This window comes from Pseudonaja textilis, chromosome 2 (genome assembly GCF_049901715.1).
Source record: "Pseudonaja textilis isolate UNSWEBS1 chromosome 2, rPseTex1.2, whole genome shotgun sequence".
Classification (NCBI taxonomy): domain Eukaryota; kingdom Metazoa; phylum Chordata; class Lepidosauria; order Squamata; family Elapidae; genus Pseudonaja; species Pseudonaja textilis.
Genome location: NC_141991.1, coordinates 204,702,561 through 204,838,437, shown reverse-complemented (window position 1 = coordinate 204,838,437; position 135,877 = coordinate 204,702,561). Strand labels below are relative to the sequence as shown.

At 37.8% G+C, this 135,877-nt stretch overlaps 1 long non-coding RNA gene across 2 annotated transcripts; it reads left to right on the top strand.

Moving 5' to 3' along the window:
* The first annotated feature begins 58,626 nt into the window (after positions 1–58,626).
* On the top strand, positions 58,627–130,190 carry LOC148127335 (uncharacterized). 2 transcript variants are annotated; one of them, XR_015741501.1, is made up of 4 exons: positions 58,627–58,708; positions 82,331–82,435; positions 123,208–123,340; positions 129,726–130,190. It is a non-coding gene; the product is annotated as an uncharacterized LOC148127335 (long non-coding RNA). The 2 variants fall into 2 exon arrangements; XR_015741502.1 differs by having other exon boundaries at positions 58,650–58,728.
* Positions 130,191–135,877: the final 5,687 nt, after the last annotated feature.

The following is a 135,877-nucleotide window of genomic DNA, read 5'->3' as shown; positions in this document are numbered from 1 at the left end:
GATTGGCTGGTTTTTACTTGAATAATTATACCATGAATGTTTTGTAGTATTTTTAAAAGATATTTGATAAACTGATGAAAATTTTGATTATAGTGGATTAGGGAAGAGAGAATTGGCAAGAGTTAGAGAGGCTTATAGTTTTGATTTTGATTGTAGTGTATATAAGTCTCACAAGTAAATAAAATAGAAAGAGTAGAGTAACTAGCTATAGTGTGGCTATTGGTATGGTGTTCCTTGCATTTTAGAATTGGTTTCTGGGAACAAAACAATGTAATTTAGAAGGAGCTTTAAAGCAACTTCTTAATGTTGCTATTCTTAATTCGACATGCATAACCATATAAATGAACAGTGATTTAGAGAATGCAAATCAACAGCACAGATTTGCTGATTTCTTTTCTCAATAATTTTGTATGTTCCTTAACCATTGCCAAATTCCCAGTCATCTACTGTATGTCCCAGGGGAAATTGTGAAAGCTTGAAGTTAAATCAAGGTTCTCCCTCTTGTGATTATTTTAGCAAATGCTAACTATTTCAAACAAATTCATTGCATCAGTCCACAAATGTCTGGAGACCATGGGGACAGCTTCTTTAGCACTAAATTTAGTGTTTAGTTAATCGCCCCGAAGTATATTCAAATGTAGAGAAAGAATGGATATAGAACAAAAGATGGTTTTAAATAAAATATTTTCTCTCTATAATTTTACTAAATATTGTTGTATGATTTATTTCTAGCACTAATACGTTTTTGTTACATGGATATTGCTAAAGAAAAAATATTTGTTTAGAGATTTAACCAAAATAAAACCTTTATTTTCTACAAATATGAAATGATAACTAACCATGGATGAATAGGAAACCAACTGAAGTAATTCGGCTGTCAATCTGAGTTTTCTATGGATCTGCAAATTTTCTTTTCCAGGAATTAAATTCTAGAGACCACTAGTTTCTCTTCTATATCATTATGGAGCTTGTTAAGTTTGGGTAATGAGAGGCTGAACCAGAGCATGAGTGCAACAAATACTTTATTATAACAATAAAGGACTGACTGTGCTTGCCAAGCCTGGAACTGGCTCGCAGCGATCAGCAACTGGTTGGACCCCGCAGCCTGCTTTTATAGCTGGCTGCTGGGGAGAACCAACCAATGAGCGAGGGGGGAAAACCACCCCCGCAACGTGAACGGACCTGAGTGGGAACTCCTAGAGTTCCAGGGACATAACACCCCTTCCCCCCAGATGCGAACACGCATAGTCTTTGAGGTAGGCAGGAGGTTTATGCTGGCGCCCAGAACGGCGCAGCTCTGGTGGGTTGTCTGTCAGTTCAGAGTCTGTAGGGGAAGGCAGGATCGGTAGGGAGTCACTAACGCGCCCCTCGGTTTGGGTTGGCTCGGGACTCGTAGGGCTGGTCACTGGGGACGTGCTCCCGTTGACTGGTTCGGACTGGTCAGCCATCTGGACGTCGCTGTCCGTGTTCGGATTCCCTGGATCGGCTGCTGGTGTAAGCAGGTCACCGGGATTGGTGCTGATGTGGGGTTGATGCTGTGGCCTCGCCCCGGTTTGTAATTCAGAGTCACTGCTGACGAGGGTGCTGTGACGCCTTCGCAGCTGGTCCAGGTGCCTTCTCCATATTCGGCCGTCCTCCAGTCTGACCCGATATGACCTGGGTCCGGTGATGGCCACGATCTCGCCCGGGATCCACAGAGGGTCTCCAGCGAAGTTCCTCGCGAATACGGGTTCCTGTAAGATAAAATGCCTAACCCCCGATGTGGAAGTGAGGGGAGAGTCAGGGCAGTAATGTGGGTGAAGTCTGTCCAATACAGTCCTCAGGCGTCTGCCCATCAGGAGCTCAGCTGGGGACTTATTAGTGACCGAGCACGGAGTTGAGTGCTGGCTCATCAGGAAACGCGAGAGTTTGTGGTGCCAGTCATCCTTGCTGAACCTAGCTAGGGCTTCTTTAGTGGTCCTAACGGCTCTTTCAGCCAATCCGTTACTGGCAGGATGAAATGGGGCCGTGAAGATGTGGCGGATGCCCAGGTTGGCAGCGAAACGGCTGAACTCGGCTGATGCGAACTGTGGGCCATTGTCGGAAACAATGGAGTCAGGCAGCCCGTGTGTTACAAACAGGCGAGTTAATACCTTGGTAATCGCTAGTGTGGTGGTCGTGGATAGTTGTGCCACGTCAATCCATTTAGAGTAGGAGTCCACGACCACTAGGAACATTTTCCCGTGCAATGGGCCGGCTAGGTCGATGTGAATTCTGGACCACGGAGCGCTGGCGCTTTCCCACTTAGTAGGGGTGGCAATTGGAGGAGCTGGACGGGATTCCTGGCAGGGATTGCAGGAGCTTACCCATCTGATGATGTCCTCGTCGAGGCCCGGCCACCATACGTAGCTGCGTGCTAATGCCTTCATTCTGACGATGCCAGGGTGCCCCTCGTGCAACGCCTCCAGAACCCGGGTACGCAGTGAGGTCTGGATGACCACTCGAGTGCCCCACAGCAGACAGCCCTGCAAACTGGATAATTCCTGCAGGCGGGTCTTGAAAGGTGTAAATTTGTTTTCAACATCACCGCCCGGCCACCCCCTCCTCACCCAGTCCAGTACCTGGGCGATCGTTGTGTCAGTCTTGGATTTGGCCGCAATGTCAAGGGCAGTGATGGGGAGGTCCAATTGGGTGACCTCAAAGATAGCGTGGACCGGAGCAGGGTCTTCAGCTGGAGCCGGCAAGGGGCAGCGGCTGAGGGCGTCTGCGTGGGACAATGTTTTACCTGGGCGGTGTATGAGTCTATACGAGTATGCCGCTAGGAAAAGGGTCCATCTCGTCATTCTAGGAGAGAGGACTTGAGGGGTCTGTTTGTCCCCAGCTAGTAGACCCAGGAGAGGCTTATGATCCGTGACCAGCTCGAAAAAGTGGCCAAAGAGAAATTCGTGAAATTTCTTCACTGCTGCGACAGCTGCTAGAGCTTCCTTATCGATCTGGCTATAATTGCGCTCTGTTGCAGAGAGCGTCCTGGAGAAAAAAGCGATGGGAGCCTCGGAGCCATTGGGGAGCCTGTGGCTTAATACTGCCCCAATTCCGAAAGGGGATGCGTCTGCTGCTAGCACTAATGGAAGGTTGGGGTCGAACTGAATAAGGACCGCCTCTGACGTGAGTAGTGATTTGACAGCGCGAAAAGCGGAGTCTTCTTTGTGACCCCAGTGCCAAGGCGATTTTTTATCCAACAGTCTGTGCAGGGGTTCTGCCACTGATGCTTTATGGGGCAGGAAGGACGCGTAAAAGTTCAATAGCCCCAAGAAGGCCTGCAGTTCAGTTTTGGAGGTTGGAGTGGGTGCCTCGTGAATTGCCTTAACCTTGGACTCCAGGGGGTGAATGCCTGAGGCGTCAATTTTATAACCCAGAAAGTCCACCTGTCTAGTGGCAATGGCACTTTTTTCTTTTTTTAATTTGAGGCCATGCTGTCTGAACCTCTCTAACACTGCTCGAACTCTCTGGAAGAGTTGGGGTCTGTCCCTGGCCAAGACTAAGATGTCGTCGAAGTAGGGTACTACACCAGGGAGGCCCTGCAAAATCCGCTCCATGAGGGATTGAAAAATGCCTGGGGCAACACTTACGCCAAATTGGAGACGCTTGCACCGGAAAGCACCCCTGTGGGTGACAATGGTCTGGAGTTCCACTGTTTGGCTGTCAACAGGGAACTGTTGATACGCTTGAGACATGTCCAATTTGGCAAAAATGCTGCCAGGTTCAAAAGTGTGTAATAAATGCTGAATGACGGGCACTGGGTAAGCGCTAACTTGTAAAAACTTATTAATTGTGGTCTTGTAGTCCGAGCAAATTCTCAGGCTACCGTCTTTTTTGAGGGGTGTGACAATGGGCGTCTCCCATTTGGCGAAATCTGTTGGCTCAATGACCCCTTGTTTTAATAATTTATCCAATTCTGCATCTAGTTTTGGCCGAATAGTGAATGGGACTCTACGCGGTTTTAGCCTGATTGGGACTGCCTGGGGGTCGACTGAGAATGAGATAGGGGTACCGTTATAACACCCCAGCTCATCGCTGAATACATCTGAGTAGTCAGCGAATAAGGAGTCAGTGTCAGAGGTTGAGACAGCATGGACTCCTGTTAGCCCTAGGCCGAGATGGGGAAACCAATCGAGCCCCAAGAGTGTGGGGAGATTGCCGTTAACTACCACTAGAGGTAGGTGACCTTTGAAAGTTTTAAAATTGACAAGGAACTTGCCTCTGCCGATTACAGGAATGACCTTCCCCTGGTAGTCCTTCAGGCTAAACTGGCACTTCTGGAGCCGGCTTGTTGATAGACTGGGCTGTAGCCTCTTGAGGGTGCTCCACGAGATAATTGAGAGCGCTGACCCTGTGTCAACCTCCATGCGACACGGTTTACCTTCTAACAAAACGGGGAGAGAGATTTTACTAATGGTATGGCAAGTGTGCTTGGCATGGTGGTGAGTGCGACAGTTCAATACTTGCCTCTGAGGTCCAGAATGTGAGAAGGAAGGGTGCCTTTGTGCTGAGTTTTGAGAGGCTTGACAGACTCTCGCGATGTGCCCCCTTTTGTGGCAGATGTTGCAGGTGGCTCCTTTGAATTTGCAGGCGGCCCTCGGATGAGATCCACCACAGGATAGGCACAGGGTGATGTGCTTGGGTGGACTGATGCTTTCTTGCTTGGCTCCTACCTGCGGATGCCTGGCGTTGGTGAGGCGGTGGATGTCGGTTTCATCACTAGGGGCTTCCTCTAATACCACCTCCTCGGAGTGGACTGGAACTGTCGTTAGCTTGGAAGTTGGACCATGGATTTCGGTGGCTGAGTGTGCTGCCAGTTCTGCTGCCAGGGCCTCCTTGACGGCTTGTGCGAGGTTGAGGTCCTTCTTACCGAGTAGGCGCCTTTGGAGGTGGAGATCCTTGACCCCGCAGACTAGTTGATCGAGGAGCATGTCCTCCAGGTAGGTTCCAAACCCACAATGGAGTGCTGCGGTCCTGAGGGCGGCCATGTACTGGTTGATGGTCTCTTTGTCTGATTGCTTCCTCATACGGAAGGTGAATCGCCTGGCAATCTGTGAAGGTCTGGGAGAATAGTGGTTAGTAAGGATTTCTAACAGTTCAGACCATGGAACGTTTTTTAACTCACGTGGAGCCACGAGTGCTGTGGCAGTGTCAAAGACGATGGCTCCACAGTAGATCAGGAAATATGATTTTTCCGGTGCTCCCCTGCATCAGCCAGCCCAATTGCGTCGATGTAATGGTTAAAGCGGTTCTTGTATGACTCCCACTTCTCCTCATCCGGTTTGAACGCTGGGAAGACTGGATTGGAATTCATAGTGAGGAAATCGGTTGTACAATCTGTGGAAAAAATCTCTCTGGGGCAGCAGCAAGAGGTTTCTAGTGCCTGTGGCAGGCAAGTGATTTCAGCTCTGGAGAGGCTTTTTCACAATCCTCTCTCTCTCTCTGGGCTAAACACGAGGTTAGGCTGCCGGCCGTTGGCAGCGTTTTGAAATTCGCGCCTGCGTGGGCGTCAGTGACTTGACTTACAGCACCGCTGTACTTTTAGGTTTGAAATTCAAATGACAGCCGTTTGAATTTCGCGCCTAAAAGAAACAGTGGCTGCGGCTCGTGGCGCTTCACTTTTCCTGTAGCTAGGCTAACAAGCGGCTACAGACGCTTCTCACTTTCGTTGCTGGCTGACCGCTTTCTCTGGCTGTGGATCAGCGTTCGCTTCTCGTTGCTTGCTGACCGCTCTCTCTGGCTACGGATCAGCGTTGCTCTTATCGCCGGCCGATCGTTCTCTCTGGCTGCGGATCGGCGGCTAGTGATTCAGCGGTTGCATTGTGCTTCTGGTAGCCATCCCACCTTCGTCGCCAGTGTTAAGTTTGGGTAATGAGAGGCTGAACCAGAGCATGAGTGCAACAAATACTTTATTATAACAATAAAGGACTGACCGTGCTTGCCAAGCCTGGAACTGGCTCGCAGCGATCAGCAACTGGTTGGACCCCGCAGCCTGCTTTTATAGCTGGCTGCTGGGGAGAACCAACCAATGAGCGAGGGGGGAAAACCGCCCCCGCAACGTGAACGGACCTGAGTGGGAACTCCTAGAGTTCCAGGGACATAACAGAGCTGGTTTTCTGGAAGATAATTTTATTAACTAGAAGTACTTAATGGTGTCCCAAACCATTTTTGTCTGAATCACCATGTTCATCCCCCAATGAGAACAAAATGATGAAATCTGTATTGTGATGTCACAATACAAGTGCCAGCCTTTTGTACTTGCATCATACCTTCACATAGAAATACATAAGAGGTGGAGTCTACATCATAATATTGTGAATCATGTTTCATTATTTGTTTTCCCACTCACAAGTGTTCTATCTAGAACACCATAAACAGAATTTTTCCAGTATTTTTCAGAATATCCCAGTCCTGAAATAGTAGATTTTGCATATATCTAACTCCAGAGGTGGTATTCAGCAGGTTCTGATCAGTTCTAGAGAACCGGTAGCGGAAATTTTGAGTAGTTCGGAGAACCAGCAAATCCTGCCTCTGACTGCAGATTTTAAAGTATCTATCCCCTGCCATACCCACCAAGCCACGCCACAGAACCGATAGTAAAAAAATTGGAATCCCACCACTGTCTAACTCCATGATAGTCAGTTAGGATTTGATTGTGGCTTCAAGTTTTTATGATGAAAGAGACATCAAGTTCCTTAGCCCAATTACTATGCCTTTGATATGAGAAGAGAAAAGTGAAATAAAAGGAGTGGAAAAACACCAGTATAGTAGATGTTCAGTAAAGATGGTAAAGGAATGACAGATTTACAAAGAGGAAGCAGAAACACTATTTTCACTCACCTTTCTCTGAGAAAAGGATGTATGTTCCTCTTGACAATTTGAAGAGCTGATTGAAGGAGCAAGACTTCAGTTTGAGCATTATAGAAATGTAGCAAATTCCTACTGACTTTAAATGAGTTTAAATCTCCAGAGTGAAATGTGTTGCTTCCTAGTGTACCAAGGGAAAATGCTGACAGTCTGGCTGAACCCTCTATTCATTACTTTGAGAAATCCTGGAGAATAGATTAAATACCTGGTGACTAGACAAGAGCAAATGTCCATATCTTCAAAAAGAAAGAACCATGGAATAGCTCATAAAACAATCAATTGGCAAGCAATTTGAAACAATGTAGTGTACTGGAGTTTAGCAAAGGCTTTGTTAGGCTCCCCTCCCCTCCCCTCCTTTCCTCTTAAAAGATTGTAGGAAGATGTGGACGTATTTTACATTTATTTGGATTTTCACTTGCTGATAGGGTCCTTCCAGGCGACTTCATACATTTACTGCTTGATGATCATGCATCTGTATTGTAACAGCAACTAGAACTTCTGGGAGTGTCCCTACTAAGCGATGTGGGAATATATAATTGTGCTTGGGATCTCATCATTTAGAGAAGGAAATTCTGGTCCCAACTGTGATGGCAAATTAAGGACTACCTGCTTTTCAATTGCCCAACTTGCGGTCTTCTTCTTATGCCACATAAGCTATTTTTTCAGCAACCAATTTATATGATGGATGAATCACTCATAGAACATTTATTCTGAAATGTCTAGTACCATGATGATGCAGCTATGGCACGCGTGCCACAAGTGGCATGCAGAGCCATTTGGATGGGCATGTGAGCTCCAGCCAAACTTACCTGTACTGGGTATGCATGCGCCCCCCAGATGATTTTCAGTCCATTTGAGGCTGTTTTTGCCCTCCCAGAGGCTCAAGGAAAGCCTCTGTAGCCTTGGGAGGTTGAAAAACAGGCCTTCCAGAAATACCAGAAGTGCTGAAACAGCCCTGTTTTCAGCCTCCAGAGGCTCCAGAGGATTCTCTCAAGCCTCTGGGAGGGCAAAAATGGTCTCACCTGGGTTCCAGAAGCCCCCCGGAGACTGAAAATGGGCACTTCCGGTATTTCCAGAAGGCCTGTTTTTTAGCCTCCCAAGGCTGCAGAGGCTTCCCTTGAGTCTCAGGAGGACAAAAATGGCTTCAAACGAGCCAAAAATCAGCTGGGAAGCGCACACATGTGCAGTGCAGGTAAAGGGGCGGGGCAGGGTTGTTGTGTGCACATGTGTAGTGGGGCAGGGTGCATTGCATTGTGAGTGCCAGCACATGCACGCTTTTGGCACACCACAACAAAAAGGTTCACCCACATTGGTCTAGATAGTAAGAAGATAACTGGGATGCCTGAAGGACATAAAAGGCAGCAAGGTTTTGATTGGGTTGCTATGGACTCCATTTTGACTTTTCTGCCTTGCATTAATGTCCTCCTCAAGACCCTTTCTAAATATTGCACAAATTTTTAACTTTTATCATGGTACAAGGGTAAAATTGCCAAATGTATTTAATTTTATTGAAATTTACATTAAACTAAAATACATTTTTTCTTCTCATTCTACCTATTTTAAGATAAAAAACCACAATATGTGGCCTGAAAAAAGTTGCACATTCCTGAGTTTGTTATAGACTCAATAGAAGAAGACTTAATGAACTGCCCAAGAGATACAAGTATCTCTCAACAATTTAAGATATTAGAGCAAGAGTTATCTTACAGTAACAATAAGAAAAATGGAAATAAAATTCAACTATGCAAAGCAAAGAAATTTTAAATTTGCAAATAAGCCATGGAAATGTCGGGTTTATAAATTGTGAAAAGAAAAAAAGAAAAGAAAATGACATTGAAATTACAAGAGGAAGATATATTAATAGACAATGTGTTCATACAAAGAACATTTGATCAATATTACTCTAATTTGTATAAAGGACATGATATTCCATTGGAGAAAATAGATGAATATTTGAGAAAACAAAGTTTACTCAGAATTAAAAAAGAACAAAAACACATTATGAATGGACTATAATGACAAGGGAAGTTTCAGAAGCAATTAAAAAGAGCAAACTGTGAATGGAATTTGGACCTGATGAACTATCAAGCTTGTATTATAATTGCTTTGAGAATGAACTTTTACAACCTTTACAAAATGTGATGAATTCTATTTTACAGAGAGATAAAATGTCAGAGACTTGGAATTGTTGAAATATGAGATTGAAGAAAATGAATGAATGTATAGTAAAATGGACTAAAAACTTTGGTTACAAATAGAATAATGGAAAAATATGTGGCTGAAAGGACCAAAACTTACATGATATCCTAAGCTTAAAGAGAATTTTTAAAAATTCTGTAGTGTTGCTATTTGTCATCTTTTATAAAGTTTGTGAGTTTCAATAAGAGATAAAATACAAGTGAACAAAGAGGACAAGGATTAAAAGAAAGGAGGAAGGGATCAAAGGTGGGAAAAAGTTAAAAGATGGCAAGAGAAAACAAAGACAAAAACAAAAGAAGTATAATAAGAATAACTTCTGACGTTCTTCAGTACAAGTACAAATGTGTAATAAAGATACTTCTTACTCCAAACTGAAACAAAAACATCATATAGGCTAGGCCTGTCAAACTGGTGGCCTGTGGGTCGGATAAGTAATGTGCACAACCACATAACTCCCACCCCGGTTCTGCAAAGACAAAAAACATTGCAATACATCATGATCCAGCCTGTGGTGACCCAGGGTGGGATACAAAACAAACACAGTCACAGAAAACAGGTGAAGCCCCTTTTATTCCTTCACTTTGCTTCAAAGCTCAGAATATTCTTGACAGAAGACAAAAAACTCCCACACAAACAGTTACAAGAAGAAGAAAAAAAGCAACACAAACCAGGCAAGATAAGGGCTGGAGGACGTCCACAGATAACACACACTGGGAAGGATGCCAAACTCAGAGAGGAATCATAAACTAGAGATACTTCCACACTTTGTTTCCAGTGTTTGCAGGTACGTAAGTCCGTCCTCTTATTCAGTTGTCACAGCTGCAGCCCATGAAGAGGATCAAGGCCCTCTCCTCCCGAGTAGACCACATCTCTCCCTTATCCTTTCCTCCCTGCATGCCCTAGGATGGATAGAGGATGGGCCTGGGTCCTCCTCTGACTGCTCAGCCGGCCTCTGCCCTTCCCCAGTTTCCTCCACAACCTCCAGAGCCACACTTCCACTCTTCGTCAACTATTCCTTTTCTCCCTCAGAGTCAGTCTCCACCAGGGGCATGACACAGCCCATGATGTGATTTAGTTTGACACCCATGATATAGACCAAGGGTCTTCAAACTTGGCAAGTTTAAGATTTGTAAACTTCAACTCCCAGAATTCCTGAGCTAAAATGACTGGAGGAGCATTTCTGGGAGTTGAAGTCCATAAGTCTTAAAGTTGCCAAGTTTGAAGACCCCTGATGTAGAACAATATACAAACTAAACAATCTCAAACATCCTTAAAACTATGTAACAAAATAATGACTTATTCTAAATTTAAGCATACATTTTAAGAATATACAATATGTACAATATAATACCAATAAAAATTCACAATGTTTCTATAATTGTAACACATCTAATTATCAAACCCTAAAACCAGAATTTCATTAAGTCCAAAAGTGATCTCCACATAGAAACAAAGCTAGAAAAACTTTCATCTTTCCTCAAAGTCATCAATTTTCCCATCTCTACCAGGGTCTATTAGTTATCCAGAAAAAGGTATCTTGAGTGCCGAAAGATATTTCATATCTTTGCTGGAAATGTGAACAACATGGACATTTCATCATATTTGGTGAACATGTAAAAAACTCTGAATCCAATATAGACTGATGCTATATATTTCATTAATATTTAGCGAATTAAACATTTAATTCCTGAATTGATTACTTTTTGTTCTTTCTATGTAATTTTTAGTGAATTTTAACTAAATGCAAAGCCTAAAAAGTGTAAAGATGTAAAAATGTGTATAGGTAGTCATTGATTTATGACCAAATGGAGACCATGGTTTAGGTTTCCAAGCAAGACAGTTAAATGAGTTGTTACATTTTACGACTTTTTTGCCCAGTTATTAAATGAATCACTGCAGTTGTTAAATGAAGCTGGCTTCCCCAATTGACTTTGCTTGTCCAGCTGGGAATGCTGATCATATGACCCCAGGACAGTGTAACTGTCAGTGTCCCAGCAACCCTCCATTCCAACCAATAACTCCGAGACAGACATCTCTCAAAGTTTCCTTTATTTGGATAGTAACTGGCACATCTGTGGAATCCTGAATCTGAAAGTTCTAGGCTTCCTTGCAAAAGTCAAAACTTCAAATCTATCCCCCCTTAGCCATCATCACATCACATGGTCCAATCACCATCTGTCCTAAAGTAAGATTCCCATTTCATTATGCGCCACACTCAGTGACCTTGAACCAGCAAAATAATTTTATTTTGTCTAACTAGATATATTCAAATGAATTCATCCCTCCCACTTTCTCAGGCTCAATTGTGGCAGCATGAGACATCAAATCTCAATATGGCTTCCAAAGCTGACAGTAACTGTCCTAAATATATGCCAGTTGTTAAACACTTGAATTTTGATCATGACCATGGGGATACTACAATGGTTGCAAGTGTGGAAAATGGTCATAAGTCATTTGTTTGAACAGTTATTAAATAAATGGTTGTAAGTTGAAGACTACCTGTATAGTTTTACAAAAAATGGCAGAATATTTTACAGTATTATTTAATTTTTTTAATGGCACAGCAACAGAATCCAAACTGCAACGAGCTTTTTGCCTCAAAATGACAACTAATTTATGTCGTGTATCTCTGTACACATGGTTTTATAATCTACAATTTTAGATTTTTCTAGGCTTTCATGGACAGATGTCCCATAACAAAGACTCTTTATCAATGCTTGCACACTGAATTTTTCTTCAATAGATTTTAATAGCTTATTTGTCTAAGAGAAGCATAGTTTGAGTGTAAGGTTTAAAATATATTTTTTAAAAAATATCTTGCATTCTGTTTGCCTAAATGACTTGCCCTTTAACAATCAATCACTAAATCATAAAGGTTTGTTTCCTTGCTTTGCACGAATGGACACTTAATAGGATAAACCACAATGTGTTAAAATGGTAGAAAATTCACGATTTATAGTTTAAAAAGCCTTTAGTAAATTATTCTGGTAATTGAATATCCCTCAACTGTACATTAATACCAGAGGACTGTGGTATATGTGCAGCAGCTGTTGTATTAATAGTCGATAACAGTCAATTTACACCAAATCTAAGATACTTAATAACCATACTCAAAAATCTAGTTCTGCTACAAATAATATGCTGGTGCAAAAACCTTGACTTGAAAAATGGATAAAGAAGTTTAGAAAAAAGAGTGGAAATATTGAACCATAATGCATATTCTTCCTCACGGTTCTTTAATGGGAAATGAATTATATTTGCATTTTAAAATTACTTTAAATAGGACTGCTTTGAGAAACATCCAATTGCTTTATTTGATGTAAAATAAGGGAATAATGCAAAAGAACGAGTAATAGCAGGAACATATTATCCCTTTGTTGAAAAAGATTTTTCAGCACAATTCTCTAGCTTAGTTTAACATATTAGCCTTTACTCTAAAGCACTAACTTGGAGCTCACTTCTCTCGGGGCATGGCTATGTCATATGAACCTGTTAAGACATTAAGTCAGGAGAAGTGGCCTTCTTAAGTGACCTTTCCAATGTCTTTTTCTTTGGCATATAATGTTTTTTTGTCTATATTGTTCCCAACTGCTCTATACATCTATTGCTCTTTCTATTTTTAGGGAAGTCTTTTAGGCAAGACCTTTCTCAATGTTAATTAAAAGGATTTTAATTTTTTTATGTAATGTTATTTTTTTTAATTACCAAGGGTCTTTTAGACAGGACAGATATAAAATTTGTAAAAAATGAATAGATAAGCATACAGGCATCCAACTTCCATGGGAGATTGACTGAGCAATGGCAAATGAAGATGAATTCTAAATATAGAAGAACCAAACAGAATACAAAATCTATTTTGCTTTCAGTCCTAAAGTGGTTTAAAGGGGAACTAGATGTTGATTAATTGAGATGTCTCAAATGACTACTGTGATTTGCTCCACTGTTCACACACTTTCTGACTATTTTCTCCTGATTTAAAATATACTGCCTCAAAGCTGGTTTTGGGGGTGCCAATTACATTTCATGCAAATAGCAAAGACTTCAAAAGCTTATGAGAATGGAAAGAGCAGTACTTCAGCTTATTGTCATCATATCATTATCTTGGCTTCAAAGGAAGCAATTTTCCAGTATATTCCAAACTGCATAGCAAAGATCCTTTAAAAAGGAAACTGTATCCAAGTATGGCAATTTCATTCACTCCTTTTCTTTCTGGGGCTCTCATGGCACTGAAATCTGATCACCTCTGCTCAGAAACTGTGATTATATGTTTTGATAGAAATTCATTTACAGGAAGTTGTTGATTCTACAGTTTAAATCACTTTAATATTAGGAATATTAAACTCGTATAAAACTATTAAAATTAATAAACCTAAGTAGCAATCTGATTGTGAGTTGGTCCGAATTACTTAACCCCCCCCCCCCAATTTGTGAGTTTGATTGTATTCACAGTGCCTTAAATGCTTTTTGTGCAGTTTTACTAGAGATGGAATGGATAATTTGAATTTAAAACTGATATTTTAAATAAAATATTTGGGAAGCAAATTATTTCACAGGTCAGCTGTGTTGAGCACCAGCATCCAAAGAAACTTGCCACTTTCGTCAGAATGATGAAGGCTTATTGACTAGGCAAGTCATGTCATAATGTAAATAGAAAACTGATGGGTTTTACCTTGTCATGCCACAATGCTTTTGATATTGCTCTAACACACTCTGCTTGCCTAGGCACACAATTTGTATTGTATCTGCTCTCTTGAATATATATTTGGATTCAAAGAACTTAGTTTACTTTTGTATATTGTTCAATTGCAATCCATATTAAATTGGAGTCTTTTACTCTGTGTCATGTTTGATCCCTTCCTCTAACAAACTTACAAAGTTGCTGTGTGAAAATGGCAGAAATTGCTGGGATCTTAAGTCTGTAAGTCTCATAGCAATAGCAACAGCACTTAGACTTATATACTGCTTCACAGTGCTCTACAGCCTTTCCAAGTGGTTTACAGAGTAAACATATTGCCCCAACAATCTGAGTCCTCATTTTACCAAGGAATGAGACAATCTTGACCAATACTGCATACTAACTGCTGCTCCACCACAGTTCCTACATGGTAAACACAGAATACTATGAAAACATGAAGATGATGATGAAGTTATCCATTCAGGCATATCCAACTCTTGGCAATTCTGTGGCCCAGTTCTAATACATAATTGCATTTCTATCATTATGCCAAACTATTTTTGGAAGTAATTCCTCCCAGCTAAACCTACTTTTATTTCTGTCAGTTGAGTGCAATGTTTGCAGGCTGCAAGCACTTTCTGCCAACTGGTTACGATGATCAAACTTTAGAGTAGAAAGATATGCCAGCCAAAGGAGATGAGGGGGCTGTGAAAAGCTGGAACATGGGATGATCCAAATTAAATCATATATAATTTTTAGCTAAACTAGGGAGATACAAAATTACACCAAGCCTGGGAGTAGCCTAATGTGATTTGAGATCTGTGAGCTGATTCATCACATTGAATACAATGGGTTTTTTTTTTTTAAAAAAGAAAAGAATGAACCCTGATTTTTTCTGAGTTGTGGTAAATCCATTCAGTTGGCCTAATCAGTCTGATTAATATGATTTTGGATCTAAGCCAAAAAGTGTATGTTAATATGAAAATGTACATTAACAGAAAAGTGTAGAAAAGTAGATTTGGTAGAAAACATTATCTCTATTGTGGGATATTGTGAAGTTTAGAACCAAAAGTGAGGCAAAACCATGATTTGTTTTTTTATTCCAGCAATAATCATTCTCTAAAAATGGCACATGTCACTGTGTTTTGTACATTTAAAAAAAGAATACATAATTTCTAAAGTCAGTAAAAATTAATTAAAAGACATATCTGGAAAGCCAGATTAGTTACCCTTTGATTATGAGAACTTTTCTCTTAGGCAGTTTATTATTTCCTCTCCTCTTGGCAGGAGTTAGATTAGGGAGCTCTTTACCTTAATGGTTACAAGTAGGAATACAGATAAGAGGCAAACAAGAGTATTTAGCAATAGTTATGTTTCAGCCCACAAGGTCTGCTTAAATAAGTTTTAAGCACCCAGGTAAGAGAAACACCCATTTCCTCAGCTGCACATATATTTCTTGTATCTGCAATTGAATTGAATTGAATTATTTATTTTCATTGTATGTGTATGTACACAGTATACATACAACGAAATTCACGTAACACCCAGAGACCAGACTCAACCTGGACACATACATGACAATCCCCAAACACCTCCCCACCCACCAAAATTGCCTGCCTCCTAAAAACACACAAGCATCCACACAACAGACCAAGTCATACTGTCCAACAGCTCACCGATGATGGTCCTTAAGTTCATTGTTAAGTGCAATTATAAAACTATTCAGGGATAAAAACTATTCAGAAAACGTGTGGTACGAGTTTTAATTGCTCTGCATCTTCTGCCAGAAGGCAACAGTTCCTAAAGATTGTAAGCAGGATGGGAAGAGTCTCTGAGAATGTTGTGCAACTTCCTCAAATGGAGATATGCAAAGATGTCATCCAGGGCTGGTAGCTGGAGCGCAATGATATTCTGGGCAGTTTTAACTATTCTCTGTAGAGCTTTTTTTTTGTCTGCTACAGAGCTTCTCCCATATCATACAAGAATGCAGTATCTCAGGAGGGACTCTCAGAGGGAAAGATTCCTCACCAATTGTAAAATTTCCCAATACACTTCTGAAATATTCTGACAGCATCATAAGATTGATTATGATTCATAATTATGTGGATCATCAACTCAGTTTTAGAACTTTCTAACATGACTTTGATGAGTTTCTTTTAATATGTCTATAGAACCCAATTAAAAAAATGTTAAGAAGCCAATCTATCTCAGAATCAATGCACAATACAGGGGAAATAATTACTTTTTCAAGAAATGTAGTAATATGTAGGTCTTAACCAGCCCTCCATTGTATTTGTTCAAGATTGCCCAATGTAATTTTTCTCTGACAACCGCCAGCTTCTACTAACATGGCTATTGTTCAGAGGTGGTGGGACTTGCAAAATAATTTTAGGAAAATAATCCATGCTGTGATCATTACTGCAGCATATAAGGAAATGCAACTCCTATGTTTTTCCCTACTTCATCATGGATTGGGGATATATATATATATATATATATATATATATACTTATTTTTTCCCTACCCACCACCTCCACTCACTTAATTAGATGATGTTTGCCGTAAAGCCAGAGAATGAAGTTACAATCTGTAACTTACTTAATATTACAGGAATGAAATTCTGTTCAGTAGTATCTGTAGCATATCATTTGGACCTGATGCCAGATGCTGGTTTGAATTTTACTTTTAGAAAGTTTAAAATTAGTCAAGCTTCAAATCACTTCAGCCTCAGAAAATTCTAGAGTCAGAGAAGATGAATATAATCGGATTTAATTTTTGTAAGAATTGAGTTCCAAAAAAAGTAATCAAATATAAGAAAGGTCAGCTTTTTAGCTCAGTGCAGAATGGTATGCTTCTATTGCAACAAGTAAAATTTCTCAGAATGAAGCCCTTGCTTTGAAGTGATATGGCTGACCAGGCTCAGTCTAGCTGATCTGCTATTAATGCTTAGTCAGATGGCAGAGTTTATATGAAATCGCAGATTCCACCTTAGAAACCCAGCCTAGTCTTCCAAATGACTTTATCTTTTCTCTCTTTCTTCTCTGTCTTCTTGGTAATTCAAATATACTTTGATGTAGCATATATGTCAGCATTCTGACGTAATGCACCAATTGAAAGCAGAACTCCAAGGCAGGTAGATTCCTCTAAGAAGATGTTTATCAGGTACATCATATTGGCACAGCCAGTGAAAGCCAATTCTGAAAGTTCCCATGGTTTTCATTTAATTAAAAGAATGAAACTTCCTCCCTCCCCTGTGTCATCAGTCACATTTTTCAATGAATATGGCTGGCAGGCTCCTCTCCTCCTTCACCAGCCACCTGTTACAATGACTTTGGTTTCCATAGGAAAACTTTTTATTTTTACTATAAGCTGGGCTATCTACTTCCTCTCTCCCCTTCTTCCTCAGGCTTTGTGGCAACTGTGAGGCAGGACAAGATGGTTTCAGCCAGCTTCACTTTAGATTTTACCTTTACTCTCTTTCCTCCCAGTTGACAATATATTCATATCTTCAAACTGGAGCATCAGACAAAAATTTATATCCAATTCCCTATGAGATAATGCAATGTAACATATCAATTGATGGTTTTGTACTCTATTGCACTATTGTTTTTTTGCCTCTAGGGCCTCAGGGAAGCCTCCTGGGGGTGCATTTTTGCTTCCAGAAGGCTTCCCTAAGGTCCAGAAAGGCAAAAAACAGAGTGCGGGGGAAGTAAAGCTAACCCCCCCCACGCACACCCTTTTTGTCTCCTGTCCTCAGGGAAGCCTTCTGGGTGAAGCAGTAAGACAGCAAGGGGGATCCTGGCACAGCTGGTCATCAAAACAGCTGATCATCAGGAGGAAATAAATATCTTAAGGAGTGACTGGATGGGGGAGAATGCAGTCAGTGATGTCAGGCATGAGTGATAAGGACTGATTGGGCTGGGCAGGGAGGGGAGGGGCAGGCAGAGAGGAGCAGAGCCAGCCACGGATACAATTTGCCAGTTCTCCGAACTGTGCAGAATTGTAACGGGTTCTATAGAACCAGTCTGAACTGGTAGGAACCCACCCCTGGTTGCAGTTAGATATGTTGTATTGGATCCCATGATTTTACATAGTGTTAACTTTTGTTTTGCTCAGAAATAATTTAAAATGCACAAGATGGGAGAAAGTAATAAAAAGGGGGAAACAGCAACCGATATACAGTGGTTTCAAATGTATCATGAAACAATAATGATCTGCAATTTACTATTTATTCAAATTATTTTGGGCTAAAGCTGTGTTTTTTAAATATTGAGGAATTATAAGAATGTACCCACAAAGCTTTTACTAATAAAAAAAAAAATCCCAAGCACTATCTTAAAAATAATTTAATTTAGCATTATTGATTTGCATAAAAACAATAAAAACAGTAAAAAACTAGCATATTGATATTCAATAGGCATTCAGCTCAGGATTTATTTTAGCCTCCTATACAGAGTATAACTAAGCTACAAAACTATTTTGCACATTAAATTTTTTAAAAAGTTAAGGAGCTGAACCATTAAGATTATTTTCATGGCAACTTCAATATATTTTTATGACACACTGTATCATCACCTTTTCAAATTTAGCTAAATTATAGTTTTATGCACCATAATTACATTTTGTTATACTGGATGGCTGTGCTTTGTAATGCCAAGCCAATATTAATCAAGTTTCCCCTTAATTATAGTTCATTTTTCCAATGTCATATGGACTCTTATATGCTTCAGATAATTACAGTAATCTATAACATTTTATTGTGTGCTTGGATGCCACTCCAGGAACATAAGGTTTTCATACTTCATGGAATACAAACATTTAATGTGCTTCACAGCAACATCTTAACATGTAGACACTGCTAATACAATGTGAAACTTTTAAGGAATGTTTTGTTTCATATCTTTTTTTTATATTGAACCAGACAGTTCACACAGTCCTAAACTATATAAGATCAATCACAATCATTTATATTCATACAAATGGATTAATGTATGAATTTCTTATGAAATATAATCTGGAATATACCTAATGTAATAACTAAACAAATAAACAATTAAATAAAACTCTATTGTGGTTCTAATGAATAAATTGGCATGCTGTAATTCTTAACTGATGATTGAATAAGAAGGAAGAAAGAAAAATGTAAATGAAATATTTATAAACATTAGAATAAATAAAATATTTCTAAATAGAAAAGATTCAATTTTATTCATTAGATTTTTATATTAAATCTTTTAATCAATATTAACAATTATTGCATAATAAGTAAGGATTCTTATATGACATAGGCAGCCATATAAATTCTATAAATAGATAAAATGGAAACTGCTAGTATAATATAAATGTCAAATTATAGGATTCTGAAAATTCTACATTTATTTAACAAATCATTAGAACTTAAATTTTAATATGCTATGTTTCCCGTTAAAATTATGTTTATGAAATTTTTCAGATATGAGGTTAATTTTGACAAAGAAGTACATTCTCACAACTGACTTTGCTGTTCTTCTCTAGAAAGGATAATATGTAATTTCCAGTGGAAAATATGGAGAATCTTGCATTTTAGCATATACAAAGGGGACTTTGAGGGGATAGGGAGTTTTCCTGATATTTAATGGCTAACCAGCCATTTGAAAAGAAAATTCTGCTTTTAGAATTGGTTTCATTCTATTGTCATTTTCCAGATCTATTAGGCTTTTTACAGCAATCCAAGCTGCTGATAAATGACCTTTAAAGACCTACATCTTTTTACTAGATTCTTACTTCGTTCTTTATTTTCTATTCTTTCTTTTCTGCACTTTTGATTCTATTATTTTTAGCTTATATTGATTTTTTTTAATCATTGTAATTAGTTTTAATAAAAGTACTATAAAAACAAATCAGTGGAAGAAAAAAAATCAACCTTATTATTGCATCTCGAACAGATTTTTGAAGTATATGGGGGCTCTTTGGATTATGACCATTCATGTAGCAGATGAGATGAAGTGTTTTACATTCTCCTAAATATCAGACCTCACCATGATTGGATTGCATTAATTTCACCATCCCAGTTATAATGAATTAGCTTGTTTGATTTCAGCTTGTTCGTTTCTTCTGTTATTTCAGGTTTCAGGGCAGAGTTGTTGGCAAACTCCAGAGCAAGGTTATCCTTGAGAAGACCAGGATGTTGCTGAACTAGCCATATTTGGATGCTGTTACTTCCTTCAAGGCGCTGGGTGTTGCCAACTGGTTGTTTGCAAAAGCATCATGGATGCAGGTGAATTTGGTCAGTGCTGGTTAGTCAGCTTTTTTCACAGAAAGGAGGATTAAGCAGTTCTTTATTGGGTTTTTTGGAAGAGGCAAAACATGCTTTTATAAAGTGTGAGGGAAGAATTGAGATGGTTGTTTTTTCCAGGATGCCTTCAGGGAGTGTGTGCATGGGAGGCAACCTTTCTGCCTGATATCCACTGGACTATATGGGTAATATCACTGCTGATTCTTTTAAGGGCAAGGATAATTTCAATTATGTTCCTGTTTATCTTCACAGAAAAAAATTATAAATTTTAGAAATTAATATTGGAATGACATCTCATTGGTAACATATGAAATTTTATCTAACTAGAATATTAATTTTTAATTTTAATATTTATCTTTTTCTGATATTCTTATTGCTGTATATTATTAAACTCTGGCACCAAAATAACCATACAGTCATTGACAGGTTCAATTTCTGTGTCATATTTTATTATATAAATAGCTCCTAATAAATTATCTCAATTTTGTATTCTATGTTTTCCAAATTCACTCAAGTCTCCAAATGTTCCCCTTTGCTTCTGAAATTTCATTGAGAACATATTATTTATCTGAAGACTTTGGAACTAATAAAGTAATTCTGATGCTTTTAAAGATAGAATCTTCAAAGATTTCATCATTTTCTTCTTATTAATAGTTAAATCTTGCAACATGAACACTTTGTTAATTTTCAACCAATCACATTTTTCTCTTCATCGATCTTCATGAAAATAAAATGGTACATAAATTAATATTAAATAAAAAGAAAGAAATGATAAATCTGTATTAATTCTTTCTCTGTATTAATTCAAAATATCCACTTGCTTTTTATTATTGAATGATGTAGTTTCTCTTTCTATTTGACTAAAGATATTTGTGTAAATCACCTGGAAGTCTTCCTCTTTCATAGAAGAAAACCAACTAAGAAGTGAGATAATCCACTCTGTAGCTCACATTACATGCTGCTTGGTGGTACAGTCTTGCTCTTTCGCATTGTTGTACCATCTTGGATTTCATTTTCAATCTTTTATTAGATTACATGAAATTATTTATTTGTCTGACAGTCATTACCACCAATGCTTATTGGAATAATTTGAAATAAGTTGAGCCACTGCTGCAATTCTTCTTAATCAAAACAGTTCAACGTACTTCATCTTAAAATATCTGCTGTTATATTTTCCAAGCCTGGAAATAATTATTCTTAAATTTTCATTGTCTTTTGTTAAAGCAACTCCCCAGATACCAGATATATATTTATAATAATATTAAATTGGATTGCTATATATTGCTTGCTATAAATATTGTTTTTCTATGTTCAGACTGTGTTTCCTAACTGAAAAAACGGGGGGGGAACCATAATAAAAGACAGAATGTCTTCCACAGTGAGAAGTGGCATTTCAATAAAAGTAACATTAATAAACATGAAAAAAGTAATATTATCATTTCCATGGATCAATAAAAATCAATATACTTTATAAAATGTTGATAGTTTTCTTTTTTAAGGAAAATGAATGAGAAGCAGTATTTTCATTGTCTAAACCTTAAGCACTTGATCAAGAGTCTTAATAAATAATTTATTTTATTCTTTCTAAAACAGCACTGCAGGAAAAAAACATTACTCTTATTTTTATGCACATAGACCCAGGAAGGAATGAAGATTGGGAAAGATATATACAATAGAGAAGATAACAGGATAATGGAGTTGAAAGGGACCTTGAAGTTCTTGTAGTCCAACCCCAGGATGAAAACCTCTGAAGGCAACCCGTTCCATTAGTTAATTGTTCTCACCGTCAAGAAATTTCTCCTTAGTTCTAGATTGCTTCTCTCCTTGATTATTTCCCATCCATTGCTTCTTGTCTTGCTTTCAGGTGCTTTGCAAAATAAGTTGACCCTCCCCCCGCTTTCTTTCTGGCAGCTTTTCTAATGTTGGAACACTGCTATCATGTCATCTGTAATTCTTTTTTTAACTAGACTATACATACTCAATTCCTGCAATTGTTCTTCATATATTTTAACATCCAGCCCCTAATAATTTTTTTGTACTTTTCTGCATTTTTTTCTGGAGTTTCAACATGTTTTTTTTTATATATTTTGGAGACCAAAACTGGATGCAGTAGTCCAAGTGTGCCCTCACCAAGCCATTATAAAATAATATTACCACCTCACGTGATCTTGATTCTATTCTTCTGCTAATGCAGCCTAAGATTGCCTTGGTTTTTTTTTTTTTTTTGGTGGCTGCAACACATTGCTGGTTCATATTTAAGTAATGTTCCACTAGGAAACCAAGATCTCTTCTGCAATTACTGTTATTGAGCCAGATTTCACCTAATCTGTACCTGTACATTTGGTTTTCCTTGCCTAAGTGTAAAACCTTACTTTTCTCTTCATTGAATTTCATTTTGTTAGATAGGGCCCCGTGTTCAAGTCTGTTGAGATCTATTTGAGGTGTTGGTGATTCCTGACAGTTTAGTGTCATCTGAAAATTTGAGGAGTTCCCCTTCCATTTCCTCATCTGAATCATTTATGAAGATATGGAAGAACATTGGGCCTAAAACACAACCTTGGGGTACTCCACTGCTTCCTTCATTCCATGTAGATGTAGTCCCATAAAGGACTACACATTGGGTATGGTTTGTCAGCCAGTTACAAATCCATCTGGTGGTGATATTGTCTATTGCACATTTTGAAGAGTTTTTGAATAGGCCAGAAACTGGCTGCATTAGATCTTTTTAAATAAACAATTTTGGTATCAATTTAGGCTCTTAAGAAGGGAAAGAAATGCCAATCAAACACCTTTTCCTTTGTTTCACTGCCTGATAAATGCGCTCCAACTCAGTTTAAAGAATGGAAGAGATTACATTGGAGTTTATTATACTAAAACAATGCATATAACATTGGTTAGATTTGGCAGTGAAATCATAAAGGCAAATAACAAATAACAATACCTTTTACTATCACTCTAGAAGTAATACTATGTAACAATTTCATTTTATCTATATAACAATGCTTTGGAAAAACTTCATCATGAGAGCAATACTTCCCATCTTTACAATGAATGGGTAAACAACTCTGTTTATATTTTTTTTCCATCTCCATGTCATTCTTCACAGTGAGAAATGTTTTGCAATCGGAAAACTAGTTAAAACTTAAGTATTAGTTATTAATGCAAAAGAAGAAAACAAGACAGGACAAGGAAGCATTTGTTTTAAAAATTCAAAATTCAACCAACAGTCAGTTGCTTCAAGCATTAATCATAGTCTCAGATGTCTTAAAAAGCATGAACAAAACATTGGATCCCCAATTTTAGACTTTTTTATTTTAGAACCAACTATTTGCATTTTTCTTGTTTCTTGCAAAAAGGTGATGTAGTATTTATTTTTTAAAAAAATGTTTTGGCCAATAGCAGAAGTTGATGGTTATAGCATATCTTAATAAAATAGACGTCATGGGTTTACTTGGCAGATGTTTCATTCCTTCTTTCTATTTCCAATTTGTCCTAACGTTTGCAATATGTCTTACAACCCAACCTACTTTTTTGGAATGTTTCTTCATGCTGAATAAAAAAAAAACCTGTGGCATCAGTATTTTTTTTTCTGTACCACAAGTCTCATTATATTTATTTTTATTCAAATGTGACTGTAGACTTTTTTGTGTTTCTCTCGGTACCCCAGAGAAAAAAAATGCAATATTTTTGCCTTAAATCAGTGACTTAAGTATCTATTTCCCGCCTATGTAATTTGAACATACTTTGGAATTCAGTTTAAAATATTATAATTCATAAAAACTACATCAGAAAAGCCCAACCTAATCTTATTAAAGTAAATCTTTGCTTGACTACCAATATGTACTCATTAATATATAAATATTATGCTTTTTTTTCTAAAAAAAAAGGTAAAGTGATCCTTAGTTTTCTTTGTATCCATTTGTTTATCCATTTAAAGGACTTAATTTGTAGTGTGTGTGTGTTTAAATGTTATTCATGTTCCAGTGATGTGCAGTTTGTCTTAAGCCAGAAGGAAATAGTGCAGTGATGACTTTTATATCCTTTCCTTACCCACTGGAGCTGCTTTGTCACACCAGCTATGTCGTGTAGATAATTTGTGATGTTGAAGACAGAATTGAAGGGCTGGTGAGTTGTAGCTGCTTTTAAAAAGAAGCTGGTGGGGATGTGTGAGAGAAATCAATAATAAATTATCCATCACTCTAGCAAGCCAGTTTCCTCATAGGTCCCCTCTGACATGTAGGTGAAACTATAAATTAATTTACTTAGAGCCAATAAAAAGTCTAACGTGCTCCAAACTGACTAGCAAATGTGCATTAGCAACACAAAAATGCACTCTCTACCAAGGAGCTTTAGTAGGATCTCCAAATACTGCAACTTCTTTTTATAACTTAATAAGAGATGGGCTTGGGCCACCACAGGGAGATGGAGCGACTGGAATGGTCTATAATTTATGGATGTAAAATGATCAGGCTTCATGTTGTCTATAAAACATGAAAAGCATTCTTCATTCCTCACCAATTAGATCATAGTCCAACCCCCCAGTTCCTTTGAGGGGGTTAAAAGGAATATTCGAACTGCTAGACGTAAATGAATACTGCGGTTAAATTAAACCCTTCAACAGCCCAGGCTTGAAAGAAATGCCTTGTGGATGTTATTAATATGCATATTTAAGTGCTGTTTTTAAAGTTTAACTGCAAGCCATAGCAAGCACAAATGTTTATAATAGCTATTTCAGGCACATAATATGTATTTAAAAGCTTTCTCTTTTTCCCTTGCTTTTCTTGTTTTTGCTGTAGCAGCTGATTCTCCCACAATATTATCACTCTTGCTGTTATTACTGTCTTGTAATGTGATTAATATATTTGGCAAACAACAGCAGAAGTATAGTATAAAGATATATTTTATTCTCCAAAATAGGACTTTGTGAACATCAGATGTGAAGGATGGTATGCCAGAAGCAGCCCCTTCCTGATTAATCCTCCCTTGATGAGAAACCTCACTTTTGTCTTATAACATCTTATAACAACTGTTCCAATATCTCAGGGACTGCCACAACGAAGAGGGAGTCAAGCTATTCTCCAAAGCACCTGAGGGCAGGACAAGAAGCAATGGGTGGAAACTCATCAAGGAGAAAAGCAACTTAGAACTAAGGAGAAATTTCCTGACAGAACAATTCATCAGTGGATTAGCTTGCCTCCAGAAGTTGTAAATGCTCCAACACGGGAAGTTTTTAAGAAAAGATTGGATAACCATTTTTCTGAAATGACATAAGTTTTCCTGCCTAGGCAGGGGGTTGGACTAGAAGACCTCCAAGGTCCCTTCCAACTCTGTTATTCTATTCTATTCTGTTCTGTTCTGTTCTATGCTATGCTATGCTATCCTACCCTACCCTATCCTATCCTATCCTATCCTATCCTGTCGTATCCTATTCTAACACATAGAAAGGGCTTTAGGTATGTCAAGGCTTCAGTTTCCTAAGTGAGCTTTAAGATTTAAAAAAATATTTAGAAACTTTAATCATTCTGCAGTGCAATTTGCTTTTGAACTCCCATTAGTTACAAAAATATCAGCAGCCATTCAAGCATAGTTCTTTTGTTTCTGGTTTTTCATAAACTCAAAGCTGTTAGCGTGACCTATGACAAAAGCCTCTGGTCTTCAAACCCAAATAATTCACATTAGGTTTTAAGAATACAGGACTTGCATTCAAAGTCATTCTCCAAAGATGAAAATAAGCCTTAGGAGACCAATAATCTAGCCTGTTTGGAAAAAAAGACCATGGGTCTCCCTCTATATCAAGTATAGGTAGTTCTTGACTTATGACCATAATTGAGCCCAAAATTTTTGTTGTTAAGTGAGACAGTTAAGTGAGTTTTGCCTTGTTTTAGGACCTTTCTTGTCACAAAAGGGAATCACATGAACTGGGACACTGCATCTGTCATAAATATGAGTCAGTTGCCAACTATCTGAATTTTGATCATGTGACCATGACAATGCTGCAGTGGCTATACATGTGAGAAATGGACATAAATCATTTTTAGTGTCATAATTTTGAATGGTCACTAAACAAACTATTGTAAATCAAGGATTACCTGTATAGCAAGTATAGCGTGTGTATTTAATGATTTAAAATCAAAGGGTTGACACAAGAGCAATGCTAGATTGCAGGGCACAAACAGAGTAACTGATCTACTTGGGAGGAAGAATTTGCTCAGAAGATGCTCATCCTCTCATTTTCTGGAAAGGACTTCCAACTAAGATTGAGTATAGCTGTATTGTATATAGTGAAATGTAAAAACTTTCTGTCTCTCGCATTTGAATCTTGGATTGCATTTGAATTAAGCAATGGAGCCCAAAGATACTCACACATAGGAGAATGGGTTCCTAAAAACATTTTGGGTTGAGGTGCACATTTAGAATTTTATAGATGTTGTTTGCAAGCACATTGTGACAACGAATCAGTCTTGGAAGTGCTTGCCTTTCCACAAATAGCTGTAATTGGGAGCATAACCTGTAACAAAGAACTAATTTATCAGAATGCCTCTGCCATTCCTTTAAACAGCATCACACAAGACATCTAGTGTCTTGCTTACCTTTGTGCTTTTACTGGGCACCGTTCCAAAAAGACAACAAATTGTATCAACTGATCATTACTCTTTTCTAAAAAAAGAAAAAAAGAATCCTCCTTCCCTTTATCTTTGTGTGAACAAGGGTGGGGCTTGTCATAGATGTTTACTCTTAGGCCTCTTTTATCTGACTGTGGCCTTAGGAGGGGCTCTTCATCCTGTCCTTGAAGGCCATTCCCTATGTCTGATACATCTGGTGACTTTGTAACATTCATTTTCACTCAGTTAAAACAACTTTGCAGGGATGTTGTGGGGTAAAATAAGAGGAGGGAGCACTATGTATGCCACCTTGACCTCCTGAATAAAAAAAATAGGATTTATATAAAATAAATAAACATGTCAAAGACATGTAATGAAGATACATCACTGTAAGAAATATTACTGTCTTTAGCTATGCTCAAATATGGTCATAGCGTGGACAAATATATGTTCACTTCATGGGAAAGAAATAATAATTTTAAATATGACTGTGCTCTGTTATAAGCAGACAAGGATTGACCCAAGGGGATAAACTTGAATTGTAAATGTTATTCAGTCATGGAATTCAGGTACTATCAAAGAAAATGTAAATGTATGTGGGCAGTTGTCACAATGTCTTTTTAAAAAACTGTTTACAGTAAAGCTTTTGGGGAAAAAACAAACTAAAAAGGTAAAGTCAAGAGGGTAAATAATTTCATAGTATTGAAATTTTATATATTGTTTATATGAAAATTGTATTTGGAGAAATAGTTTGCCTTGACAAATGGAAATTGCTTTTAGTATACATACATACATCCTTTATATCAAGCACTGTATATACATTTTCTGTGATGAGATTAGCATCTCGTACATCAAAATACATGATGAGAAGTAATCTTATTTTTTGTAACCTTATTGTTTCAAACCAGGTAGTAGGCAGGAGTTAAAGTTGTTATTCTTTTCCTACCGCTAGTGATATACAAAAGAGAGATAACAATAAAAATCTGAGTAATCAGCCAGTTGCTTGTCATATGCCACAACATTTAGAATTATATTTGAACTAAGGCAATAATAACAGCATGGGAGTCAGCAATAGGGGAATCAAATGTCATGCCAATATATTTTTCTGCTGGCTTAAGTATGGTGGGATAACCCTTTAAATCAGCAGTGGGAAAGTTAAATATTCTGCAAAACTCCCAAGTTCTCCTATATTAACCTTTAGTTCATTTGACTTTTTAATTTTCATTAGATTATTGTACAATTCTATATTGTATTACGCTGCTTCAAAATGTCACTGATGATAATATGAAAGCAAATATCTAAAAGTTCACTTCATTGAAGATTATCTTTTATTTCTGTACTTGAAAGAATGACAAAGAAATAATAACACTGGCAATCCTATTTTAAGTAAAATTAAATGGTTTGGAGTGATGTGTGACACACAATGCCTTTTAATAAATAAAATATGCACCTTATAAAACTACTGAAACATTTCTTTAACTCTTTCATGGTGATATTGGAAATACATTATGGTATCACCATGGAATTGCTTCCTTCCAGTGTAGTATATAACCATGAAAACAGAACAGAATATAGATGCAAGGACAGAACAAGAAATAAAATAAAATAAGAAAAATAATATAAAATAAGAAAAAGATATATAGCGCATCCTTATAATAATAAGTTGAAATACTCATGTATCAAGTACTCTGTAGGTATATCTCTACCTACCTGTCTGCCTATTCTCTTTTTCTCCACACACTCACCTATCTACAGTACCTACTTTCCTTCTTTCTCTTGCTTTGCTCTTCCATCATTTAATGGTCATTAGAGTGTCACATTAGTTATTTTTGTAAGGGGCATGAAGCCCAGGCCTCCTTTATCTATGAACAGTAATCTCTTACAAAACATTGCATGGGGAAAATAGCTGTAGCTGTGGCTCAGCAGAGATGTGAGATTGCCAATCTTGCCCTGAATATATATCGGGAGAGAATAGAATAGAATAACAGAGTTGGAAGGGACCTTATAGGCAGTGGTGGGATTCAATTTTTTTTTACTACTGCTTCTGTGGGCATGGCTTGGTGGCCATCGTTTGGTGGGCATGGCAGGGGAAGGATACTGCAAAATCTCCATTCCCTCCCCACTCCTGGGGGAAGGATATTTCAAAATCCCCATTCTCTCCCCTCCCCACCCCACCCCACTAACCTGCTTTCAGCTCTGTTCTCCTGTGCAGGGCAACAAAAGAAGACCCAGCCAATCATCTGGGACTGAGGAGGCAGAGAATAGATGGGGGCAGGGCCAGTCAGAGGTGGTATTTGCCGGTTCTCCAAACTACTCAAAATTTCCACTACTAGTTCTCCAGAACTGGTCAGAACCTGCTGAATACCTCCTCTGCTTGTAGGTTATCTAGTCCAGACCCTATACCACAGTCTCTTCTTGAAAGCTTCCGGTGATAAATTAAATCATCTTATGGATTAGAACAATTCTATGCTTCTGTTCATGAGTACACATTCACTATGTGGATTTCTGAACTTTTAGAGGCCCCTTCAAGTGTTTTCCAGAATTCACAAGGGCTAAATTCAATTCCTTAATTCCATTTATGTGGTTTTTAGGAAGGCATTGCAAGAGATATCTAGTTATGATAATTTTTTTATTTCATACTTAACATGACAAAAAACCCTGTTTCCATCATTTTATTTATATGTAGTGAAAAAATAGCTATTTACATGCCTTGCATTCTTTTCTTAAAAATGTTACCCTGTAACCTTTTACCCTGTAGGTAATTTCATGTTTCTAGCCAAGCCCCAGGAAGCAAGGTATCAAAATCTACTACTAATCTTCATTTTATACTTATTTTTTACATGCAAGGCAGTTTAGAACAACAATTTGATTGCAGTCAATATTTAAAACAATTTCTTTTTTTAATCCACCAGGCTATAGATTAATATACAGCAGTAAAATACAGAAAAAAATTGTGTTAATTATGACAAAATTCTCATTTTGTATGAACATGCCAACATAGTAAAAGGGGTGCTTGATATGGACTATTATCTCTTTACTGGAATGTTTGTATATAGTATATAAAGTTTGAATGGTGAATATGATGATATAACCAATCATGAGTAAACTTCAGTTATAGTATCATTTGAAACAGCTTGTAAAGCCCTGAGGGCAAAAAGAAATAACCATAACACAGACATGATTGAGAGGCAGTAGTAGTAGAAAACTCTAAAACGTTAAATTAAACTATTTTTTACATTTTTTCTTCTCATATGTTTATTTTAAATACTTCATTTAAAAATCTATAGAAATATGAAGAGTTATTTAAACACAAAGATCCTGACTGGTCTAATGATTAAAACACCAGGCCGGAAATGAGAAAACTGGGAGTTTTCAACCATCAAAGCCAATTAGGTGATCTTGAGCCAATTACTCTTTCTCAGCCCAACTCATCTCAGAGAAGAGGAGGAAAGTTTATTGAATATGTTTACCGTCCTGAGTTGTTTGCAAATACAATAAAGGTGAGAATATCAATCAATCAATCAATCAATGTACTTCCAATTACATAGTTTAATGTCATCTGCTAGAAATTAGTATTGGTGCTCCAGCTTGAAAAATGTTAGCCATGGTTCAAGACCAATTTCAATGAGAGAGGAATAAATTAATTTTTTTCTTGATTGTGCCCTAAAATGTGATAAAGAGCAAAAATAATCACTGTAAATTAAATCCTGGGCAGGCCTAAGCTGATAAGATACAAACAACAGACAAAAAAGCCTGTTTCTGAAGAAATACAAGTCTTATTCTTCTGCTAGAGGCATCTTCTTGAAAATAGCCTTTTAGAACTATTGATTCACATTACAGAACAAATCCTAACTTTCTTTATGTTTTCTGATATTTTGTTGTACGGTTCTTATTGTGGACAGAAAACTAAAGAAGAAATCTTTTGGTTGGAAAATTTCCTGCCTTTCGGGTTATCTCAGAAGTTTGGTAGGTTAGTAAATATTGCATTATTCCGCTTGAATAGGTGATACCACAGCTATTACTTAAATCATCATGCAAGACTGGAAGACAAATGGGAGATTTGTTTTTGTACAAAAATCTGTTTTTAGTCCAATATCTCTAGAATATTGGACTAGCTAGCCTCCTTAACAAAATGAAAAAGGACCACAATGACACTTTTGTTTTCTTATTCATTATTTCATATCCATGTATACTGCATTTGGATACAATTAGTGTACTTCTAAGTTTATTCTAATTAAGTCTACTTACTTAATATCTAGTATTCGTTGTTAAATATATATATATATATATTTATGCCAAGACCTGGCACACTATACTAGTTCCTTCTCTTTTATTACTTGTCCCTGTCCCCACAGTCAAAGCACTAGGCTATTTCAGATTATCCTGTGAGAAAACTAATTTGATTTGTTCCATTTGACAAGACAAGGAAATTATTTATGTTTAGTCCTTTAACATGCTTTCTGGTGAGGATTTGATTGTGTGACCTTCCCTTTAAAATAACAATGGAGCATAATATTAATATGAAATTTAATACATGCTCACAGAGCTCAGCAGAAGTGTCATGTTGAGTTAGAGACAAGAACAATGCATTAATTCAAAATCCCTGGAATAATTTTAATTTCAGTTGCTAATAAGAGAAGTAAGCTATATGCCCATGTAATATGCCAAAGAGATATTCTTTTTTAAAAAGACACATCCCACTTATTAGTGTGGAAAGGTAATTCACTTTACACACGCACACACACACACACACACACACACACACTTACCTTAAGATTTCTCTCTCTTTCTCATTTCTGAACTACCCAATCAATCTCTCTCAAAAATATTCTTTTGTTAGTTATTTTGTAAAGGTTCTGTTTCAAGACATTGTAGTAATGAGGTTCGAAGAAAATTTAAATTCACAAATAAAAGAATATAGGCCCGTGACATTTTAAAAATATTTATTATTGTTTGTACAGAAGGCTATTCAAGAAGAGGTTTATTCACTAAAATGTAATTGTCATTTAGTATCAGTTAATTTGACACATTTCTATTTTCCATACAAAGATGTGGTTTCAGATTTTGCAATACACACATTATACTTTACATGTGCAGTTAAAGATAACAAAGCCAGAAATATGGTATAGAATCTCACTTCTTTGAACTATGGTTAAAAAGACTTCCATTCAGACATCAGACAAGAGATTAAAATGCAGATCAAAAGTTATTGCTAACAAAATTATTACTAAACTGCTATTTCTGAATTTTGCGTATTCATGGCTAGATTGGGTACTTATGTCAAATTTAAACAGATCCATAACTAGAATCCTGAACACTACTTACCATAATTTAAAATGGCTTTTCCCACTTCAATGAAAAACCAAACATTCCAGAATCTTTCATATATAAGACCTAGCTTTTCCCACGCGGCCACATTATTCCACCCATGGTTGGCTTCACCCTAACCCAGATCATGGGTTGTCTCCAGATATTTAAAATTGCTCACCTTTTCAAAAACCATAGTTTGTTTAACAAGTGATAATTTAAAACAGTCAGCTATCTCAGGCTTAATTGCCACTGATATCTAATCAAAACTGTCAGGCTCAACCAAAAAATGACCTAGAACAACCCAGCCAATTTCAATTCTTTATTTGAAGAATTTTGCCAGAGCAAATCTATACTAGGTTTAGTAACCTATACTACTCTAACCTATGTTCCCTCCTTCTTGGGAAATTGTAGCTTCTCTGTAATCTATCATACCACCTTCCCCTTTGTAGACATCACATCTTATGTGGTTAATTCAATAAGCAAAATATAGTATAGTGTGATCTAAAAATTATGCTACAGTTGCTTTTAAAAAAAATGCTATACTAATGAGCCACCCTTGTTTGAAAAAAATAGGGCATTATAGTATATGCAAATACTTTGATGAAAATAGTTTTGTAGTTGCCCTTTGGGAACTGATAACAGAGCACTTGACAGGTTTTTTTGTTTCATTTAGCTTATTTATGATCAAAAAGCAGAGTCACTATGTGGTACAAATATAAATAACATAAAATATTATTAGATTAAACATGGCATGTAAAATATATACACGTAACATAAATTGGAGTTGAAAACCTGACATTAAATTGAACTTCCCCTTATAGTGACCATCACTGGGAAAATTTTAACAATCTTCTTAGATATTTCAATAGAACCACCTGCTAAAAAGAAATAAGCATTGTGTTCCAATATTTATTCAATTTTTATTGAAAAGAAAAGTAGCTCTAGACCAGAGGTGTCTAATCTTGGCAACTTTAAGACTTGTGTACTTCAAATACCAGAATTTCCTAGAATAGCAGATTGGAAGGGATGTAATATAATTTATGTCCTGCATCTTGTCTTCCCAATAATCTTTAGCATCTTAGTAATCTCAAGACATAAAATTATTACCTAAACAGAACAGCAGCAGAAGGCATTAAAAAAATGAAGAAACTAAGAGGAATAGAATCACTGATGATATAATGTTTCCATGAATATGAGACAAGGGTGGAATTCAAAAATTCCAGCAACTTTGTTTCTATCTTGTTGCTGGGTGGGTGTGGCTATTGTGGGAGTGACCTACTGGAACTTCCCAAGGGTCTGGAGGCTGCCCCCCGGGCCTCTGGCCTCCCCTGGGCTCTGGAGGCCCACCAGAACCTGGAAACAGGCTGGTTTCTGGAGTTCTGGTACTTCCGGGAGAACTGTTTTTTGCCTTCCCAAGGGTCTAGAGGTTTCCCCCGGGCCTTTGGGAGGTGAAAACATCCTCTCCCGGGCTATGGAGGCCCTCCGGAAGCTGGAAACAGGCCATTTCCAGACTTCCAGAAGGCCCATTTTCCCCACTCCCAGAGCCTCCACATGGACCTTGCATTTACTTGCATCAAAAAATGGGCTATGTGGAGATCCCTGGAAGGGGCAGGGTGGGGTGTTGGGGGGCCAGCCAGTCAGTTGAAATACTGGTTTGGTGAACCCCGATAAAAACTTAATATCCGGTTTGCCTGAATCGGTCCGAACTGGTAGAATCCCACCTTGATACTAGACAAATTGGGAGTTGGCCGACCAAATTTAGAATGGAGAAACACAACAAGGCAGCATTACTAAAAAGGTTCTGAACTGGCTGCAGTGAAAAGTTTTCCCAATCATGTTAACTACCTTACGGGAAAACACTGGGTGAAATTAAATCAAGTTCAAATCTACTTTTCCCAATTACTAGGTCACTAGATGCAATCAGGACTGATACCTGATGTTTAATTTTAAAATAGTCCACAAGGGGCTGACTGGTAATTTCATGTCGTAAACAGTTATTTTCCCTCTGTGGTTACTTTAAGAAAGAGCAAATTTGCTCCTCTAAGTTATTCCAGGACAATATTCTCTAACAGAATCCCTCCAGTTTGTAGGATTACATCTTAGTCATCTTAAGGTTGGATCTCAAGTTGTTATAACTGTTGGGAAGAAAAAGAATTGGGTTTGGATTTATTATTGGAGTTATAAGAATATTTCATTGGAGAATTGATTCAAAGGCAGTTCAATCAAATCTCCAGTCAGATTTCTAAGTTGGACAGTCAATGGATTTTTCTCCAGGTTTTTTTTCAAATAAAATTGATTTTCTGAATCAAATTCATTCCTGTGGTCACTTCAGTTAAAAAAATTGAATTAAAGCAACAGTTTGAATGGATCCTCATTGAAGTGACAATTAAAGAAAGAAGAGATCTAATACAACCAATGCTAGTCAATACATCATTTTTTCATGCTGTGTACCAAAGTTTACTCAGACTTGAAACAAGGTTGAATTTTCCTTTTCTTTCTGAAGAGATGGAGAAAAAAGATGCCTTTCTCTTAGTTATGCAGACTTTCCACTTAAATCCTTTCATATCACTGGACAAAGAAAAGCAAAGTTTTCAGTTCTTCTGAAGTGATAATAATTTCTGGTGTAGAAGTTGCTGTATTTCTAAATGCAACCCAAAGAAATAAAATTAGTCATCAAATGTTTCCTTTTGCAAGCAAATATAAGAGCGAGCCCTTAAAATGTCATCTAAAAGAAGGCATCCATTTTATGATTAGAAAGTCAATAAACATTTTCTGTAAGTACAAATAATTACAAAAATATATACTTTTATTGATAGGACAGAAACACATATTTCTTGGAACAGTGCATTTTTAAAGATAGCTATTTAAAAAAAAATCAATTGAGAAACCTTAAATGCATGCTGAAGAAAAAAAAATCACTTATTTTTCTGAATAATTTGCATGGATCATCTGTTTTGCAATGACCTTTTCCAGGGATTAAAAATATAATGCTTCTAAAGGACACAATGTGTCATAACACATATAAAAGAAAGACAGTGCTGTGGTGCATTTTTAGAATGATTTCATCCAGCAAGTCTATAAAACATCTGTTAAGTTGCAGAACTAACATAAAGTGCTTGACTTCAGAAAAACAGATGGTTTTAAAGAAAAGACTATAACTGTAACTGTAACTGAAACATCTCTAACAATCATTCCAATGGACATCTTTGGCATAGAACTGGAAAATAGCTATGTATTCCTCATTTTATCTTGGGAACCTACCATTTTGTTATCACTCTTCTGGATGAATCCAAAAAAGCTTTTAATCTTTATATGAAGGCTGCCCCTTCTTTCAGGACACTCAAAACAAAGGTGATCTTGGTTCCATCTATAAGAAATTCTATTAGATGACCCTCCATGAACAAGTCACACTGAGTCAGAAATTGATCTTGAATACCCACAACTCCTCTGATAGGCTTCCAGATGAATCACTAGCATCGGCTGTGCAGTGACATGTATCTCCAGCTGAGGTAAGCCCTGTCCCATATGCTACCTATATTATGTGCTACCTGTATTATGACATTGTACATGTGTCTTCCTGCTATTGATGTTGCAATAATGCCTTAGCTGCTCCTGCTACAGCCAGGAGAGTATCTCAAGGATCTATTCAAATCTGGAAGGCAAGGTCTAATGCTTCTTTGGTAAGAGAATAGTGAGTTTGTTCAGGATTAATGTCAAGCTCTTGAAATAGGCAAGGTCAAGAAACAGAAGAAGATGATTTCTAGGAATGCTCTAGTATTGTAGCTAATGTAATAGGATCTTGAAAACATGTCAGGACTGAGTTGTCTTTTCCCTTCCCTACTATGATTCAGCTTGCTAGCCATGAAGATTAGAGGTGTGTGGCTAGAAGCTTTAACCTTTATTTGTGGGATAGATTAACCTTGCAAGAAGTAAGTAAAATAAAATTCTATTAAAAAAAAACATACATGAGTTCCTTTTTACTTTATAATAAAATTACAAAAGTATATGCAATGTTCCACTTTTTCTTCCACCAATAAACTTTTCTTCTCCCTTGAAGAATGTATGATTTAATATTACAGAATACTATAAAATAATTTCTCCTTATCCAGCCTGAAAGATGGAATACAAGGCTGAGATAAACATACATTATCCTAATTTTAATCAGAACATTAAGTTTAGTTCCAGGCAGAAAATTAAAATAAATTCCTAGCTAGATTTTAACTATCTCTATAGAAAACAGCAATTTTCTAAAGCAAAAGTTGCTCTGCTTCATTTATCTTGACATTTTAATTAATGACGAGATGATGATAAATCTCATTCTTGTCCAACCTCTCAGGTTTTTCCCCATTTCAGCTACATTTTCTTCTTTAAAAAATATACTTTTATATTAAGTAGCATAATGATACTCTGGCTCATAATGAGCCAGAGTATCACTACATGCATAAGTGGTCAAAGAACATCTCATCTCCATGCATTTTTATTACAGATGTCCGAAAAACTGAATGTCTGAACCTGTCAATGATCAAAGAAGTTACATTTACAGTGCAGATCTTTTTTTCCCCCTTCATATTGTGGTCCCTTGATATTTTTTCAGCCACTATGTCTGTCTCTCTGCACGTGAACAGATGTGTACAGATCCAAGCAAATACCAATCCAGTGAAAAAGCTTTTTGCAGCATTGTGTGCACAATAAACATTTACTAGGGAGTTGATGGGCACATTTCCAATATGAGTGCAAGTCTTGGATGCCCTTAAAATATGGTGTCACAGAGTGAAACTATATCTATTTATAAACAGTTGCACTGATGGGTGTGATCTGACCCCAAATGCTCATTTATCAGAAGACAGACTAGTGAAATTGTCATCCTCCTAGTTTGCTCTTTTCCATTTTCTGGGGAAATGAGTATACTATCAAAGCACTGGACTGTAGCCACCCATCACTTTATTTTCTAAGATCCCTGTTGAGGTCTATCTAGGACTTAGAAGGATTTTTTGATGAAGAACAATGCTAGAGGTTAATGCTTTGCTTTGCAGCATGAGACATTTGCATTAATATTCTTTATTTAACAGTTAGGAAATTCAGCAAGCTAATGCCATGGTTTAGCCTTCACTTTATATTATTCTTTATTATTTGATGCAACATTGAATCTCATATAACATTTACTATAATACAAATCAGACTTGAGAAATAACTTCTTAGTCATTTCCTTTTCATTACAACAATCTAGTCACTATTTAATCTCTTTTAACATTTACTGCTTTAAGGATTTCTCCTGAGATACGTTATATACATACACTGTGACCATCAGCCCTCCCACAATTCTTTAGACATACTTGGGTATGCTTACATATGATCTCTATCTGGCTTCATTAAAGGACCACATTTATTTTAAACCAAGTCTCTGACAGTACAGTCTAACTTTCTAATAACTGCTTTTGATGGGGGTTGTGCAAAGCTTTGATTCAAAGGATAACTTCAAAAGCAACTGGATTGGATCATCTCTATGAAAAAAAGATTTAAAATAAATCACCTGACTAAACTGAAGTGTCAAATTAAATAAATGCCTCTGAATCAATTTGAGTTTTGCACATGCATGGACAAGCTGACACACTTTTATTAAAGTGAATAGAATCTTTGAATCGCATTGATTCAATGATTCAAACCAATGATTTAAATCAGGGGGATACTTCACAGTTTCAAAGCAATTGGACTGATTCTTCAAATCAAATTGCAATTCTGAACAGGGTGATTTGGCTGATTTGCACCATTTGCCTTTTCAACATGTCTAGTGGCTTAACAAGCTCTATTGCTATCTTTCAGAATATTTCTTCTAGTGAAATGTTAAGATTTTCTTCTTTTCCTGTTTGAGCAACTTGATTCCATCTTGTGCCAACAAATAAATCAAACAAAAACAAACAACCCTCCCTCCAAAACCCAAATGATTTTTTGTACCATTGCTATGTTGTGAGTTAGCATCATATGGCATACCTTCTCCCGTTTCCTGTAGATGCAGCTTTCTTTGTTTCATCTTTACATTTTAGCCCGATTTTTGTAAAACAAAATATTGTTGAGTCAGACTAAAAATCCACCTACTCAAGCCAGGTGGGTAGGGAACAGCCATTAGCCTGCAGGTTACCTCTAGAGTTCTGGATACAGGAAAACCTGTGTCATCTTACTTTCACATGGTGATGCTGCTACATGGACAGTTAGAAGTCAAAGATTTTGCCACCAGATAGCAAAGGGAGGCTCATTATTTTCCTATTTTTTCCAGTGAATGGAATAAACAGTCTTCATATTCATTAGTGATATCAGCAAATATTGCTGCAATACTAACACATATCTTTTGTGTGGCAAGGAATTTGACATCTGTATTTGTTCTTTAGAGAACTAAAATTCCCCCAAATCCATATAAGTTTCCCCCCAAATTTCAATTATTAAGTACCAGTTAATTACTTCTTTTATGGCTAGATTTTTGCTGCTCCCAGTCTTTAGGTGAGAAAAGGTAGTTGCAGCTTCCACAGAGTTCAGAAGGAAGCAGATGCTTTAAATTAATATTTTTATTGATGCTTTGATTGTCTTACAGTTGTTGTTTTACATTACTATTGCTCAGTCACCCTTAGTGTTTTTTTCATTAAAAGACGGGCTATAAATGACTATTTGAAACCAATATATGCTTGGATATTGATCAAGATCTTGTAATGCATCATCTTTATTTTAAAAATCAGTGAAATATACTTGTGTACCAGGCTGATGGGATCAGGATTTTGCTCCTCCTCTCCCTTGCATGATTCTCTTATGCTGCTGGTGAAGATATGGGAAAGGTTTTATCGACATCTTTTCCTGCTGTCCAGTTTAAATAGCTCAAGTTGCTGAGGAGAAAAGCTATGTGCAGTTTATTCTATGGAGGGAAAAGGGTAAACAAAAAAAAAGGCAAAATAATGGTCGCAATCAAAGCCCTGTTCTTTTTTTATGGGTGATACATGTAAAAAGAAACAGAGGCCTCAAGCTTACATTTGCAACTGCCATCTTGACTTTGTATTGGAAAGGGTATCTCTTCTGGGAACACAGTTTGTCTTTCTTTCTTCCAATTAAATCCAGTTATTATACGCTTCCTCTAAATAGAAGGACCTGGTCTTTTTAAGGATTGCAAACTTTGGGTAATTTCCCATGTTAATCTTCCATTTTCTGTCTTCCATTTTACAAAGTATGTTTTGTATCCTAGTTAGAACTGTATAGTAAGTCCTATTTGCTGAAAGACAATATGAAATATGTGGGCTGTATCAAGAATATGGCGTGGTAGAAAAGATTAAAGAAATAACAAATTTACATTCCAATAGAAGAATTCTTTGAGGACAAACTCTTGAAAGTGTCACAGGCTAAAGATCATGACACTGATGATGTGTCTAGTGTCCTCAGCAAAATTGCTGATCTTATTTGTTAGCAGTAAGGGCAAGGTTACACCTTCTCCAATTAGCTGATGACATTGACCATGGGCATGTGAAAAGAGATCTATAAATATCATTTATATCATAGGCTAATCTCTAAAGTAATGGATGAAATGAATCCAGAAATCCTGAATATTGGTAATTTTTCTATTAAGCACATTTGAAGCTCCATTCATTCTTCTATTCATTCTAAGCCTTAATAGAGATTTCTTAAAAAAAAAAGACAAAAGTTAATTGCCTTCATTTCACAATCAGATATGCTTAAGCCTATTCTAATACATGCCTGATGTGGAACACCATTAAATTAACTCTTCTGACCCCACTTGGGCTATTTCAGCTTTGTAAGAGAATTTTTTTTTAAACATACACACAGGCACACGCATGTATATATATATATACACATACGCATGAGTGAATGAAAGTATTTCGGCATAACCAAACAGCAATCAAAGCAGGGTTTCTCCCATCTCAGTTTTGCTTTTAGAGGCATTGAATTGGGTTTTTCATTTAATGTGTAATTTTCTTGGAAAATTTAAGAAAATGGTCTCCCTCTCATCTTCTAAAATTCAAAACATAAACACAAATAATTTATATAAATAAAAATGATAAGAAGTGTCAGCCTCAAACACTATATTCTATTTGGCTGTGGTGAATATTGGTGGCTTACAACAAGAAGAATATAAAATAACTTATGGTGCCTATGGCCAAGACAATTGGAAATTATAAAATATAAAATCCAATATAGTTTCCTCCTTCTGTAAAACAGATGGAGTTATTTTATGGCTTCTAGCAGAATGTCATGCACTGCTTTCATGAACCAATAATTTCAGAACTACAGTTAAGTTTGATTCATTATTTTATATAATTTGAGGTATGCATCTGACTTTTACACTTTGTATATTGGAGTAAACTTGCACATTGGAGAAAATATAAAATGATACTTTAAGGTTGCCAAACTCAACATTATTGGATTTCTCAGTCAACCTGCTCTTTAGTGTCAAAGTAGAGGTATCTGGCAGGAATAGATCACAAAATCAAAATAATGATGATGTGATTGAAGTTTTAGTTGCACTCTCATGGCAACTACTTTGATTTTTTATCAGCTAAAACTCTAAGTCATAGTAAAATATGGGGAAAAAAAACTATAGAAGCCATTGATATTATATGAATGTTCAACAAACAAAACAACCTAAAACAACCCTAAAAAATAAGAATAGCAGCAGTTGCAACAATAAACAAAAGAAACTGTAGCACACACATGCATAGTTGGGTTATGACAATCATAAAAAAATATCAAATTGATGGTTGTGATCACACACTTGCATCTCTGCCTTTGTTTAATGTGCATAGTGATGAATTTAAACGGTGTTAATCTTGACTTTTTTGATTGCAGTCACCCATGTGTCCAGACAAAAAAAAATGAGCCTGAGTGAACAAGTAGGCTATCAACTTATGCCAGATATGTTTATGGAGATTCTCAGTCATCCAGGTCATGGTTATCCCAAAGGTGCTTTTTCATCTATCTCCAATCTACAACACAGTTCTTTCAGCAGTTCCAAGAAGGCTCCTGACCCATTTGTACTACCCAGGTGACTCTGAGGACACAGATAAACCTCCAAGTGGCCTCAACGACTCTCCAAAAGAATGCAAATGACACACTGTCTGCAAGGAATATAAATCCTTCCATTCTCCGCCATCCAGTCAGAGTTGAAGAAGCTTCTTGGATGAAAAGTGAAAACCAGGGGAAAAAAAAGAAAAACCAGAAAGTCCAGTTGCCTCTTGAAAAAACACCTTTGGGGTGGTTGTTCCAGATATGTTTAATATTTAGTCACTAAAAAGGAAGGGAAATCTATAATAGAGGACATCCATTTTCAGGATGCCCTATAACAAATTATTAGGGGGCAAATGGTCTGGGGGGCATTCATCTTGGGAAAGAATGTGTTTTTACGGGGATTAGTCTAAGGATATGTTACTATATATGTTAATTGTTAATTATGTTTGCTATTTTAACCTTGTTAAATAAATAGATCTCAGTCTTTTTAAGATCTTAATGGCCACAATGGTAAGTTTTTGAGAAATAGCATAATAAATATATCCCTGAATTGTGTTGACTGTTATGGTTCTATAGCAATGTTTCTCAACCTTGGGCACTTTAACATAAGTCTAGTTCAAAATTTCCCACCCATCATGCTCCATTATCATATAAACAGAGTGTTATTTTCAAGTCAGCAGTAAGGGAATCATTTGCCATGGTCTTCTTCCAGGATGTTTCTCAGCTTCTCATACTATTTTATACTATTTTATATTTATGCTAGTTTATAGCTTGGGATTTCCCAGTAAAGTCCCATCCAAATAAAAATCAAATTCCACTCTGCTTAGCCAGGCAGTTGTCTAGAAGCTGTCACCTGTTGAGAGCTTAGTAAGAAGACAGTCCATCACTTATATCATTTCCAAACCATGTCAGGAATCATCATACACAAACACCCTAAACTTAACATCATATTAATAGCCTTTGTATCATCTTCAGAGCAGGTGGTAGCTGCTGCTGTAAGCAACTTGACGGTATTTCAACTTCCTGTCCTTTTGATGCCAACATTAAAAGCAGCCCTGCATAAAATGCATTGCAATAATATAGCTTGAAATGTAGTAATGTATGGTTTATTATAGCCAGCTATGTATAGGCAACTATATTTAGCACAAGATCCAAGTCTGAATAATCTTGCTACTTGCCATAGAGTTTAGTTTTGGTTTTTATGGTAATGATGGTTCCAGGAGCTTGACTTACTACATATCCAGCTCCTTCTAATGCACGAGTGACAAACTTATCATGTCATGTGATATATCATGACTTATCACAATGTTTTTTGTGTAGTTGACACTCCTGTTCTAATGGAATTAGTATCCCAAGCAGATCAATCCATTTAATTCCAGAGATAGGAAACTCCCTCTTCATGACGCTTCTCTTATTAGAATACTGAACAACTTTAGCTTCTTGACTTTTATTAAGTTTACTATTGTATCTAGACATGACTGAGGACCAGTGAAGTTTCACCCAGTACAGATAATACAATACAATACAATATGGAGTTAAGGTTATCAGAATACCAATTATTCTTTATCACAAATTATTTTTATGGCTGTTCCTAGTGGTTTATATCAACATTGCAAGTCATTTCAGTTAGAAAGAAACTCTGCATAATTCCAGCTTATTTATCATTAAGTTAAAGAGGAGTTAACCAAAGCTATTGTCAGAACTGCCCAAAGAGGAATGAATGGTAAAGTTGACAGAATTGCCTGAGATGGAAAAATTGATTATTTTAACTAATTTTGTTTCTATCTGGACACCACTTCTGGGCTTTTTCCTTCAAAATGAAAAAAAAATGAAACTTTGATTTTAGGTTTTGATAATTAGAATGATTTTTGTTGTTATAGAAACAGCTTGAAATGTTGTGAACTGTACAACAAAAAGCTGAAGTTGCAAGTTCTCTCTTTATTGTACTCTATCTACGGCACTCAAAAAAGTCAGAAGTCTTTCCCTTTCTTTCTCTTTGTACTTTTCTCCTACTTTCTCTCAATTTTCTACCTCCTGTCTGCTTTTGTATTTTTAATCATTTTATAAAATTTACAAAGGCAAAGCTATTGGCTGAATTGCATCTATCTTGTATATAATGGAGAACCTCTGCCTCTGAGTTCAGCCTTCAGAGATGATTCAGGAGGATACTTTTGCCTAAATGTTAAAAGCTGCAGGGAGATCTCAAAGGACCAGCAAGATTGCACACTCTTGTCTTTTTTCTGGAAAAGCAATCCAGGCATTTCTATTGCCAACTCGATTTCTTTATTTCAAGTGCATCTGGCTCTTATAGTCATGCTCTACTCAAGTGGCTATTATCAACTGGCTGCTCATGTTAAGGTTTTATTTAGGGGTACAGTTACTAAAGAAATGCATTTTCCCTCTCCTTTCAGATGTATTTTCTGCATCCAGTATCAAATCCAGTTAGTCTTATCTGGTTAGATCAAATCAGCAACAAAAGTCATAGATAAAGAGCATGTGTTGTAGATACATAGCATCATATGGTCTACAGATATCCTTTAGTCTAAGGAGATGGACCAGAGTGAGTTTTATTTTCAGTCTTGAACTTGCTTGGCTTAACATCTGAACAACATACATTTTAATACAGAATTCAGATAAAATTCTGAGTAAAAGAAAGTGATGGCAACACAATTTAAACAGCGTACTCCTGGTGAAAAATAATATTGGGTATGTTATATAATGTTTTGTGTTTGATTATGTGAATTTATAATAAAATGTTCAAAAAAGCTGAATAAATCACAAGCAAATTGTCTTGTGCCTGAATGGATTATTAATAGAAATAATCTTTTTACTAATAATTTTTCTTTTAGTGGCTACCATTCCATCAACATTTTTTTTTCATTTTTAGTTCTTTATTTTTTTTCTAGTTTTCTAAAAAAGTATAAAAGCCAATTATCTGCAAAGAATAGTTTGATGACAATCAAGTATTTCGAATCAGAAACAGATCAGGTTTTCAAAATTTCATAAAGTTTCATAATGTTGTGCATCATAGTGGTGTTTAAAAGATTATGAATCTTTTTGAATGTTCAATATTTCTGAATAAATGTGACCAAAAACATGATCTGTTTTCCACATAAGTTCTACAGCTAGATAAAGAGAGCCTATATAAAGAAAAGAATCAAAAATATTATACTTAACTTATTTATTAACAAAAATGATCTAAAGCTACATAATTGTCTGAGGCAAAAAGATATGAAAATTTAGTTTAGCAGATAATTTGAAGCATAAATTAGAGTCAGGTTTTCTTTATCTAGCTTTAGGACTTGTGTGAAGAATAGATCACATTTTAGTTCATATTTATGCAGAAATATTGATTATTCAAAAGGATTCACAAATTTTCAAGCACAAGTATATTTTCAAGTCACATTAAATTGCTATCCAGTAGTCCTTGATCTAGGAGAACACAATACCTGTATAAAATTTGCAGTTCCCACTGGCAATATCTATTGTGTAACAGGAATGGTCCTGGCAAATTATATTGTCATTATTATGATGTAGAGGGCACATTCACCATAGGGATTAGTGGCTTCATTTTTCCCTTTCTTTTCTACCAAATGTTAGCCGATGGTGAGAAACATTAACCAGCCATCTTTTTTTTTTTAACACAGATGTGAAGGAAGGAAGGAAGTTTTGATGATTGGTTAGACAAGTGTAATTATCAATTGATACTCAAATGTCTTTAGGGCACAGGTTTCGAGATGTGGTGATGTTAATATCAGGAGCATTTGATAGAAAAAGTGGATTCCAAATCATGTTCATACCATATAGATGGATGTTGAAAAAGTCCCCTATTTAAAGATTTGCAAAGAAATAAGAGAATATAAGTAATTGTATTACAGAAGAAAATTATAAAATAACCCAATCTTTGTACATAGTCTTGCTTTTATGGTCTGCAATCAATCATTAAGTTATAGCAATAGCACTTAGATTTTATATACTGCTTCATAGTGCTTTACAGCCCTCTCTAAGCGGTTTACATAATATTGCCCCGAACAATCTGGATCCTCATTTTACTGAGCTCCAGGGGTGGGATTCTACAGGTTCGCACCAATTCGCTAGAACCGGTTGTTAACATTCTAAGCAGTTTGGAGAACTGGTTGTTAGAAGAAATTACTGGCCTAATCCTGTAAAGAAGGCAGGAAGGAAACATTCTGGTGTTGCTTACAGAAACTGCCTCTCCGTTAACCCTTATTATATTCTTGGCAGGACTAGACTTCCTGTCTCAGGAACTTCTCTGGAGTTCCCCCCACTCCTTTGCTGGTACTTCGCTTCTGTGGAGTGACCATTCAAAGTTACAATGGCCCTGAAAAACGTGACTTACCACCATTTTTCACACTTACGACTGTTGCAGCATCCTCACAGTCACGAGATGCCAGGCAAGGAGAAGTGTGCCTCAATGTGAGTGATGTTGAGTTAGCCAAACACAGACAGTCACATGACCACCAAGCCACACCCACCAACTAAGCCACACCCACAGAACCAGTTGTGAAAAAATTTGAATTCTACTCCTGCCGAGCTCGGAAGGTGGAAGGCTGAGTGAACCTTGAGCCTGGTGAGATTCAGGCAGGCAGCCATCAGTCAGCAGAAGTAGCCTGAAGTACTACATTTATAATATATCCAGGATATTCAGCAATTTTAGCAATTTTACAGCTCAGATAACAGATAATCAGAGTTGGAAGGGACCTTGTAGGTCATCTACTCCAACCTCCCACCCAAGCGGGAGACCCTACACCATTTCTGACAAATAGCAGTCCAATCTCTTCTTGAAAATCTCAAATGATGGTGCTTACACAGCTTCTGAGGGCAAGCTGTTCCATTGGTTGATTGTTCTCACTGTCAGAAAGTTTCTCCTTATTTCAGACTTCCAGTTTGAGCTTCTTCGGCGACAGACCAAAATCCATGATTGTACTCGGTTTCGATCCGTGCTCACCACCGGAGCTCCCCGAGCTGGTTGGATTTGGGGCTAAGCCATCCCATAGAGGTGGTGAAGAGGGGGGAGACCACCAGCAGGGTTGAGGAGAGCTGCATCTCTCCTCCTCAGCTGGCCATTACTCCCTTTCCCGAAGGCGTTTGCAGTGGTGATCAGAAATGGCCACCTCAAAGAAGAACTCGACCGGAAAAGAATGTGCAGCAGAAAGATAAGAAGAGAAAGTTTTGGTTGATCGGGTTAAACTGAAAAAGCAACAACATAAGGTACCCTGGAATTTGAACTATAAAAATTAACATTGTTCCCAAAGAAGACTTTGAAGCAGCGAAGGAGAGAGGGAAGGGAAAGGATTTGGCTTTTTTTCCCCTTCCCTTCCTTATATTGACAGCTAAGAGATTTAAGTAAGAAATTGACAAAAATCCACTTTGACGTCAATAGGCATTTAAGCTGAAAATAAAATGTCAAAGAGATAATAAAGACTTTTAGATACTCAAAAACCTTTAAAAGCAGAAAAGGAGAGAAAAGGAAAGAATAAAAGGGTGGGATCTGGAAAAACAGAGGAGACTGCCTGGAACTAAAAAGAACTTACAGTGAACCCTTAACAAGATTCCTAAAAGATACATTCCAATTGAAAATTTGTAACAAAATAATAGAACCCCAGGAAGAGAAAGTGGAAAAAAGAAGCAAGAAGAAACAGCTTTGGATTATTTGGATTACTTGGTGATTTTTGGATTTTTGGCTATTGGATTTAAATGACTAAAATCAATTAGGTGATTGTTTAAAAGTGTTTAAAATGGCATCACTTTTAGAAGAGCTGAAAATGGAACTTAAAAAACAGAAAGAAGATGCACAAGAAAGAAGAGGTTCTTTTGGCTTCGTATTTCAATTTTTAGAAATGGAGATCTGGAACTATGAGAAACAAGAAACACTTGTAGAACAAGAAGGTTGGGACAAAGAAAAAGCCATCTTTAATGATCAAGTTATTTTATGTGGGGCAAAAAAGGAAAGGGTGGAAAGAGAGTGAAAAGTTTAAGATTTGAAAAATCAACAAAAAAAATAATAGTTTGAAAAATAATTACAATATTAGGAAGCAACAGAAGAGAGGATCACAGAAGAGAGAATTAGAATTAGAGGGACAAGAGGTCAAAAAGGGGAGGGAGAAGAAGAGGGGGAAGAGGCAAAGGAAAAGAAGTTATAAAAGACAGAAACAAGACATAGAGAAACAGGGAAAATGTATAAGGATTGAAAGTATAAGCCTATTTAGAGATAATGGGTGAAAATTTAATTGAAAAAGGGATTCTGCAAAGGTACATAAAATAGTATTGTTATATTAGGAATAGAAATAATTTTAGAAAATATGAAACAATGTATGATTAAAATGTCTGATAAAATACTTATTGTAATGCAGTGGAATGTTTGTTAATAAATAAATGAAATAAAGTGAATGAGAGAATGAAATTAGGAAAGGATGGGGACATTTTAATTATTATTAATTACTTATAAAGATGTAAGTGAAGAGAAATATGAAAAAAAGAATTAATTATGGAAAGTTTATAAGTGTTCACAAGGAAGTATGATATTCAATTGAAAAGAAATGTTAAAGGTGTTAAGATTCTAACTAATATTAATGATAGAATTGAATTGGAATGGAATGAGTGTTTTATTTACTATTGTTATATATTTTTTAAGAACATAGTGTGTATTTTAAGAATGTACCAAGCAGAATTCGATTGGAAGTTATGTACTATATTGAATGTTATAATTTTAAAGGCATAAATTGAAGTTTAAATAAGAGTTGAATGGATAAAATTAAAAGATATAAAGGTGTCATATTCCAATTAGTAACAACAGGGGAAAATTTGTTTAATGAGAAAAGATAATATGAAATTGAAACAGGACAGATAAAAGTATAAATATAATGATTGGAAAGACATTGAAACTTAGAAAAAGATATATAATTGAATTCAGATATGAGATAATTAAAAATAAAGTTGAGAAAACCAAGGAAGGGGAAAAATTATGGAGAAAATGTTAAAATAGTAATAAGATATGGAATAGAACACAAAGATGAATATGAAATTGAGTTTGTGCCTGTATGAAGAAGTGATAACCCGGGATCATGCTATTCTAAAAAAAAGATGTTTTATTTGTATTATGTTTTTGTGAAAACCCAAATAAAATTCATATTTTTTTAAAAAGAAAGTTTCTCCTTATTTCCAGGTCTCTCTTTGTTCAGTTTCCATCCATTATTCCTTGTCTGGCCTACAGGGACTTTAGAAAATAGCTTGACCCCTTCCTCTCTTTGCCAGCCCCCCAAACATTGGAAGACTGCTATCATGTCTCCCCTGGTCCTTCTCTTCTCTAGACTAGCCAAGCCCAGTTCCTGAAACCGTTCTTCATATGCCTTAGTCTCTAATCCCCTAATCATCCTGGTTGCTCTTCTCTGCACTTTTTCTAGAGTCTCAACATTTTTTATAATGTGGTGGCCAAAACCGGATGCAGTACTCTAGATGTGGTCTTACTAAGGCTTTATAGAGTGCTATTAGTACCTCCCTTGATCTTGATTGTATCCCTCTGTTAATACAATTTAGGATTGCATTAGCTTTTTTGGCTGCTGCTGCACACTGCTGGCTCATATTTAGCTGGTTGTCCACTAAGACTCCAAGATCCCTCTCACAGTTACTGCTATTGAGCTTAGTTTCACCCAGTCTATATGTGTACTTTTGGTTTTTCTTGCCTAAGAGTAGGACTTTACTTTTCTTTACATTGAATTTCATTTTGTTAGATACAGCTCAGTGTTCTACTCTGTCAAGATCTATCTGGATCTTGAGCCTATCTTCTTGGGTGTTAGCTATTCCTGCCAGCTTAGTATCATCTGCAAATTTGGTAAGTTCCCCTTCTATTCCCTCATCTAAATCATTAATGAACATATTGAAAAGTACTGGGTCTAAGACGGAACCTTGTGGCACCCCACTGCTTACTTCCCTCCATGTAGACTTAGACCCATTAAGGACTACTCATTGAGTACGGTTTGTCAGCCAGTTGCGAGTCCATCTAGTAGTGGTGCTATCTATTCCACTTTTTTCTAGCTTACTAAGAAGTAGGTTGTGGTCTACTTTGTCGAATGCCTTGCTGAAATCTAAATATATTATGTCCACAGTATTTTGCTGGTCTACTAATTTAGTCACTATGTTGAAGAATGAAATAAGAGTGGTTTGGCATGATCTGTTGTTCTTAACAAACACGTGCTGACTGATAATTATTACTTTACTTGTTCTAGATGTTGGCAGATCTGTTTTTTTTTTTAATTATCTTTTCCAGGATCTTCCCAGGTATTGATGTTAGGCTGATTGGTCTATAGTTTCCTGGGTCTGTTCTAACCACTGTATCATCATGACTCTTATAGATATATCTTCAGATAACAGAGGAATAGTTTTACTTCGATGGATCATATCTGACTTTCTTTCACCAGAAATTTGGTGGTAGAGTTAAAAAGAAAGCTTTTGATTCAGTTTTTCAGAAGAGCACATCTATTTAAGAAGTTAATATAAGATCATCTGATGCTTCCTTTCAAGCTAGAATTGCCTTAGGTACCCAGCTTTAGGTACAAATGATTCTCCATAGATAAATAGATAGGTAAATATTATATCTTTGTCACATGTAAAACTGGTACCCACAACACAATGTGACAATGTAGAATTATTCAAAATTCCAGCTAATCAACCCTATCTCCCTTCCATCTCCATGTATTTCTTCTATTTTCTCATTCTTTCCTATGCATCTTTAAAGATACTATTAGGCCATTTCCACAGCTTCTGTCAAAAACAGTTTAAAGAAATCTGTGATGAAACCATGAATGAATAATAACCTCCAGCCCTATCCTGCCACAAGTTTCTATGATAATAAAACCTCCTTCTGGCAAAACAGAAATAAATTATTTAAGCCTTTCCATCTACTACTGTACTTCACATTATATAAATTTATCTGCTTTTATTATAAATAAATAAATAATCTATCTTAGAAGTTATCATGAGAGGAACTGGAAAGATATAATTCCATCTATTTTGTTAAAAAAAAAAAATCTAACACCCAGAAACTGGTAGGACTCTGGTAGGAAAGAAGTCCATGCAAATGGGGGAAGAATGTCGATCCATGGAGCTTTCACATTAAAAGCAAATATTTGATTGGATTTCAAATATACTATATCTGAGTCAGAAATAGATAATCTCAATTTTGAAGACCCATTTGGTGTGAAGTCATAAAGATCCAAAGCTGTTTTTAACTGGGTGCGGTTCCTTGCTCTCAGTTTACTCTCACCAAATCATTTCTGTTAAGGTATTGATTTAATAGCTGAACAGCTGCTGTAAGGTTACTGTAAAAGCTTATAAAATGAGGATGAGTCAGCAGAGTTATTGCCACTTTAAGACTGAGGGAGGGTCCACAGGGTTTTACCACTTTAAGAAGCTGTCTATATAAAGGCGGCCTTGATAGGATGTATCTCTCTCTCTTTGTGTTCTGTCTGCATTGTAGTTCCCTGTGCAGAGTAAAGAAGATTGATTGCTTGCCAGGTATTTGCTTACCACATATATGCATGTGTATAGTAGTTTTGTATATAAATCACTGTTAAAAGACAAAGCCTCTGTGTGCTGTGTTTTGCTCCTGGATTGTCTCACAATAGTAGTCACGCTGCAAACACTCTGATAATTTCCTAAAATTTCCCACTTTTGTAAATTTATTGCTCCCCAAATCTTCACAGAACAATCTGGTGACTTCGTAAAATAATTCATTATTGGGTATTTATCTGTTTAGAGTTTTCTTATTTCTCCTACAATAAATCCTATGAAGGAAGGATGAGACTAGATTAAGTTTTTCTAGAATACGTAATGGATGAACAGCTATTTGCAGTTTAGTAATACCAGACTGAAACATGTACTTAGCATCTGAAAGGTTTTGTTCTCTTCTCCTTTTCAGTGGAGTATAAGAATTCTAGAATCCTGGTTAGAGTTGGTATACATGTAACACCTGATTTCATTCCCTCCCACTCTCTCTTTTTTCTATATAATAATTACCTAACTATATGATATTGTATAGTTTTGTGAGCATTGGATGGTTAGGTGACCATTTTGAACAGAAGAACAGCAGAGAGAAAGTTGCATTGAGTAATCTGAACCTTCACACCTGTGACAATTGAGGGCAAAAATCTTTTCTATTGGAAAAATAAAGTGAATCCCTTCTTTTCTCTAAATCCTGAAAAAAATTAAATGCTATCTAATTCTGTATTTGCCACAATTTCATTTCACCGCTTCTTTTTCAAGAAACCACAATGAACAGCTTTTGGCATTATCTATCCAATAATCATCTTCCTAAATACTGGTTACTATTTTTTCATAAGGTAAATCTCAGTAAATAGATCTGCTTTGAAGCAGTTGTTGGTGGAACTGAGAAAGAGAATAGAATAGCTATGAAGCTAATGGGAGAAAGCAGGGGAGTACATTGAAAAGTAGAGGAGAGGCATATGTAGCATTAAAATGAAGGTGTTTTCTTTTCAACAGCTGAAAGGAACTGAGTGATGCAAAATATCACCTACTAAAGTGCTTCTTTTGTGGGCTTTAGAAATTTGGTGAGGGTAACTGGTGCTTGTCATACAGAAGTTTAACTATCAGAGGAATCCAGAGATAACAAAATCAAAACTCAAGATTTCTCAGGAGCTGCTAGTTTTTGAATGGAAAAGAAAGAAAACTTGTATGTTACTTATCAAACAAAGGTCTATTTTTCATGTTAATAGCTCAAAGTTCTTGGTTTTTCAGTTCATAGAACCTTTGCTCCTTTGAGGCAGTCAGCAAGCTATGTGAAATGAATTTTAACTAGAATCTGCCAATATCTATCCATCTATCACACATTGTAATAAAGAGTCTGGAGAGAAATGACAGGCAAAAGGAAGTGAAGTCTTGAAGGCAAGACAAAGCATTTTGTATATCCAGGTCAAACAAAGCATGAAGCAAGTTCAGGGTAAACTATATTTTGTCAGAGAAATCAATGCTAATGATTTTCCTAGAATATGCAAGCTGCATAATTAATATTTGTAGGCAAGCAAGTTGAATCGTATAATATATTTGAGTATGAACATAATAATGCTATTTCAAGGAACAAATTTATGTGCAACAGTTGTTCCACAGAGACTTATCAATTTTATCCCCTGTCCAGCATGGGTATAAAACCCATTTCACGAAGATCACATGTCCATACCACAGCCCAACGGCCACCAAAACTTCTGAAAAAAAAAATAGTTTTGGTGAAAAATGATTTAAAATCATGGAGAATACTCATATATATGAGCCATGGTGGCACAGTGGTTAGAATGCAATCTTGCAGGCTAATTCTGCCAATTGCCAGCAGTTTAATCCTGACCAGCGCAAGGTTGATTCAGCCTTCCATCCTCTAGAGGTCAGTAAAATGAGGACCCAGATTAATTTATTTTTATTTTTATTTATTTATTTATTTAGATTTGTCAATCGCTTGCAAGATAATAGGTATAAGTATATACATAGTTATGAATACATGAAATGGATACATATAAGAAAGATAAAAGAAACAAGAGGACAGGGGTGGTAGGCATGTTGGTGAGCTTATGCATGCCCCCTACAGACCTCTTAGGAAAGGGGTGAGGTCAATAGTAGACAGTCTAAGGTTAACATTTTTGGGGTTTGGGGAAGAAACCACAGAGTCAGGTAGAGTATTCCAGACATTGACCACTCTGTTGCTGAAGTCGTATTTCCTGCAATCAAGTTTTGTGCAGTTAACCTTGAGTTTGTATCTATTGTGTGCTCTTGTGTTGTTATGGTTGAAGCTGAAGTATTCATTGACAGGTAGGACATTGCAACATATGATTTTATATACCATACTTAGATCAGACTGAAGACGGAGTAATTCAAGGTTTTCTAGGTCTAGAATTTCAAGACTGGTGTCATAAGGTATTCTACAACGAGTAGAGGAGTAGAGAACTCTTCTTGTGAAATATTTCTAGACTTTCTCAACTGTGCTAATATCAGATATGTAATGTGGGTTCCAGATTGATGAGCTGTATTCGAGTATTGGTCTAGCAAATGTTTTGTAGCTCTAGTTAGTTGTGTGATATTATCAGAGAAAAAGCTACATAGGATTAGGTTAACAACTCTTAATGCCTTTTTGGCTATGTAGTTACAGTGGGCCCTAGCACTTAGATCATTAGAGATGAGTATTCCAAGGTCCTTTACAGAGCTTGGATCATCAACAAGATCTTGACTATTCAGCTTGTATTTTATTTTCTGATTTTTTTTGCCAATATGTAAGACAGCATTTACTTGTTGAGATTTGAAGTTTCCATTTGTTTGACCATTCTGATACATAGTCAAGATCTTTTTGAAGGGTAGCAGTATTGTCTGTGGTATTGAACAGCTTTACATCATCAGTGAAAAGAACACAGTTGCTCTTAATATGATCACAGAGGTCATTTATGTAGAGTATGAAGAGAGTTGGTCCTAGAACACTGCCTTGGGGGACACCACTATTGACAGGTACAGAATTTGACAGGACACTCCCAATTTTGACCATTTGTTGTCTGTTTGACAGGAATGTTTCTATCCAGTTATGCAGTTGTTCAGAGATAGCATAAGATTTTAGTTTTAGTAGTAGTTTGTCGTGTACCACTGAATCAAAGGCTTTACAGAAGTCTATGTAGATTGCGTCTATTGCTTTGCCCAGATTGAGTTGTGTAGTCCATATGTTTTTGCAGTGTAAGAGTTGTAGATTACAGGATAGTTTTTTCCTGAAACCAAATGGTTTATTGGAGAGTAGGTTGTTTGTCTCTAAGTGGAGGATAATGGATTGGTTAATAATTGATTCCATGTCTTTACAGGTGATGCAGCATAAAGAGATTGGCCTGTAATTTTCAACTAGGCTGGGGTCTCCCTTTTTGAAGATGGGGATGACCATGGCTTGTGACCATAGGTTAGGCAAGGAGCTGGTCCTGAAAGATTTTTCAAAGATTATGCTTAGAGGTTCGGCTATGGCAGTGGATAACTTTTTTAAGAAGTAAGCACATATTCCTTCCGGTCCAATAGATAGAGATGGTTTTAGATTGTGTAGTGCTTTTTCAACATTGTCTTCTGTAAAATTGATATGTATTAGATCATTGTAGTTGTCTGTGGTTTGACTAGGAAATACTGGGCATGATCCATTGCTATTTACAAATACTGAGCTGAAGAATGTGTTAGAGAGGTTGGCTTTAATAGTGTCGTCATTGCAATCTTTACCATTAGGTCCTATCAGGGGTGGGATGGACCTTGAGTCTTTTAGTTTGTTGTTTACAAAATTGTAGAAAGCACGTGTGGAATTGGTGCATAGAAGGTTTTCCTGTTGTTTAATGTGATAATTGGTGCATTCGGTCTTTATCTGGTGGCATAAATTTTTGTATCGGCTTTTGAAATTGGCAACGTGACCAGATTTGTTTTTCCGCCAGAGAGATCTCTTTTTGGATTGAAGTTTCCTTATTGTTATGGGTAATCTGTTTTTTTTGTTTTTGTTTTGGGAGTTGTTGTTGGTACATATGGTTTGATGACTCTTTTGACTTCAAGTAAAAATATGTTGTAATGGTCTTCAACAGTATTGCATCCAGTGAATAGAGATTGCCAATCAAGGAATGAGAGATCGTTGTCTATAGAATGTTGGGAGTAAACTCTGTAAGCTGCTCAGAGAGTGCTGTAAAGCACTATGAAGAGGTATATAAGTTAAAATGCTATTACTATTACTATTGCTATATATTTCTAATTGTAAAAGATACATTCTCCTTTGAGAAAGCCTACATTTTAGGAACTTTGTATATCCAGACCCACCTCAACTCAGTGATGAACCCAGACAAAGTCAATGATCTACATGTATATAAAATTGAATGCTGTTTAATATTTGTCTGGTCTTGTCCACTGTTTCTATCAGAAGTTGGAAGCAAGTTGTAAGCAGTGTCAACTTGATTGATACTGGATATATCACATAAGATGTTCTGAACAATACATATCGAAGTAGCTCTTTTGTGACATTTTTAGAAGTAAGTATACATCATATTTGTTTGTGAAGCAGTTTCAAAGCAGTGTTTCACTTCAAATCATATTGAAGTGAAGCACTCCTCTGAGGTTTTATGCAGCTCTACAAATAATTTTATACCAAAGTATAACTGGGATTTAAAGGCCATCCAAAAAGCAAGATAATTATTTAATATGATTGAATGTACACAATGTAATTGTGTGTATGAATCTACAACAATAATTTATTTGATATACATGAGAGAGAGAGGGAGAGAGGGAGGGAGAGATGGAGGGGGGCTCTTTAGGTTGTTCTGGACATTCTTCCCAAATATATAGAAAATATTCCGGAGCTTTCAGGCATTATGGAAAGGTTAGAAATCCATATACTAATTAAAAGAACTTTGAAGAATTCCAGTATTCTAAAGCAATTGCATCTGATGGCACCATTCAGACATGTAAGACCACTAGGTTTGTAAAGAGATATCAGCCAGGCATGGTTGGACAATACATTAAAAGCGATTCTCTTCTCTGTGTTATCTATCAAGTGCCTTGTTGTGATATAAAAGAAAAAACAGAAAAGTCTTGTGACTGTATTAGCTCAAAATAAACACAGACATAGATTTTGCAGCAGCTGATGTAACTATTATATTAAGTCATGGAAGCATTTGCCATAAAAGAAACATCCCCTAATTACCTTACAAAATGTTGTCTTAAAACTTGCCTGAAGACCCTGTTATAACTGCTGGTCTCTCTAGAGAAAGCTTGAGCAGTGTTTACTTGACAGAATACAGGCAAGTCTGAAAATAGTATAACTTGCTGAGAGGAAACCCATAAGAAATCTACTGCATCAAAGGGAATTTATAAACATGAAGACTAAATCCTGAGTAAAACTGCCTCAAAAATTTAAAATAAAATATAATTAAAATGATTAGATGAAAGTGAGACAGACAGAGAGCAGGTAAATAGTTTATATCAGGGGTGTCCAACCTTGGCAACTTTAAGACTTGTGGACTTCAACTCCCAGAATTCCTCAGCCAGCTTTGCAAAGCTTCTGAATTCTGGGAGTTGAAGTCCACAAGTCTTAAAGTTGCCAAGGTTGGACACCCCTGGTTTATATTGAGAAGGAAACATATTAAAAACACTGGACAACAAATATTTTGCTTCCTGTAACTAAATGTAATTTAACTTATTATGTACCATTTTATAGAAACCTTCTGTTTTTACTCAATAGCAATATATACCCTTCATCACCTGTTGGCTAGGCGCACATAAAGAAACATGGACTTGTTGTTGGACCACATTGAGTACACCAAATACAACTTGAATATCTGTGGAAATTTAAAAATAATGGTTCTGTTCCTTGAAAGGCAGATTGGATGTACCAAGTACTGTTGTTACCTATATGAGTGGGACAGCTGTGCAAGTGAGTCACATTACATAAAAAGAAATGGTTGCTCCAAAATAATTTGGTTCCAGGACAGAAAAATGTGGCACACGAATCACTTGTTGATTGACAAAGATATTTTTGCCTCTGCTTCACATAAAACTTGGATTGATGAAAGATTTGGTGAAGCAATGAAAAAGGAAGGTCAAGTTTTTTGTTATTTGAGATAGATGTTTCTAAGAAGTGGTGCCAAGTTTAAGGAAGGCATTTTTGTGGATCAGATATGTCCTTAATGACAAGCTGTTTAAAGAACTGTTAGTGGGACCAGAGAAAATAACCTAGAAAGCATTCAGGGATGACATTGAGAATTTTCTTGCTAACTACACAGCACCAAAATATATTGAACTGAATGTCCCAAAGGTGCTTTATCAGGACTTTCTTGTTTTTTCTTTTGAAGACATTTTGGGTTTTTTTCCTTTTGAAGATGTTTCACTTCAAAAGAAAAAACAACGAAGTCCAGTTGCCTCCTGAAAAAGCACCTTTGGGACAGTCATGACTTGGATGATTGAGAATTTCTACAGACATTCAGCTGGATGACAAATTTCCTACAGCATACAAGGCTACAAAATGCAACATGTCACTGAAGAGTCATTTTCTGCATATACATTTGAAGTTCTTTCCTGAGAATGTAGTTGTGGTTAGTGACAAATATGGTGAAATAAGCATCAGGCACTGAATACATAAAAATCACCAGCAAACCACTTTTAGTGCCGCTGAACTCATGTAGTGTTGGAAACATTATTCAATTAAATACATTATAGTCATTTATTTGTATACCACTTTTTAATTATTTTTACAAATAACTCCTGGTGGCAAATATATCCAATACACCTCCTCTTTCTATTTTCCCCAAATAACAAGAACCTGTGAGGTGAGTTGGGCTGAGAGAAAGAGATTGGTTCAAGATCAGCCAGCTGGCTTTGATGGCTAAGGTGGGAAGAACTCATGATCACCTGCTTTCAAGCCTGGTGCCTTAACTAGATCTAACTAATTTAAATTAAAATTAAATTAAAAGTTAATTTCACATTTCTCAAGATTCCTATTTTACACGGCCATTCTCGAATTATAGTTGTGTTTGAAGGGGATTTATTATAACTAGTAAACATTTTTCAGGAAACAATACTTTTGAAGAAAATTGTTGTGCAATGGAACCCACAAAGGCCTCATATTGTCTGTTTAACTGATACCATTCTTTTATTGTGGAAATGTCCCTGCTTAGTTAGGCACCTTAATGGATTACTTTATGCTCAACAGGTTATCATTAATGCTGTTTTGAAACTGCTTTAAAAATGAGTAGTCCTACCTTTAAATGGACACAAGATTGACTTGAAGAGCATATGGTATATGCTCACACTGAGAAATTTCTTCCATGTGTACTTTTTTCTCTATTTATGCTAAGGAGACGTTAGATTTTCATAAACAGTTGTATGAACTGAAGTGTGACACAAACACAGAAAATAATGTGTTTGTGAACACGTTGTGCCTATAAACAGGATAATAACTGACTGTTAGATTAATGAATTTGATTGGCTTTATGTTTGTGTTCTGGATTAAGGGGTTTGAGGTTCACAGTGACAATGGTAGTTAAAAATAAGAGCAGCAATGGAGCAATAGATAAAATGAGACTCTGGAGAAGGATACCATAGACTGCTTTTCTAATAATGAAAACGAAGCCCTATTATCTTCCCAAACTCTTCTACAAACTCTGCCATCATGCCATACTCTCAAAAGACAAGTTGTTTTGACACACAATTTCTGATTGTCATATCTTTTCTTCATTGGCTTTGTACTTAATGTAAATTTCTTTTCACACTGTACAGATGGATTTTTTTTTAAAAAATTAAATATTCCTGGCAAGGATAAAATTCTTTCATTTAAACTAGGAAATTGCCACATTTGCAATCTGAATATCCACTTGCTTACATGCCTTCCATTTGCCATCTCGTTGTTGACATTTTCTTAATGACTTATTACCTAGTTCTTTTAAATTTCTATTTGTTTGGTAGATGTCATTCATTTGTACACAGATTTCTTTGTGGAGGATAAGTAACAAATCTTATTATTCCTGATCATTGTTCACACTTGTCTCTAGGAAAATGGAAAACACAGATGCAATCCTAATTATATTTTAAAAGAGAAATTATTTATCAAAGGGAACACCAGAACTTATAGACTCTGAACCAGTGACATGTATTCTGTAAAACAAATCAAATTAGCTAAACAAGTTCAAGGAGAGTGATTCAGTTTATTCAGAGAAAAGTCCTGTGTGTGTCTAGTAAAACTAAGCAAACTGCACTGAGGTAAGAGGATTTAGTCCCAGGTTGGTATATATTAGTTTGCAGTTTTGGAATGGGAATGGAGGGGATGGGAAGGGATGGTAGAAGAAGAGAGCTATTCCAGATTAAATTTAAACTTGTTTCTATGTCATGCGATGCACATGTAACTAAAGTTATATAAGCCTGCTGCAATAAAAGAAAAGAACAACGCAATTCTGTGCTAGACTAAAGAAAATTAAAATATAATGGGACATCCGTTTTGATGATTTAATTTTTTTTTGGCATGTCTCTTCTCCCCTATTCTGTTAGTCAGATGTAACTCAATCTCACCTAACTGTTGATCTATTCTGATATTTCTCTTAATTCTTTTGGGTGTAGTATGGATTCCACTATTTTGCCCTTACTTTGGTATAAGTACTGGATTTTTTGTACAGTATTTTTTCCAGAATTCTATATGAAGTCCATACATTGAGATTGTGGGGGTGGGCTATGAAGATCAACAAAAAATCAGTCTCATTCAGATAGATTCATTAAGTTTCAATCAGTGGTGGGATTCAAAAGAATTTACTACCGGTTCTGTGGTCATGGCTTGGTGGGCATGGTGTGGCTTGGTGGGCATGGCAGGGGAAAGATACTGTAAAATCTCCATTCCCATCCCATTTCTGGGGGAAGGTTACTGCAAAATCCCATTACTTGCCCATCCCACTAACCTGCTTTCCAGCTTCATTCTCCTGTGCAAGGCAACAAAAGAAGACCTAGCCGATCAGCTGGGAGGCAGAGAATAGATGGGGCAGGGACAGTCAGAAGTGGCATTTGCCAGTTCTCCAAACTACTCAAAATTTCCACTACTGGTTTTCCAGAACTGGTCAGAACCTGCTGAATACCACTTCTGGTTTAACTCACACATATTACTGCTTGGGAAATGAAGTACATCTATATCTAAGTTATAACTTAAGGCTACCATTTTGAACATGTATTTTTATCTATTTTTACTGCACAAATAGTATTGCTGGGCAGCAAATTGAATAGGAAGGGGGAAAATGATCTGGAATGTGCATATGTACATGTGTCATGCCAGTTTCAGACTGCTTAAGTAAAAAACATCTTTTCCTGGTCTGCTTCAGAGCTGCCATGTGATTTCAGGATGAGATATGTTTGATTTAAGGACATGGTGACAAGCACAATATGTGCATCTATATTGACTTCCAGTTACCAGTTCCCTTTTAAATCCACTCTGCTGCACATCCCTAATAAACACTACCTTGCTTAATGATGCACAGTTAGCAGATTGTGATGATAGGCATTGTAAGGCTGTGCATGTATATTTTTTTTATTTTTTATTTTTGTCAATTGCTTACAAGATAATAGGTATAGGTAAAAACATAGTTATGAATACATGGATACAAATAAGAAAAATTAAAAAAATAAAAGAAACACTAGGACAGGGACAGTAGGCACGTTGGTGCGCTTGTGCAGACCCCTACAGACCTCTTAGGAAAGGGGTGAGGTCAATAGTAGAAAGTTTTTGCAGTTTGGAGAAGAAACCACAATGCCAGGTAGAGTATTCCAGACATTGACCACTCTGTTGTTGAAGTCGTATTTCTTGCAATCAAGTTTGGTGCGATTAACCTTGAGTTTGTATCTATTGTTTGCTCTTGTATTGTTATGATTGAAGATGAAGTATTCATTGACAGGTAGGACATTGCAATGTATGATTTTATATACTATAATTAGATCGGACCGAAGGCGGTGTAGTTCTAGGTTTTCTAGGTCTAGAATTTCAAGTCTGGTGGCATAAGGTATTCTGCAACGAGTAGAGGAGTGGAGAACTCTTCTTGTGAAATATTTCTGGACTTTCTCAACTGTATTAATATCAGATAAGTAATGTGTTAATATCGGATACATAATGTGGGTTCCAGACTGATGAGCTGTATTCAAGTATTGGTCTAGCAAATGTTTTATATGCTCTAGTTAATAGTGTGATATTACCAGAGAAAAAGCTCTGGTAATAAGATTAGGTTAACAACTCTTAATGCCTTTTGGCTATATAGTTACAGTGGGCTCTAGCACTTAGGTCTTTAGAGATGAGTACTGCAAGATTCTTGACAGAGTTTGGATCATCAACAAGGTCTTGACTATTCAGCCTGTATTTTCTTTTCTTTCTTTCTTTCTTTTTTTTGGCAATATATAGGACAGAGCATTTATTTGTTGAGATTTAAAATTGCCATTTGTTTGACCATTCTGATACATAGTCAAGGTCTTTTTGAAGGGTAGCAGTATTGTCTGTTGTATTGAATAGCTTTACATCATCAGCGAAGAGAACGCATTTGCTCTTAATATGATCACGGAGGTCATTTATGTAGAGTATGAAAAGAGTTGGTCCTAGAACACTGCCTTGGGGGACACCACTGTTGACAGGTACAGAATTTGATAGGATGTTTCCAATTTTGGCCATTTGTTGTCTGTTTGACAGGAATGCTTCTATCCAGTTATTCCTGTGTCCAGAGATACTGTAAGATTTTAGTTTTAGGAGTAGTTTGTCGTGTACCACTGAATCGAAGGCTTTTCAGAAGTCTATGTAGATTGCATCTATTGCTTTGCCCTGATTGAGTTGCATAGTCCATATGTTTTTGCAGTGTAAGAGTTGCAGATTACATGATAGTTTTTTCCTGAAACCAAATTTTTTATTGGAGAGTAGGAAGTTTGTTTCTAAGTGGAGGATGATGGATTGGTTAATAATTGATTCCGTGACTTTACAGGTGATGCAGCATAAAGAGATTGGTCTGTAATTTTCAACTAGGCTGTCATCTTCCTTTTTGAAGATGGGGATGACCGTGGCTTGTGACCATAGGTTAGGCAAGGAGCTGGTCCTGAAAGATTTTTCAGATTATGCTTAGAGGTTTGACTATGGCAGTGGATAGCTTTCTAAAGAAGTAGGCACATATTCCATCCGGTCCAATAGATAGAGAAGGTTTTAGATTGCGTAGTGCTTTTTCAACATTGTCTTCTGTAAAATTGATATGTATTAGATCATTGTAGTTGTCTGTGGTTTGACTAGGAAATACTGGGCATGATCTATTGCTGTTTACAAATACTGAGCCAAAGAATGTGTTAAAGAGGTTGGCTTTAATAGTGTTGTCATTGCAGTCTTTACCATTAGGTCCTTTAAGGGTGGGATGGACCTTGAGTCTTTTAGTTTGTTATTTACAAAATTGCCCAAATATTTATGTCTATCCTGAGCATGGATAGTAGCACTGCAGTTGTAGGATTTGTTTCCACATCAAATTGGTCACACTTAAATTCCTCTAAAATCAGTGGAATAAACTAATTGTAAATGGCCCTGTAGATTTCACTGCGAAATATGTTCAGTTAATTTATTCTAGAATTTCTCCTAATATAGTTAAAAATTGATTTACATATTTCTCTGGCAAAGATCCAGATAATTCTGCAGGCTGTACTCATAAGGAATATTATGAGTAGAACAGTATTATATTGCAGGAATAGCGACAACAATCAAAGGATTTAATAGCTACAACAATGAAAGGATGATGAATTGTACAAATTATTCAAATCACGGTGAAAAATTCCCTATAACAGTTGAAGAGGCATAGAAGGACAGCATTAAATCATTAATTTCTTACTTAATTCTAAGAATTCTTAGTAAGCCGTTATCTTCTAATTATAGTGCTATTAAAGAAGCCATCTTGCATTTCTGTTTGTTTTGAAAGAAGATGGCACATTTTTCTATGTGTTTATTTCAGATGATCAGATTTATTATAACATCACAGACATTGCTGTGAAAGTAATGGGATTTGGGAGACAGCTCTCACATGGGTACTTAGAGAAATTTCAGCAATATATTTTTATTCAGTGTGACTTGCATTGTATCTAATCCTAGCATTCCTGAAAAATATGTGGGGGTGTCACCAGAAAGTAATTAACAGCTGCCTATGTAAAACATAGAATTTCTTATCTACTAACACTTGGGTCACTGCTGGCATTGAAGATGTCCTTGTGCATAATTTCACTTAATGTTCACCCAGAAATATTATTTTTAATGATTTATTTATTTGTTTATTTAATATTTATTTAAAACAACATGTTATTGTTTGTCAGATATAGACACTGTTCATCACACTTACTCATGTTGCATCCAGAGTATAGAATGAAGTTATACAAGAACACTAAATACCATACAAAATAAATACTTCAAAACAACAGATAAAAATATTAAAATACATTAAAAATTAAAAGGGGAGGGAGGCCATCAAGGCACCAACCACTCCCTCTGTTATTTGCTACTCAATTGGCAAAGTCAAGTCTTCAAACTTCTACAAAAGGGTAGGAGAGTGAGAACCTGCCAATAAATTTAAATATATTCTATAATTACAATTATTCAGAGGCCTGATGGGTACCGACACAGATCTCATCAGCAGTCTTAGTGGCTGAGTGTGCATAGATTAACTTGGTGCGATTATGTTGTTGATACTGTATCTGTCTCTATCTCACATACACAACTGGTGCCCCCCTCATGCAGAACCCTTAGGTTATGGAACCTGCTCATACTGACATGAATTTTCTATTACTTACTTTTCAGAAATATCTCTTATTTTAAAACAAATGCTATAGTAACTCAGATAGGGCTAAAAATTAATGGTGTAAACTAGGTTGGACAGGAATCAAGTCTTTGAAGCTGATTAAGGTTTATAATAAGGGACAGATGACAATTTATCAAAAGTCAGCTCTGCTTCTTGATCTCTTTTTCTTGCCTTGACTTGGGTTAGGGTAAAAAGATGCAATTATTCTGTAATGGTGTAATTAATTTAAATATCTGAATAACTTAGTATTTGTGAATTTACTGCTTTTTTTCTTTGAGCTATTTTTTTGTGTATCTCATAAAAATGAGCCAAGTCTGTTTATCTAATAGTTTCAGGATTATTAAAAGTGCTAGAGAAAAGAGGCTGGAAGGTGAGAACACACATCATAAGGGAAAGGATGTGTCATAATTTGCATGCTGGTGTTTTTGTATAAAATGGATAAAGGCAATTTTATTTCTAAATAAAATTCATCCGATAATGATCTCTGATATGTTTGATTTACATGGATGACAATGTCTTCATTAGTTAGAGCAAACAATTAATCTTTCTTTAGTATAGCTACTACTATGCTTTCTCAATGTGGCATTTCAATTTTAGGGTTGACAGCTAGTCAAAAGGATTCCATTACACATGATCAAAGTCTGGACTAGATTATACTTGCCTTCAAATGACAAAGAGAAGATTCTTCACATCTATGAAAGGTTGTTAGTTCTGCATGAGTAATGTTAACTCCTCTGCACATTGTGTTCTATTTGCTTGACATGAACCTTGTTCTTTGTTAGTGTAAATTAACCCATATATTCATCTTGTAAAGTTAAGTAGATAAATTTATTCAAGTTAACTATTCAGGTGAGCAGCTTTCTCAGTAAATGGTACATTGCAGAAATACGCACATCAGAAGCCATATGATGGCTTCTAAACAGTCTTTGCTGGGGATAGTTTTGCTTTCAATACACCAAAACATAAGATTCCTTTTAAATTAAACAACAACAACCCCACAACAATAGCATTTTAATTATTTTTGAAACCATTGCTCTTTAATGGAAACCAGTGTATTGTAACTCACTGCTTATTAGATATAATCAGGGGTGGAATTCAAATTTCTTAACAACCAGTTCTATGGGTGTGGCCTAATTTGTGGGTGTGGCTTGGTGATCATGTGACTGGCTGGGTGTGGCTTGCTGACTGGGCACGGCTTGGTGGTCGTGTGACTGGCTGGGCATGGCTTGTGTGTAAATATTATAAATATTTATGTAAATATTGCATTTTTATAAAAAAGAGCAACTTTTACCCAAAATCAGACAAAGCAGGCAGACAGAGTGAGTTGCTCACAGAATCACAGATTCATTCAGAGATTTATCTTTGTGCAATCGACTACCTGTGTCTGTCACATAAAATTTGCTAGCAAGCAAACTCACAAAATTAACTCACAACATACTATGTATGTAAATAATATTTTTTTTTATTAAAAAAGAGCAACTTTTACCCAAAATCAGGCAAAGCAAGAAGACAGTTTGAGTTGCTCACAGAATCACAGATTCACTTAGAGATCTATCTATCTGCCATCAGCTACCTGAGTCTGCACTGAAAAATAGAAGCTTCGGTCATAAGGAAGGTTCAGATCTGCTTTTAGATTAGCTAGAAAGCAAGAAATGAAATGATTTCCTGCTTTCTAGCTAATCTAAATCTCCAGGCACAGCAGAACAGCTGATAGTCAGGGGAAAAAAAAGGAAAAATAGCAACTTAGGAGGCAAGTTTGATGGCACGCATGCCACGTAAGGAGTGAGTGGGTGGGGCGGGACCAGCTAGTGGTGTGGTTTACCAGTTTTCTGGGAGGTAGAATCCCATCCCTGGTGAGAGTGCATTTTGCGCATGTGTGTAGACCATTTCCAAAAAACCTCAGCCATTGTCAGCTTGGACAGTTGACAAGTGCTGCGCGAGGGTGCTCAGCATTTGAAAATCCTCTTCTTTCCTGCTTTTTCAACCTCAGCTGTGCCACGCAAAGCAGCTGAGTTTGAAAAAGCAGAAAATAAAGGACAGCCAAGAGCCTGTGCAGGCAGGCAGGCTAAACAGAGCAGCAGACACTGAACTGCTTTTGTGTCTGCTGCTCTTCAGAGCTACCAGTTCTATAGAACTGTGATGAACCGGTAGCATCCCATCCCTGGATATAATGATTGGATTTTAATATTATTGCTACATTAAGTTTGATTTTTATCTGAAACTGATAAACATAAAAGTGTGGGCTGAAAATATCTCATGAGATTTGAACTGATTATTCTGTTTGTGAATATATAGATAGTTCAATGCAAGTTAATAAATTACTAGCATACTTAGAAATATTTTTCTTTAATAGTAATGGTTTGCCCTTGAGGTATAAACCACAAAATCCCTTACTATGCACATATATATAGTTTCAGGAAATGTTCTTCTATTTCAAGGAACGTGCCTGTGGTATACTGAGTTTTCTGAGTTTTGCTATGCCTGTAACTCCCAGAATTCTTAGCCATCCTGCTAAAGTCAGTTCCATCAATACGAAGATCACAAGTTGGTTGAGGACAGCTTCCTTAGATGTTTAAAGTATGACTGATTCTAGATCCCAGTAAAATGATTTTCAAAAAAAAATTAAAGAAGCAAAAAATATTTATTCAGAATTGTTAGCTAGGAATTAGTTAATGCTTTGATTTCCTTGGTTTCTGATTTATCTCTTTTTATTTTTTTGTTTTGTGCCTTACAACAAGAATGGATTTCACTGTTTATAAATTCAATTCAGTGATAACAAAACATGGGAACTTGGCAAACACGATTGTTCATCTCAGCAATTCCTGCTGTTCTACCTACAACTAAATATTCTTTAAAAATAATCCAGCAGAAATCAATTTTGAGGGAGCATGATGCTCGGTTCTATGCTATTCATCAGAGCTATCATTCTGAAGCTTTACACAAACCTGGAAAATAGTCACAGTTCCTTAAGTCACTGTTACTTAAGGTATCAACTCATAGTGCAACCAATTGCAACTTTTTTCCTGGGTTGTATGAAAGCCTGGGGGAAAAATACCTGTTTTAACAAAGAGCAAAAGAATAAAGTTTTCATTCCTATTCCTCTGTACCATTTCACAGAAAGCAAGCTGTTCTAGTCAGTGTCAGGGCAGAAGTGAAGGGGGACTGACAGGTATAGAGCCAATTTTGTGTAGTATTTAAGGTGCTGTCCTAGAAACCAGGAGGATGAATTCTAGATTTACCTTGGGAAGGAGAGCCACTGAGTGACTTTGGCCAGTTACTCTCTCAGCCCAACTCACCTCACAACATTATGTGAAGAAAGTAGAAAGAAAGGGGTATTAGGCATGTTCACTTAGATAAAAATTCCTTCAAACTTCTATGGGAAGCATATGTCTTGGGTTGTCTACCAGAGGCCTGCGAGTTTGAAGAGTCTGTGAGGTATCTTAGCTGTTCTTAGCACTGCACTCCTCTGGACAGAGTACACTGATGTTCCTGAGATCTGTTGAAGCCACTCTCCAAGACCTGAGTGCTCCTACCATCACTGGGACTACTTTGGCCTTTTCATTAGCTGCCCTTCAGGGCCTGATACTTCTATAGCTTCTCATATTCTCATACAGCTCATCGGTCTGGAACCCACATTACGTATCTGATATTAGCACAGTTGAGAAAGTCAAGAAATATTTCACAAGAAGAGTTCTCCACTCCTCTACTCATTGTAGAATACCTTATGCCACCAGACTTGAAATTCTAGACCTAGAAAACCTTGAATTACTTCGTCTTCAGTCTGATCTAAGTATGGTATGTAAAATCATACATTGCAATGCCCTACCTGTCAATGAATACTTCAGCTTCAACCATAACAACACAAGAACACACAATAGATACAAACTCAAGGTTAACCACACCAAACTTGATTGCAGGAAATACGACTTCAGCAACAGAGTGGTCAATGTCTGGAATACTCTACCTGACTCTGTAGTTTCTTCCCTAAACCCCCAAAACTTTAACCTTAGACTGTCTACTATTGACCTCACCCCTTTCCTAAGAGGTCTGTAGGGGACGTGCATAAGCGCACCAACGTGCCTACCGTCCCTGTCCTATTGTTTCTTTTATTTTTCTTATATGTACCCATTTCATGTATTCATAACTATGTATATACTTATACCTATTATCTTGTAAGCAATTGACAAATCAAATAAATAAATAAATAATAAATAAATAAATATTCCTTCTTCCTGATATTGCTATCACTTGATATTGCTATATCTATCGTGACCACTATCTCCTGGTTGTTATCTACTATCACAATGTCTGGTTGATTAACCAGTATGTTCCTGTCCATCTGGATATGGAAGAGGATCTTAACCCTCTTATTCTCCATAACTTTCTATGGGATCTTCTATCTGGACTAGGGAGGGTCTAGCTCGCACACTGTGCAATGTTCCTGTACAGAAAGCCGATTACTTGCTTGTGCCATTCAGTGTATGGTCTTCCTTCCTCCATTTTACACCCTGCCATGATAATGGAAATTCCAGCTATTGGAGACCCAGGCAACCAACTGGGCAACTCCAACTATTGCAGATACTGTATGAGCAGAACTGCCTTGCCTTCAAGGATTGTGCTAACGTTCTAAGACATTTCATATTACTTCTCAGTAAGAAAGTCCTTGACAAACAGCTTTTTCTAAATTGTATTATTTATTCAGTTAATGTATAAACTGCTGTTCATCAATATGCAAAATAGTGGGGTGTACAATAAAAATGCCTGCAAATAGTCATCTCAAGACAAAATACAATAAAAATAATGACATTCTTTGCTGTGTATGAAGACTGGAGTGAGATCACAATCATTGCTAATTTCTTGAGAACATACTTTAGGTGTAAAAGCCAATCTAATTCAGAATTAACACTGGGGATGCTTCTCGTTTTTAAAAATACAAACTAGCAAAGAAAAGCAAACAGTGTTCTGCACCAGCTATCTTGTCAAAAATAATTGGCTCATTAATCCTAGTTATACAAATATAATTATATTGCAAGGTCAAATGCAAGAATTTACTTCTCAATGCCCTTCATGTTAAGCACAGTCCCATAGATATTCTTTGTATGAAAATAATCAACAATTGCATTAACACCTTGAGAAACTTAATTAAAACATGAACGAGATAAAGAAGATGCAAGGAAGTAAAAAGATCACTACATATAAGTAAATAAAAAGCCAACACATAACAATGTGCTTCATATAACATGGGTAAGATTTCAATGTCAAGTTGACATATTTATCTTTGGATGCAGCCTTCCTGAAACTAACAACCAGTATGAATTGAAATATGAAATAAAATATGAAATAAAAAAAGAAAGAGTTGGATTCCCAGGTTGTCCTCTGCATGTAGAATGGCCCCTTTAGTATAGAATATCATTTTATGCTTAGCTGTATTTATATTGGAAGGTGTTTTTTTCCCTCTCTCTGCTGTACCCAACCCAAGCTCTGTTTTGACAGGCTGGAAAAAAAACAAGGGAAAGTAATTCCCAGAACAATAGGGAAGTAGCCATGAAAGTTTAAAGATGAGAAGAAGAAAACTGTGAAATACCCATACTTTCTTTTAGACAATAAAGATATCCTGAGAGAAATTTCAACAGATCAGATGCAATTTAATGGGGTTAAAGATTTGGTCTATGATTGGATAGATTGAACATTCAAATCCCTGTTCATCCTATGAACTTTTTGGTAAGCAATTCCTTCTCAACTTCATCTACATCAGTTTTGGGTTGTTGTTGTTTTTTTGAACTCATGTCAGAATGTCTGAGGGACTTCAGGGTGGAAATGATTAGCTGGTGACATCCCCATTGACTGGTGGACACACAGTTGGGAGCTTCTTTCATGTCCCCAGCAGAAACTGGAATGAAGGGCAAAAGCTCACCCCATGCATGACAATACTCGGGTCTTGAACATGGGTTTGCTAACTTCCAACCCAGAATCCTAACCATGTGAGCCCCCAATCTAGTTTACTAAATTGATGAAATGATAAAATGAGGGAAGCAAATTATAGTTGAGGGCTGGAAATCTGAAGAATTTAGAATATAAATCTAATTAAAAATACTATTTTTTTGGACTCTTATGTATTGTGCAGGAATTGTGTGCTAATTGAAGTTATACCAACATAATTGTTCTCCTTACAACCATTTTCTAAGTACTAGTATGCAATTTGATAGGAAATGTTGTTTAAAAATATTTTAAAAGTAAAAAGTGATCAGCTATCACAAAGGCATTTAAAGCTTAAGAAATGAAAAGCATAACCCTAGACCAAAAGGATCATTTTGCAGAGACACGTTGAATAATTTCATCCAATGGGATATTTTAGCTGTGGGAAAGTGCTTTTATTCATTCCAAGCTGCTTTGTACTCTGGAAATATAATAAAATATTAGCTGCCTCTAGTTAGAAACAAAAAGATCATAATTGAAAGTGACGAAGATATCACAGATCTTCTGTAGCATCAGCAGATGGCATAGAAGCTAGACAAACAGTGAAGGAAAAAGTCTGTTTTGGAAACAAAAAAACATTTTTAAAGTCTGTAGTACAGATTTAAGCCTCACTTGTTGAACCTCAGAAATTTTAAATTTGGACTGGTTCCAAATTAAAAACAGACTGCCTGAACAATAAGCTGCACTGGAATCATTTGCCATCAGTTCTTAATATAATGACCAATTTCCCACTCAGCATCCAGTAAGCAGCCAGACTATGGATTTGAATAAAGGCCAAATGGAAGATGGCCAAGCATGTTAAATGTAAGACCTTTCACAATTCCCTACAGAAACTGCACAAATAATGTAGCCAAAGTGCATGCTGTGCGTAGTGTAATTGACCTCTTTTGGCATCCCGAAGCATTATGTCTCCATATTCTGCCATAGTATATAGTTTAAGAAATGAACTAAATAGTGGATGAAAAGTTAATCTCCTTTGCAGAAAAACAGGGCCCATCAAGTGCAAGGTCTAAGTTTGTAATATTCAATTTCATTTTGGACTAAAATGAAAGCTGAACACAATAGTCCTGCATAGGTTATTAAATTTAACTGTTTTTCCTTGTAGTCATTGGATGTAGTAAGCAATACAAAATATAATTGTTTAATTTTGCTTAAAAATAAGCCAGTGGAATCAATGGGATTTGCTTTAATAAAAACCCATTGACTACAATGAATTTATACCAGGAATAATGGTGCCTGTAGATACGAACTTGCTTGTGGATAGTCTCCTTGGCTCTTTGCACTTTGTACTTCCAATTCTTTTTTTTTAAAGACTATTTTAATTAAAAAAAGGAGCAAGACAGTTACATGTTATAAAGAAAGACCTCAATTTCCAGCACAAACTTTTTTAGCAACATTTTTGAGCTTTACTTTGACATTATATGCAGTCTTAAATAAAAAAATAGTAAAGGATAGCTGGGGGTTATTATTTCTTATCTGTCAGAAAAAGAAAAGGGAGGCTGGGAGTTGTTGGAATGGAAAGATCAGCTTTTTGGTACGTTGATGTTTGCAATAGTAACTGTTTATGAAAAGGTGAATTCCCTTGGTAGTCCTTTTACGAATGACCACCACACCAGCTCAAAATTTAAAGTGTATCTACCTGTTCAAAATGCTTTCAAACTTGGATAAGCATGAATTCTGCCTAGTAGGAGCAAAACCAGTTATCAGCAGTGTTTTAAAGTCTGACACATGCTCACTTTCATCCAAGCTTAAGGTTTTGAAATTTTTGAAGTTGAATAAGGAATCAAAATCTCAATGTTTTTTTCATGCTTCTCATATTAGTTATTACAGATATAGCTCCATTATAGTTGTTATATTTCCATCTCCCCCTTTGGAGTTAATTAAAATGTTGTATTTGAATTGTCCCAAGGACAAAAGGATTGTGTGTTTTTATTTGCTTGTTTCCTTTTTTCAAGTATTTTTATATGCTGTGAATAGGTCATTTGATTTAACTGATTTTAAAATTAAAAGCCATGGCTTTAAAAATTCTGGTTAAACTGGAAACATCTTTAGAGCATTAGTTACAAGTCATTCTTTAGTTGGCTTCAAAATTTAGTCAAAAAATTTAGGTTGCTAAGTCAGAAATTTGTTAAGTGAGTTTTGCCCCATTTTATGACTTTTCTTGCCATATTTGTTAAGTGAATCAGGGCATTGTTAAATTAGTAACATGGTTGCTAAGTGAATCTGGCTTCCCCATTGACTTTGCTTGTTAGAAGATCATCACAAAAGATGATCACATGACCCTGGGACATTGGAACCGTCATAAATATGAGTCAGTCATCAAGCATCAAATATATATTATGTGACCAGGGGGATACTACAATGGTCATGAGTGCTAAAAATGGTCATAAGTCACTTTTTTCAATGCTATTATTTTGAATGGTCACTAAATGAAGTGTTGTAAGATGAAGACTATCTATAGTTCAGAGGGACTAGTTAGATGGCAACATTAATAGATTTCTTTTCAATGTAATTGTTAAGTTTGGGTAATGAGAGGCTGAACCAGAGCATGAGTGCAACAAATACTTTATTATAACAATAAAGGACTGACCGTGCTTGCCAAGCCTGGAACTGGCTCGCAGTGATCAGCGTTTGCTCTCGTTGCTTGCTGACCGCTCTCTCTGGCTGCGGATCAGCGTTGCTCTTATCGCCGGCTGATCGTTCTCTCTGGCTGCGGATCGGCGGCTAGTGACTCAGCGGTTGCATTGTGCTTCTGGTAGCCATCCCATCCTCGTCACCAGTGTTGTGTAGTCATCGGGATGACACACGAGGCAGACACGGAGCTGAAGGCTAACACAATTTATTAAAACATAGCAGGTTGACGCGGCTGCCCTGGCTGGGCAGGCAGCCCGGAGAGCGAGAGCTGCCCTGGCTGGGCAGGCAGTCCGGGAGGCGATGGCTGCCTCGGCTGGGCAGGCAGTCCGGGAGGCGTTAGCCGGCTCGGCTTGGCAGGCAGTCCGGGAGGCGTTAGCCGCCTCGGCTCGGCAGGCAGTCCGGGAGGCGTTAGCTGCCTCGGCTCGGCAGGCAGTCCGGGAGGCGTTAGCTGCCCCGGCTCGGCAGGCAGTCCGGAAGGTCTGTAGCCGCCCCGGCTGGGCGGGCGGTCCAGAGGGCGATAGCTGCCTCGGCTGGGCGGGCAGCCCAGATGGTGAGAACTGCCCGGCCGGGCGGGCAGCCCGGGCGAGAGCTCTTGCGAGCGCTGCCCGTTGGTCCGCGCTCCGCCGCTTCGCTTGGCTGGCTCTGCCCGACAGCCGGCTTTTATAGCCGACTGTCAAACGGAGCCAGCCAATGGGAACGGCTGGTATTCCCGCTCAAACAGCGGATCTGGTTGGGAAACCCCAACCAGTTCAAAAGACATAACGGAAACTGTCAGGGACACAACAGTAATGTAATCATGAAAGTGTGGGGTTTGGTTCAGGGAGACCCTGGTGCTAATCCACTCTGTCTTGGATAAATCTGGGTCAGCTATTTTCTTTCCCTTAGCCAATCTCCCCTTGCCAAGTGGTTGTGGAAATACAATGAAAAAAAAATCCCTAGACAAGCCACCTTAAGCTCCTGGTGAAAAACTTGGATAGAAATTTAGCAAATAAAAAGGGGAGTCTTCAGTTGTATGGTGTGTCTTTTATTTTATTTTTAAAATGATAAATAAATGCATGGCAGTCTAAACCTAACAGTTTGCACAATAGAATGATAAGCTGTGTTTCTCTATTTGGAAAAAGCAGTAACCTTTAACTGCTCAATTAGCATTTAATGTTACAATATTTATCCAAAATGAAGATGACCTTGACTTTAATTATGACACCCATATCTCTGGAGAAAAGCTAAAAAATAAACAATCAGACACAAAAATCATGTGCAACATTCAGCTTTTCCATGTGATCAATCTCAACTAAGTTTGTTTCAGCAAAAGGTCATGTTGGAGGTTCCTCTCTCCAACTAAATGTTTGAGTGGCATGCTTTTCTATTTCCCAATACTCAATGTGAAAAACAGAATGGGGGCTGCAGAAAAAAGATAAATGTATGGTAATCAAATTAATAACTCCCAATTAGTATAAATTTCCTGTAAAATATGGTATCCTAGTTATCAAATTAATTGTTCTTGTGTTGGCATTCAGCAACTATTTTATCTCTCTCACACAGAAGGATATTAAAGACATTTGGAAACATTCCTACCCCTCTTCCATCAGAAGTAGCAAAAGAAAAAGGAAGGAAAAGACACATAAGGAAGGGACAGGCAAAGGAAGTAGCTGCATTGAAAATAAGGACAAAGTGGGACTTGGGAGTGTAGGAGCCAAAATTGGGAGCCAGCCAGAGTTGGTTGAAAGATGAGTGGATGGAGATAGATAGATAGATAGATAGATAGATAGATAGATAGATAGATGCAGTTCCATTATTATCCATTTGCTTGCTTTCACCAGCTTCTTATATTCTTTTCAGAAAACTATCCAATTTTCTTAGCATAGCATAGCATAGCATAGCATAGCATAGCATAGCATAGCATAGCATAGCATAGCATAGCATAGCATAGCATAGCATATTATGACACAACTTGATTTAAAAAGGATTTTGAAATGCTAAAGTTCCAATTATCCTGGACATAAACTGTTTCAACTCCTTCCTTCAGAACGACACTATAGAGCATTGCACACCAGAACAACTAGACACAAGAACCGTTTTTTTTCCCTGAAAGCCATCATTCTGCTAAACAAATAATTCCCTCAACTCTGATCAACTATTACAAAGTCTGCACTACTATTACTGTTAAATCTTGTCATTACTCCTTATCACCCATCCCCTCCCACTTGTGACTGTAGGAGTGTAACTTTGTCGCTTGTATACTTACGATTTATATTGACTGTTTCCTAGTATGATCGATTGCTTATTGTACCCTATGACTATCATTAAGTGTAATACCTTATGATTCTTGACTCCTGATGTATATATCTGTTCTTTTATGTATACTGAGTGTATTTACACCAAGACAAATTCCTTGTGTGTCCAATCACACTTGGCCAATAAAGTATTCTATTCTATTCTATTCTATTCTATTCTATTCTATTCTATTCTATTCTATTCTATTCTATTCGACATTTGTAGAAAAAAGTATTTTTTTAAAAAAAGAAAACTTATACATTAATGAAAATATGTAATATGATTTACCTCCAATAGTTGATATGGAATTATTTGGGATTAGAATCCTGTTCTTCACAAGTAAATATGATATTTCTGCTGTCACTGAAAATAATTAATGGTCTCTGCAATAATTAAAATTATGGGGAAAAGTTTTAAAAGCATACTAAATCTGCTTTGGATATGTGTATTTGTGCAAGTGTGCAAATCAAAGAATAAATTAGTGAATATTAGAATAATTATTTAATCGGCACTTAATATAACTTCAATAGTTTTTTTTTAATTTCTCTAAATCTTGTAACACAAATAATACTGTATGAAAAAGGTTCTGAAATACAAGATCTCCAAAATAGCTTTTACATGAAAACACTTATACATTAAAAACAAACAAACCCACCCCCTCCCAACTAATTTAAACATTAGGCAGCCTTACCAGAGGACAGATGTGAAAAAACCAAGGAAATAGATGGAATTGTCCATTTTGTGGTTAATATGATCATTTTAGAAAACCAATACAAATTTCACTGTTGTCTCTCATTTTCTTTTTCCATTGAGGAAAAATTATTTGAAACAATTTCAGTTTTCTTATAATGCTTATTAGTACAATAACATTTTAACCAAGGTTATTTCTTTCTCCTTGTTACTATTCACTATATACAAATTCTTCCTAATGGTTATTTACATCAATAGCCAAGATGTTTACATTTTCAAAATTCTTTCAAAATCTTCATGATTGTATATCATTATATATTTTTGTTAAGGATAGCCAAATAAAGAAAGAAAGAAAGAAATAACAAAGCTGTATATGTTTGGAAATCACAGCTAATACTTTTAATTGCATGCATTAAAATTAATGAGAGTAGCCAATATTAAAAACTGTCTTAAATTCCTACATGCATAGACTGCAATTAAACAAATCATCTTCTGTACCAAAGAATATAAGCAAATGGCTGCAAAATGTTGAATAATTTTTTTCCCCTGAAAAAAAGCTTGCTGTGAATGTATGGTTAACAAACAAGAGCTCAAATCAGCCAGTTCTAAACTGGGACCATATAAATGTTTTGAATTAAGGCTTCCATGAGCCCCCAGGCATCCTGGATTGTATTTAGCTGTATTGTGGGTTGTAATCCAAAACATCTGAAGGCACCAAATTGGGCAAGTCTCTTTTAACAACCCACCCTGAAACATACCCAAACTCATTCTAATATACACTGAGTGTGATGACCCAGAGTATATCAGAAATATAACAAAACCCAAAACATAACTAAAAGTCCTTTAATGCCTTCAACTTGGGTTCACTCTTCAATTGTTCACAGTGGAGGAATCAACTATTTTCAAAATAACATTTCAAAGGAAAGAAACACAGTTCAAATTCAAAGAGACGATAACAAAGCAAAAACTAAAAACAAACTGCATTGAATAAAGTTCCATGACAGACCAGGATAGATAATTGCCAACTTCAGGAAGATAACTAGGGATAGTCCATTGGAAGAATGCCAACCAAGATAAACCTTCTTTAGGAATAAAACACTAATTTGTCTCCAGCGTCTGTTATCACGCAGGTCCAACCTTTTCTGCAGATCTCATACCTGCAACCCATAAAGAGGATCATGGTCCTCTCCTCCCAAGTAGACCACATTTTACCCTGATCCTCTCCTCCCTGCATGCCATAGGATGGATAGGGGATGGGCCTGGGTCCTCCTCTGACTGCTTAGCCAGCCTCTGCCCTTCCCCAGCCTCCTCCATCACAAATGGATCCTGTTGCTGCGCCACCTGAATCCTCCTTCGAAGGTCCACAGGTTCCTCTGTGGCCACAAACCACTCCAAAGGAATCACCGTCCAGAGCAAGATTTTGTCCTCCCTTCGGGTATACTCTGGCTTCTGGGACAATGTGTCAGCGCATTGATTCCCCCTACTTGGAACATAGGTCACCAACTCTGCAGGTAGATCCAAGTCCACAGGCGTAATCACACTCCCTACACAAGAACGCAAGCAATGGTTGGCACACTTCCTATCAAGAAATTGCAGTTCTAGACAACCAGACAATCTGTGGATCATGGGCCTGTAAACCTAGCACCACCTGAAAATGAAGTACTGTGGCAATGTAGTACACGGCTTCCTCCACATGCTGCCCAATACACATGCGAAGGGGTTTGGTTGCAGCAACCATAGGTCCCGAATGAAGGGGCTGACCATCAATTATCTCTACCATTACTGGCAGGGACACCTGTTGCTGGGGAATGAACCACTGCTCGACAAAATGAGCATCCATGAAATTGGCCATGGCCCCTGATCCAAGGCTTGGATCTCCACCGCATGACCAGGCACAAACACACTTCTTGTCAGCACAAGATGCTTCACCAATGATGACTGGGGTGGAGATGTCAAAGATGTCAAAGATGGTGAGGATGACAATGATGGTGAAGATGGTGGGCCTAAGGACTTTGAAACCTCACCTAAAGACCCCTGTAGGCCAGGTGATACTCATTTCCCACCACCATGGCATAGCTGCTGTGGTTGTCTTAACAGGACACTTGGCCACAAAATGGCCTCAATTGCCACAATGGAGGCATAACCCATCACGACAACGCCTATCCTTTTCTACTTGGGGCAGGTGGTGATGGGCAACCCCCAACTGAATGGGTTCTTCCAAAGGCACTTCCACCAGGGGTGCCATCTTGCTGGGAACAGATACAGTCTCCATTTATCATTACACCAGTTGCTGCTGAAGCCTAGCATTGATACAAAGACACAGATGCATGAGCTCCTGAAGGGTGTGAGGGCATTCAGTGCACGCCAACTTGTCCAGGAGCTCTAATGACAAACCCTCCTGGAACTGGTCTAACAGTGCTCCCTCATTCCATTGTACATCCTGGCCGACCACCTGAAAGCTAGCAATATAATCCATGAGTGAGCCATGCCCCTGCTTCAACTCTCTCAAATGTCTGTTTGCTGTTTGGCTCTGAACAGGGTCCTTAAACATGGCCTGGGACTGATGGCAAAACTCGGCATAATTGTCCAACACCTGGTTGGGCTGGGTCAACAGAGGCATCGCCCAATGTGCTGCAGAGCCTAACAACAAACTAATCAAAAATCCCACCTTATCCCAGTCAGTGAAGTCCTCTGGCTGAAGGCTCATATAAAGCTGGCACTGCCCCCCAAATGCTGGAAATTGGGCCAGTAATCCATCAAATTTATCTGGCACCGCTACTGGCCATTTATAGCATGGTCAGACAGCTTGCATCTGTGCAACCTGTGCAGTCAAAACAGCCATTTGCTGGCTTAACTGGGCGTTGTCTGCTCTGAGCTGATCCATGGTCACCCCACGAAAAGCAGAAACAAGTTGAAGGGGTGGCTGGAGACAAAATGTGATGACCCAGAGTATATCAGAAATATAACAAAACCCAGAAGGTAACTAAAAGTCCTTTAATGCCTTCAACGTGGCTTTTCTCTTTAATTGTTCACAGTGGAGGAATAAACTATTTTCAAAATAACATTTCAAGGGAAAGAAACACAGTTCAAATTCAAAGAGACGATAACAAAGCAAAAACTAAAAACAAACTGCATTGAATAAAGTTCCACGACAGACCAGGATAGATAATTGCCAACTTCAGGAAGATAACCAGGGGCGGTCTGTTGGAAGAACGCCAAACAAGATAAACCTTCTTTAGGAATAAAACACTAATTTGTCTCCAGCATCTGTTAGCACGCAGGTCCAACCTTTTATGCAGATCTCATACCTGCAACCCATGAAGAAGATCATGGTCCTCTCCTCCCTAGTAGACCATGTTTTACCCTGATCCTCTCCTCCTTGCGTGCCCTAGGATGGATAGGGGATGGGCCTGGGCCTCTTCTGACTGCTTAGCCAGCCTCTGCCCTTCCCCAGCCTCCTCTACCACCTCTGGAGCCACACTTCCACTCCCTGTTGGCTGTTCCTCCTTTTCCTCAGAGTCAGTCTCCACCAGGGGTATGACACTGAGATTCTTTGAACCTGCAGTAGAATATATTCTGAATTTTAAATTAACAATTCCCTACAAGTAATCTTTGACAAGTATTTGTTCATGAAATTACAACTGCACTGAAAATCGTGACTTACACCCCGTCCTCTCACTTACAACCACCATAGCATCCCTATGATCAAAATTCAGATATTTTGCATCCAACAGGTATTTATAAAGCTTACAAACATTCTGGGGTCACATAATTGCCATTTATAACCTTCTCAATTGACTTCCAACAAACAAAGTCAATGGGGAAAGTTGAATGAAAGCTTAATGACTATGTGTGATTCACTTATCAACTGCAGTGATTTGCTTAACAACCTGGGCAAAAAAGGGTCATAAAATTGGGTGTGATTCACTTAAACAAAGCCTTGATTAGCAACAGATATTCTGGTCCTAAATGTGGTAATAAATCATTGAGCTCCTTAACCGAAACTAAATATTGATAGTTTTCTTTGGCTTATGTATGGATTAATTGATCCACTCCTGTGAGGTATATGCGAAAAAGAAGAACTTCAATTAAACATTCAACAATTATCTTCAGGATCAGACTCATGTACAGTCTGAAAAACCAAGAACCTCCCATTGATTCAATGCTAACTTTGGTTTGGAGCATTTGCAAGTTTTACAAAGGAACAATTGCAACTTTCTTGATAATGGGAGAAAACTGTTGAAGAGAGGCAATATATAGGTTGAGAGGGCTCACCATTTTCATGGGTTATAAGTAAAAAAAGTAAGTAGATTGTTTACATAGTGAAAGAGAATGCCAATTAGAATATAGGTTTAGATATGTTTCAGTTGAGTACTTCATTTTAATTATTGATTTAAAATCCAATCCTTTGGCTTATACAGAAACCTCAGTGATTTTAGGACTCTGGACTTACAAACAGGAAACTGAGCATCAGTTGCAAATGAAGATCAGGCAATTTTTAAAATAAACATTTGTAGAAGGAACAAGCTAAGCAAATTCTCATATTTGGGTCAAATTTGCAACTTTAAGGAATTCATCTCACTTGAACTGTTTGAGATATAAAAACTTTGCCCTCTGTGGCAATTGTTTCAAAGCTACTGAGAGCAGATATGCAAATTTAATCATCATTAGGGTGATAATTAATTATGTTTTCCTAATATGCAACAATATTGGAGAATTCTGCATTTCTTCACCCCGTCCAGCAAATTGTTTCTTTCATAGTGTTGAAATCTAAGCCCAGATTGACTTTTCAAATTTAAAATTACAACTACCAAAATTAAAGATATACATTTTTATTGTTCCTTTGCCAGAGAAAACTGTATGGCAGTTTTGATTAATCTTAGAAACAGTTGGCTGTTGTACTTAGAACAGAAATAGCCATTGGATTCCTTACAATGTCCAATGAAAGTCAGAAATCTTCATCAAAAATCCTCTAACGTGAAGTACCTTGGGACTGCTGTACATACAGCAAATATTATTTCTGTATAAGAAATTAAACATATCCTATTTGTATACCATCTCATATGGTTTCCTCAAATACAAATGCAGATATTATTCCTTGCAATATTAAAAGAGTTCTAGTTATGTCTGGAAGTATCCTTTAGAATACACAATCTTTTTCTGGCCTCACAAGAGTAAAGGAGTGGCAACTGTGCTGTGTTTACATTGCCAAAACTGACAGGATCAAAAATACTTCAGTAGTTGGAGGCATCTACAAGAGGGGTTAAAAAAGAAGCTGGCAGCTTTGATTACATGATCTAGAAGTTTGTGAACCAACCATTTGCATATACTGTAGGTATATCATTACAACCAACATTTGAAATAGCCAAAAGTGCTGCAACAATACTACAATAGCAACAGTGCTGCTTTCCATATTGTGTCTTATTTTGGTATCAATTGACCAATGGTTAAAGTGAAACTCTCTAAGATACTTTTACACATTCACACACTTCTCAGATTTCATCTCAACCAATCCTGACAATTACCTCCATGCTCAAAAAATGTAACACACTGGTATACAGTGCTGTATTGTGTAAGATTTCAGATACCATGGGGGGACATGTGGAGAAGGCAGAATGCCAGAAAAAATATCAATATTTTTCTCTATACTCTCTAATAACTCATCTTTCATCCATATACCCATCTCTATGCAAAATATGATATTCATTTATAAATTGATCTTCTATTAGCAAATACAAACCATTCTCTCTCATACAGAAAAACAGGCCAGCCTTCTACCACAGAAACATAATAAATAAAACTAGGGAAGAAAAGAAGCAAAGATGAAGAGATAAATGCAGTAAAAAAAGAAGAAATGGCACAATAAATAGGAGGCAGAAGGTGTGTTGGATATCATTGCTTCCTTGAATTATTTGTAAAAATAATATGGGAAATAAACAAACAAGTATGGAAGAAATAAATGGACAGGAAGAGAGATAAAGAAAGGCATTACAAGAAGGGTTATGTTACCATTGCATGCAACCCAGGGGTGGCATTCAACCAGTTCTCACCAATTCCGGAAAATTGTAGCAATGATTAGGCATGAGTCATGGAACCAGTAGTAACTTCTGGCTGGCCACACCCCTGAACCAGCTCCCCAGTCACTGGTTGCTCAGTTGCCCCACCCACCTGATGCTCACTCACTCGCACAGCTCACCCATCCACCAATTGCCCCACCCAGTCACTCTTCCCTTCCTAAGTGGCACTCTAGGTCCTTGTGGCTTGCTTAACCTGATTTCCCCACGTGGTGCCTGCACTCCAATTGAGCAGCCCTGATCTGCCTGCCCTGCTCACAGATAAGCCTGTGAGTTGCGCTAAGTCCTCTCCCACCACACAGGGCCTTTCCGTGTCTCCCCACCACCACCTCGGACCTTTCTGGGCGGGAGGAGGCCAAGGTGGGGTGCCATTTTGGGGCCAGTCCAGTGGGTGGGGGGGGGGCAGCAGCAGCACAGCTATGGGAAGCAGACCCAGGAGTTCCTGGCCTCCCTTTTGGGGTGCATCTGCCACCCCCTCAGCCCCAGCAGAGCAGGGAAAGTGAATGGCTTTTTGTTCGCTTTCTCCCTTCCTTTCGGGTGCACCCGCCACCCTCCCAGCCCCAGCAGAGCAGGGAAAGGGAACAGAAAGCCATTCGCTTTCCCTTTCCCTTTTGGGACACTCCCATCACCCTCCCAGCCCCACCAGAGCAGGGAAAGTGAATGGAAAGTGAACGGCTTTCTGTTTGCTTTCCCCCTCCCTTTTGGGGCATGCTCACCACCCTCCCAGCCCCAGCAGAGCAGGAAAAGTGAACGGAAAGCTGTTCGCTTTACTCTTCTCTTTTGGGGTGCCCCCGCCTGTCCCCACCATCACTCACCCCCCCCACTGCCGCCACCGATGTGCTTCAAAAGGGGGGGAGGATGGATGTTCCGGGGCTGCTGCTTTCTTCATTGTCTTGCCGCTCGCTCCTCATAAGTTCTCACAAGAAAAGGTGTGTGTGTGTGAGATAGAAACAAGGAAGGGAAGGGAAGGAAGGAAAGAAGGGAGAGAGGGAGGGAGGGAGGGAGGAAGGGCAAGAAGGAAAGAGCAAGAAAGGAAGAAAAAGCAAGAAGAGGAAGGAAGAGAAAGAAATAAAGAGGAAAAGAGGAAGAGAAAGAAAGAAAAGTAGGAAGAAAGAAAGAAAAAAGGAAGCGAGGAAGGGCAAGAAGGAAAGAGCAAGAAAGAAAGAGGAAGGGAGAGAAAGAAAGAAAGAAAGAAAGAAAGAAAGAAAGAAAGAAAGAAAGAAAGAAAGAAAGAAAGAAAGAAAGAGGAAGGGGGAGAATGAAAGAGAGAGAGAAAAAAAAGAAGAAGGGGGGAGAGAATACTCTGTGCTATTATTTTTAATTGTTCTATTATTTATCATATATTAATATTTTGCACTGTCCCTACACCTAGAGTGATTTACTGCCTTTCTTTTGCCCAGGTATTTTTCAGGGTTTACGTGTCAATAGTCCAGGACATAAATCCAGGTGCATTTAACAGAGTTGAAAGGGACTATGGAGGTCTTCTAGTCCAACCCCTTGCTCAGGTAAGAAAACTCTGAGGATGCCAAAATCTAACTAGAGGTCCTGGGAAAGATGTCAGAATAACAGAATAACACTTAGAAGGGACCTTGGGGGGAACCCTATACCATTTCAGAGAAATGGCTGTCCAGTCTTTTCTTTAAAACTTCCAGTGTTGGAGCAGCCAGAACTTCTGGTGGCAAGCAATTCCACTGGTTAATTGTTCTCACTGTCAGGAAGTTTCTCCTTACTTTTAGGTTGCTTCTCTCTGTGTTCAGTTTCCATCCTTCTGGTGCTTTGGAAAATACATGTGCCCCCCCTTCTTTCTGGCAGCCCCCTAAAAGCCTGTTGCCTATCACTCTCTTGGGCAAAGCATGCCAGCCATTTCCTCCTTTCAGTGGTCCATGAAAGTAAATCTATAGATAGATAATAAAGTCAAAAAAAGGTGAACAACTTTTTTACAGAACTATAGATATGTTAAGGCTGGGTGTGACAAGGAATGGTTGGGAAGGGAGGGGCCAGGCGAGGCACTCCTTGACATGAGTGACATTGAGTTGGCCACACCCACCCAGTCACATGACTACCAAACCACGCCCCCCAGTCACATGACCACCCAGTCACATGACCACCCCAGCCACAGTAATCAAGCCACGTCCACCCAGTCACGTGACCCTAAGCCATGCCCACCCAAAAAGCCACACCCACAGAACCGATAATAAAATTTTTTGAATCCCACCACTGATGCAACCCCTGATTAATTTGCAAAAGCAGTCATGTTTATTTAGCAGCAATGATTGTAAGTATTTACCCTATTCCTTGATAATCTACACTTTCTTCCATTCATATCAGTGCTTAAAGAAGATTATGTGATTCACAACAAATCATTTAGGGGAAAAAATCCTTCTTTTCCTATCTTATATATTTCTATTGAGTTTAAACTGGGAATTCAAGTACAAATGATTTGAAGAATCTGGAATGATGACCTTTTCAGATTATCAGGACATATACCTAAACACTTTTCTTATGTTAAGGAACTGGAACTATTAAAGGGGACTCAGTGAAAATGCAGCAGGGCCATTCAGCTGGAAGACTTGGTGGTCAAATGTTGCAATTGGGCAAGGAATCTTTATGAACATAAATGAAACTACATGGGTGTTCTTTTAAACAGGGGTCCCCAACCTTAGGAACTCTAAGCCTGGTGGACTTCGACTCCCAGAATTCCCCAGCCAGCTGTCTGGGGAATTTTGGCAGTTGAAGTCCTCCAGGCTTAAAGTTCCCAAGGTTGGAGACCCTGCTTTAAAATATTTAGGAAGGAGTACAATCTTCAGCATACTTTCCCCAGAAAAGCCATAAAATGTGCCCAGGAATTGACTGTAGGCATTACTGCTATGCTGGGGGACATTTAGAATTAAAAGGAGGATAAGGATGTTACCAGATCACTTGGGAATATTTGAGGCTGCTCAAAATACAGGGATATGTGAACATCAGAAACAAAAGGGAGCCATTACTTTCATTGTTACCACCATTAAACATCACAGATGTTTCTGAAACGTTCTCAGCTCACTGCCATGGCAGAGTGGCTTTTCAGCTAAATCCTGTAGTTTCCTCAGTGAAATCCCTCCTCTCCAAATGTTCTATTAAAATAACACATGAAAATAAATGAAACATATCATTACTTTTACAATAGACTAATTGTAGTCTGTCAAACTGGAGACAGGGAGCTATTTAAATCATAGCTCTCTTTCAGACTTTCAATGTATGCTTTTGAAAAGGAAACAAAAATAGTGCCCCCCTCCGCCCGTCTGATGCTGCTGCTGTTGCCGCCAGCTAATTTGGGAAGAGAGAAATGAGTTAGTGTCCCACACTTTCCTTATAGGTGTCATTATCAACAGCTAATAATGGAGAACTGATTTATTAGTGGACAGAGAAGGCAGTCTATTTCAGGAGTTGAGACACAAATGACTTTCCTACATATTTCACAGGCTAGATGTGCTAAAATCAATGCCGGTGAAAATATGACAAATATCAAAGCTGTCTCTAACATGGCATATGTATGTATGCCTACATCTAACAGAATTTTTATACCACTCTACCAGATTGGGTGTGCCCACAAAAATCCAATAACTGTAACCCACATAATAACAAAATAGCAGCACAAGCAATTATTGCTCAAATCCTGAAAATAAAGGATTTGAAGATTAAAAGCAAATCAGCATTCTTGGAAAGAATATTCCAAATCTTTATCAGCAGTCCTTGCCCTGCTTACCTGACTTATTTCTCTCCCTTCAGCCATGAAACATCCATACAGCTACAATATGTCTACATCTGATGTCAGGTTTTGTGTTGGCAGATTATTTTTTTCCTTGTTACAAAAATAAATGTGGTGAGGCAAGGAAGTGCTGATCATCTGCAGAGGAGGTAGTATGTGGCTATCAATTTCTTTATACCACTATCGGTCATGTGGACGATGTATTTATCAGCGTAGAAGAAATCCTCACTATTACTAGGATGGAAGTATAGACATAGGTCTGTTTTGCATTGGAGGTAATAACTGTAGAGATGGCCTTCTTCAAGAAATTACTTTGGAAATTCAACAGTAGGCATTTAAGTTCCATATTCTCTGCCTAGTACAATTTAACAATAATCATGTGAGCAGATTCACATGAATTAATAAAATACCTAATTCTAAAAGCAGCATACTGTAATCATTAACTACTTGACTACAATTCCATGTAGATTTCCTTAAGGATAAGTTCCATTTAAATAGGCCTTACTTCCAAATAAATATTCTTAAGCAAAATTAAAGTAGGCAGTGCTTTGGATCAACTGTAACTCTTTAAAGCAACTGTATCTTTTCCAGAGATTATGCAGCTGAATGCTCATGTGTGGTAATGCTTGTGGTAATGTTTCTATTCAAGGTTCCACATTACCAATGTTTTTCCCCCCAATGCTCAACTTCATCCACTCCCTAGCTTTTGAGCAAACATTAAACCATTAATATCCTTTAAGAGTCATTACCTTTCATCCTCTTCTGTACACTAGATAAGAGTTGGTAATGGGCCAGTAAACCTGGACACTTAAGAAGTATTTCTGGTCTAAATGAATAATCTCATAAAATCATACATGAAATTTACTACACAATTTCAGGAAAGTTTAGCAGGGTGGGATGGAACTTACATGGGCCTCTATGTGAGATTGTACAATGTTGCCTGGGCCTGCGTCAGAGAGCCAATTTCTATTCAGGGTACATAGTCTGAAATACTGGAATCCCACCATTCCATTTGTTATGGCAAATTAAATCCTGAGTAGAGTAGCCCAACTGGATTGTTAGTTGCTGTCAACTATTGAAATTAAAATATAGAATTCCACAGTAGGTTAGATGAAAGATCACAAGCAGTCACCTGTTATTTAGAAACAAACTTCACCAGCTATAGCTGAGCAAAACAGTTCAATTTTTTTTGTCAAGATCTGGAGAATCCAGTATTGCAAACTATTCTCATTTCCAAAGTTGAGAAGAAAGCTAGTGCTGTTCCTGAAATCTCCAGTTTTCTAATTGCTCCAAGGGTACAATGGCATGGTTTTCATACAGCAAAAAAACAACTCTGTTGCTATCAGATGGACATGAATCAGACTCCTCCAGACTTTGCCAGTCAGTGGAGCAAGGGATGGGGTCTGCACATTCAGACAACCATAAATAAAATAAAATTGTAGTGGGGGTGAGAGTAGACAACAGTGGAAACAAAGCAGATGTGCTTAGACTTGTCATGGTATCTATTTTAAAGCCCCCAAACTCCAAACAACTGAACAGACCAGCCTGAAACTCCTTATTGGAACAATTAGTTTGACTTTAACTTTTCATTGAAGAGGCAATTTATTAGTGCTTGATTAGAATTCTTTAGAAGAAACCATAGAAGCAGTTTATTCCTAGAATTTTGAAGATTTCACATTGTCTGAACCACCTAATCTGCAAGTATGTTCAGATTAAAGTGTTGGTATCCTGATGATCCAAAATATTACTTTTAAGTAATTTTCATTTAAACATGCACAAGTAGCAAATCTTTAAAGATAACATATATGAATCCCATCCTTCTGAAGATTATTTTGACCGTGATTTAATAATTCCGTAGGATTCTTTTCATTCTAAGTTACATAAAAAGACATTGATGTGATAATGAATAATATCCTGTATTCTGGAAAAGGAAAAAGGAAATAAAATTAAAGCAATCACCTGCAACTGTGGCAAATCCCAATTTTTTTTTAATAAAACAAAACAGATGATACTTCTATTACAGGTTGAAGAGATGATCCATCATGAGGTTATGCCCTCAGGGTTTTGCAGCAATTACATGCTAAAAAGAAAGGATCCTCAAATCCCAGTATGTTGTTGTAGAAATCTCTAACCGTTTCCAGGATATCTCCTATGAATCATTACTTATCCCAGGGCTTATGTAGAGTTTGTAGTACCAGAAAAGTGCAAGCTTTTACAATCCCTGGGCAATTTATATTAACTCTTGAAGCTAAAATGATTTCCTCCTCTTCCTCCTTTTCATTTTGCCCTAAACTTTTTGTCTTTTTAACTGTGAAATAGGACAATGACAAGCCTTCTCCCACCATCAACAACAAAAATGGCAGATTTTGCCACATGCTGTAAACTATTTTCAACTAAATGAAAATATTCTTTTCTAGCAAAAAAAATCACATTTTTAACACTAGGGCAGGAAATATGCAGAGCCATCTAGACCCGATACGTAGACATCTACCCTGGTTATTTTTTCACAAAATGGCAGATACTAATAAACAATATATGTGCACACACCATGATTATTTCCAGCATAGAATGTACACAGAATTTACATAAAATGTGGGAACCACTGTCTTTCCAATGTTGTTCTGTTGTCATTATCCTTACCATTGACTTTATTAATGAAGATTATTGGTGATAGAGTTGAAAAACACCTGCTATATGACAGTAAATTGTCACTAATACACTGAATTTGAATTACAACATGTATGAGCCTTCCTGAAATTATGACACATATTTGGGGTAAGAATAGATTTGCGAAGAATGGATATTCCTTTCCTTCTGGAATCTAAATTAGTGTTCCCCAACCTTGGCATTTCACATAATTTTTTAATCAGCATGTCCGGAGCGGATTTCTAAATGTTGAAGTACACTTACCTGAAGGTTGCTAAAGTTGGTGAAATCTAGTGTAAATTATACAACTTTAATGCAGGTAATTAACACAGACAATGTATATAACAGAAGAACAGAGTTGGAAGGGGCCATGGAAGTCTCTTCTAGTCCTTGGAGGTCTTCTAGCTCAAGCAGTAGTAACTAAATCATTTCAGACAAGTGCTGTCTAGTTTCTTCTTAAAAGCCTCCAGTGATGGAGCACCTACAATTTTTGAAGGTAAGTCATTCCATTGGTTAATTGTGTTCATTGTTAGAAAATTTCTCCATAGTTCTGGGTTGCTTCTCTCCTTTATTAATTACCATGCATTAATATGCTACTGTCCTACTTAGACAATTTCTCCAAACTAACAAGAAAAAAAAACATTAATACAATGGAGTCTTTAAAGTGCACATAAAATCAACACATAAATCATAGAATTCATGCATCCAGTTTTCTGTCATTAAAAGACTGATATTGCCCATATGAGTATGCTATGTGATACCATGATTCCAATATGCTGAGATAAAACTAAAAAAAAAAAGGTTTTAATTAGACCAAGTATATTGAACATATGAAAAACCCTGTAAATTCTCAAGGGCAGCTGGAAAAAAATTATAAATTTAGATCTGTTTTCCAGTATACAATTTAAGTGCATTTAGAGAAATGCAGCAGAAAGTGAATCAATAAGTCACAGGTTTTGTTGACAGAATTTCTGCATGAAGCATGAATTAAATGTAAGCTAACTCAACCATGATAGAGGAAGTGTGAAACATTCCCTTCTGCAAATAAAAGGGAAAACATTATTGATTTTCTAAAATTTGTATCATCTCTTCATCTTTATATTTACAATTTGCATCAATGAATATATCATATTTCCCTTCCATAGTTCAGTGTTCTAAATCTATTTATCTGAGGCCCTTTCAAAAGTGATAACAGATGTTATGTATCTGGAATTACAACAAGAAATAATGGTGAAGGTACATTTTATCTGTGAAAACAAAGACATTTCTCTGTCTGAAAACAAATGTACAGTATCATCTCTTTATTCTTTCTTTTTACAATATACTTTAACAATTGTTTCCTTTTTCATGAGTATTAAATTCCCAAGAACTGTTTTTTATCTTTCAAATGTAACTCTACCCTGTTTTTCAAGAATGCATAACGTAAGTAAACAATATACCACCAAGGTAAAGTATTCTTTTTGGGATGAAAAGCTTTAGATATTTTAAAAGAAGACAATTTGTAAATTCAAGCATTTAAGCTATTATATTAGAGATATCCTGTCTACATCTGGCATTAATAGGAAGTAGGTGGGTAAATGTAAAATATGGGTTTTGTATAGATATAGTTTGTGATAAAATAAAAATAGTAAATATGATTGCCAGTAGTGATCATAATCATGATTATCTGTGGACAATTGACTATTTATTGTCTCTCTGTGTATATATATATTCACTCAAGTCCCGATAAAAGAAACTCTCGAAATCATCAAAAATAAATACCAACCACCCAAACACCTCATGGAACTAGCAGAACACTGCTTAACCAACACATATTTCACATACAAAGGACAAAGATACAAACAAATTGAAGGAGCCCCTATGGGATCACCACTGTCACCCATCATTGCAAACGTGTTCATGGAAGAATTCAAATCCAGAGCCCTAGCTAATGCCACCCACAAACCCAAACTATGGTTAAGATACACCGATGACACATTTGTTATTTGGCCCCATGGAAAAGAAAACCTAAACAATTTCCTAACATACCTAAACAGCACACACCCCAAAATCAAATTCATCATGGAAATGGAAACAAACAAACAACTACCATTCCTAGATGTACTAATCTACAAAAAAACAGATGGCACACTAGGACACACCATATACCAGAAGAAAACACACACCAACTGCTACCTCAACGCCCAATCCTACCACCACCCAGCACAGATAAACTCCGTGGCCAAAACACTAATCCCCAGAACCGAACTCCTGGTAGACAAGACATACATAAAGACTGAACTATGCACCCTGACTAAAGTACTGACAGCCAACGGCTTCCACAAAAGCAAAATCACAGGCCTGATCCACAAAAACATACTGAGACATAATGGAGACCTAGAAGAAGAACAGACCTATGGAACAGATATCCTGCCCTACATAAGAGGTACTACAGACAAAATTAGTAAGATACTGCACAGACATCACATCAAGACTGCCTTCAAAACAGACAGAAAAGTAGCAGCCATCCTAAGAAACCCCAAAGATAAAATTGACCTGGAAAACCAAGGCATATATGAAGTCCTCTGCACATCATGCCCTGCACATACATTGGACAGACCAATAGAAGAATAAGTACCCACCTGGTTGAACACAAAAATGCAGTTAAAAAGCTGGAACACACTTCCTCACTAGTCCAACACATGAAAGCCACCAGTCATAGCATCAACTTCAATGGCACCAAAACCCTAGCCACTATAGAAAACCCCAGCCACAGAATTATCAGAGAAGCCATAGAGATTGAAAAAAGACCTGAAAGCATGAATAGAAGAGATGATTCCACCAGACTGTCAATTATTTGGAAGCCTACACTCACAAACAAAAAAATCTGCACACCACAAGCCAGGCAAACACCTGGACACAAACAAATCCCCCCGATACCTAGCTCAAACACACCCCAACCAGGCACCCAGATGAAACCTAGCTTTCTAATAAATGATAGCTGTCCATTTACTCGGAGCCAAGCCTCACTTAAAGCCTCCAATACAGGAACACAATGTTGCCAGCCAATCAAGACAAAAAAAGCCACAAAACAGACAGAAGATATTAGAAACACCAATCAAGCAGAACACAGCAAACTCCAAGACCAATAAACATAGACCAAGACTCCCAACCAATCAGGATTAAGAAAAAAACCATTCTGGCACAGCAATAGGCTAGCCCCAAATTTAAAACTGAAACGGCTGTGAAAGCCTGACTTCACAGATGAACACAATACAGAAGCCTGATGATGGCAGATGAGATTCTGCTGAAATGTTGCTACAACTTTAAAAGCACAGCTATAATGACGTGGGAAAATACCCAAACAAAGCTGAACACTATATATATGTGTGTGTGTGTGTGTGTGTGTGTGTGTGTGTGTGTGTTTAGCTCAGATGCACCTTAATTAAGATCCTTATATGCTACCAAAGCATTTAAGCAATACCATTCTCTTTTCTAAAGGCAAAGAGATTACATGCTTAAAAATGTCAATGTTGTTACTGTCTCTTCTCTCTCTCATGCAATCTTTTCCAATATCTGCAGACACCAAAATATGATATGCTTGCACCAAAGCCTCTTCTGATGTTTCCATTTGTCTCCAACATCAGAACTGAACTCTGTTATGTATAACATCTGAGCATAACATTTTTGTAGATCTTGCAAGTGCTGGAAGATGCTCAAAGAAAACTTTGGGAGAACTCAAGGGAGCAGTGAAACAATGTAACTGACCACTAAACTTTTAAAACAAAAAGAAACCCATATTCTTTAATGAAGCATCCTCAAGGAAGGTTTGCAAAGCAGTTCTTCAAAGCTCTGGACCACTCTGTTGATTAGTGCTACTACTGTACTGAGATGATATTGAGTCTGCAATTTCTGGGTGGCGTCTTCTTCCTCACTTCTGATCATTTCTCTTACATCTTTTTATCTATAGTATAAAACTTACTATTACTGATGATCTGAGACTTTCTCTCTTTCTCTCTCTGTTTTTATATTCAGGCATCTACTGGTGTTATCTGCATTTTTATACACAGTTGGGTGGCTACTGTCTAAAAATGAGGACCATAAATATTTAAAGCACTCAATTAGCCTGTAAAACATAAGAAAGGAACAGCTGAAGTCTAAGGTGTGATTTATTCTTTCAGACAATTCCATTATAGGGAATTTGAGAAACTGAAGGGCAAACAGTTTGTTCTAAAAATATAACTTTTGTCAGCAGCCATGCACACTGAAAATAAGGTAGAAAAAGATGTACTGCTACAACATTCCATAGAAAGTAGCTCATCACTACCATGGAAAAGCCATGGATTTAAGTCCCACCATAAGAATGGGAATGTCTAATGTTAAGAAAATTAAAAAAATATTGGAAAATTGGACAGTTTACAGGTTAAACAAGTAGGGAACATACTTTGATAATTCAAACATCAAATAGGTCACACCCAGGGTGGGATTCAAATTTTTAAACAACCGGTTCTGTGGGCGTGGCTTAGGTGGTGGGCATGGCTTAGGTGGTGGGCATGGCTTAGGTGGTGGGCATGGCTTAGGTGGTGGGCATGACTTGGTGGTCATGTGACTGGGTGGAAATGGCTTGGTGCTCATGTTATTGGCTGGGTGTGGCCAACTCAATATCACTCACATTGAGGCAAGTATCTCCTCGCCTGGCCTCTCATGTCTGTGGGGATGCTGCAACAGTCGATAGTGTGAAAAATGGTCATAAGTCACTTTTTTCAGTGCCATTGTAACTTTGAATGGTCACTCCACACAAGCAAAGTACCTGCAAAGGAGGGGGAAAAAACTCCAAAGACATTCCTGAGACAGGAAGTCTAGTCCTGCCAAGAATGTAATAAGGGTTAATGGAGAGGCAGTTTCTGTAAGCAACACCAGAATGTTTCCTTTCTGCTTCCTTACAGCATTTGGCCAATAATTTCTTCTAACAACCAGTTCTCCAAACTGCTTAGAATGTTAACAACCAGTTCTAGCAAATAGGTGCGAACTGGTAGAATCCCACCCCTGGTCACACCCCTTTGCACACCTGGAGTTGCACTAACCCAGACAGACCTGGTGCATAATCTGGAAGTACTCCTGGGCTCTAGCTCCTGATTGAAGAGCAAGTGACAGCCATGGCTAGGATGTCCTTTGCACAACTTCAAGTTCTGCACCAGTTGTGCCCTTTCCTGGACAGGAAGGGTTTCTGCTTGGTCACACATGCCCTGACTACCTCCTGTTTGGATATTGCAACATGCTCTGTGAAGAGACATGGAGGCTTAGTGGCTTAACGATAAAGATGGTCTTTGTTCCAGAAGTTTGAATCCTAGCACTGCATGGCACTGTGAGCTCCTATCATTTGCTTCAGCTTCAACTGCTCACCTAGCAGTTAAATCATCCTTGCCTTTTTTTAAAAACTTTTTTGTACTGTTTTTATATTTTAATAATTTATTGTACACTGCCAAGACTCCCTTTCTGAGGGAAGAGGGTGATTAAAATGGGATTGATAATAAATAGACAAACAAATAAATAATATCTACTTGATTTAGCTCAGAGTTTTTCAGAGGTTATCCATTTCAGGTTAGAATCAGATTAGCGCTTCCAAAAACCCATCCATTCTAATTTTAAACAAATAACTGATCTGCTTTTGCTTTTAAATCGAGTTTCATACTTTTGAGGACACATAAATTCTCCCTGACCAGTACCTATGTTGCCAAATTTAAGGTAAGTACATACAGAGATCATTATGCAATTATGTTTTGATTATTTGCCATCAAGTTGGCATCAGCTCTTACTGACCTCACAGATAGATTTTTCTCCACAATGATGCACCCCTAACTGGATCTTTCTGGTCTTCCAATGAATTAAGCTTTAAATTTCATTAAAATAAATAAATAAATAATGGAGAATACCCCATCTTTCTACTTTTATAACATACCCTTACTCATATGTACCTTACCTGTCAACCCCATTAATTGGATCTGTTCTGTTCCAGATTACATACAACTATTTTCATTGAGATAGGCTATAATAACAGAATTTTGAAAGACTTTTTTCTGTGTATTTTCTTTGCCCATCATTAAAAAAAAAAGAAATTGAACCATATATGTACAGAGGACAGAAGAATGAGGTTATAGGCCTGCCCTTTGAATTGGCTTTCAGACAAAGACAACATGTATAGCAAAAAATACTGTTGATACACACACACACACACACACACACACACACACACACACATCTGAAATTAGTCTTAAACACACACACACACACACACACACACACACACACACACACACTCAGCAGGTTCCTGGGTTAAGAACAACCCAGTTTACAGACAACCTATAGTTAAGAAAGGAGCCTAGTGTAGCAAAAATTGAATTAAATCCACAATGTTTCAAGTTCACAACACAATGCTACTTATACAATATTATACAATAATACTGCGACAGCTTACATACAAATTCGACTTAAGGACAGACCTTGGAAATGGAACTGGAACTTACCTGTAACTAAAACCACTTCAACTTCAAAAGCCAATACAAAAATTTATGCTACCAGATAAAGACCGAAGCACCAATTATCACATTAAACAAGAGGAAAACCTTCTGTGCACCAATTCCACCCATGCTTTCTACAATTTTGTAAACAACAAACTAAAAGACTCAAGGTCCATCCCACCCCTGAAAGAACCTAATGGTAAAGACTGCAATGACAACACCATTAAAGCCAACCTCTTTAACATATTCTTTGGCTCAGTATTTGTAAACAGCAATGGATCATGCCCAGTATTTCCTAGTTGATCCTCTGACAATTACAATGATCTAATACAGTGGTCCCCAACCTTTTTTGTACCAGGGACCGGTTTCATGCAGAAACACTTTTTCAAGAACCGGTTAGGGTTATTTATTTATTTATTATTTTATTTTATTTTATTTTATTTTATTTTATTTTATTATTTTATTTTATTTTATTTTATTTTATTTATTTTATTTATTTTATTTATTTTATTTTATTATTTTATTTTATTTTATTATTTTATTTTATTTTATTTTATTTTATTTTATTTTATTATTTTATTTTATTTTATTTTATTTTATTTTATTTATTTTTTATTTTATTTTATTTATATTTTATTTTATTTTATTTTATTTTATTTTATTTTATTTTATTTTATTTTTATTTTTTATTTTTTTTTTTATTTTATTTTATATTCCACTCATTGAAAAGCTAGTTATGACTTAATTTAATTATAATCAAAGTTCGATTGGATTTAATAATCATGGTTAATGCAGGCATGATGGAATATCACCTCTGAAAAAAAAAATCGGGGCCGGCCAAAAGAGGCCCTGTGCCACGCACCAAGAAATTGCACAACACCAATGCTACACACCTTCCTTTCCAGCCAGTCAGGTGTGGATCAGCCCCAGAGCTGGCAGCCACTTCCCTGATGGCGGGGCCGAGGCCGCTGCCCGGGGAGTGCCCGCTGCTTTCCCTCACCAGGGCTGGGCGGTGGCGTGTTGCCCTGTGCCGCGTGGCTCCCGCCTGGCAGCGTACTTCTCAGCACGAGGCAGCTGGATTGCCCAAGGAGCCCAGCTGGCCAGGCGAGGGGAAGGCAGCGAGGGCCCTGCCGGGCTGGGGTGAAAAACCCATTGGCAAGGGGCCAGGGAACCTGCGGGTGGAGGACCAAGCACGCTGGGAGGCAGAGATTCGGCCAAGGCTGTCAGACAGAGAGACGGCTGGTCTGTGGCTGCCCAGCTCCCTTTTCCAGCCGCTCACCTGAGTAGGCTGTAGCCGCGTGTCAGTGAGGCGATCGAAGAAGAGCTTTACCAGAGCCTTGAGCAGGTCGCTGGCTGCTTCCGAAGAGGGCAAGGGCAGTTCCTTCAGGCTGGGATCGGGGTAATCAGCAGCAGCGTATCCTGCCTTCACCAGTGCCTTGCAGAACTCCTGGCGTAAGCTCGGTGAATCAGGAGCCTCCTTCTTAGGGAGAGCAGCTTCTCCGCAGCTACCATGTTCCCCTTTTCTCCAGCCACTCACGGCGTGGAGCCAACGTTTTTGGTCGAGGCTGAGGGACGGCAGCAAAACCAGCACCAGCATGTCGGAACAAGATGGCGGCCAAGCAAAGTAGGCGGCCCGGCCCCAAATGATCCATGTACCGGTACTGGTCCATGGACTGGTGGTTGGGGACCCCTGATCTAATACATATCGATTTTACAGAAGACAATGTTGAAAAACCAATGCGCAATCCAAAACCATCTCTATCTATTGGACTGGACAGAATATGTGCCTATTTCTTAAAAAAGCTATCCATTGCCAAAGCTGAACCTCTAAGCATAATCTTTGAAAAATCTTTCAGGACCAGCTCCTTGCCAAACCTACAGTCACAAGCCATGGTCATCCCCATCTTCAAAAAGGAAGACTCCAACCTAGGTGAAAATTACAGATCTCTTAATGCTGTGTCACTTGTAAAGTCATGGAATCAATTATTAACCAATCCATTATCCTCCACTTAGAGACAAACAACTTACTCTCTAATAAACAATTCGATTTCAGAAAAAACTATCATGTAATCTGCAACTCTTACACTGCAAAAACATATGGACTACACAACTCAATCAGGGCAAAGCAATAGACGCAATCTACACAGACTTCAGTGGTACACGACAAACTACTACTAAAACTAAAATTTTGTGTTATCTTTGGACACCTGCATAACTGGATAGAAGCATTCCTGTCAAACAGACAACAAATGGTCAAAATTGGGAGCGTCCTATCAAATTATGTACCGGTCAACAGTGGTGTCCCTCAAGGTAGCGTTCTAGGACCTACTCTCTTCATACTCTACCTAAATGACCTCTGTGATCGTATTAAGAGCAACTGCGTTCTCTTCGCTGATGATGTAAAGCTATTCAACACCACAGAAAATACTGCTACCCTTCAAAAAGACCTTGATGGTCAAACAAATGGCAACTTCAAATCTCAACAAATGAATGCTCTGTCTTACATACTGGCAAAAAAATATATATCAGAAAATGAAATACAAGCTGAATAGTCAAGATCTTGTTGATGATCCAAACTCTTTCAAGGACCTTATGCCACCAGACTAGAAATTCTAGACCTAGACAACCGAGAACTGTGCCACCTTTGGTCCGATCTAAATATGGTATATAAAATCATACATTGCAATGTCCTACCTGTCAATGAATACTTCAGCTTCAACCATAACAATACAAGAGCAAACAATAGATACAAACTCAAAGTTAACCACACCAAACTTGATTGCAGGAAATATGACTTCAGCAACAGAGTGGTCAATGTCTGGAATACTCTACCTGACTCTGTGGTTTCTTCCCCAAACCCCAAAAACTTTAACCTTAGACTTTCTACTATTGACCTCACCCCTTTCCTAAGGGGTCTGTAAGGGACATGCATAAGCGCACCAACGTGCCTACTGTCCCTGTTCTATTGTTTCTTTTTATTTTTCTTATATGTATCCATTTCATGTATTCATAACTATGTTTATACTTATACCTATTATCTTGTAAGCGATTGACAAATAAAATAAATAAAATAAAAGGCAGTTCCAGATTCTAATCAATATTCTTAAAAAGATATTCCCACGGCCCTCAGAAGCAGCTCAATTTGCTTTGAAGCTTTTCTAAGAAGTAGCCTTTAAAATAAAGGCCTCCCTCCACTCACTTCTAACATTTCATACTATCTATATTTTAAGTTCATAAATACATATCTAGCTTATCTGTAGGTGATTGCTTTCAGAAACTGAACCAGAGGTGGCATTCAGCAGGTTCCCACCAGTTCTGGAGAACCAGTAGCGGAAATTTTGAGTAGTTCGGAAAACTGGCAAATACCATCTCTGACTGGAGATTTTACAGTATCCTTCCCCTGCCATACCCACCAAGCCACACCCACAGAACCGTTAGTAAACCAGAAGTAAATTTTTTTGAATCCCACCACTGAACTGAACATGAGAATCATAAAGCTCATTGGGTACAAAATAGCTCTCTTTTCTCCAACGTGTTAATAGAAATTCCACTCTTAGGCTAAAGGTTGACAAATTACCTTTTCTTTAAAGAATACTTGACTGTAAATGATGAACATTTATTAAGAGGTTTTCCACATATCAATTGGCAATAGGAGACCCATTGCACTGTTATTCAGAGAAATATGATCAGTTCTAATGATGAATTATAATGCATTACAGAAAAAACATTTAAGAAAAAAGGAAAGAATTCCTACAGTCTTGTGTTTACTGGACGTTCTGGTTTGAGAAAAAGAATGAATAGAATACATATTACCAGTTCAGTTTGGCTTTGGGACATGTGCTGACTCTAATTAGGTTGTTTCAGAGAGATCTGAGACTCTCTGAGAAGGAGGAGGATTCCCTTTGAAACAATAAAAAGCTTCACAAAGCTTTGTAGGCTGCTGAAAAGACAAGTAAAACAGCAGCAGCAGCAACAGCAAATTTTGTTCTGTCCTTTTTCTACATGGAACATGACACAATAGAAGTGGAGTTTGATGACTCATAGCTTTGTCTTCTAATTACAGGAAATGGCTACAAGCACTGTGCATTAAGGGTGAGATGTTAAACCTTTTATATAAAAATCTGTTCAAGCATGAAACCAGTTGGTGAGGAACAAATATAGGACAGGAGAGACCTGGCCTGGAAGTAATAGATGTGAAGGGGATGTAGGGTTGTAAAAAGTGTCATTGCTGCAATGACATTGCTAAAAAGCAAGTGCTATTTTGGGATACATTAACAGGAACACTTTAGTCTGCCCTGGTCAGACTCCATTTGTAACGCTGAGCAAATGTCTATAGTCATTAAACCATATGTGAACTAGTGGTAGGTGACATGAATGTTAACATATGTATAGCCATATGTGTGAAAGTTTTATTGCTGTAGGTGTTTATGCTCAAAATGTTTACTAGAAGCATGAAAATAATGCTACAAGGATAATTAATGTTACACATTCTGGATAAAACACCAGAAGAGTCTCTAGAAATTATATGGAAAGCAAGAAATAAGCAAGGAAGGAAATGGATTATTCTTTCAAATAATATGTTAAAATAGAAATTAGAGGGTCATCTTCAAGGGTGGGTTGCCGGGGGTTCACAGGGGTCAGGAGATCCTCTGGCTAAGATTCTGCATAGTTCGGAGAACCCCCACTCCTAGCTGGCCCCACCCACCCCACCCCTCCCCTCACAGAAATTCCCACACGGCCCATTTTGGATGCAGGTAATTGCAGGCATCCATGGAGGCTTGGGGAGGGTGAAAAATGGAAGTTCGGGAAGGCCAGAAATGGGTCCATTTCTGCCTTTCAGAAAGCCCCTGGAGCCTGGGGAGGCCATTTTTGCCTTCTCGGAGGATCAAGGAAAGCCTCTGGAGCCCAGGGAGGAAAAAAAATGCTCCCCCAGCCGTAGTGCAGGAGGCTGACTAGGCCACGCCCACCATGGGTACACCCAGCAACCACATAGATAACCTGTTGCTAAAAATATTTGAAGCCTACCCCTGGTCATTTTCAGAGTAAAGGTATCTAAAATTGTTATGCCGGGCCATTTGTCCAAACATACACAAAGAACACTTCAATAAATATTTCCTAATGTTGAGAATTTAGCCAGTGCTCATGCCTTTCAATAAAATCTGTTAATATGAAAAAGTTCTACCAGACTCCTCCTGATTTTTTTCTTCATCTTTTCTTTGGCTGATCCTTCATATACTTTCTTTCTTATACAATAAGAAGCATTCATTTCTTCAGAAGAACTGACCCTTGCATCTCAGCATTTGCTCAGCAAAATCATTCATAGTATAAAATGAATGATTTCATAGTTGTAAACTCTGATTGAAGCTCCTGTCCAAAGTCAGATTGTAAATATCAGAAGAAAACTGCTGAGAACTAAAATCCTGAGGTTGAGAGGATTCAGGACATAACCCTCATAATTTTACTGAAACATTTGTGAAGGTCTAAGTCTGGAGAATTGCACTTTTCTTTACGTTCAGTCTTCATATAATCCCTAAAGAAAGGGAATTGGAATTTAATTTCACTGCGCTAGAAGGAGCATCATACTGTACTTCTTGCTTGACATTTCATATGGAATTTTTCTTTCATGCCGGCATGTGCTTATTTAAGCACATTTTCCATACATTGTTATAGAAACACAGACAAGTTTCAGAAAACATTATTCATTTTTAAAATATCTTGCTCATAGTGGGAATTACCGATGTAATTTCACAGCACATCCTAAAAAAAATCATGTTATGAATAAGAATAAACTGAGAAGTAACCTCCCCCCTTTCCAGATCCCAGTCCTTTTGAGTTTTTCAGAAATGTCTATCTTTTCAGATGGATAATTGCCTGCCAGAATAGACATTGTGTGCATTTGCCAAATCTCCAACTGATACATATTTCTCTCTCTCTGTCCCACCACTCATTCCCCCCTCTCTCCCTCCCTCCCTCCCTCCCCCTCTCTCTCTTCTCCTCCCCACTCTCTCTGTCCATCCTACTCCCCACAGCCATTTTGTGAGGAAAGCAGAAATACCTGTGTTTAATATGCATCACACCAACTCTTAGCTTTTCAAACATTGGCCTTTAGAAGCACAACGACAGCATATGAATGAAGGAGCCGTACAAGGACTTTCATATTCGGGTGTTATGCATAATATTGTTCATTACACTGTATTTCTCTCTGGGCCTCTGTAATTACATGGTGTTACTCTTGCCATTTCATGTGAGGAAAAAAATGTAGCATGATGTGTTTTACTGTCCTCATCTTCACTTATGTGACATTTTATTGGCAAACGTACCCATACAAAAATAATTACTTTTCAGAAATGAAGGCAGAGAAAATTACAAAATCAAATATTCAAAGCTAGCCTGCCCTACCTCTAAAAGGAACCTAATATATTTTACATTCTTCATGCTTGCTGCTTCAACTCATCCTGAGCATACTTCACTGTCAGAATTTTTTAATGCCTTGGATTTTAACAAGAGCTCTTCCACTTTACTGATGGCCCTGTTAGAAAGGTCAGACTGCTCCTTACTCTCTCCAAGCTGAATCAGATTCTTCCTTCAAAAGGAGGGGGAAACTATCACCATTTCACATTTTTGGGGGTAGGAGGTAGGAGAGTGATTGTTACTGAGCCTTTAGGAGAAATGCAGAGAATAAATTGGGTGCAAAGAAGAAATTGATAGAAAAGGTTCGGTCAAAAACAAAGAGAAATGGTGGCAGACCATTTCTCTTTTCCCAATTATATGCAATTTCCCAAAACAATTTTTCCTCCAGTTCTTCCCTGTAAAGTTACTGATCTGGGAATTAAGCCCTACTGGATGCACATGTTTAGCATTACAGTCTTAGCTTGCCAAACAAGGCCGGCCCCAAGCCGCTCTGTTCCTCACAACATATTAAGTTAACTAGAAATGGCAACTCATTATCGACCAAAGATATATCCTTCCCTTTTGGGAAATAGCCATATATTTCTAATTAATTTCAGAATGTGCTTAGCATAGCTACAAGGGGGCAGGGAAAACACTGGCATCTGGTCTGTTTTGAAAAAAAAAAAGCCCAGCATTTTTAATTGGTAGGTGTTTCTTAAATAAATGTTTCATAAGATTACATTCTTCAGGAGAACAAATCTGCTTTGTGGCTCTCACTGTGTATCCATAGGCTTATTCTGACACTATCATTTACCAAGCCTCGAATCCTCATTACTGGACTCAGCGGGCAATAGAAAACTGCTGTCCTGATACCAGCCCTGTTATCTGTTTTAATAAAAATGTAATATCCTCTCTCTCCATACACACTCAGAATGTTTAAACAGAAACATTCTGTTCCTTTCCCCCTTCTCCCTGTCCCCTTTCCTGCTGTTAGTGGTCAACTTGTAGAAAAGCTCTGAATCATATTGTTTTAATCCTTCGAGATGAAGGCAGAACAATTTCATTTTGCAGCTGGGCTGAAGAAATAGCATTTCTCAACAGGATTGGCATTTTCTGTGGCGATTTCCTATTAAGTGCCCGTTGCCTTCACATTCAGGAGATGGGAAGCCAAATTGGTGCAATCAGAATGTCTTTTTCTGCTTTCTGAATACATGGTAATTGGCTTTGCTTTCTCTTTCAGTTCTGGCAGTCTCAGGCTTGATATTTTAGCTTCTTTTCCGTGAAAAAAAGTTGTATTTTCACGTTTCCCACGAATATACCCAGCGGCATATGGATTGGTATGGCTATTCGTGATATTGATAATAGTAGGTGATTTTAGGTTTATTGTGCAACAGCAAATGAGACCACGTTGTGTCAAGTTTACTCCATAAAAGGCTGATGGAGTAAATATGCTGCTGCCCACAGCTCAGGCTTGTGATCTTCCTATAGAGTTTTGCATTTGATGAGCTTTAGTTTGATCTGGAAGGACTTTCTGGAGCCTCATTTAAAATATTTTTAGCTCCCCTGTTGCTCACTCTTCCTGACAAATAATAAACACAAATCACTCATTATATGCAAAGGCAATAGTGTATAACTGAATCTCAGAAGGTCCTATGACCTGTAGGGTCCCCTCCCCCGAAAAGTCTATTACAAATCATGTGTGCTTAACCTCTTCAAAGGTCATCTCTCTGGCCCCATTATCAAATTATTTGAGGCAAATTAAATGGGGATGTGGAGGCTAGAAACAGGTGTAGGAGGCAATGTATATGTTTCTACAGACGATTATGTGCTGGTTGCTATGTTACTAATCAGCTGCAGGGGTTTGTTATCTCTCCATTTGAATGCTCTATAATAGATTTCCTCATTCCTGTTCAAGTAGTGATTCTAGGAATCTATTGTGTAGCAGTCTGAAAAAAGACAGAACAGATTATAACTAAATAAATGTATTTTTTACCCTTGTTCTAATGATTGAATCCCAGGTGACTCCTAAAAAGCATTGTCTATATACTAAAGGAAGACCCTTATTAATGACTGCAATTGAGATCATACACACCAGAGCCTTTGCTTAGACTTCAGGGATATGAACCTTTCATTGTTAGAGTTGCTTTTCATGAAAACTGTTCAGATAATAATGCCCACCCTTTCTTTTTTTTTAAAAAAAAAAAATCACACTGGGTCTACTTAATTTAAACTAGATTTTAAATTAACCTTTTTTAATCTAATGTAAAACTGATTTTCCCTAAATATAGATCAGCAGTATAATAAAAGCAAAGCATCAAGATTCAATTCCCGATCCCTCCATGCAACACGAAGCATGGGAGAGTGGGCGGGGTTGTTGATGTTGTTGTTAGTGATGGGAAATAGCAGTAGCACTTAGACTTATATATCGCTTTATAGTGCTTTACAGCCCTCACTGAGCAGTTTCCAGAGTCAGCATATTGCCCCCAACAATTTGAGTCCTAATTTTACCCACCTCAGAAGGATGGAAGGCTGAATCAACCTTGAACCTGGTGAGATTTGAAGTGCCAAATTGCAAGCAGCCAGCAGGCAGCAGAGGTAGCCTGCAATACTATACTCTAACCACTGTACCACTGTGGCTAACAAAAGCTGAAAAGCAAGCATTGGCCTACTGAAAGAATGCTGGAGAAGGAAGATCTTGATATTTTGGACCTAAGAGGATTTCTGATTTTTGATGCTACTATTTCTACTTTGTATTCCCCAATATGGTTCTTCCCAAGTATTTTCTTCTTATGATATTTGGACAATTCAGATAGAGAAAGGCTGCTTAAATAAAATAATGATGTTCCTTGACTCTTGACTAGCTCAAATGAGTACTTTCTCAAAGAAGAACTGCATTTATAATTTTCTGCCATTAAGAATTATACTAATTGTAACTTTATTAGTGAGTCATCTCAATTTTTAAAGATATTTTTATCTCTTTATTATTATTTTTATAAATAACTCAAGGCAGCAAACATGCCTAATACTATTACCTCCTTCTATTTTGCTCAAAAACAAAACAACCCTGCAAGGTGGGTTGGGCTGAGAGAGAGTGACTGGCCCAACGGTGGGATTCAATTTTTTTTACTACCGGTTCTGTGGGCATGGCTTGGTGGGCGTGGTGTGGCTTGATGGGCATGGCTTGGTGGGCATGGCAGGAGAAGGATACTGTAAAATCTCCATTCCCACCCCACTCCAGGGGAAGGATATTGCAAAATCTCCATTTCCTCCTCCTGCCTGGGGGAAGGTTACTGCAAAGTCCCATTCCCTCCCCACCCCACTAACCTGCTTTCCGTTCTCCTGTGCAGGGCAACAAAAGAAGACTCAGCTGATCAGCTGGAACTCAGGAGGTAGAGAATAGATGAGGGTGGGGCCAGTCAGAGGTGGTATTTGCTGGTTCACTAAACTACTCAAAATTTCCAATACCAGTTCTCCAGAACTGGTCAGAACCTGCTGAATACCTCCTCTGGACTGGCCCCAATGTCATCCAGTTGACTAAAGTTGGACTAGAATTTCCAGTCTTCCAGTTTTTAATCTAATGCCGTACCCACTAGGCCAGAGGTCTCCAAACTTGGCAACTTTAAGACTGGTGGACTTCAACTCCCAGAATTCTCCAACCAGCTGGCTGGAGAATTCTGGGAGTTGAAGTCCACCAGTCTTAAAGTTGCCAAGTTTGGGGACCCCTGCACTAGACCAAAATATTCTCTTCCTCATATTCAGAAAAGGAAGCCTAACAATAAAAAAGGGTTGATCCAACATTAAAGTTTGCTTTAAAATAAAGTTTTAAAAGGAACCGATCTAAAATGACAGAAAATAACCCTGAATAATGAGGCTCCTGGTTTTACATTTCTCTTTAATTATTGTTGAATAATCCTACTTTTATTCCCTTGAGGAATGTTAAATTGTGTTTTGGTCTTCTTTTTGCTGCTTTATGGTGCAGATTAAAAGGAAGAAATTTCTAAAAGGAAATCTAAACCTGTTCTTCAGGCTGTTTAGGGACCTGCTGAAGTGGAGTTATGAATAGCTCTAATAATGTAAGTACCAGTCAATGCAGATTTTTAACTGTGCTGCTTTGCCCAGTGAATCTCTCCTACTGTTTCAAAGTAAATAGCTTTCTGTCCTACCTCTCAGCATTTGATCAATGCCTTTTTGATGACAGAAAGAGCTCTGGAAAAACAGCAGGAGAAAAGAGGGTTGGTTTTTACACACACACAAACAAATGTATACAGATACACACACACACACACACGCATGTATAAACCTCTGGGAGAAGGGAAGGACCTGACAGCAAATACACTTAAACACACCTGAATGCAAGTGTGTGAGAAAAAGGACTGCTAGTTGCTGCCATAATCATAAAATTAGATGCTACAAACAGCATTTACCCCCAGCTTACAACAGTAATCCATACAAGTGATTTCTTCTTGATGCATGAGCCATACAGTGTCTTTGTAAAAGGCAAACAACCTCCACGGTTCATTTCCCCCCCACAAGCACTTAAGGGTCATTAATCTGACACTGCAGAAAATGTATCATTCACTTCAGCTTTTTTTTCTTGTTGGTGGTTTCTTTTTCCCTTTCTCTCTTCAGATTTGTTTTTCTATTGCAAATGCCAAGCTATTTAGCTCACAGGTTATTGATCAAGCAGAAAGAGCCAGAATATGGATGCTTAAAAAAAATCTGATTGCCACTGCTTTGAGATGGTATAAATAAATTTTATTCACGTAGTAACATCCCAATTATTTCTCGGTGTTACCTACTGGAGCAAAATGTATATTTACATTGTTACTATTTGAACATTGTGTGTCAGAATAATATTTTTGACTACCTGGGGTGGGTGGATAGGTGGGAAAAAGAACTATTGTTGCTGCTGCTGATGTTGATCCTCCCTCATTGCACTAGTTATATTTCTTGGGCTGGCATGCTGATTTTTCTTTTTTTTTGGCACATTTCAACCCTGAAATTCTGTGGGGTTTGGGGGAAGTCTGTTTTCTCATATGAAGGAATCTTCCCCTGGCTCCCTTCCCTGAAAAGCTCTCCAGCAAGATTTCAAGCGAAATTTATCAATCAACCCAATCTTAATCCTTCTAATCGGTTTATAGTAAATTTCACAATCCAGGAGAGCAGGAAGGGGAAATCCTGACTTCATTTTCTCTATTTCTGCTATAAAACCTGTGCACTGAACTTTTATCACATTCTTCTCAATTTACTAGTTCAGGCTGTTATGTCCCTGGAACTTGCCAAAGTCCCCACCCAGGTCCGTTCATGCTGCGGGGGCGTTTGCTGCCCCTCATTGGCTGGCCTCCCTCGACAGCCGGCTATAAAAGCCAGCTGCAGGGTTCGGCCAGCCGCTGTTCGTTGTGAGCCTGCTCCAGGCAAGGCTAACACGTTCAGTCCTTTATTGCTTCAATAAAGTCTTGTTGCATCCATGCCCTGGTCTAGCCTCTCATTGCTCAATCTACAACACTGGCGACGAGGATGGGATGGCTACCGGAGGCAATCCTTAACAGCTGAAATCACTCAATTGCTGAGCCGCAGCCGCGCCGCTGGAGAGCTCGGTCAGCAAAGCGAAAGGAAGAGCGTCTGTAGCCGCCCAGTTAGCAAGCTACAGGGAAAGTGAAGCGCTGCGAGCCGCAGCCGCTCAGTCCAAAAAGAGCGCGAAATTCAAACGGCTGTCGTTTGAATTCGAGTCGGAATACAGCGCGGTGCTGCCATTCCGGGAGTCTCTGATGCCAGCGCAGGGCGCGAGATTCAAATCACTGTCAGCTGCGGTCAGCCATTACCGCCTACGCTCTCCAGGAGCGCGAAATTTAAATAACGCTGCCAACGACCGTTGCAGCCTGAGCCACAGCGTAACCCAGAGAGAACAGAGAGATTCCGTGTAACCTCTCAAGAGCTGTAGTCACTAGCCTGACAGAAGCACGAAGGGCCATTTGTCGTCCCAGAGAGATCTCACAGCAGTGTTACCTGCAGAAGTTCTCAACATGAACTCCAACCCAGCCTTCCCACCGTTCAAGCCTGATGAAGAAAAGTGGGAATCATACAAAAATCGTTTTAACCACTACATCGATGCCATCGGTCTGGCTGATGCTGGGGAACACAGAAAGAAGTCATTCTTCCTCAGTTATTGCGGAGCCATCGTTTTTGATACCGCCACAGCACTCGTGGCGCCACGTGAGTTAAAGAATGTCCCCTGGGCAGAGTTGCTGGAGATCCTCACCAATCATTACTCCCCCAGGCCCTCACAGATCGCGAGGCGTTTCACCTTCCGGATGAGGAAGCAAGCGGAAAAGGAAACCGTCAACCAGTATATGGCCGCCTTAAGGACTGCAGCTCTCCACTGCGGGTTCGGGAACTATTTAGATGACATGCTCCTCGACCAGCTCATCTGCGGGGTCAAAGACCTTCACCTCCAGAGGCGACTACTTGCCAGGAAGGATCTCAACCTCTCCCAGGCCGTCGAGGAAGCCTTGGCTGCAGAACTGGCAACCCAGTCAGCCACCGAAATTCAAGGTCCCGTTCCCAAACAAAGCTGTGCCACCATTCACTCAGAAGAGGTGGTCAATGAAGACGATCAAACAGACATCCACCGCCTCGCTCAGGCCAAACAACCACAGGCAGGGAACAGGCAAGAAAGCAACAGTGCACCCAAACACATCATCCTGTGCCTATCCTGTGGCGGACCTCACTCGAGAGCCTCGTGCAAATTCAAAGGTGCCATCTGCAACAATTGCCACAAAAAAGGCCACATCGCCAGAGTCTGCCAGGCCGCGCACAACTCAGCACAAAAGGTTCCTTCCTTTTCCCATTCGGGACCCCAAAGGCAAGTACTAAATTGTCACACTTGCTTCCATGCTAACCACACCTGTCATTCTATTAGTAAAATCACACTCTCCATTTTATTAGAAGGTAAACCTTGTCGTATGGAGGTTGATACGGGGTCAGCGCTCTCAATCATCTCTTGGAGCACTCTCAAGAAAATCCAGCCCAGACTATCCAGAAACCAGCTCCAGAAGTGCCTGATCACCTTGAGGGACTATCAGGGGAAGGACATTCCAGTACTCGGCAAAGGCAAGTTCCTGGTTAATTTTAAAGCTTTCAAAGGCCACCTGCCTCTAGTGGTAGTTAACGGCAACCTCCCTAGTCTCTTGGGGCTTGATTGGTTCCCCTACCTCGGCCTAGGGTTAACAGGAGTCCATGCTGTCTCAGCTTCTGACACTGACTCCTTATTCACTGACTACTCAGATGTATTCAGCGATGAGTTAGGGTGTTATAATGGTACCCCCATCTCATTTGCAGTTGACCCCCAAGCGGTTCCAGTCCGGCTGAAACCTCGTAGAGTCCCATTCGCCATTCGGCCTAAACTGGATGCTGAGCTGGATAAATTATTAAAGCAGGGGGTCATTGAGCCGACAGACTTCGCCAAATGGGAGATGCCAATTGTCACACCCCTAAAAAAAGACGGCAGTCTGAGAATTTGTTCGGATTACAAAACAACAATTAACCGCTTTCTACAAGTTAGCGCTTACCCAGTCCCGGTCATTCAACATTTATTGCATACCTTTGAGCCTGGCAACATTTTTGCCAAATTGGACATGTCTCAAGCGTATCAACAGTTCCCTGTTGACAACCAAACAGCCGAACTGCAAACTATTGTGACCCACAGGGGTGCCTTCCGGTGCAGGCATCTCCAGTTTGGCGTAAGTGTTGCCCCGGGCATCTTCCAATCCCTCATGGAGCGTATACTTCAGGGCCTCCCAGGCGTAGTGCCCTACTTCGACGACATATTGGTCTCGGCCAGGGACAAGCCCCAACTCTTCCAGAGAGTCAGAGCAGTGTTAGACAGGTTCAGACAGCATGGCCTCAAATTAAAAAGGGAGAAATGTGCCATTGCCACTAAACAGGTGGACTTTCTGGGCTATAGAATTGACGCCTCAGGCATTCACCCCCTAGAATCCAAGGTCAAGGCAATCCATGAGGCACCCACGCCAACCACTAAAGCCGAGCTGCAAGCCTTTTTGGGATTATTGAACTTTTATGCGTCATTCCTACCTCACAAAGCATCAGTAGCAGAGCCTTTACACAGGCTCTTAGATAAAAAATCACCTTGGCACTGGGGACACAAGGAAGACACCGCTTTTCGCGCAGTCAAATCACTGCTCACATCAGACGCGGTCCTTATTCAATTTGACCCACACCTCCCATTGGTACTAGCAGCGGATGCATCCCCTTTTGGGATTGGAGCCGTATTAAGCCATAGACTACCCAACGGCTCCGAGGCACCAATCGCCTTCTTTTCCAGAACGCTCTCAGCAACAGAGCGTAACTATAGTCAAATCGACAAGGAGGCTTTAGCCGCAGTGGCAGCGGTAAAGAAATTTCATGAATTCCTTTTTGGCCACAACTTCGAATTAATCACGGATCACAAGCCTCTCCTGGGTCTTCTATCGGGAGACAAGCAGACTCCCCAAGTGTTGTCTCCAAGAATGACGAGGTGGACCTTGTTCCTGGCGGCTTACTCGTACAAGCTCACCCACCGCCCAGGAAAAACGTTAAGCCATGCAGACGCCCTCAGCCGCTGCCCTCTGCCAGCTCCAGCTGAGGACCCGGCCCCGGTCCATGCCATCTTCGATGTCACCGAGCTCGACCTTCCTGTCACCGCTCTCGACATCGCCACCAAATCCAAGATGGACAAAACAATCGCCCAGGTACTGGACTGGGTGAGGAGGGGGTGGCCAGGCTCTAACCTCGCAGCTGAATTCACACCTTTTAAGACCCGTCAACAGGAACTATCTAGCTTACAGGGTTGCCTGTTGTGGGGCACCCGAGTTGTCATTCCGACCTCGCTTCGCACACCAGTCTTAGAGGCGCTACACGAGGGCCACCCGGGCATCGTCCGGATGAAGGCGCTGGCCCGGAGTTACGTCTGGTGGCCGGGCTTGGACAACGACATCGTCAAGTGGGTAAGCTCTTGCCAACCCTGTCAGGAATCCAGACCATCCCCTCCAGTCACCACCCCCACAAAGTGGGAGAGCGCCAACACACCCTGGTCAAGGCTACACATTGACTTAGCGGGACCACTACACGGCAAAACCTTCCTGGTGGTCGTAGATTCATACTCTAAATGGATCGATGTGGCCCAACTATCCACGACCACCACGCAAGCAGTTACCAAGGCCCTGACCCGCCTATTCGTAACACACGGGCTACCAGATACCATAGTTTCGGATAATGGCCCCCAGTTTGCCTCAACAGAATTTAGCCGCTTTGCCACCAATCTTGGCATCCGCCACATCTTCACGGCCCCTTTTCATCCTGCCAGCAACGGGCTGGCGGAGAGAGCCATTAGATCCACAAAGGAAGCGTTAGCCAGATTCAGCAAAGAAGATTGGCATCACAGACTCTCCCGCTTCTTGCTAAGCCAACACTCAACCCCTTGCATGGTCACCAACAAATCCCCAGCTGAACTTCTGATGGGTAGACGCCTAAGAACTGTGTTGGATAGGCTCCACCCTCATTATTGCCCTGACACCCCCTCGCTTCAATGACGGGGGTCAGAGATTTTGTCTTGCAGGAACATGTCTTTGCAAGGAACTATGCCGGAGACCCACTGTGGATTCCAGGAGTGATAGTAGCCATTACCGGCCCCAGGTCGTACCGAGTCCAGCTGGAAGACGGCCGCATCTGGAGAAGGCACCTGGACCAGCTACGGAAGCGACAGGGTACCCTCGCCAGTGCCGGATCGTGGGCTCAGGTCGGCCCCCAGGTGCCTCACCACACTCTCAGTGAAGACCATACCAGAGACTCTTCGCCACCATCACCCGAGCCAGGGGAGCAGGCAGTAGACCGGGACTGCCCGATGGGTCCTCCACCTGAACCAGCAGATGGGGCCACGACATCGCCGGCCAGCAGTACGGCACCGGTACCAGCGCAGACCACAGAGCGAGGCTGCACCCCATCACCAACCCTACCGGTTCCCTCGAACTCTGAGACACTTGGTAACTCACCGGAGTTACGACGCTCGGGGCGCCAGCACAGACCGCCCGCTTATTTAAATGACTATGCGTGTTCGCATCTGGGGGGAAGGGGTGTTATGTCCCTGGAACTTGCCAAAGTCCCCACCCAGGTCCGTTCATGCTGCGGGGCGTTTGCTGCCCATTGGCTGGCCTCCCTCGACAGCCGGCTATAAAAGCCAGCTGCAGGGTTCGGCCAGCCGCTGTTCGCTGTGAGCCTGCTCCAGGCAAGGCTAACACGTTCAGTCCTTTATTGCTTCAATAAAGTCTTGTTGCATCCATGCCCTGGTCTAGCCTCTCATTGCTCAATCTACAACACAGGCCATTATTCCTTCCCCCCATTTATTGTACACCTGAGCCAGGGGTGTCCAACCTTGGCAATTTTAAGGCTTGTGGACTTCAACTCCCAGAATTGCCCTACGCTGGCTGGGGAATTCTGGCATCCACAGGTCTTAAAGTTGCCAAGGTTGGACAGCCCTGACATAAACACTATAATGCATCTTCTGCTCAGTAGCAAAAGATCTGGATCAGCTATTTTAGAAAACAGGAAAATTAAGAGAAGTCTAGAATATATATTGGGATATGAATCTGCTTTCTTGATAGATATATATGAATGTACCTGGGCTAACATTTAATTTCCAGCCTAAATATAGAGTGGGCTACTAACACAGGGTTTCTTCAAGGATGACTATAATAGATTCCTCTAAACTAGAATAACACAGCCGAGAGACTTGACAGAGAAGGCATGAAATACTGAAATTAACACTCAAATTAGCATTTTTCTTTATCATTATACAACAGCCTATTGTCTGATTTATTGTTTTAATTTTTCCCTACAATTTACCTACAATGGAAATAGCTCCATGTGCATTTCTGAGTCTATGGATGGCTGTTTCCTTTTTCTTGATTTCTCCTTTCATTGGGTTATTTTTAATGTCCTGTTTTCCGTTCTTCCTTCGGCTTCCATCCAAATTTGATATTTATAAAGAATGATTTTCAAAAGATTACAAAATATACCACTTCCTAGAAACAGTAGATCTGCGGGATTTGTAGTGGAATAAGACAACTAACTTACACCCACAAACTTGCACAGGCTACCCCCAATGTGTTTTTATTTTGTATTTTTAACAAGCTGCAGCTGGGTAGAGTATAAATTAAAGAGATCGCTTACTTTTGTAGGGCAGACAGTATTTGGCCCTTTCATCTTGTTTTTCCCATCAAAACCCATGGCTGCTGCTTTCTTTGTTTTTTATTTGGTCTGCAAGAAATACTATGTAGCTATCTGAGGATGGGGACTGAGCAAGCAGCTGAGGGGGATATTTTTTGATAAAAATAGCCACAGGGAAAAGAGTCCATAGCCCCTCGCTCTGATCAATCTTACTATCCATGCAGCCTCTCTGTGGTTTTTAAAACTAACATCAGGGACATTAGATTCTGCTTTATAAGCTTTCTGAAGCAGAGTTTAGATTTAATCTTTTTCATTTGTCAAGCCCTATTAGAACATTCAAGTACAAACATTTATACAGTGTCTATATACTTGCTGTGTATAGTGTGGTATCATCATATGATAACTATTATGGTAATGTATCAAATTTTTGAATCCAAACACAAATCATTTTAAATACCAGTTTTGCTTCTCCAAAACGAAGTGACCTTTCCAGAAATGCACTGTAACTCTTTAAATGATGGTTCATGAAATGAGAGGTAACAGACTTGTAAAACATGCTGACAAATGGCATGCTTGTTTAACTTAAAGAATCCAGAGTGAAGAGAGAGACAGCAGGGTTCCCTCAGACATTTTGCCTCTTTCCAAAATATCTGGCCAAGCAGACAGTGAGGCTCTACAATGGTCTGTTGGCAAGGATATCTTTAAATAATCAACCGCTTTAGACATGTGAGCTTTTGCCAAGTAGCTGTTTCCCATTTACTGTTTTTGGTGTGATAAGATACGTATACATTCCAGTTTAGCAGAAAAATTCAGGGAGAACAATCTAATGGTAACAAACATCCATTTACATTGCTTGATTTTTAATGCAAAAAAATAATAATAATTCCAAAGTATTCCTGAGCATAAAGTAATGTTAAGATGCAACAGGAAATATAACACAAATGACCTTATAGATACTTCTGTATCTCAGTATTACTTTTATGTTCATTTTATGTTCATTGTGAAAACAAATGAAATGGTTTAGCTCTTGATCTTCATCAATGTTAAATAGAGAGAAAATATGTGTGTAGGTGCATTTGCTTTATAGGGAGTTCCTGAAGACGTTTAATTCCAGGAGGATTTTTCTGATGGGTTTTCAAGTCTCACTGTTAGCATTTGCTTTTTGTGCCTGTCTTGCTTTGGGATATGCAAGAATTATTTTCTATTCATTACTCTGTTCATTTCCATTATTAAACTTTCATTAATTAGTTAGAATTACAGTTACTTAATTATTGATCAACTCATTCCACTCATAATTTGCATACATTTTCATTTGCCATTAATTTCATTGAGAGAGGCAATCCATCTTCTACATTTAATGCCAATGGTTTATATTGAAACGTTAGATGAGTTATTGGATATATTGGTATTAATCCCAGTGTACTGATATTACTGTTCTCATGGGGCCCCTTTCTATAACCTCTAGAGCAGGGATGTCAAATTTGAGGTGTCACACTGTCATCACATGATGTATTGTGACTTTTTCCTTCTTCACTAAAATGGGAGTGGGCGTGGCCAGCATGTGATGCATCTAGCCCGCACTTCGTGAGTTTGACACCCCTGCTCTAGAGGCTTATGTGTCACTCTTAAAGAAATGAGAAGCAACTTGAAAGAAAAAGAACTGATTTGATTTTTTTCCTCCCTCCATTCCCCCTCATTTTGGCCATAGAAATTAATGCAGCAATTGAGAATTGTTTTGTATTTTATTATTGATTGATTGCTTGGTTTAGCTTGTGGATCATATCAGTCGTAGTGGTGGCAAATTCTTTATTTTTGTGGCAATGGTTAAAACAATGCACAAAATAATATTGATAATCAATGTCTTAATATTATGTAGGAAAAAATCCTATATAAATAATTTCCCTCTGCAGTTGGTCCATTTCCATGTCAGTCTTTGAATGCTTCCTACAATAAACAGGTCTTGATGGTTTTTCTGATTTTTAAACAGGTTGCAGATAGCATGTATTTGCATGAAATAAGAATAATTACCTTTAGCTTTATTATGAACATTCACAAAATTGAATTATATAGTTCCAGGAAAATACTGGATAGACAAATGTTGGATAAAAATTCCAGTAACAAAAGAAATGAAAGAGGTATAATTTCCTTCAGAAGACTGAAGTCTGTCTGTCTGTTTGTTTGTTTGTTTATGAATTCAATCTATACACCCACCCATCTCAACCTTCTTACTCTAGTTCATATTTTTTATATCATACAAAGAGCATGAAACAAAGCAGAGGTAATATTCAGCAGGTTCTGACCAGGTAGTGGAAATTTTGAAATTTTGAGTGGTTTGGAGAACTAGCAAATACCAACTCTGACTGGTCCCACCGCCCTCTGCCTCCTGAGTCCCAGCTGATCGGCTGGGTCTTCTTTTGTTGCCCTGCACAGGAGAACAGAGCTGTAAAGCAGGTTAGTGGGATAGGGAGAGAATGGGATTTTGCAGTAACCCTCCCTTGCCATGCCCACCAAGCCACGCCCACAGAACCAGTAGAAAAAAATTTGAATCCCACCACTGAACCAAAGATGTCATAAAAGTGTTACAATGTACCTAAGGCCCATAAAACCTGTCCATACAGTCAAAATTTAATACCTAAGTAACAACTTGGACCCAACATCTGAAAGAAGAGATAGGTTTTCAAGGTTTTCCAGAGCTCTAGGCAGAATGAAAATACCCAGATCTTATGGGAGATGCTGTTCCATAGTGAAGGTATTGAAATATTGAGAGTTTGTTTCCTGATCCTACTAGATAGCATTGTTTTGCAGAGAGTAGTGCAAGCAACATCATCCTGTGACAAGAAGGGTTTTATGGGTGACTACTGGTACCTTAAATTATATTGGGAAATCTATTGGGAGCCAATACAGCTTGCATAACAGTGGTGTTATGTGGGCATACTGCCTGCACTGCTGCATTTTTGATGAGTTGCCATTTTGAACAGTTTTCAAATGCAGCACTATGTAAAGCATATTTCAAGTGTCCAATGGTTTGAGTGTCAGAACAATTCACAAAGGTTCTTCCCCACCCTTTTATCTGTGATTTTTTTCCCTATAAAGATATATTCCTATTATTTTCCCTTATTTCAGATTTCTTAATAAACAAATCTAGATTTTTATCTTTCTTCCTTTAAGAAATGAAGAAAAATGTGCTGTGCTAACATCTGCAAATTCTGTAATTTTCCTTGTAAGGGAACTGTTGAAGTTGTCTAATCATTTTGCCTGTCTATATATACTGTATTTTCTGCATTTTTCTGCATTTTGAAGGCCAACACTATGCTCAATATTTGGTTGGTTGAAGCTAACAGGGTGAGTTTCACACATCACTTTGGATGCGTAGGAGGGAAATTGGATTTCTTTTTAAAACTGTCATATGGCTGCTTTAGGGTTTATTTGATTATGACAATGTTAATGTGTTTTATCCTTAAAAGGGTAAGACAGTGAACTGTCAATTTTCATCAAATACTTAGGGACCTTTCAAGGCCTTAGAAAGAGATGGAAAATGGTATATCTTTTTCGGTATGAATTCCACTAAAATGTAGTAATTTCCCTTTTAAAGTAATTTCAGAAATCCAGTGTAAGAGTCCCCCAATAGCAGTGCTAAATTACATAATATAAAATGTCTTTCTTTCCCCCTATGCAGTCTTGCACTGATAACATATGAATTAGGACTAAATGGTCCTCTGGATTTGAAGTGCAAAACATGATTTGGAGTCTGTGTGACTATAGAAGCACCTTCTGCTGGCAACTCCTGAAAGCAGTTGCCTCCTCTCCTGGGTTCACATGCTTGACCTCTGTGGCTGCCCTAAGAGCCCTGGAAAAGACTTGCTTTAAGGTGTCCTCAGCAGGTGCTGCATGGATGAAATCACATTTTGCCCTCCAATCCAAAATGTTATACTGTGCTAATATTAATGCCACATGTTAGTCATTAAAAGCAAAGGTACTTAAATCATCTCTCAGTTACTTATTATTTTCATCATCCTCATCACTGCAGCACTTCCTGCTTTAGTTGACACATTTGGTAAAAAAGGAGAGAAAGTTTCCAAAAAGGAAAAACTAGACTGCATGTGTAAGACTTGTGAATTCACCCACCAATGCTGAGATTTTGGCCTAAAGAACTTGCAAAGGGCAGACATAATAGGGTTCTGCTCCATTTGTGTTTTGTGGCCAGTAGTCAGATGGTGTCCTGTGATTTTATTCCCCTTGAGTTTATTCAGGTACAAATCAAAAGCTAATGCCTATTGGAGAAGAAGATCATTGTTATGTATTCATTTCAGTTTTTAAAATGAATGATGCTTCTTCTCTATGACCACATTAATTGCTCTCCTGTGTTGGGAAATTGTTGGGAGGTATGCTTTCTCAATTGCTGATGTTCCTTGACTCTTGCCCCACTCCAAAGCAGCATATTGATTTGGCCAGTGCTGAATATAAAATCCAGCCGTGAGACTCTTTTTAAATGGAGGTGAGTAAAGGTGACCTGAACAGGATTTTATTCATTCCAGTATGTGCACTGAATGGTGAAAAATGCATATAACAGCAAGAAGGACATATTGCAAAAATGGAATGTGAATTGCAGATTTGTTGTGTATATACATGAGTATATGTGTGGGTGTTTAATATATTATTAATGCTATTCAGAAGTTTATCCCTAATACTTCATGCACTGTATTCCTAATATATCTTTAAATTGTAAAATTGTATTTTTTATTTGATTTAAATAATTATGGTTTGACCCAAAGTTGAATAAATTACCGATGTACAGAAAGGAGGAAGAGCAGGAGGAAGTTCCACTTCAAAGTATGGATACAAATGTAAGTGCTAGTATAGTGAGCAACAATTTATTTTAGACTGTCTTATCAACAGAGACATCAAACAAAAGATGTACTTGACACCAAAAGTCTTGTTAGCTGAGGATGTAGAAGTTTAAAGAATAAAATATAAAGAACTGTGTCTGGATGTGTGAATGTTAGCTGCACCAAATAGAAAAAAAAGAGCACATTTTCAACCAAGGAACATTGAACCACACCTACATACATGTATACTTATCTGAATCATAAATGGTCACCTCTTATTTCAAGCAGCATCTACACTTTCTCTATGAAGGCATTCAAAATTAGAAGGAATTAGTAGTACTTTTTCCGGCTAGCTCATTTTATTAAAAGCTATAAGCATTTATAAAATATAGCTCACTTCATCAAGAATTAGATGAAAGGTTATGCTGTTTAATAAAATGCATGAGTCTGAAAAGGAGCACCCAGATTCCTTCTGAGATTCATCTATGATAAATTAACCCATCTCTCCTCATACAATATCTCTGATTATCTGACTAGGTAACATCATCAATTCAATAGTTGGGTAACCAGGAGCTATGGTGGTACAGTTGTTAGAATGCAGTATTGCAGGCTAATTCAGCTCACTGCCAGGAGTTCGATCCAGACTGGCTCAAGATTGACTCAGCCTTCCATCTTCTCGAGGTTGGTAATATGAGGATCTAGATTGTTGGGAGTAATATGCTGACTCTATAACCCCTTAGAGAGTGCTGTAAAGTACTATGAAAAAGTACATAAGTCCAAGTGCTATTGCTATTGAAATGTCTGCAGGCAAGCTCAGAGATCACCAAGGGCTGTATCCTTTTCTGTTTCTCAAAAGAACAAGAAATAAACAAATGTTTTAAATTGCATATCATAAATAAGTTTTCTGATACATAATAGATGAACTTGAAGGATTTAGATATTTATTTATCAAATGTATATTGCTGCACATGCCACATAAAGTAACTCTGGGCAGCAGAATAATAATTGTTCTCTTTAAGTGTACCACATCTTGCTGTCAAATGTATCCCCAAATACTTAACCTTATTTGTGATCTGGATCTTCAAAACCTCCGCCAATTCTTCCTTTCGTTTTTTTAGCATATTCTTTGTCAAAATCTTTGTTTCATCTTTATTTATTTTCAAACCTGCTACCTTTTCATATTCCTCTAACTTTTCTATCAACTTAAGTGCTGTTTCTAATGGATCCTCTAAGATATAAACCAGGTCATTTGCAAATGCTTGTAATTTATATTCTTTCTTTTTAATTTTCATTCCTTTTATTTCTTTTCTCTAAAATTTCTATTTAGTACTTCTAATGTAAACACAAACAACAGAGGTGACAGCGGGCTTGTCTTTTCCCTTTCTTTATACCACTAAAATCTGTCAGTTCCCCATTTATCATTACCTTTGTTGTTTGTTTATGATATATAGCTTCTATGGCTTGAATAAATTTCTTACCAAAACCCATCTGCTTCAACTGTAATAACATAAATCACCAATTCACATTATCAAAGGCTTTCTGTGCATCCAAAAATATCAAAGCCATTTGTTTTTCAGGATGTGCTTTGTAATATTCCAAAGTGTCCAGGATTATTCTCATGTTGTCTTTAATTTGTCTCTTTGGCAGAAAACCATTTTAATCAGGATGAATAAAGTTGTTCAAATTTCTTTTAAGTCTTTGTGCCATTACTGAAGTGAAAATTTTATAGTCTGAATTCAGCAGGGAAATAGGTCTATAGTTCTTAATTTGTTATGGGTCGGCATCCTCCTTTGGCACAAGTGGCTTTGGCTTCTGATCACGATTTGGGTGTCCTTATCTTTAGCATAACTTCATTCATAACTTCTAGCAATGATTGTAAAATTCCACTGGCAATCCATCTGGGCCTGGTGCCTTTCTATTATTTTGTTTTTTTTAATGCTTAAGTTAACTCCATCATTGTTATATTCCTTTCGAGCATCATTTCAGTGTCTTTGGATATCTGGAGTAAATTCGCTTTTTGCAGGTATTGTTTAATTCTTTCCTCCTCTATATTCTCTTGTTCATACAATTTTCCATAGTAGTCCTGTATGATTTTTTTCTTCTCTCTATTTCCATAGCAAATTTGCCCTTGATCAATTGCATTATTTTTCTTGCTTCTCTCTCTTTTTTCAATTTATATGCTAACCATCTACCTGGTTTATTTGCATCTTCAAAATAATTCTGTTTAGCACCTCTAATCTTTTTGTGCTAATTCCTCCTTTTCCATTAGCCCCATTTTATGTTTAATTGTGTCCATTTTTATTTTAATGTCCTTTTTTGTGGAAGTTTCTGTAATTCTGTTTGAAGTCTCTTAATAATCATCCTCTAATGTTTTTAAAGCTTGTCTTTTCTTCGTATTTCTTTTCCTTGTATAGTCTATTATCAAACCTTTGGCATAAGCCTTCATTGTATCCCAAAGATTTTGTATTGATGTGTTGTCCTCTGTTCTGTTTCCTTTAAAAAAGAAAGGCAATTCTTCATTTTCTGTACAAAGTCCTTTTCTTTTAATATAGTATTATTTCAAGTCCATCTAGAACTTCTCCTTTGTCCTTTCCATTTAATTGTCATTGGATTGAATGGGTATATATTCCTGTCAAAACTACCTCACAATAACAATAGCATATAACTGATCAACAGAGTTGGAAGAGACCTTGGAAATCTAGTCCAGCCTCCTGCTCAGACATGAAATCCTATATCATTTCAAACAAATGTTTGTCTAATCTCTTCTTAAAAACCTCCAGTATTGGAGAACCTTCAACTTCTGGAGCCAAGTCTTTCCATTGATTAATTGTTTTAACTATTAGGAAATTTCTCCTCATATTTAGGTTTGATCTACTCTTGATACATTTCCATCTGTTTCTTTTCAGATGCTTTGGAGAACTTTTGAGAACTTAGACTTATACAGTAAATCACCCCATAGTGTTTTACGGTACTCTTTGAACAATTTACAATGTTAGCATATTGCCCACAACAATCTGGCTCCTTTACCAACCTTGGAAGGATGGAAGGCTGAGTCAACCTTGGTCCTCATCAGGATTGAACTACAGGCTCTGGGCAGAGTTAGCCTGCAATACTGCATTCTAACCACTGCACTACCAGGAATTCTTACTTAAACTTCTTACAAGGCTGACATAAGTCATGAAAGTCTGAAAATACATTCCCCCCCAATTGCCTTTCAGCCCAAGAAATTAGGAAATGTTCCTTCTTGAGATCTGTCTGTCTATCTATCTATCTATCTATCTATCTATCTATCTATCTATCTATCTATCTATCTATCTATCTATCTATCAGGTAACAGATAATCAGAGTTGGAAGGGACCTTGTAGGTCTTCTAGTCCAAACCCCTGCCCAAGCAGAAGACTCTACACCATTTCTGATAGATGGGAATCCAATCTCTTCTTGAAAGTCTCAAGTGATGGTGCTCCCACAACTTCCGAGGGCAAGCTGTTCCATTGGTTGATTGTTCTCACTGTCACAAAGTTTCTCCTTATTTCCAGGTTAAATCTCTCCTTGTTCAGTTTCCATCCATTATTCCTTATCTGGCCTACAGGAGCTTTAGAAAATAGCTTGACTCCTTCCTCTCTGTGGCAGCCATCAAATATTGGAAGACCGCTATCATGTCTCCCCTGGTCCTTCTCTTCCCTAGACTAGCCAAGCCCAGTTCCTATAACCGTTCTTCATATGCCTTAGTCTCCAGTCCCTTAATCATCTGGTTGCTCTTCTCTGCACTTATTCTAGAGTCTCAACATCTTTTTTATAGTGTGGTGACCAAAACTGGATGCAGTACTCTAGATGTGGTCTTACTAAGGCTTTATAGAGTGGTATTAGTACCTCACTTGATCTTGATTGTATCTGTCTGTTAATGCAATTTAGGATTGCATGAGCTCTTTTGGCTGCTGCTGCACATTGCTGGTTGTCCACTAAGACTCTAAGATCCCCCTCATAGTTACTTCTATCTATCTATCTATCTATCTATCTATCTATCTATCTATCTATCTATCTATCTATCATCTATCAATCTATTTCTATCTGCCTACCTATTATCTGTCAATGCAAGTGATAGGATGCATATAGTTCTATGCTTTGAATGGAAAACATACATTTTGCAGGTAGCAAGGGACAGTTACAATAGGATTATCCATAATACTGTAATTGGCCTTTGTGACCACAAATGTCTATGATTTTGCTTTTATTAGTTTTTTTTAGTGAAAAAACAATGATAGGCACATGTGAGCTTACAATGAAGAATCTATAAAAGATTAAGGAAGGTGCTACTGAAGATTCCACATGACAGTTTCAATACAATATATAATCAGTACTCCCCTGTTGAATACAGATGTGAGTTCTGGTTCTGCTAAAGTGCATAATTAGTAGGTCCAGCCAAGAAGCAGAAGTGTCTACAATGCACTTGGGGTCATAATCTGCAATCATTGCACAAATTTAAAAATTAATGCAAACATATTTTGTATAGTATGTGACTAAGTTCTGTGAAGGTAGTATGAGAATGGGTGAATTTTATTTGCAATTTGAAAAATCTACTCTGTGATTAGCGCTCTTGAAAATGAGATCAGAAATAGGAGCATCTGTCCTTGCTATGGATAGGGATATGGCCTCTCTCATGGGTGTGACCCACATTTCAGCTGCCTTATCTTGTGACCACACCACACACACACACACCAAGAAGGGGGAATATGCCCCTATAACCTGGTTTGATTTCATCTTCTGTGTATGTGTATTATCCACCCCAACACACATCATAATTCAATAAGCCCAGCTGTTCAGTATTATTTACATTACACTGCCATCCAAGCTGACCCAAAGAGCAAAAGAAAATAACAGGGCATATTTGCAGCTTAATAAAAACATTGCAGTAGGGAGCCCTTCCTGAACCATTACACTTAGTTGCTTGGAATCGCCTTTGCTGATTTAACAAACTGGCTTGGACAAATGTTTAACATGCTTGCTGTAATGACATTCAGATGTTTCCCTCTCCCCCCCCCCCCTCTTTTCATTCTCTTCCCTTTAGCATTTGTGTCCTTGCCCAGTTGAGTGGGAATAAATAAATAAGGAAATGAACTGCAATGAAAGGTGATGGGCTGGTGTGAAGGGTGGGGCTGGGGAACCAAGAAGGGGGCTGACTGCTCTTGACAGATGGGGGTGGGGAGTCAATATGATGTATCTGAGACAGGCCAGGCTTTGCACTGTAGAATAAATTACATGATTCGCTGAATGCCTGGGCTTCACACAGACATACACAAAATTGGAAAGATAAAAGCTTGCATTGGCTTCAGATGATATTTACTGCTTGATGGATTTACTAGCAGCCCCAGCACAGTCATACTGTATTGAATTATTGGCCTCTATTTAGCTGTGTGTCCATCGAAGCTTGAGTGTCCATTTAAGCGTAAGTGAGCTGGAGCTCTGCCAAAGCTTTCTGAAGCTGGGGAAGCAGAGGAAGAGGCATGCTAATGGCAAGCTGCTTGAATTACAAGGAACTGAAAGGAGAGACAACAGAGCAAGCTGTGCTGTTTGCTTATCAATATTAATCTTGGAATAAATATTAATGAAGGCCACCCAGCACATCAGGATTTCTTTCTTTAAAAATCATTTTTATCTTTGCATTGTTCACCCCCTACCCCAGAGAGAGAGAGCGGGGGGAGAGATTGAGAACGAGAGATAGCTGGAAGTCATGATGTGTGATTTGTCCCTTCAGTTATCCCTCCAAAGTGAGAGAAGCCATTAGCTTTATAGTGATCCATTGTCTCACCAGCAGGAATTCTCAAGGCAGAAAAGGCACATGAAATTCAAGGAAGTATACAGCAACCTATAATACGTGATGAAAATAGCACTGCCTTACACAAAGAGATGTTGATATAGATTCATGACCTTGTTTTTCTGAAGTAGTTTAGTTATGAAATACCGTTTTAGTCACATTGAACCCTAAGAGACAGAGTCATGTTTTAGAAGGTTGTCCAGAATAACAAACAGAGAAAAGGGATATCATAGAAAACAGAGAAATCAAGCAGGGTTTTAAAGGGCTCAGAATTTTTAGGCTTTAAATATCATACATTGGGATGAGATTTCTGCATAAATGTTTTTTTTTTTTACAATAACTGAGAGAAGCTATTTTAAAAGAAGATTTGAACAGAATGGAAATATAATTCACCCTGTGGAACACTTGATTAAAAGAGCAGCTCCCTAAATATTGCCGCAGTATATATTTTTTTAATGATGGCGAGGATAAAAGGTTGCAACAATTTTCTAAAAATATTTCAATTAAGTCAGATCTGTGTACTGATTCTTTAAGCATGTGATGCCTCAGAATTTATTATGAAACATACACTCAGTTTAAAGTAACATGGCTGTAATAGTCTTTCAAAATAGATGGTGATTTTCTTCCTTATAGCTGAGATTGTCTCTTTGTTAAATTACTTCTAGCCATGCTTTTTCATTATTGTCACATTTACATTCTAATCTAATCCTAGGGGTTTATGGAAATAGACATATAGTTACATGTATTTAGTTAAAATGAAAAAACAAAACACATTCTACAATTTTCAAATTATCATAGGGAAATTCAAATTCAATATTGGTATTAATGCTAAATGTTAAAAAAGTTAAAGTATTGTCATAAACATGATAGCATTTAACGTTACTCTTGCTCTATCTAAAAATAAATGTCATTTTGTGAGTCTCTCTATTCCTGGCCCTCCATTACTCCATGTTATTCAATACTTCTTCTAATGGCTGTAGGGAAGGTGCAAAAAACAAATAAAAAGGTAGTCAGTTGCTGTACAAACCTTGCATTCAGTCTTCCTTCACTACATGTTCTCAGGAAGGGGGGGAAATCAGTTTAAAGCCAGAAACTACATACTGTGTGGAGTGATTAACAAAGCAATCCCTTATTACAGGTGAAGAAGATAGGGAGTTATGACAATGAACTTCACATCTGGACTGAAGGAGGAGATTGAATAAAATGGAAGTTCCAACCAGTGAAGTATCCCTGCCCTAAATCTCCAGAGGAAATGCTGCAGATCTGTCTTGGTAATGTTCATCATCTGAAGTAGTAGCTGAGCCAACAATTGACTTACTTTCCCAAACTGTGCATAAGCCTCACACCAAAATGGGGAATAAACCCTCTGTATGGGTTTATTACCTATATTACCCTCTGTAATAGCCTTTCAGACTATTTCAGCTGCAGTTAGTACCATGGTGTAGTTAGTGGATTGCTACTCCAAGGCTGTTTTCAGATCCAAAGCAATCATTCAAATGAAACTATTACCAAAAGTTAATATTATTTGAAAAAGCACAGAGTAGAATGTGAATCATGCCTACTCATTTATTGCCTTGGTTTCCTTGCACATAACCTGTTCATTTAGAGATTGTAGAGAAAGTTTTTTAATCTCAAAATTTGCGCAGGTATTTTATTCATTAAAATATGTGTATTCACATACATACAGTCAAAGTTTGATACATCAATGTTTACTGTGACCATCTTCTCTGAGTCAGTCTGCCCATTCTGTAAGATCTGGAAGAGAGTTCTTGCTGAATGTCCTACCATGAAGGGAACCCATCATACCCAGGCATCTCTATGTGGCCAGTATGATTTTAAAACTTCAATACATATTAGACGTAACAAAAAAGTTACAAGCATATAAGAAAGACAGTAAGCAAGCAAAGAATGGCAACCAAGGATCAACACCTTCATTAACAACAATTAACAAAAACTCATGGGATTAGTCATGCAATCATCAGGGATTTTAAGTTTAAACATTCTTTGTGAGAGCACTAGATTATCACCAGATATTGAGACCATCCTCTCCTTACTACATTTTAAAAAAGTATTAAAACTGTGGCTCCTCAAAGAATATTTGGAAAGTAATTTCCCCTAAATGGAGTTGCCTCTGATTAATATAATTATGATAATTGATTTTCATTTTTAATCCTATGATATTAATACTATTTATTTCTTATGGTACTTGGCAATGGAACAGTATATAAGTTGAAGAAGTAAATAGTTAAAATAATGTACAAATGCATCCTGACTTTAAAGGAGTCTGGCAGCATTGTAGCATAGTTGCAGATGACAGAGCCACAACTTATCTAAGGGGCCAGGGTTGAACAGGAAAAGAAAATGGGGAGATCATTTAGGTGGAAATAAATTTGAGCAAAGACAAATAGTTCTCAAAAATAAAAGATTATTGTGGTAGACAGAATGTCCAGTAGTTTTGAACCAGAATTATATACCAACACAATAAGTGGCTTCAATAACAATTTAGAAAACAATCTGGTATGACTCACAGGCCACACAGTTTGACACAGAGCCGAATCTGAAGCAAGAGTGGGAAACCTGAAACTTTGTGCTTCCCACGGAGTCCTGTGGAAAATCCACAAACAGCTGTAAAGTTTCAAAGTTATAATTACATATCCCAGATACAGTAGCTTTCTGAGAGAATGAAACCTGTTAGATCTTAAAAACCATTGCAAGAGTTTTGGTGGTCAGGGTTTTAAGCAGTAATACTTATAAAAATCCACCAAAGGAAAAAAAAATATATGTGGAGAAGAACTAGAAGTACCATGTTTCCCTGAAAATAAGACCCTGTCTTACATTTTTTTGCCACCAAGAAAGGCACCAGGTCTTATTTTGGGGGGATGTCAGCCACTGGCTAACCTCACTTACATGTGCCACCCCCAGACTCCTTTTCACTGTCAGAGGCCTTCAGGAACTTCTGTGGCTGGCAAGGCTTTCCTGAAGGCCTCTGCAGCTGATAACAGAGCTCCGGATTGATCCAGGAAACCTTGCCAGCCTTGCTGGCTGCAGGAGAAATGGGCTAGTGAGGCAGGTGTTAGGGTGTGCAAGGCCTAGCTACAACTGTCCAAAAGTAAGTGGTAGGGCAGCTTCACCACCCCATCCCCACCCTAGCTTAATTTTTACCCGTGCACTCTGGAGTGGGCAGTATCTTAATTAGGGCTTATTATGGGAGTAGGGCTTATAAAAATCAAGCTAGGACTTACTTTCAGAGTACGTCGTATTTTCAGGGAAACAGGGTAGTAGATCACTACATATATCTTGACCAATGGATCTCAATGGAAGGTGATACAATAAAGGAAATTGAATAGTGTGTTACATGCGGGTTGGCAGGCATTTGCCAAGCTAAGCTTAATTTTCAAGAACAACCTTTCCCTATGCCTGAAAAGTTTTGATCAGTGTGTGCTACCTACTCTAACATATGCCGGTGAAATATGGACACTAACCTCACAATTGATACAAAAGCTATGAAGGGTGCAAAGAGCCATGGAAAGATAAATGCTTGGCATTACAAGACAAGATAGAAAGACCTGAACATGGATTAGAGAACAAACAAAAATATACGATGTCCTCAAGAGACTAAAAAAATAGAAATGGAAATGGGCTGGTCACAAGCAAGAAGAACTGATGTCAGGTAGACCAATGCAGTCATAGAAAGGATCCTGCTTGATACAAAGTGTCCACAAAACAGACCTAAAACAAGATGAAACAATGATATGACCAAGTATTGTGGAGCCAATTGGCAAAAGAAAGCTCAGGACTATATAGGTCGAAAACATGTGGAAAAGGCCTGAAGTGGATAGATAATAGCTAAAATGAGGACAACTATAACTTGTAAAAAGAGCTGTGGTTTTTATTAGTAAATGATTTAAAACATATACTTTTGATTTCCTGAGCCACACTGAAGAGGAATTGTCTTGGGCCTTATATAAAATATATAACATATTTAATGCATATAAATCATATAATAATCTTAAAAGTTTACAATCTTGTGAAGCCTCATTACTAGTTGTCCAGGGCCACATGGGCCCAAAGGCCACAGGTTGGACATGCCTGCTCTAAAGTGATATATGCAAGCAAAATTCTTCTTCTATATAGATGAATTTAGCTTGTACAGGACAGCCTCCATACTTTTGGAGGTGGCACAATCAGGTTTTGTAAAACTCCCCTGCGTCATTTGGTTGGTAACTTATATTAAAGCAGAAGCCATTTTAGCTGATTCTTACCAGATTTCAGAAAATGATTTTTAAAGCTAGATGCTATAAAAATTTAATTGAACATGGGAATGAAACTATTTTTCCTTCCCTTCCATTCCCTTCCCTTCCCATGGTTGGATAAGCTGTGGAGTCAATGAAATATACCATGCGGGTTGCTTAATGGAGTATAGAATGGAAACACAAGGAGTTTGACAGTAAACTGTCAAGATAAAATAATAGGAAGGGTATTAAAAAAAGGAAAATTCCAAAATGTATTTGAATTTAGGCAGAGGAGGATAGATTCGCTTCTCCTAACGTGTAATTCAGTGGTCTCCAAGTGAACTACAACTAAATAATGTTCATGCTGGTATTCAGGGGTGGGATTTAAAAATTTTAACAACTGGTTCTGTGGGCATGGCTTAGGTGGTGGGCGTGGCTTGGTGGTCATGTGACTGGGTGGACATGGCTTGGTGGTCATGTTATTGCTGAGCATGGCCAACTCAATATTACTCACATCAAGGCATGAATCTCCTCGCCTGGCCTCTCATGACTGTGGGGATGCTGCAACAGTCGTACGTGTGAAAAATGGTTATAACTCACTTTTTTCAGTGCCATTGTAACTTTGAATGGTCACTCCACACAAGCAAAGTACCAGCAAAGGAGGGGAAAAAAACCTCTAGAGACGTTCCTGAGATAGAAAATCTAGTCCTGCCAAGAATGTAATAGGGGTTAACAGAGAGGCAGTTTCTGTAAGCAACACCAGAATGTTTCCTTCCTGCCTTCCTTACAGGATTAGGCCAGTAATTTCTTCTAACAACTGGTTCTCCAAATTGCTTAGAATGTTAACAACCTGTTCTAGCAAATAGGTGCGAACTGGTAGAATCCCACCCCTGCTGGTATTTCTTCAAAATATAGTTTTCCCCAAGTGTCATGGGCAATAAACCTGATATTCAACATTATCTCACTAGCCTTTTTAACACCATTGTTGGATATATTAAGAGTACAATTTCATTATTACACAAATTGAGGTAAGTAAAGAAAGAGCACACAATTCTATTAAAAGAGGGACTTGCTAGTTTTAAATCTCAAATCGTATTGTAGGATTATTTATTATTTTCCTCTGCATATTGACCCTGGGATGGGGGCACTCAGTTGCAGATTTTTTGTTAGCATTGTCATAAAAAACTGACCAAGTTTTATCTCTTTCCCAAAACCTGCTTGAGGAGCATGGTCTCTGTTTTGTTGTAATATTTGTTTAGGCAGATTTCCATAAAAAGAGAGAGACAGAGAGGAAGTGAGATAAAGATTTATTCTGTTTTCTTTTTTCAAAATCCACTGCAGTAGGGGCTCAGTTCTAATGAAATAAATGATAGAAGATAAGCAAAATCAGACTGTATTAAGAGAGAAAAAGATAGAGAATTAAAAAAAACTGATTTAAATATTAAAATGCAAATAGTCAGTGTTGATAAAGATAAATAACAAAAGGATAATTCATTGTTGCAATAGTGGTGTTGGCCTGCTATAAAGTCTTCCATGAGATACTTGTAGTATTACAGATAACAAGATGTTTCTAAATGCAATTAATATCTTTGCACATTCACATTTCAGTTAAAAGGAAATATCTAAGTTTAGTTTACAAAACTACACTCATATTTTGCCCAGAGAAAGATGAACCATTAGCACCAAGCAGAAAAATAAATTAGATCACAGCTTCCTAGCTAATATTTTTAAGTTATCCCTGCAGAAGTAGAAGACTTTAAATAGAAATTTCCTGTGTTTATAGTTTTCTGGGTTTTCTCCAGATCTTGGAAATTTCAAACTCTGATCAGAAACTAATATTCTGTTTTTTTCCATTCCATTTTTCCTATTTTCCATCCAAATAGGACTAAAACATTCTACAGTATATGGAGAAAAGAGAGGTTGTAGTTTCTGATTCTATGTAAATGACAAAGTGCATCTCTCGTGAGGATATTGATTTTGACTGACAAGAGGAAATGTGTCTTCTGTGCCTGAATTTCCAACTTATAGCATATAAGCATATGGAATCTGAAGAGCGTATAGTCAACCTATATAAGATAATATTATATGATAGAGATAACACAGATTTATCAGATTTGTTTAATGTTGTATATGGTAACATGTCATGTTCATTTGGTTCTTTTCTTGTGTCCCCCCCCCCCCATGTTGGTAAAAAAAGTGCTAAATTGCTTTCATTTTTTGTGGATAGGCCATTTCTGGTCTACCACAAAAATTTGTCTAGTTTTTAAAAAGGCACCTTTTTACATTTTCTGGTCACTTGGGCTAGAATGGAAAACTTGCCAGAAGTCTTATCTGTTTCACCCAGCTTTAACAAACAAAAAGTCAGAATTTTAGAATTTCACTACTGAACCTGTCAAAAAAACCACCCAAACCCCAAAGTTCTAAACTTTCTTGGCAGGCAGCATGTTACAAAGTTGTGATTGAAGACAGAGTGCAGGGATAGGGACGGAGCATATCAATCAGAGCATGAACCAGCAATTTGGAATGAGATATTTGTATATTATAAGATGAAATGAAACACTATAGTATGATCAGACTTCCCTACCTGAGCTAAAGAAGAGGAAAAACTATTTTTGTTGTGGAAAAAGAATATTTGAGGTAGAGATCTTCTTCCCAGCAGTTGGAATGGAACATCATCTGTCCTGCCCTCCCAGAATAATAAGTAACCTGTCCTGATTAGGACAAGCAAGAAGTATGGATCAGCTTTGACACTGTGTGTTTCCTATCAACAACAATCAAGAATATAATAAGCTGGCTATTAGATCAGGGGTGTCAAACTCTCAACAACACTTTGTCATCACATGATGTATTACAACTTCCTTCCTTTGCTAAACTGGGGGTGGGCGTGGCCAGTGTGTGATGCATCTGGTCCATGTGCCATGAGTTTGACACCCCTACATTAGGGGATATGTTTCCAGGAAGTATCCTTATCATTCAGCCAGATCTTTATTATACATTTGCATAGCCATCTCTTAGAGTTTGGTTGACTTTGCCTAACAGAAGTTCTTGACAGATTGTACCTCCATATTAACCCATCCAATGAAGACATAGAAAGATGGTATATTTTAGCTTTAAAGAACTCTGGGGAAGAATCAGTTGCCTTGAGTGGAAAGTATTGATTCCTTTAATCACATGAACTGTTAGAATGTATTTGGGACAGGCCCCCTTCCACATACCAAAACCAGGGTTATTGTCTCTATAATCCCACCATAGAATGTGTTGGTATTATTTCAAGTCTTTTTACTCCATTACTTAAAGATCAGATATATAAAGTATGGAACTGAAGTAGTTAGGCAAAATGAATGCCTGTTCTTTACTTTTTTGTACTGCCTTAAAGAAGGTACTTCAGCCTGAAACACAAAGTCACCTGGTCCTTTTCCTTCAGCCCTAGGAAGAAAGCAATGGAAAACCACTTCTGACATCTCGTCAAGAAAACTGCAAGAGTCACCAGAAGTCTAAAACAGACCTGAAGCCATGCTACACCATACATACACAAACGCTTCATGAATGGACCCATTTGAAAAATCATGAATGCATGTTTTGTCTTTAAATTTAAAAAGCAAATAGGTTTGTGTGTTTCTGAAACAGTTTTCTTCCCAGTATGCAGTTTGGTTTATAAAGTAACTTCCAGCATTCTAGATTTAAATTATAATGTATAAATTATCACATGTATCTGTTATAAATAAGTAGTGGTATCTAAGGTTGTGATTCTTTATTCATGGCAAGTCCCATCCATAAAGCATCAGATTGCATTGCAAGTTTTTCCTGTAAAGTCAAATGCCAGCCATATAAATAGGTGCATGTGCAAAGCAAAGCAAAATAAAAGAAATATCTCATTGTCTCTCACTGCATCCCATGTGTCTGACTGATTACCTTCCAAAGTAAATCAAACATCTCATTGAACTTGTTTCTACTTATCATGATCTCACTGGGAAATGAAAGGATTTTCTTCAATAGCCTGTTAGAACTCTGTCATTATACTGAGTGAGGTAATTTGCTAAAACAGCTGCCTCTAATGAGCAAACCTTCCCATCTGGCAGAATCCAAACAGACACAAACAACCTCATGTCAAGTTTTCTTTAAGAGAAAGAGAGAGTGTGTGTGAGTGATGGAAAAAGGGAGAAGATAAAATCTCAGCAATTTAAGAGGGGGTTCTTTGAATTAAAGAAGACATGTTTTTTTTTTGCTTCTCTCAGGAGGCCTCAACTGTGGTCTTTTTTCCCTTCTCTTCTCCACACGAATTGGCCGCAACTGCTAGAGTGCTGATATTATTGCTTTTTTAAAAGATGGATTATAGCTTAACTCATAACATGTTTTTAATATAAACACCCCACCAAGAAGTGAGACAAAATTAACAGTTGTTGGAACTTGTTGGCTTTGGAAAGACAGTTTTTGTATGGAATTTGTTTTCATAGTGTGATTTTAAAAAATCCCTTTTGGGAAAACCTTGCATTTTTGCTGCTAAGGGACTTGAATTGCATGTACTTATGACTCATTTTGTTAGTGTTGTGTCACAAATCTCTACTTCTTGGCCAAGTTGTTGATGGGTGAAGGATAGAAAATAATTTAACATCTGACAGAAAGTGAAATTCCATAGACAATGGCTGATTTTAAAATGAAGATAAACTGCTGATTTTAATTGAAGTCTGCTTTGCAAGATTACTTGGCCATTCCCTATATTAAATAAGCATATAGGGTAAACTCTAAGTATTGTAATTATCTCCATTTCAAAATATGTGTTGCCACAACTTATTAGTATCATAGTTACTTTAGTTGAAATCAAAGTGGTTTCAAAAACCTATCCAGTCAAGCATTAGTGCCAATCTGATGTCTCTGAGAATCCTAGACTGCATTAGTTATAATCAAATAATAATATAATAATAATAAAAATATGATGATTCTGAATCTCCTAAAGACAGAGAAGAAATTGTTTTTGTGAAAATTGGCTTTTTTTATGTCCACACTGTGAAATGTAAATGTTTATTATATTGTTTTTCATGTAGTAAAGACCTTCTATAATTATGTTTTGATTTCCAGGATCATACTAATAGAGAAAATGACTCATTCAATGGTGGAACAAACACCACTGAATGGATTAGTTTATAAGCACAGGGTAGAGACACTGCATTAGAATCTAGCATGGAATTTAGTTGTGAACCATTTCAGATTTGATATGCTCCATTCTGAGCATGAACTAAGCTTAAAACTGGGCTTGAAATATTTCTGAAATGATCAAAGCAGCCCATTTTGAATGCAAAACAGCTGTCTTACGCTTTAAAGGATGTCTTTGGCACACAAATGTTTCAACATCACATTGAAGTTCAGATCCTGACAAATATCATTTTTATAGCTAAATTTTTATCCACTAATTAATCATTTTTTGAAAATGTAAATGCAAGTTTTCAGAAGTCTGATTTGGAATAGCTTTTGCTACTTTCTGCCTATCTTGAGAAATGAACATTTTCTTTTGATTTGCCTCTCATCTCATAAATAATTAATTTGACAAGATATATTAATTTTTTTAGATTAAAAACATTGCTTTTCAAAATCTTTTTTAAAAATTTTCTTCTAAATTGTCATGTGTTCTAGAAAGATTATAACAACTGTTCAAATCTCTGAAGCTCTTTTTTTGTAAATTACATTTGCATATATTTTTATGGCTGTCAAGATTAACTTCAACTGGAGTAGGTGAATTGCTGCAGAAATGGCTCAACATTTTTTTGAATTGGTTTCAATTTAAAAGTATTATATTTCTAAACAAGCACTGCCATCAATACTGTATTGACGGTACATGTTGAGAAAGAAAGTGTCCAACTTCAGTCTCTCATAAATAGTAATCCCACCCAGAAGCTTGCCTTCTGTGAGAAAATATAGTTTGTACTATAGCTTATCAGTGAAAAGGGCAAAAAAGTGTATAAAGGAAGGAAATAAAGAAATATATTGAAGAATAAAAGCCTTTCTGTTGTAGAACATTAGAACCGTAGTTCTAACAAAGTCTTTCCCACTCCACATAGAATTAGCACTGGCAGTGACAGCTCGTAGGATTGTGGGTGTACTCAGCTGTGCAGAACTGATTATGGGAGATGAAAGGGTCTGGCAATTTATTTCATCTCACACTGAAGCACTGCTGACAACAGAAAGTAAGGACAGACGGATTCATTTGTTCAACTTCTGTTTTAGAAAGCAAGCTTAAAATGAAACTGTGGAGAATGAAATCTGAGAAAGAAAATAGTCTCTCCATTTCTATCCTTTAGGTTTCTCCATTTTTACCTGGACTGGTGGGATTAAAGGCAAGATGATTTCATGAAAGTTGAAAATGGAAAGAGGCAACATACAAAATGTTAGCCTGGGCCATTTCTTCTCCTTTCTTATTCTCTTAGAAGCCTTGCCCATTTAAACAACGTATTTTGGACTTTGAGGTACATTAAATGAGGTGATATTTAACTTTGATAATGCTTTCAAGCTGAGGTGGGCTGCACATACTGTAACAACTGGTTTGCCTAGTGCAGAACCAAAAATGTGAGTGCATGCGCGCCCACCCGCTTCATGCTTGCGCGCAGCTGGAAAAACACAAGGATTTCCTGTGTGTGGCAGCCGCGGTGAGTACAGTGGATGAGGCATGAAAATCAGCTGGGCTGTGTGGGTGGGGCAAGTGAGCCAGATATATAGCATGGGATACCACCGGGGCGGGGGGCGGGCCAAGCCAGTTGTCAGAACTACTGGTTTGGGCAAGCTGGTCTGAACCAGCAACAGCCCACTACTGCTTCCAAGATTACATTGCATTTAGCTTTGGAAGATACCATTTAATTGTCAGTATTGTCTCTGATCCTAAGAAGCATCTGGATTAAAGATTAAAAAAAAAACTTGAAACAATATAAATTCTCCAAATGGCTTCACAAGGAATATGAAATATCTCTGCACTACCAAGTGATACATATCTATCTGCTTAGTCCTCAGCAATTCTTAATCACACTTATTAATGGCAGGAACCATTATAAGTCACAGGTGCTGCCTTCCCCAATGCGGCTTTTGGCCATCAAAAGCTATCTATTTTCAATATGACCTTGGTCAAACAAGAAAATAAAACGAAACTTTTTAGAGCAGGCAACTGGTCCATTTTAGTTCAGCATACTGTTTCCAAAACTGAGTAATCAGATTTTTCCTGAGTATTAATAAGCAGAGAAAGAAGGTGCTTCTATTCTGTTTCTCCAGAATTTTCTTTATCTTCTACTATAACATTGGAAAAAGAAAGAACACATGGACCACTGTGAAATCATAAAGTAAATAAGGGAGCTCATTAATTGAAAAAATATTTCTTTTTACATTTACATAGGAATATACCATATTGGTATTTCCTAAAGGAAAATCAAACACAATATACATTTTCAGAATTTTGCTATAAATCTTGGAATTAATATAAATAAGGATGAATGTGCATAATATATCTTACAATAGAAAAAAACATTTCTACATATAGAATTATCTGTAAAATTCACATAAAAGTGTGTATCTAGTGAAAGATGTAATGTAAGTTATTCATTTCTGGAATTGTTCATTATACAGAAACCTGGACAGCTCACAATATTACAACAATAATAACATTTGAACACGATTGGCATTGACAAAATCACCACCAGTCAATTGCAAAAGGCAACTTTGTTCGGAACAGTTTGCATCCTGTGATGATAACCTTTAAGACTATCAAATATCTATACCTGCCCTATCCCAGGTCCTTGAGAAGGACTCAATAGGTGGACAAAAATGCCAAATTCAATCTGGACATTTGGCTGACTGTGTGGAGCATGAATAATAAAAATAACAAGTAAAAACCATAAACAATATTATTATTGTTCAGCAAATGTCACACAAAAACATCCAATAAGGGGCTTCATCTATCATAGCTCAAGGCCTGGGAGAACAATTAGGTCTTTAGGTCTTCCAGATACCATCAGAGTGGCAGTAATACAGTTTTCATGCAAAAGGAAAATAATGGAGATATTTGATGTAAGTGTATTTGTCTATCAATGCCATGCATGTACTTCAGTTCTATTTACCATTTTCCCCTATTTCTCTCCAATGAATACAATTTAAATTTACTTGGCATTTAATCAGTAACATGAAGATTTTCATATATGAAGTGGAGTCATAATATCTTTAAGATTCTTTCTTGTTTAATTCCTGAGTAAATTTCTCCATAATCATGGTCTTGTACATTTTATTAATCTGCAGGTATGTGAATAATTGGTTTGATGAATGGATGGATGGATGGATGACATACAGACAGACAGATAATTCAAGGCTGTTAATTTGTTAGATAGACAGATAATTCAAGGCTGTTAGTTTGTTGCTTCAGGTGGGACAACTTGAGTTGATGTATTCAATGATCCACTTGTCGTCTAAGATATCCATGGTATTCTGAGGAGTCTTCTAAAATATGCTCAAATTGTGAATTTTGTATTCTGCTTATTCAAAGTCCAACTTTTGCTTCCAAATACAGAGAAAACCATTGCGGCCATGTTCTGATCTTTGTAGGCAGGGATGGGATTCTACCAGTTCGCACCTATTCGCTAGAACCGGTTGTTAACATTCTAAGCAGTTCGGAGAACCAGTTGTTAGAAGAAATTATTGGCCTAATCCTGTAAGAAAGGCAGGAAGGAAACATTCTGGTGTTGCTTACCGAAACTGCCTCTCTGTTAACCCTTATTACATTCTTGGCAGGACTAGACTTCCTGTCTCAGGAACTTCTCTGGAGTTTTTTTTCCCCCTCCTTTGCTAGTACTTTGCTTATGTGGAGTGACCATTCAAAGTTACAATGGCACTGAAAACTGGGACATTATGTCCAGTAGCTTTTATCATAGATTGTTCAGTGAGAGACAGCATCTGAACCTATAGATTTTGATATGTGCTTATTCCATAGAGAGAAATGAATGCTTAACATTCACAAAAAACTGAAGTGTTATAAAAGCATAGATTAGCTAACATTGCCCCAAAGCCAACTAACGTATCTGTGACCTAAGTATAGTTTGTCTGAGCAAAAATATTTTAAAATGAAATAAAAATACTTTCTTAATGTGTTCCAAAGTTTAAGAAACAACTCATTTTTCTGCACCAATTTTCTAAGAAAAACAGTTGTTCTTTGGAGAACAAAGAATGAATGCAACCTAAGAGGAGTTATTGTTCTTAACTTGGATGTGAAACTCATTTTAAAGAGGAAAAAAAACAAAGAAAGTAAGAAAGTAAAGAAAATACGCTTCAGTTTGAAGTAGAATAAAAGATATGTACTTTAGGATAATTGTATGTTAACATTACATTTTTCTTTAAACATCAGATGTGATGAAGAAGAACTTGGGGATAGCATATTTTTTATTGCAGCTAACTTTTTCTATTGATTGTGTTGATTTTTGGTTTGACAATTCTTTTCTATTTTCAACTAAGTTAATAGCAAGTGAATCTGTGGTTCCTGAAGAATATCAAGGTGCATTGCAAGATTAAAAAAAACAAATATTGTAAACTGCAATTATTTTATCACGCCAATGT